The sequence below is a fragment of the Haemaphysalis longicornis genome, unplaced genomic scaffold, assembly GCF_048455015.1.
Source record: "Haemaphysalis longicornis isolate Haplotype H1 unplaced genomic scaffold, Haemaphysalis longicornis Haplotype H1 scaffold_4, whole genome shotgun sequence".
NCBI classification, from domain to species: domain Eukaryota; kingdom Metazoa; phylum Arthropoda; class Arachnida; order Ixodida; family Ixodidae; genus Haemaphysalis; species Haemaphysalis longicornis.
In genome coordinates, this window is record NW_027526361.1 from 173,547,383 (window position 1) to 173,691,561 (window position 144,179).

The following is a 144,179-nucleotide window of genomic DNA, read 5'->3' on the forward strand; positions in this document are numbered from 1 at the left end:
ATGAGGCCTCTTTTGGTGGAGATCCAGTGTCGGCGACGAGCGTTGGGCGCACGGTGAAAATCAGCTGAAGTCCTTACATCCACGGTAAGGTGCAATTGGCTAGAGACGATGGCACCTGTCGTCAGAAGCCTGTGGCCGATTCATGCAATTCTCTATGGTTACAATGTAAACACACTCTTCACCATCATCATGAATGCGAAAGCATTATAAAAAAGAAGCGTGAACACGGAAGACGGATGTGGCTTACTACATTTATTGGGGGTGAGCAATCCTGGCCGCCACTGCGACGGGCGATGATAAGGTACCGCCCAGGCCCGCAGTCCTGTTGGATCTGTTCTGCCGGGTGGCATTGCTCACACTCCAGGACAGAAAGAGGAATTGCTGATGATGATTGGGGCAGGACATGGTTTCGGTGCGCTGTGGACAGATGATTATGGCGCCACTACAAGTTATGTACGTCGGTTGAAAATCCCGCATCTATGGCACTGAAAATGGCCGGAAGATGGTGCGAGAAATGGGGTTCAGATGGACGACAAAATTGCGCCCGCACGCTACAGAGAATGACCAACTGCTCAAGATGTAATAAAACATGTTAACAAAAGCTCGGAAAGCCGCCGTATTTCTGAGGGAATTAATATAGACAGAGAAGCTGAAGGAGTTGAAAAGGAAATTGGTTAAAGCGGAACCAAACCACCAAAATGCAACACAAAGACGGAACCCAATGGCCATCACAACTCGAGTGTTAGAAGTGGAAGCTCGCTAGCTCGCCATTTGAATTGACAGATAATGCAAACCCTACGCTTTCGTTCGGCCAAGCTCCATAGAAGTCTTCCGTCAATTGGAACGCAAGTAGGTGGGTTCCCCCGCGGATGGTTTAAGCTACGCGCTCCGAGCCGGCGACGTAGTCCCCGCTACAGGACGAAAGAAACTCAGCCGCTGCTACCGCAAAGGGAACAGAGAGAAAAGGCAAAGTCGTGTTCAGATAGCAAATTCTATCGCCACTGAGGCTTCCATAAGCAGGCTCTGCAAGCAGGTTCCCGCGCTGCAGATGAACAAGTGGCGTTCGCATAAAGCCTCAGTAGCAAGGCCGCGCCTACACTTCACATATGAAAAAAAGAAGAAAAAAAAACGCACTCGGGGTATAACTTTCAGGTAGCCATTGATATGGGCCGCCACCCGGTTAGCCAAAGCTAGCTTGAAGAGTATGGTAGAGAGTTCAGAAAAAGATAAAATTAAACCCAGTTCCGCCCAGTTGAAACAACGGAACGGTCGCTTGTCTATACAAAAAACTCCGTTTAGCTCCGACTTTCTTCTCGTGTGTAATGATAGAGTCGCATTAGAGGCTAACTGCATATACTTTGTTTCCGAATAGGTACGCTAAGCAATTACAGCCATTTTCTGTAACCATACTTCTTCCGTTCATGGCCATTGTATTGACAACAGACAGCAATTCTGCTGCGTTTACACTTCACTGTGAGCTAACTAATTACGACCAGGAAAATAAACTCGGCACACAGTTGGAGTTCTCTTAGCGGGTAATTGCCGCATAATTTCTTTTCGGATATTTTCGGTCAAACTAGAGTCAGAGCCGATATTGCCATTACAGGTGGCCTGGCGTCACTGCGCAACAAGCCATGTGAGAAAGCCAGCTTACAAAGACCAAGCTTACACCGATTGTGTTAAAATGATTGATTGATTGTAGGGTTTCAACGCGCCGACGCAACGCAGGCGATGAGGCGCGCCGTAGTGGAGGGCTCCGGATTAAGGTTGACCGGCTGGGGATCTTTAACGTGCGCCGAAATATCGAACACACGGGCGTTTTTGCTTTTCGCCTCCATCAGAAAAGCAGCCGACGCGGCCGGGAATCGAACCCGCGACCTCGTGCTCAGCAGCACAACGCCTTAGCCACTGAGCGATTGTGTTAAAATCGGCTTCATCTATAAACCCAAACGTGCAAATAAAAAAAGCACATTTCCAGGAAAATATAAGCCGTCTTATGTCAAAATATGAAGGCCGTAGGACCATTTTTCTATTTTGTATCAATTTTTTATAAGATAAGAATTTCTTGGGCTACTTAAATGCAGAAATTTTGGTCTGTCTGTATGTCTGTCTGTCTGTCTTTGGGACTCGATTCAACCACACGGCCAAATTGAAACAATAGCTGCGCAATAGTCTCATATGACCATAGCCAAATCTAAACGTCTAAGTCTGGTGTCAATGTTCATACTTGTCAACATTGTTGGACAAGTACAAGATATTACGCAAATTTAAGTCGGAAAATCAATATCCAAGAGATATTTACAGTGTTCCTTTATTAGAAAATTCATGAATGATTTGTCTTTGGGTTAGGAAATGGAATACTACATCAACGGCAGAAAACCGTCGCCTGCTATTGCCCGCGCCACCTCTTGGCGGCATTTAAGAAATCAAACAGCAATAGCAACGACAGGTTCTATTAGATAGGATCTACGTTCCGCTTGGAACACTCGTGGAGTAGGGCAACGTTGGTCTATAAAAGTAGTAGTACTACCAGGGGGAGGAAACCGCCGTTTTTCTGTCCCGTGACCGCAGCGATCCTAATGTTTGGGGGCGGTGCTACATACGAGCATAAATGAACGTTGTTGTTGCATTCCCTATTTATTACCAGGTTACTTATTAACTGCGAAGTTTTTAATAGGAAAATGAACCTAAATGTTGCAGTTCGAGATTGCGGAAATACAAGGCACCCGGAGTGGAAAACGGGAACCGCGCCTTCGTATCTCGCTCCGCCGAAAAGGGGCGTTTCTTGTCGCGTCGCGCGCGCAGGTATGCTACGGTCTACGGTGTCCCAAAAGCCGCTTTTACCACCGTAATATTTGTTTCATCGAAACGGGTGCATGAATGCATTCACGCCGTCATTAAAAATCGGGCTGTGCTGAGAGTTGTCAAAATTCATCACGCCACTCCGGCATAAATTGTTTTCGGATCCCAGCGGACGAGAGGTACGACCTGCATGCTGGCCCGTTTCATTTTCTACGTTTGCAATACATAGCAAGATGCGGTTTCAGGAGTATCTTTACACTTTAAGTGAGGATAAATGTGGCTAATTATTTATTACATTCTGGTTGTCTTCTTTGCGTCTTGAATTGTATATGACATGTGTGGCACAACATCTGGCAATTAATCCAATGACTACATTAGCTACACGTCTATGTTTACACATGCATTTTTAATTTAATGTGTTTTTTATCATGTGTTTCGCATTTTCATTAAGTGAATGCATGGTATGCAGCAAAATGTATTTGTAGCAATATACACAATAGCTAATAGAACAGTGTGAGCTTACCCGCACTCTTTTCCATTACCTTTTTATTGCCTTTGTTGACGTTGTTATTTAGGATGCGTTGTTGTTGTTAGTATTATCGTTCTTATTATTATTACCAGTATTATTATTATCGTTATTATCAGTTTATTTATGTCCACAACTGGAGGAAGGCATCTGCCATAGATGTTTGGCTCAAAGGGAAGGTGTATAGGTTCATAGCGTGTATTGCTACCTTGCATAAATTGTTACCGTGCCGTTACCATAAATAGATATCTACAGTTTGTCCCAAAAGCACTTCGAACTAAAGGGCAACAAATACATGGGACGTATAGGGAATTTAGAAAAAAAAACAGCGCCAAGAAACGATACGACAGGGAGTAAAGACAAACACTGCGCTGAACTGCCAACTCAGGTTTATTTAGAAGAACAATGAATATATACTAGAATCAAAAACAAGGAGGAGAGAAGAAAGTCTATAACAAAAAAGCACAAAAAAATGCACAAAGAAATGGAAGTTGATTCTGGAAATGAAAGCAGCCACGTATAATGCGTTGATCATGATCCTAGGTATCTTATCTCCCTCTCGTACAACTCGATAGAGGGTGTGCTCACGCACCTATCTCCCATTGTGTGGATCTCCCATTGTGTGGATGACGAAAGCCTCGTGAATCCCCCTCGTGCGCTGCTCGCGATACCGCTTCAGGATGACGGTGCGGTCAAATGCTGGTGGGGATATCTTGCATTGCTGGCACTTTGCACAGTGTGCAGCTAGATTGCTGCCAGTGCCTGTCCGTATCGTGTTTGCGTGCTCTCTGAGGCGGTCATTAATGCAGCGGCCAGTTTGCCCAACATAGATTTTGCCACACGAGAGCTCAATCTTGTACACCACACCTTCTATACAGTCCCTGAAGCGATTGGCGTGCTTCTCGCTGCATTTTTTGCTGTTTACCGGCCCCGCATTCACCCGGCCGCACATACCGCTAAGTTTGCTATGCGCCGAAAAAACAACACGCACGCCCGCGCGACCACCCGCCTTCTTAATCCGATGGGACACGCTATGGATATACGGTATCACCGCAATTCTTGGGGCCCCTTTTTACCTTGTGCATTGCGTGCGTTGCTTGTGGGTCTGCGAAATCAAACTCTCCGCTAGCGCGCTGAGCAGCTCGCGCGGAAAACCTGCATCAGTCAGCCTTTATATCTGGTCCCCAAAAGCTGTCCTGCACACCATGAAGGCACGACCTCTCTAAAGCATTCCGCATTGCCGAGAGTCTAGAGAGCAATGCCACTCTTCAACCACTTGGAATGGGCTGATGTGTACGGCAGCAGGCTCTTCTTTGAACGAGGCGCGTATTTCCAGCAAACATGATCATGGCTAAAGTGCAGCACTAGATCAAGAAACCTAAGGCTGTTTTCTGATGGGAGTTCATAGGTTAAGGTTAAGTCTTCAAGGGTGCTCTCGAAGGTGGTGACTATGTCGCATGACAGCACTCGTGACTCGCCTAGTTTGGGACGAAATAAGATTAGAAAATCATCCACGTATCGAAATACGCGTACAATGTTAGGTTCATCCAGGCTGTTCAAGAGGGCGCGGTCATACCGAGCCAGCAGGAGGTCACTTAACACGGGTGCCAGGCGAGACCCGATACACGCACCCGACTTCTGAACGTAACGTTCGCCAGAAAGCTCCACCAAAGAGGAGCGCAGGTGAAAGGGAAGCAGCTCCATAAAGCCACTGGTGCTGGTTCCGCAAGCGTCCTGGAAGCGGACGGCGCCACACTCGTCGATGGCTTCCTGGATCACATCAAGGATTTTCTCCCGCGGAAGCGAGTAGTACAAATCCTTAATGTCCACTGATAGAGCTCTCACCTCGGCTGGACAAAACGGCACAAGAAAACGGGACACTTCCACGGGGCTCCTAACAAGAAACGGGTCTTTCACAGGCAACGCAGAGAGATGTTTCTGAAGGGAGATCCCCACCAACCGTTGCCAAGTGCCTCTTTCGGAGACAATCGCGCGGAAAGGGCACCCCTCCTTGTGAGTCTTCGCAGAAAAAAAAATGCTGAGGCAGAGTCCCTTCGTCTTCTTGACAGATTCCGCCAACCGTGCCAGGCCCACCTCTTCACATAGGCTAGCAGCATCCCTCTTCAATCCGGCTCGCTTGACGCTGACTCGGCAAAAATTGCCCTCCATTGAAGCTTGTACCCTCTGCTCGTAGTTGCCGGAGTCAAAAACGGCGAAGCCACCTTCCTTGTCCGAGAGCACTAGCTTGCTGTAGCTATCCCGAAGAGAAGCAACGGTTTCCGTAATATTCGCTCGTGTGTCGTCCTTCGTGCTCCGGGGGAGAGCCTGCCAGTATGCACCTTTCTGCCTCCTGCGCCGGCGCCCTTGACGCTGCGGACCTCGCAAGCGAGCTGCTGAGCGAGCTGCTCAGCGCGATAGCGGAGACTTTGATTTCGCAGACCCACACGCAACGACACCATGAACAAGGAAAGAAGGGGCCTCAAGAATTGCGGTGATACCGTATGTCCATAGCGTGTCCCATCGGATTAAGAAGGCGGGTGGTCGCGCGGGCGTGCGTGTTGTTTTTTCGGCGCATAGCAAACTTAGCGGTATGTGCGGCCGGGTGAATGCGGGGCCGGTAAACAGCAAAAAATGCAGCGAGAAGCACGCCAATCGCTTCAGGGAGTGTATAGAAGATATGGTGTAGAAGATTGAGCTCTCGTGTGGCAAAAGCTTTGTCGGGCCAACTGGCCGCTGCATTAATGACCGGCTCAGGGAGCACGCAAACACGATACGGACAGGCACTGGCAGCAATCTGGCTGCACACTGTGCAAAGTGCCAGCAATGCAAGATATCCCCACCAGCATTTGACCGCACCGTCATCCTGAAGCGGTATCGCGAGGAGCGCACGAGGGAGATTCACGAGGCTTTCGTCATCCACACAATGGGAGATAGGTGCGTGAGCACACCCTCTATCGAGTTGTACGACAGGGAAATAAGATACCTTGGATCATGATCAACGCATTACACGTGGTTGCTTTCATTTCCACGATCAACTTCCTTTCTTTGTGCATTTTTTTGTGTGTTTTTGTTATGGATTTCCTTCTGTCCTCCTTGTTTTTGATTGTAGTATATATTCATTGTTCTTCTAAATAAACCTCAGTTGGCAGTTCAGCGCAGTGTCTGTGTTTACTCCCTGTCGTATCGTTTTTTGGCGCTGTTTTTTTTTTCTAAGTGGCATCATGCACCAACTAGCCCGTCTCAGTTCACTTGTGGAGTTCGTAAAGGGAATGCTTCGGTGGCGCGGAAAATGTCGACTTAGCCGATTTTTCGAGATACGCGAATTCGAGTTGACGAGTTATTACTGTACTTTTTTTTAAGTAGCACACTTCTACGTTCTCTGTAAATACATGGGTCAACACTACAGGGGTATTTGTTCATCTTTCGGTTAGCTGCTGCTTGTGTAACCAACCCTAGACAATTGATCACTGATTTGTTTCGTGTAGGGATGCTGTGTTTTTTTTTTAATGTTCTGCAGCAGACTCTTAAAAACGACACAAACATCACCCCTATACTATTCGATTCTTGTAAGTGAGAAAAAACTGCTCAGTGACCTTTTCTCGCTCATCGGATTGTGTACCCTGTAAAAGTGTTGAATGATATACCACAATGCCGAGGAACCTCGGGGAACTAAGTCAATTTTTCGCGAACAATATGCGCTTGTGTATAGTGTCGGTGCGGCACGATCGCAGCCACCGGACCATTTTCATCTTCTCGAGCGTGCTTGTGTTTTCCTGAATTTTAAAACAGCTGCCAGTAAATGTACGGACATTGTAGATATGGTGGGATTCTAAAACTTAAGAATTATCTTCCACGCAGCGAACGCCCAGGAAAGAAAGAATAGAGCTAGCAAATAAATTTAACGCATACATTACGCCTCTAATAGGTAGCACTCCTTATGCCACGGATTTATATTGTTTGGATACTGCTGTAGCCAACCCAGTGGTCTTAGATCCTGCTTATGGCTCCGATAGGCTCTCAGTAGCTTCTCATTTTATAAATGTGAAGATATAAAGGGGTTTAAAGGTGAGCCAGCTATATTTGTTGTCGAGCGTATAAGTCACATCTTGGCTCGTATTTTTAACCTTGTCCTAATAACTGGTACATTCCCTGAGCATATCAAAACGACCAAGGTGACAGCGATTTTTAATATGGAAGCAAAAACTATTTTGGTAACTATCGGCCTACTTCATTGTTACAATTTTTGGGGGGTAGCAGAAGAAATTGTTTAAGAGGTTATCCCAAGTTGTAGGTGTAGTTCGGAAATAAAAGATTGCCAGTAATGTTTTACGTCAGGTATGTCAACGGTGACGGCAATGCTGTATCAAAAAGAATTTATATTGGATGAAACTGAAAGTAAACAAAATTACACCATTTTCTGTAGGGGAACCCTGAGGATTATGCGAAGCAGGCATGGTGTCGATTCAAGTGCCCATTAGTTTTCAGTTCGTCATGTCCGTGAGGTTGAGGTACGTAGCTACCGTTATATTTACCGTTTGGTTTCCATGGTAACTACCACACTTTTCACTTACCGGAACTACGAAATGGGAAATTGCGTTGAACCCATGGCTGTTTCGCATACTACTCAGGGTTCCCCTACGGGAAGATGGTGTAATTTTATTGGCGGGGGGTGGGGGTGGGGGGTGTTAGAGTGGAGAGGCATTGAATAGAGAGAGAGAGAGAGAGAGAGAGAGAGAGAGTGAGAGAGAGAGAGAGAGAGAGAGAGAGAGAGAGAGAGAGAGATAGAGAGAGAGAGAGAGAGAGAGAGAGAGAGAGAGAGAGAGAGAGAGAGAGAGAGAGAGAGAGAGAGAGAGAGAGACGTTGTACGTGGTAACACTGTCTTTATTTAAGCATTATCATCATCATGTTCAACGTAGGTGACGTCGAGCTGTGGTTGGCGTTTCGCTTTATGACCGCCTTGTGATCTGTGAAATGTAAAGTCAAGGGCTGTTGTAGCGGATGAACCCTAAAGTTGCTGAAGATGAGGTCGATGCACGTTCCCCGGATGGTTTTGGGCTGCTTGTAATCACGGCCCGCCGAGACTCGCCGACGCACGCCGCCGCCGACGACGATGAAACGTACGTCGAAGGCGCGTGAAGCATGCTCGTCTCGTGCCGGCCTAGGAAGACACCGGCATAACTGTCGCTCCAGGAGCCCTTAAAGGGGAAGCGTGTTCGTCTCGTGCCGGCCCAGGAAAACACCGGCAACACTGTCGCTCCAGGAGCCATAGAAGAGTAAGACACCACCGGGCGTTCAGCAAGCCGAGCATGCGCAGTGGGGATGTGGACGGCGCAACAACGACAACGACAAGGGAGGGACACAGCCCCGACATGAAATGCTTCGGTTCTAAAGCTTTACACTTGCGTTTTCCTGGACTTTTCCAAGCCTTCCATAGACTCAATCATATCATTTTAATAGGAAAATTACCTTTTATGGTATTCTAGGTATTACACTAGATCTAAATGCTACTTGAAAGACAGAAAGCAGTGCGTATCCATGGACCGGGAATCGCCCTCCTTCCAACATGTAACTCAAGCTGTACCCCAAGGAAGTATATCGGGTACACTATTATTTACAGCCATTCGGTCAAAATAGATGAGAAGGCAAATTGTATCATCAATGCAGATTAGCGAAGTCTATTTTTTGTATGAAAAGATGCGAACGATCTTGTAAAAACCAAACGATTCACTACATTAACTTTATAAGTTGTCTTTGAAAGTTTCTTTGATTATTAACTGCTCAAAAATGGAGGAGATAGCCTTTATTACATTAGGAAGACACTAGGTCAAGTGGGGGAAGTGGGAGTAGAGGGTGGGATATTCGAGGCTTGGGACATCTTGAAAATAAACCGTTCAAGTTGAAGCTGGTTGGCTCCTTACGAAGGCGGAAGAGGCCACGTGGGGTGAGGAGAGCAGGCTCACGGTTCTAAACTGCTCGCGCTAGACCGCTTTCTAGAAAGTAGTGCGCAATTAAAGTCAGCGTGGAGGGTTCCAGTGTTCGAGGGTCGATGTATGAGGAGAAGGCATTTGGAGGAGGCTTGAAGTTTCTGTAACGCTTAAATTTGGGACAGTGCCAAATTAGGTGGCTGTTTTATTTCGCTCAAAAGGTATGATGTGCCATATGTGCGAAAGACTTGGGCTGAAGAACAATGAGATCGAAACTTTACCAACCGCTACAACACTTGGTATTCCTTTTCATGAATACTTGCAATATGACTTCCACTCCGACGGCGGGAAAACAAAGTTGATTAGGGTTGTGGATGTACTAAGAAGAGGCCAGACACTGTCACCTACAAAGGAAGAATTACCCGTTGCAATGGTCGATTTACATCCCATTGGGTTTACTGTCACTTGGTATAGGGTAACCATACAAAAACGTCCTTGCATAGCTTATTAACTCTCCAAAAACAGGCCCTACGAGCCGTTGGAAACCAGGGCTATAACGCTCACACTAATGCATTACTGAAAAAATGTAGCATTGTACGGGCTACGTGGGACAAACATAACCTTCACATCTAAATTGAGCGAAAACACATCCGTATAAGTAACCAGGTCTCATGACCCAATCCGGGGTATGTCCCAACCCCGCGTACAAATTATGGCGTGCAAATGCTTCAGTACAGTCTTCCCCATACGGTTAACACTTTTAACATCACAGAAGCCAGCTTGCAATGCCCGTCTAGAAATTGCTTCGGAAGTATGTTTAACTAATTGTTCCCACGCGTTATGGTTGCTAGCATTCGTATTTTCCTACATATTCTACTGTGTTTAACGCTCGCTTTTGCAATGCATAATATTTGCATTGATATTTGTAATGTTAATTATTTGCATTGGTGTCTAGTGAGGTTAATCCGTTGATTTTGTATTAGTTGACACGAGCAGCAAAATGTTATAACTGCTTATATCTGTTGTCTGCTGATTTTGTTTTGTTTTTGTTTTCTGGAGGGTGTGGTTGTGTAAAGTCGTCGTAAAGCAGCTTTCTTCCCGCTTTCCTCTCAGAACAGCTGTTGTACAACACCTGTACAAGTTGGGGGAATTAAAATTCAATTCAATTCAATATCACGCATTTCTCAATCCGGTTTTTGCCATTCGGCTATCTTAGGGAGCAACCCTATGACATATTTCTTTTATTTGGTTTGCACTGTCTGTGGTGATGTCGTTTACGTGATGGGCATGGTGAGCCACCTATATCAGCACGGTCCGGGAAACTGTGGCATTTGTACATAGTGTGTATAATTCTTTCGACTACCGTCCTCACTGGTTCACTTATGTGCGTTTGCCTGAATTTTGAGATATTTGTGCTTTTCCTAAACTTAGTGCATTTTCTTGTTTGCTTGACTATGTAGGGTCCTCGTACTGGCATGTTTGAGCGTAATATCCAATGCAAAAAAAGAAAAAAAAAAGGAGATAGCACTGTCGGTAGAGCAGTGAGCTTTAGCGCAGCTCCCGTTTCAAATCCTACCGGATCACAGGCGTTTTTTTAATTTTTTGCTCCATACTCCGACGGCGGTTTTTCTAACCAGACAACAGCGGCAGCAACCACGACAGCGCTTTTTCGCTGAATTTGGCCCCTACAACTTCCGCCTTTAAAACATTCAGAGCCCTTCGTAATGGCGCGTCTCGAATCCCGAATGTAGCTACTGTTTATTAAATGCCCGAAGTTTTGGTTTGACATTACGCATGAAGACTCATAACTGCTTTGATCAGCAACACATAACGAAGAAAAAAATCGGCCGCTGCTCGACAGCTATTGGAGCTGCATCACAAGCTCGGGACCTTAAGACCCGGGGAGAGGGCTCCACTTCAGCAGCAAAGAAAGGCCGATGTAATAAATGACGCCGGAGATGGGAGCGTTTGAAATCAGTATTCTACGTGGGAAAGTATTACGATCGCAAATTGCATGCGAGGCTTCCACCTCGATGTTCAGTATTCCAAACAGGGTCTTGCTTTTTGTCAAATGGAATGCTTGGGAAATAATGCGTCCTAAGCAAAAACAACAAAACAGCTCAAGCACTCCGGCTTTTCCGGCCGCAAAAATAATTTTTCTTCGCAGAGCGTTCAGTGCGAGGATGTGCATTTCGTTATGTTCGCTTCTGATATGCAAGCACGCCTAAGGGCAGTGTCGCTTCTCCAGCGTGCATAGTAGCTTCCCCGATGCGTACGCCTTGTTTTGGCATTATGCAAATGATCTAGATCAGCCTAACCGTTACTCGGCCCTCCGTATTTCCGCAAATATCTGAATTGCGAATTTTGTGTTTATATTTCGCCCCATCTTGGTTCGTGTTTCGTGAGTGGTCCACCGCCTGGTATTTTTAGCTGTCGTCCAATCTTTCCACACTCTGTTGCTGATATTGAATTTTTTTAATTTGTCTCGTTTGGATGCATTTACGTAATCTCTGATATTTTTACTCCCACGGCAAAGTAGCGTAGCAAAGCGGGTATTCGGCCTTTGCTTTTTAATAGGGAAACTTCAAGCGCAGTTTTGCAAGCATTGAGCAGGAACACGATCGTGTCGAAAGCGATCGATAAAGGTCCCTAGACAGATTGCGTATGTAGGGCGAACGTCCACAAGCAGATACGTATTTCGGGCATAAAGACGGAATAAAAACCCGTGGCATTTGCGTAATTAGAGAAAGGAGAAAATCTAAAGGGTGTTTTCTGTTTCTGTTGTTCTACCAAAATATATATAAAAAAAACTTGCCTGGACAAGATGCTTTTATTATGGGATCCCCGGGTGCTCGGAACAGACGGCGCTGTCCAGGGAAGAGCAATGCGCTGGGTGGGCTTTGGATGTTCTCACGGTGGACGCACCCCCTTTTTCCTCTCATGGGTCGCCAGCGAAAAACTTACCGATGCCAATTGGCTGCTCCTGCTCCTCAGGGTGCGTGCTGACAAAGTGCCGTATCCCTATACAATGAAGTTGCGCAAAGAGGCAGCGGCATCCCCAAGTCGGCTTTCCAGAATGCGAGGTTTTCAGTGCACTTTGCAATTTAATAAACTCTACTTTTTACTGCGAAGCGGTCTTACGCTGGGTTGTGACCGAAATTGCGTACGTCTATCGGGTCGCGTCGACAAAGAATCATAAGCTCTGGCCATATAGCTGGTTTAAATCTATAGCTCTAAGAATGTTATAAATGTCTTGAAAAATAAATTATACTTCAATCTGCCCCCTAAGACGACTGTATTGTTACACCGAGTCTCGAATATATATCCACCAGAATTATTAGTCAGCTCACCGTGCAGTTCAAAACGTTGCAGAATTCCCGTGTTCTGTCAGTACATGGCCTTCTACGCAGATTGAATGGTACGGCTTTAACTGCTGTTTTTGTAGAAACTGTGCAAAAAGACATTATGGAAGAAATAATTTGCAATTAAGTATAAGAAGTTATGTGTTTCTACCTCCGTTTGGTGAATACAGTGAGCCACAAGATATATCTTGGGGTAGTTATACACGAATACAGCGTCGCTGGTCTTCTTTCTTCACACTAGAGGAACACCTCTGGATTTTGTTCCGGTAAGCACACATGGTGGTAGAGCAGTGACACGGTCGAATGAACAGGCCGAGAACTGCAGAACCTCACGTCCAACGTCATTACGGCTTGTAGCTCTAACAGGTAAAATTAAAGGCATAGGCTCGAGCAGGGTTCTTTTGTAGGGGACAGAGACAAAGTTGCACCGTAGCGTCTCCTCATAGTTTTAAATTATGTGAGCCCCTCTGACCACGCTGTCAGCCCTCTTGATTGCGTTATAGATCGTGATATAACGCTCCGAGACAGGTACATGCCCGGCACATCCGCTTCGATGAAGAGCAATAATTGAACGTATTGATACGCCGTGCCTAGCCCTTAAACCTGCCTAACAGACAACATACCACCCCTATGTCAGAGGAGGCTGCGTAGAACAGAGCTAAAATAAACATTTTACAATAAGATAATACCTGGTGTCATGAAAAAAAAAAATCAGCATCGTTCGGGCTCGAACCCAAGGCTTCCCATCAAAAGTTGCGACTTAGGCTAGAGATCACGATTCATCTCACATGGCGTGCCGTGGCGCACACAGCGACCGGCAAGCTCAGTACGTTGCTTTGTAAAGATCTGCCTATCATGTGCAAACTGTAACTGTAAGTGCTGTCACGACAGAAGCAGTAGTGCGATTGAAACGCTAATTTGCGCCTGTGAACTTGTGTCCACGAGCCGGCGGCAACGTGCCGCCCCAGCCGACCCCCTAAGCTGTTCGTTCTTCCGCTCTTCCCCCTCACCTTCCCCTTCTTCGCATAAGCCTTATAGCTGCTGCCTCCATCTGGGTATGTGCGAAAACAACAGCAGCCGTCTGGTGCGTTCCCAGGTTCCCAGACAGTTTATCGAACGCCGTTTTTTCGAACGGCTTTATGTAAAAAAATACCTGTTTTGTAAAACGCCGTTTTATCGAATGCCGTTTTGTCGAACCACCTACGTCCGTTTTATCGATAGTGTGGTTTTGCGGCTTTCATTGTAATTTTTTGGGATTATTTTGTTTTACCGGCCATCGCATTACCCTAACTTGCAGTTAGCTTTATTCTACATATTCTGCGCCGTGCATTGCATACAAAAACCTGGTTGATGCGTCTTTCTCGTGTTTTTGATCACCTTTGTTTATCAGAATTTTTTTATTTTTCTGCGTCTCCATTGATTGCGCCCAAGAATGTATGCCCCCCTTGTTTATATTACGGAATTTGCCACTATAGTAGCAACCCTAACCCCGCAGGCAATATTCCTTAGATGTGTATCGGCGCATTTAGGTTGCTGTTGTCAACTATACCCCTTGCGCCACGGTTCATAATTACGTGATCCAAAGTCTTGTCCTCCCCCAATTTTTTTAGGCACGTGTTTTGCACGCGACTCCCACTCGAATAATGTGGTCCCATTGTTTCTATCTAAAACATTTCAAGTCAACAACTTTGGAAAGATTAGCGCTACATGAGTGGAGCAGGGGGGTTCCGACAGTGGAAGTGAGGCCCCAACAAAAGTGGTGGAGTCTAGGAGAAGTCGTCACAAGTAAGCGCGGCACTGTCAACTCGTCATAAGTGAACTCGTGAAGCAGGAAGAATCGTCTTATGTCACCTCGCACCAGGAAAACACGTAAACTAGGACAATCTAGGACCATCCCTTCACAATTCATGTTTTTCGTTAATCAAGCTCAAATAAAAAGATACAGGATTTCGTAGAATTCTCTACTTATGCGTCAGCCCTCTTACGCCCTTTTTTTTGATTCACCAACCTCACGTTTCCTTGGTGGCCTTGGAGACACACGCCAGACCAGAGAGCGCAATTGGTTGTTTTTTTTTAGTGCTTTGTTCGGCTAATCCCACGGACCATATTAGATTTTGTTTGATCGTTCTCATTGTTTTTTCAATTTTACATTTTTATTTACAGGTAATTGGGTGACGGCGTTGTGTTGAGTAGACCTTCCCGATTTCTCTCTTTTTGGTGTTTACTATTTTGATCTACGGTTTTTTATGCCTTGTGATAAAAAAGTAAAAGAGTATGGGCTAAAAACCTCGGACATGCCGGGGTGCAACAAGGGGGAGAGATGAAAATGAACCAACCTGTAGTATGGTGACTAGTTTTGTAACTATCTTCCCTTAGCAACTGAACTCAGTGCCCATTAACAACCAGGAAGGCAGAAATCGGGAGAGACTTCAGCTAGCGTTCCAGTTAGGTTTTTTGGCATTGGACCCACAAGCGCCAAGAAGTGCCTTGCTTATGTAGCAGATATGCGGCGAAATAATTAGATTGTGTGTCTACACACAAGCGTGTATACAAAAAATATCACGCATATCGAGACATTCCAGTCTATACGCCACAATGCCGTAATATTCTGATTAAAGGGGGGACTAGATGCACAAGGACATTCGTTATGGCAGTACCACCTGCGCAATGAACAGAACAAAAAGATTGTGAAGACTAATTTTGCGCATCAGAAAAAATCACGCAGGAAATGAAAGACAGCTTGTTCAAAGACTACAGATTCTGTTCAATAGGCTCGCTGTGGAGACAAGATTTCAAATTACATATCGAGAAGGAAACGGAAAGTACGTACTGCACATTTTGTTACAAGAAAACGCCGGGAAGAACACTTTCGATAAAACTGCTTCGATAAAACATCCGTCGATAAAACAGCGCTAGAAAAGAGCGTTCGATAAAAGGGCGTTCTATGAAACGGCGTTCGATAAAACGGCGTTCGATAAACTGTCCCGACCCCGCGTTGCTAGTGCCGAGTCCGAGCGGATCACGAGTCGTGCAACATACAAAACATTCGGAAATAAAAAAAGTGTAATTTGGTTAAAGAACAGCACTACGGAGGATTTGTCATGATTGAAGACTCAAACACCTTATCAGGTATAAATACTCGCGTTGCGGGGACACCCAAAACGAGCTCAATTTTTCCTAAGCACGAAAGGAAGGCCGCCTTTCTACAGAAATACTAAACAAAACATTAGAAAGGGTGAGGGGATTCAAGGCAATTAGGTTTATCTATTCTAAGTTTTTTACAGACGGACTCCCCCTCCGACCTGATTCCAGCTCACAATATTTCTATCGTTAAGGAACGAAGAAAGAAGTCGCTGGTTGATTTCTTGTCTCTTTTGTGTAATCGCAAAGTTTCTGTTGATCCAACCAAATTTCTTGCCTCCTTAATGACAAGACCCTCAAGACATCCCCAACCCAACGCCCAAACTCTGTGCTTTGCGTGAACATACGCATTGGAATTTGCGGTTTCCCCCGCACTATTCCAGACTTGAACCAAATAACTGAATCGCGTCCTTCCAAGAATTAGTAACTCTGCATTGAGTGTTTTGTATACATTAAGGAATTGTTCTTTGCGTTGTACCCTGCCCTCCCGCTCGAACAAAAAAAAATGGTTAGCAGTGTTAAACAAACAAACAAACAAACAAACAAACAAACAAACAAACAAACAAACAAACAAACAAACAAACAAACAAACAAACAAACAAACAAATAAATAAATAAATAAATAAATAAATAAATAAATAAATAAATAAATAAATATTTAATTAACTGAATGATTGATCAATTAATTAATTAATTAATTAATAAACAAACTTTACTAAACGGGCTTGAAGAACGAGAAAGAGGTCATAAAGCATATAATCGGCGTTAAATTCCCCTAAGCTCGTAAGTTTCGGCAAGACCAAGAACTTGAAGGGAGCGGTCGGAACCGTTTGGAAAACACCCATAAATTGACCAAGTGCGGCAAAGAAAAAGAAGAGAAAAACGGTGCACTAACGAGTGCCACAAACGGAGCGGATCTGAAAATACCAAGCATCGGGTAAACGTGCTCTCAGAAGACCAAGAGGCGATAGCGGAGGTGGCGAGTAGTGTAACACGAGAGGCAAACAGCAGGAAGAAGCGATGACGAAGAAATACCAGGAAGACGAAGGAGCGGCGCAGAGGGGCCACCTGGGGAGAGATTGGGAGGCGGGCGGCAGCCGGCGCCCAGCCCAGCAGCCGACAGCAGCCCCCGTTCTCGCCCCCAGAGATACACGCGCGCGGCAGCCGACGCGCTTTGCTAGCGGCTCAGGATAACACAAACACGATGCTACCGTTTTAGGCCGGTCACGGAGGCAATCGAGGAAAACGGCGGTAGCTCGAGCAAGTGGCATCATCCCCCTGGCAATAAGCGGTGCGCGGCCGAAATTCCCAGTCAAGCGCTAGGAAGCCGCTTCCCGAGGGAGAATATACGCGTATGAAGCACAGAAGCCGTAAAAAGGAAGTCCGGAAGGGCATATGCGATAAGCGGGTCTCCAGCTACCGCCTGCTACCACTGGCTTGAGTGCTAAGAGTGCTTTTTGTACTGCCGGCAAGATACGATAAGTTTTTGTATCGATATGTACGTTCAACTCGCAGCTTAGGAGACAGCAGCCGCGGACGAAGATTTAGTATTATGTTTCGCTATGAAATTTCAATGATGCCGCATGTTTGAGCTCCCCTCGAGCCGCGGCTAAAAATATGCGTTGACATACACGCGCACCGCAGTGAGCCCTGCGCTGCACACGGTAATGTGACGGCGTAGAGGTCACATCTCCCAGTTTACGGCGATGTCATCTTGTGCATTGGTATAGGGCGTCGGTGGTACTGGCTGCGGGTGCGAGCAGCGCTAATAAAGAAACAGGCGGCAATTGATGTCGACGTTTGATTTCAAAATAAACAACGATTGGAAAGTTCAAAGCAGCCACATTTAAACGTTTTAATTAGAATAATGGGGGGCCAAAATTTTAATTTTGTGTGAGTGTACATGTCATACAATTGATGTCATCCTTGAATTTTTCCGGAAGCAGAAGGAGCGTTATCTGCTCAATTATTGTAAAATAATTGCAGTGAATGCTGTCCCAGAGATGTGATCGAGTGTAATGCGCTGCAAAACCAGCAAGTAAGCGTACCAACACTGGGAAAAATACAATCGACTTGCGTAAATTCGCATACGAACGTTTCGTAAACTGTTACATAGCCGGCGCACACACGGTGCGTGGACGACAGACGAGACAGCGCTGGGGACTGAACCATTTATTCGTCCGTGAACACAGTATTTAAACCATAGCAAGGGAGAGGGAGTTGGGAGGGGAGAAAGGGCGAGGAAAGACATGACGCTCAGTTGTTGATGCGTCACACGCCTGGCTCAGGCGGCGGGAGATAACAAAGCAAGCCGATTTACAACATAAACATAGTGCGATTTTTGGCACATAATGAAGTTTGGAGTCACTCGAGATATTTGGACGACTCTGAATACGTATAGCGAATTTATTGAGTAAAAAGTGAACTGAAATTGTCTATTTACCTTTCACAATACTTCGTGCCCGAATTGGTGGCGTTGTGCGTCACTTGATAGATGTATTTCTGAATGGCTTGGCTGTGCGGCTCACCGATCAAAACCACCGAGAAAGCAAGCCAGAAGACCGGGCCACCGACGGGTCTTCAGAAATGTATCAACAAATAAAACTGAGCCTAGGAAAGATTTCTGCCTCGCTGAGTGTGGTTGTGGCTTGTTGGTTTGTAAAGTGTGTGTGTGGCTTAGTGAGTTTCATGAAGGAAAATAAATCCACACATGCACATACACGCTTTGTATTTTGGCTTACAACACTTCGATGGAATTCTCTTTAGTGGAACGCCAATCAGCGCAGCCCCGCGTGACTGGTACGGTTCTAGAGTATGGTACCAAAGTTAATTTAAGTAATTATAAAAAAAACTAATCGTATCTGCTTGCCTCGCTGCCAATGTGGCAGATCTAACCAGATGATCCCACGCCACTGGTACGCACAGCTACCGATGCATGGCCTTCGCTCAGCCACCATTAACACTTTGGTAGCGCAGCTTGAAAAAAAAGTTCGTTCGCCCTCTCTCTCTCTCTCTTTCCCCTTATTTCACGATTTGATTCAATTTCCCGCATTCGCACCGCTTTTGCACCTGTATTTTGGGACCTTTTTCTTTCATTGGTCTTGAAACAGCTCGAGGAAATATCGTTTTTTTTTAGTATTTATTTAGTTTCGCCGCTTTACACATCGTTTTCTCCGCATTTTTATAAGAAGCAATCCAACGTCTATTTTTCATTGAAAGAACACTGCTACTGTCAGTTTTGTACTTACGACTACCTTCAAGTGCGCCTAACGTTTTCTTTTCAATAAACAATGTTGATGTGTATGCTGCCCGCCACCAGTTAGAGTATTTTGTAACAATTTTGCCTGTATATACTTCATGTAAGGCATTCTTCTAACATTAGACCCGGCGGCAGAATCGAGTGCTACAGAGATGACAGACAGAGATAACTAAAATTTCGCTATGAGGTTGCCCAAGAAAAATTACCGTCTTTAAAATCAAGCGAATTTCGTTTAACCATGAAGCATAGAACCGAAGTGGGAGAAGCACAGTTTGCGCAGGGTGAACTCGTAGTTATTGGGAGAGTCCACATTCACCTACGTCAGAGACTTTCTCTCCGGGCGCCAAGCTACCCTCAAGATTGGAGACATTCAGACACAACCGACTCGCACCGGCGGACGCGGCACGCCACAAGGAGCGGTCCTGTCCCCCCTCCTATTCAACATTGCCCTCATCGGCCTGCCTAAACAACTGTCGTCGATTCCGGGCTTACACCACGGTCTTTACGCCGATGATATCACGGTGTGGACCGGTATGGGCTCGGTCGGGGAGATGCAGGACCGTCTCCAAATGGCGGCTGATACCGTGAATGAGTATTCCAAGAACTGTGGACTCTCGTGCGCCCCAGAAAAATCTGAGCTGCTTCTAGTGCGCAGAAAGGGCGGTAGGCAAACAGATGTCCCTTCGATGGAGATCTCGCTGGACGGTGCTACCATCACCCCGTCTCCGCAAGTGAAGATTCTAGGTATGGTAATTCAAGCTGATTGCGCAAACACCACGACGATAAGGAAATTGGAACACACGACTTGTCAGATTGCCCACATGCTCCGTCGGATCACGACCAAGGGAAGAGGCATGAAGGAGGCGGATACGCTTCGCCTCGTTCAGGCGTTCGTCGTATCGAGAATCTGCTATGTGACGCCCTATGCACTACTAAACAAGGCAGAGAAGAACAAGTTAGATACGCTCTTGCGAAAGGCGTATAAACAAGCCCTGGGTCTGCCCCCCTACACTTCCACGGATCGTCTCCTCAAGCTTGGGGTGCACAACACTGTGGACGAGCTGATTGAGGGCCACCTGCTCAGTCAACGTTACCGGCTAGCAGGGACGGATGCAGGCAGGGCCCTTCTGCTAAGACTGGGCATAAACATCCCTGATCGCCCTCTGGAAACCACAGTAGACATCCCTCGCGAACTACGCCAAAACATCAGAGTGGCCCCGCTGCCCAGAAACATGCACCCGCAGTTCCACGAGGGTCGGAGAGAGGCGCGAGTTAGAGCCCTGGAGAAAAACTACGGCTCAAACGATATGGTTTATTATACGGACGCCGCAGATTATGCCATACGAGGAGCCATGGCAGCGACTGTGACGAAGAAAGATAGCCACGCCTCGAGCCTCACTCTCAACAACGTCTCGACGCTACAGGCCGAAGAGGTAGCTATTGCGCTGGCAATAACGCAGACCCCAGCGGAAGTGATAGTCACAGATTCACAGTCAGCGTGTAGGAGCTACCTCCAAGGCCGCATCTCGTGCATCGCCATGAAGATCCTCGGCCAGAACCCTCCGAGGAAAAGGGTGTCGATTGTCTGGACACCAGCTCACGCTTCCCTCTGCGGTAATGTCTTTGCTCATGAGACTGCTCGAGGTCTGACCAACCGAGCGCCGCGAGAAAGTTGGCTTGAGACAGCGATCCCTGTAACGTCATACCAGGAGGTGACCCAATTCTACAGGCTCACCAGACTTATGCTACCCGCTGGCCACCCCTCCCTCAGCAAGGCAGAGGAGCGCTCCTGGCGTCTCCTCCAAACCAACACGTTCCCCCACCCGACCAAACTCCACTTATTCTGGCCAACAATATACTACCCACAGTGCCAATTCTGCAACGCGCCCTGCACCTTGTATCACATGGTGTGGGAGTGCCAGCTTAACCCCTCACTTTCCCCGATATCTAATCCCTCGATTGAGCAGTGGGAGGAAGTGCTGGCCAGCTCTAGCCTCGAAGAGCAGCTTCGGCTGATCCGCCGAGCTGAGGCGGCTGGACGCTCCAACGGGGTCCTGAACTGAGGAAACCGCCCGCTTGACTCGTCTCATTAAATAAAGTTTATTCTCTCTCTCTCTCCACATTTGCGAAAACTTTTTCCGCTTGCTGTAACGGGCCAATAGCCGGTGTTCATCTATTTGGGAGGAGGAAGAGGCAAAAGAGGAGGTGTTTGTGCACAGCCGTTATTCAAGAAATGTTCATCGTAGGAGCTCGGAATGCTGAAATCCAACGAACAAACAGCAACATACATCAAAGGGGAAGCCTCAAATTCGTATACCTGCTATTTCGATCCCTCCCAGTTCGTTTTCTAGGCCCACTGGTTCAGATCGTTCCGCGGGCAAATCCCCCGGTGTGTGTTCGAAGCTCAAGCGGAATTCTAGTTGGGATCCAGTTTTTTAGGGGCGAAGAACCTTAAGGCCGAGGCGGGTCCGGCGTTGGGCGTCCGTGCTCAAGCACAGCACCGTGTAAATCGAAACATCTGTAACCAAAAGATTCACAAAAGGTTAACATGAACAAAAAACCAAATAAAAGGTTCACAACAGGTTAAAGAGAGAGAGAGAGAGAGAGAGAGAGAGAGAGAGAGAGAGAGAGAGAGAGAGAGAGAGAGAGAGAGAGAGAGAGAGAGAGAGAGCTGCTGGAGAGCCGTGCTGCGCATACGCGAGGAGCATTGCATTGAATTGAAATTGATTGGATTGAAATAAATTGAATTGGATTCGATTGGATTGGAAATCGTTTTAGCAGCAGTAAGCACTCTCACGGGGATGTACGGCAAGAACGATCCACAGTGCTTCGCCAACTCGTCATGATCCACTTCGTGGAGATGCCTGTATGTTTTCTGTTTTTGTTCTCTATGCCACATCCCCGAATACTTTTAACACCGACGTTGTTCTTGATCGAGGCTTTCATGGGACGAAATATGATAACGCAGTCGCAGCTATGTGGGGAGGGCATAGGAGAAGAGGAAGCGCCAAGCACACATGTAGCAAGTTAAGAGGACGCTTTTAAGCGAGACGCTTACATAGGCCAAGTTTTTTCCAAACAACGAAATCTGGTGGCAGTGTTCATACTTGTAACCATTTTTGAGCAAGAAGAAAATATTAGGCAGATCTGAGGCCAGACATCAACACATGAGCTATTTGCATTGATCGTTTAGTATAAAATACATGGCTGCTTGATTTTTGCGACAGAAAATAAAAAAATACCACGTGAAAAAACAAAAAGCGCTCGCGCCGCCCCTCGTGGCAGTGTTCCTAGTTCTTTGAAACCACAGGTTCCAGTAAATGACGTGAGCGGTGGAACACGGTTAGAATGAATTGGCGCGAACGGGAATCCATGTGTTGGCTTTGAGAAGTTCAATGAAGCTTAGCCTTGCGTTTAGGGAGCGCCAGGAAGCTTCGCTGCTAACCGCACCGCTCGCGACGTTAGGTCGCTAAGGCTGGGCTCATCTTTCTTTTGTGTGAATTTCCGCCACAACCGCAAATTCCCCAAAGAAATTTTCTTTCAGGCAGTAAACGATATTACTTCCCCAGTGAAACCACACCTGAAATGTTTCAGCATGTGGTAGCGAACGGTACGCATGAATCCATGAAACTTTATGTGCCCAACCCAACCCATAATTTTCGTTTTTTGCAACGCGTGCGCGTTTATCGAAGATGCGATGTCAGGGTGATACTCGTCGTATAACCTTAATCCAAGAATCCTAAATTAAGCCTGACTTCAGAACTAATGTATATTTATATTCTACGAGAGCACCATGCAATCGATTTTACCGCCCAGTACCCCACTGACAGCGGTGCCGTCAATACGGTACGGAGCGTTGCATTTGTTTTAGCCCTTCATTTAAGCGCTATCCAATCGGCGCTGTTCAACGTACGCGTGGTCAAGTCTTTCAGCCTAATGATTCCTGGTGCAGACGCCACTGTGAATTTAAGAGACTATAGTCTTTCTTGGAACACACAAACGCAAGTATATTGTTCTTTTTCCATGTTTGTCCTTTGCATCCATCACGCAGCCAGAAGTTCAAATCATTCCTCAACTGCCCCCCCCCCCCCCTTCTGCTCGCACACATTCCTAAAGTGATCCATCGATTGCTACTTGATCGCTATTCTATGGTCAACACTGGGTTCCTCGTTTCAATATCCCCATGACTGAACTCGATGAACGTGGTGACTTGGTTATAACAAACGCGATTTATTTGCTCTGTCTGAATGGAAAGCAGTAGTTTTGTACACTGGTGTCCTGCATGCGCTGCTACTGTAACTCCTTGACCCTCTGCGCCGGCCATTTACCACATAAAGCAACGGTAACGAGCATCGTTCTTGCTTCGTTACTTCGACCTCGTTTGGCTAAGCTGTTAGGGGAGACGAAGAAACTCATTGAGATCGTGGTAAGCTGGTTTGTGTGGTTGCAGGACGAGTTGTGGCCGGAATAAAACTTAGCTGCGCTGAAATTTCCCATTGCCTTAATTATCTATTCGAACGGCAGCCCTCCATGACGCTGACCATCTTCAGTATCATATGCACAGGACATGTTTTAAGGGCGAGACACATGGACGAATGGTTCATGCGATTCGCATGGGACTGATCGTCACGACGGTCGTCACGACGGTCGTACGCGTTAATTTGAGACACATGGTCCAATGCGAGCGTGCGATGCATCGTCGGCGCCGCTCCGACAATTTATGGTGCCACCATAGCCCACTGTTTTTGCTGCATAGTTGCCTCCCTGGTTATGCGCACTCAGGCCGATTTAGATATGTGCAGAAAAATCCAAGCAGGAAAAGATAACATCCATCAACTTGGAGTGAAAGTGAATAGTGCTACTGCTTTATTCATTGCATTTTTATATGTTAAGTACAGCGGTGTTGGAACATTTATCACCCATGATTACGCTCGTTCATGGAGGTGTTGGAGGCGTAGGAGCTCGGAATGCTGCAATCCAACGAGCAAACAGCAACGTACATCAAAGGGAAGACTCAGGTTCGTGTATCTGCTATTTCGGTCCCTCCCAGTTCGTTTTTGAGGCGCAGTGGTCCAGATCGTTCCGCAGGCAAATCCCACAGTGTGCGTGGCCAGCGGTACCGCATGGTACCGCTGGCCACATGTATCTATCACGCGGAGAGCGCACGGGTCGGCGGCAGCGGAGGCGGTGAGCAGCTCCTCCGAAAACACGCGGAATTGCCACTGGCGCCACTTCGGGGTTTTGAAAGAAACTTTTCAGTGATGACGCTGTGATGCAGATTGTTTTTGTAAATGAGGAGGTTAAAATGTACCGGGCGGACAAGAGTAGAGACGCTTTGGCTACGGACAAGGACCCAATTATATTGACGGGACAAATTACAAAATAACGTGCACAAATGAACATCCAGCTAATCTAATGACAACAGTCCTAGGATAACAAAGTCCCCTTCGAGAAGTCCCACTCAAAATTGTTCGCGCTCACGTGTAGGTCCCAGTTGGTGAGTTGACTCAGAGCGCAGGGCTCGGTGCGCTGGGCTCGGTGCCCTTGTCGATGCCGGTGCTGCGCCGGTGCCGGTGTCGGTGTCGGGCCGATGAACAACATGTGATATTCGGCCCGGGTGTTCCGTGTTCAGTCTCGACTGGAAGAGACCAGGTGTTGCTCGGTGTGAAGATCTCCTGAGCGTTGACGCCCAGCTGAGAGCTTCCCAGAAGAATGTGCGGCTCCGTGACGAAGACTCCCCCAGGTAGCACAGGACTGTTCGGCCTAAAGCAGGCCGGTTTACTTTGGCCGGTGATTTTCTGTCCGGCCGTTTTCCGGCAGCCATGTTCGGCCCATGTCCAAATGTGGGCCTTTTGGCCGTATACGGCCGTACTCCCATGGCTGTCCAACGGCCAGTGTTCGTCGGCCAGTCGACTGGCTTACGCTCATACGGCCAGATTCCAGCCGTAGGGCTCCGGCCATTCCAAAGCCACCCGTGTAAGGCCGAAATACGGCCGCCGGAGGACAGCCGAGATGCGGTCGTCGGACTCCAGCCGGACTACAGCTACCGGAAATACGACCGTGCTACGGGCATTGGAGTTCAGCCACAGTACGTTAGCTGTACGCAGGCCGGTCACTGCCTGTCGCGCAAGCAGATGACTCATTCGCGCAGTGCAGAAGCAGCACAAACCCAGCATTTTGGGTCCAATGCAGCAACATCAAAGTGAGCTCGCGCGCAACCACCAGTAGTCAAGCTTTAATCGCAGCCTTGCTTAATTACCAGCCTCAGTTGACAGCAAAATTCATTTATTAAACAGTGCTCACAAATTGTCGTTCCTTTAATTGCTGTGCCTCATTTACTGCCGAACACAGAAAATATTCAGTTCTTTGTAGAGCTTGAATAGATGTATTGTCCAGGTCCTGATATCCTCTGTGGGGCGGCTTACCTGTAATAAACAGGGAAAGAGGAGGGGGGGGGGGGGGTGACGGAGGAGGGCGCATACTTTAGTGGGTTGAATTTCATAGAGATAAATTGCGCCGCTTTTAGCCAATTTCTTTTAGGGCAATATTCCGGAACACTTTCAAGCTATGACTACGTAAACTATTTTTATAAAAGTTGCTTGACCAATTTTGATGTATATAAAACCGGCGTGAATGCCTTTACGAAGCGTTTTGGTTGTCAACAAAACACTCAGGAGCATTTAATATAACTCCTTCACAAAAAAGTATGTCCAGTTTTTTCCCATTTTTCTTCCAAAGACATTTTCTACTCGATCAACTTTTCTGATGATCTTGCGCAGGGCTGATCCTAAGAAGGAGCGAACAAGTACTTTCATTTTCGATCTATTTTAATGTTGTTTTCATGAGTATACGTCCACACCACTTAGTCCAAAAGACCTTATTTTCTTCTAATGTCATACTACGTTCAAAAAATTCTAGACGCGTCGCGAATGACGCCCTGCTTCAGGTGGCTGCAGTTGTATCCCTTTGTGTTCACGCAAGGAAAGGCGTAAAATTAGAGTTACATAATTTGTTTCAAACCAATAACATAGCAATGGTAGCATACATACAGGAAACCTTGCATACTGCAACGAATAGGGCAATAAATATTTTATTGGTCAAGGTTGAATGCGTAGGGTTCTCAACCCGTCGGAGGCAAACTTGCGCCTCTGCAAGTTTATTTATTTATTTATTTTATATGTTTATTTATTTATTTTTCATTTATTTATCCATTGTTTTATTTATTTATTTATTTATTTATTCATTTATTTATTTATTTATTTATTTATTTATTTATTTATTTATTTATTTATTTATTTATTTATTTATTTATTTATTTATTTATTTATTTATTTATTTATTTATTTATTTATTTATTTATTTATTTATTTGATGCCTGCTTGCCTTTGCATGCCTTACAGAAGGGAGATACATAACACTAAGCATTAAATATGACACAAAATAATAAAATAATTCTACAAAGCGCGCTGAAAATCGTCAATATAAACAGTTAACGCAATCATACGTCGAAGATATTACACTGCAGTATTGATGTAAAATAAAATGAATCGCGCAAGACGTCACCTTTAAAGGAAAGTTAATAATTTGCTTTAAGCTAGCGGTCCCACTTTGCGATATGTAGAATGGCGCTTAAACATACTTCTCCCCTTCTACAACAGTTTTGGAATGATAGATATTACGAAAAAAGTTCAACCTGTGGTTTCGTCGGTGATCTTTCACGTCCTGCCATTGCAGTTTACTTTTACTTTCTCTCATGCTAAGTTGAGCGTGCCAATTACCTATACCAATCGCACTGACATATTCTGTATGTTTTCGAGCGTATCAACGAGATCTTTGGTGTAGGGATCCACGAAAACACATGCGTACTCCAAGATTGAGCGCACATGAGTGAAATACGGTTGTTCTTTTCAGTTAGATGGAGGTTCACTGAAATTTCGTCTCAGAAAGCCAAAAACATATGCAGCCGTACCTTTTATGGTGTGAACCTGCCCATGTAACCTCTAACCACTCCCTAAATAAACTCCTAGGTATTTATATTCCTCGGCCGTTATAACAGCAGCATAATTTACGGTATACGTATCCAATAGGAATGAAGGTTTTCTTGTGAAGGTGGCGTTAACACACTGTTTAACATCCAAAAACTTTTTTGAATCAGCACACCAGGATGTTATTAAATTCGAATAAAGCTGCAGGTATACGGAATCACGTTCATTCACTATAGTCCGGTTAACTACACAGTACTTTTGAACAAAGCTATAGGGCCAATAGTAATAACAATGCAAAAACCGATTCATTCAGTCCATAGGATGAAATGTACTACGCAGAAGGTGATATGCAAACCATCATTTGCTTTTTTGCAGTCCAAGAATATACAGTCAACCACTTTAAGCTTGTCTATTCCAAGAGCCAAATCGTGCGTGAACTCAACAATCTGCGTTGAGCAAGAAAATCCTGACAAAAGCCGTGTTTGCTAGGATGCTGGCGATTATGTTTACCCAAATGAGTCATATCCCAAGAGTAGTTAAGCTCACCTTCAAACATCGGAACTAAATTAACAGCTAGGCTTCGTCAGTGACAAGGCTCTGTTGTTATCGCAAATATGAAATAATTTTTTTTTCTAAATAGGCAGTCGTAAAATCCCCTGAAGTAACATAGTGCAGGGCATGAAGTTGATCCTACCAATGCACGAGCGAGTCTCTTCTACGTTTATCACCAACATAGTGCAACATTGCTTGTCGCAGTTTAATTGTAAGCAGAATAACTTGCGTTTTTGCACGCACTTGCCTTTTTATGGTGGGGAGTCCTTGACATGGTGGCGGTTTAGCTCCTGCGTGGTGGCCGCATGCTCGACGCCCTTGAAGGCCAGTTATTTTGGTGAACCATCTCCATCTGAGATCGGACATCTCTGGCGGGTCGATGTCTCCAATGCTCTCCATTTCTTGAGCGGGCGAATAGCCTCGAGCTGATACGTCGACGAAGCCGGCGGCAGAGGCGTGGTAGCGGCGATACTGGCGAGGCTTAGCTCACCCGTCGGTGTGGCACAGTCTTCTTGTGGCAATAAATGACATTTCGATGGCCTAAAAGGTTCCCTGCTAATGTCCAGTGAGTCCTTGCACCTTGCCCGTTCACCGAGAACACTCATTATTGTTTGACAAACGATGTTCGTTCATTTAAAACGTAGAAACACGGAGCGGATGAAAAACGCGTCCCCGTCGTTCGGCTCCCTAACGGCTTTTTCTCCCCCCAGGAAAAAACCGGTCGGTCTCCTTCCAAACACGTCTGTGCATGAATTCTCGGCGCCCAGGCGCGAGCCGTTGTTCGGCTGTATGCCGTTTGCCGAAAAAATGACGTATAACCGGATACCTTACATAGGCCGGTCTCCTCTTGAACACCGGTTGCCAAATATTCTGTGGCCATTCGCTTCCCGTAATTCGGCCGAGGACAGCTAACCGAACGAAAAACGTATATTCTGGGGCCGTACGTCCGCCGGACGTGCGGTTCACCGTTGAAACAACGAATGCACGGCAGCCGCGCTTCGGCCGGTCTCCTTTCGAACACCAACTGCCGCAAGAATACGCATATTCTGTGGCCGGTCGCTTGCCGTGCTTCGGCCGATTACCGCTTCCCGAAGAAAAAACGGATGCCCTAAGGCCGTAGTTCGGCCGTTCTCTTTCTCAACATTGGCAGCCGTAAGAGAACTGAATATCTGGCAGCCGGTTAGCTCCCGTTGTGCGTCCGGACACGGGCGGACGGAAAAATGCCGAAGCGCTGGTAGCCGAATGTTGGCCGTTCAACGCATGATCAGTGGCTGCCAGAACCTGGATTCTGGCCGGACATGCCAGAAAGCGGCCATAGACGGGCCGGTCTTGGGGCACACTTTCTGTGCCGCCTGGGGGCCAAACATCAGTCGTTAATTCGAATGAGATTACTGCCTAGGTGGATGATTCAAAGAAAATTAGAAAAATTTGGAAGCTTTTTTTTTTCTTGTGTCGGAGTAATTGAGTTTGGAATTTGGTCAATATTGAAACAACAAAAAAAAGGAAATAAATAAATAAATAACTAAATAAAGAAAAATAAGAAGGACAAGGAGAAGAAGAAAAAGAAAGGGAGAGGAGGAGGAGAATAATAATAAATAAATAAATGAAAAAAAAATCAGAAATAGATGCTTTTGGAGGGCTCAGGTGAGGTGGCAGAATAAGATGCGAATTAGGTTGTAAATCTTTTGGAATTTTCTATGAAGCGCAGAAGAGCAAAACAAACATTCCGGCGGCAATATCCCGTTTCTGAAGCCCCAAATGATAAGAGAGCCGGCACTGATAATGCCAACCCCAGGCGATGAAGCGGCACTTCAAGGAGCTGACGTCTGAGGCTTGAAAATCATCGACATGACAAAAGGAAATGGTCGACAGACTCTTCTTTATTACAGTACCTGCACATGGCAGACTGCGCCAGACGAGACCTGTGGAGGTATCTATTCAACTGGGGCACTCGCCGCCTTTTCTTCCTTCTCCTCTTTCTCTCTCGCGCCCTTCTTCCGCCTCCGCACACACCTCGTCTTCCTCGCTTCGACCTGCCGACCCCTTCCGGTAAGCAGCGCCTCCTCACAATTGCCCCCATCGAAAGCAGTGTTTTGGGGGAAAAAACACTTCCGGTGAAAAGTCCGTCGATGGTCACAGTGGAATGTCCAGTCAGCTTACACGCAAGGCACCACGTATCACCACAACCACCAGAACACTTTCACGTCATATAATAACACTTCGAAAACACTGCATAACAATCAATCCAAACAGCACACAATCAAACTCAAATACAAGTACTTATAACACAACAAACTGCATCTCCTAAGTCCCGGCTTACACAAACCACCCAAAATAAATAGTGACTAAAAGAACCAGAATTATTCCAACCAAACTAAGGAGTCACGGTCGTTTTAAACAATACCAAACAATAATTAAACTACCACCGCGCAAAACCGTCCAGCACTCTATACCGGCGGCCGTCGTTCAAGGTTGCTCGAGTAGCCCGCACACAGTTAACAGAGTACAACCTATGAACCAAACATGCAACAATCGGCCAGTTTTCTTTCCTAAAATAATTTTCAAACCTGTTCCTCTCGTTTAGGCATGAGATTTCTAGCCATGTCGAAATCGTGTCTTCAGTCCCGTTTGTTCACACGTCACTTCATCTTCACCTTCTTCCGGCGCGTCCACTGCGCACCCTTAGGGATGCGATCCCTTTTCTTCTGAGAGCGAGCTCTTCTGGAGCACCTAAGGCACGAAGCCTGGCTCAACGGTTCCGCTAGAAACCGGCGCTTTACTAGCTCGTCCACTACCTCTCGCGCGCGAGCGATTCTTCGAGCCCACTTGTAAGCTCGCACGCGGCGGGACAATTCAGGTAGTAGTTCGCCAGTTTGCGTTATCTGACCTCCCCGACAGTGCGGATAATTATTCTTTCCTGTTATCCGGAACCGTCGCCGCGCTACTGGCACGAATTGCTTATTTGGCCTGCATTTCAACTCAGGTCGACTCTCGCCTGTATCAACAACACGACGCTTTGACCACTTGACCTCCCTCTTATCCGCAGGCTTGCTGGAGGGTGCACACTTATGCTCCAAAAAATTTGTTCCAACTTGGTCCCTCTGGGCTTGCAAAAGCTTTTTACCGGGCCCCACGAGCCCGTGCAGTGAGTCCCTCTCTTTTTTTCGAAGCTCTTTATCTACCCCCACGAGCTTCCCTGCACGCTGCAAGGATACCTCCATGCCACACTCAACACGTGCACCGTTTCGTGCCTGGAACAAGTCTTTCACCTGTACGTGTGGCAGTTCGGAATCTGTTCTTTTTTCTTCCTTTCCGCACGCGCCCTCATCACTGCCACTGACCCGCATGCCCTCTGTCGCACGTGCGTGGAGTTCCAAACTCTTTTTCCATCCTTTTTCGGAGACGCGGCGCTGTCTGTCTGCAATTTTGAGATCTAAAGCTAGAGTCGCGCGCTTGTTCTCTTGCAGCTGTATTTCACGATCTAGCTCGTCGCGTTCGAGCTCAAGCCTGCGAATTTCGGCTTGTCTCGCGAGCGCTCTTTCTTGTCTCACATCCTGTCTTTCCTGTCTTTTTTTTCCATCTCTCTCTCGACCCATTCCTTCAGCTCACTGCCCACCAGGCCTAACTCTTTTCCCACGGCGAGAAATTTGTCAGTGTCCATTCCGGCGCCAAGTGCTCTCCTCTCCGCCGCAAAAAATCCCTCCTCGACTCTCTGGAAGTTACGCAGAGAGTCCTGTCGCGGACGCCATTTTTGTGATGCAGGTTGTTTTTGTAAATGAAGAGATTAAAATGTACCGGGCGGACAAGAGTAGAGACGCTTTGGCTACGGACAAGGACCCAATTATATTGACGGGACAAATTACGAAGTAACGTGCACAAATGAACATCCAGCTAATCTAATGACAACAGTCCTAGGATAACAAAGTCCCCTTCGAGAAGTCCCACTCAAAATTGTTCGCGCTCACGTGTAGGTCCCAGTTGGTGAGTCGACTCAGTGCGCAGGGCTTGGTGCGCTGGGCTCGGTGCCCTTATCGATGCCGGTGCTGTGCCGGTGCCGGTGTCGGTGTCGGGCCGATGAACAACATGTGATATTCGGCCCGGGTGTTCCGTGGACAGTCTCGCCTGGAAGAGACCAGGTGTTGCTCGGTGTGAAGATCTCCTGAGCGTTGACGCCCAGCTGAGAGCTTCCAGCAGGAATGTGCGGCTCCGTGACGAAGACTTCCTAGGCGTTCTCGCCCAGCCGAGAGCTTCTGGAAACACCTGCTTCCTGTCTCCAGCGCTAGCCGCCTCTTCTTCCTCCTCATCTTTCTCTCTCGCGCCCTTCTTCCGCCTCCGCACACACCTCGTCTTCTTCGCTTCGACCTGCCGACCCCTGTCCGGTAAGCAGCGCCTCCTCACAGACGCCTTTGGGATCTCATTGGCTGTGGCCGCACGACGATCGCAACGACCCAACAACTGCATCTGGCTTCCCAGTCGCACGTCGTGAACCCCTCCGACCAGCGAAAGACGCCTAAACCAGTCCTAACGATCAGTCGTAACAATCAGTCGCATGCGGCTCGCGTGCAACAGTTGTCCATGTGCCTCGCCCTTTAAATAGGAAGAAAAACAAAAATACGCAATCCAGCATCCATCATCAAAACATGTAGTAGCAATCAAATCCTGCCATAATATGAATATCACGCGTTAGTCGCCTAGTTGCTGTCGAAATGAACGGCACTTTTCACTCAAAGTCGGCAATTAAAGTTTGTTCGTCCTCCTCTCAACGCTAATCCACTAGACCCTCGCGTTGTTGAAGGGTTGCGACAACCCCGCACGGGGAACCTTGAATAATCTTAGTGACGGCATTGGCCGCACCGCGGACCCCGAGCCCCCCAACATAAGCTGTAACCTACCGTGGTGATGTGTTTGTAAGGTGAAGGATGGAAATCTCAAACGGCGGCCGTCGGAGCCCAGGTCATGCTGCGGCGGATGGGCTCCATGTCTGTCTACCAGGCAGGGAGTTCCGGGACGTCTCTCGGTATCAAGTTAACTCGAGCGAAGAAAGTACCCCCGTCCCCTGCTTCTATACTATAAAATATGATATTTTCAATCCCCCCCCCCAAACGTGATCGGTCCGTGAAAAGTGGCCGAACCGAAGTTTCTTTTCCTCCTGTGCAATCAATTTCACCCCCAGAGCCCGATAATTTCTCGCACTTTTTGACCGTGGAATCTCTTGATAACACAAAGCCAATCCCTTCTCAGTCCGTTTTTCTAATCTCCAAGTATCTTGAAAGCCTTGTCGGCAAGTAGTGCAAGGCTAAGAAACTGAAAACGGGAGAACTCCTGATTGAGGTGGAAAACAAACAGTAATCCGCTAACCTCCTCGCACAAAAGCGCATGGTCGATGTTGCCATCAAGATCACGCCTCATCGCAGCCTTAATAGCTGCCAAGGCGTGATGTCTGATCGGTACCTTATAAGTGAAACCGAAGACGACCTCCTTGAGGGCCTTCGTTATCGGGGCGTGACGGCGGTGAGGCAAATAACCACACGCTGAAACGACCAAATACGAATCAAACACATAATCTTGACGTTTGAACACTCAACCCTTCCTGAGTGCGTCAACGCCGGCTTCATGAGATGTCCGGTCCGACCCTACGTGCCGAACCCACGCCGCTGCTTCAAGTGTCAGCGGTTTGGGCACGGCACAACCTCTTGCCGTGGTAAAGTGACGTGCGCAAAATGTGCAGCACATGATCATGTAACTGACAATTGTGAATCCAAGAAATTCATCTGTGCAAACTGCCAGGGACCGCACGCTGCCTATTCCAGGAGCTGTGAAAAGTTTAAGCAGGAGAAAGAGATCATTGCCTTAAGAGTCAACGAGAACATCACCTTCCAAGAGGCGCGAAATAGGTTCGCCTCTTTCCCCCTGGGGAGAAACGCCGACGCAGCTCGCCGGGGGACGGTGCGGCGTCTGGTTTCTTATCTTGGTTTCTTATGTTGGTTTCTTATGATGAGAAATAGAACACCAGAAAGGGAAATTTCTACGATAATTCCCAGGGCAGTGCTTTGCTTTTTGAGGCCAGAGCAGGTTGCTTGCGAACTAAGAGCTTTGTGGAGAAGTATTCACAAAATGGTGGGGTATGCGTGGTCTGCGGAAAAGAAACAGAAACTATGCGGCACATATTGTTAGAATGTGAGGGTATCCATTCAAATCTACATGAGGGAAATATTTGGCTTCCAGACGCCCTAGGATTTAAGGGTAGCACACAGGAAGTTAACTTCAAGGCTGTCGAGGGGACGAAAAGAAGAATAGAATGCTGGTGGACGAAAAGCACATAAAAAACACCTGTTTCTGTTATCACCTGTAAGAGAAAAAAAGTAATTTGGGCCTCATAAGCTTTATATGCCGGCCCTGAGCGGCGCTAGTATTAAACCAAGAGTATAAAACATAGTTATATTAGTCCTTTTTGGTAAGATGACATGTCATCACCCCGCTACAAAGGGGAAATTAATAGCAATCATCATCATCATCATCATCAGCGGGACCCAGTATGATGAATCGGACTTGGTCCTGCCCCCGCGCCCGCCCGCCCGCCTGGGTTGCCTCTTCCAGCCCAACGAGCCTCCGCACCGCTCGCTGAGCCAGCAGCGATTACGAGTCAACACATCATACGAGCCAGTACATCCAACGTACCATCACATCCAACGTTGGATGTGTTGGCTCCGGTGATGTGATGGCTCGTTGGATGTGTTGACATGCTTTTGGATGTAATGGCACGTCGGATGTGATGGCACGTTGGATGTGTTGGCGCGTTGGATGTAATGGCACGTTGGATGTGATGGCACGTTGGATGTAGTTGCTCACCCTTCTGAAGAGAGAAGTTGTAATGAACCCCCTTCCCTTCTCGTGGCTTTGTTGTGTCCCCCTCCGTCGGCGGAAGCGAGGTGTGGCCTCCGCCGACGCCAGCGAGTCGCAACCCTTTGTATGGGCCTAGTCGGGGCCTTTTACACAGCGTCGGGGAAGGCTTTCCTGTCCTCCTCCTGCCCTTCGGGGACTGACAGAGAAGTATCGCAGGGCAAAACCGTAATTAGTACGTGCGCTGCGGAGGGGAGGCGGCTTCGCTTACGACCGCTCGCGCATCCGTCAACGAGTTTGTCCGGAGCTGTTACCAAGAGCGGTCGCATTAAGACTAGCTCCCGTGGCGGTTTCTGGGTGCCTAAGGATTTTTTTATTCGCACCCTGGCATTTCCCATCCCGTGATCTTTCTCGCTTCCGCACGTTCTGCGGAAAAGAATAGTGCCTTGACACCCCCTTGCCTTGCCTAGACGAAGCTGCAGCGCGTACTTAGCGACACAAAGGGCATCCGTGGGCAGATTCAAGGGCGAGAGTTTTAGGCGAGTTCCCGCGCAAACAGGCGCCATGCACACTCGTTCCCCACTTCAAGGGCGTCGACAGGAAATCGGGGAAGACAGGTGGCTGACCCCCCCTGCGAACGTACATCAGAATTCCGCAGCCCCTTCGGTCGAAAATCTCGGTTCAGCATAAAAAACTTAGGGGTTTTAAGGAGTGTTCGGTGCATTTGTCCTATAAATTTGTCTTTTTATTTTGTTTTTCCTTTGATTTGTTTATGGACAGGAACTAGGGCATCTGTGCTCTTGGGATTATTTAGCGCCTACTTATAAATCCGCATACTTTTCAAGCGATTTCTCCTGTAAATATTTGTTGAGGATAGTTCCTCGATCACCTCTTTGTTTGCTTTTCTCGTAAATGTTATTTGAATTGATTAATAAACTCCTTAAAGACATTCTTTTAAATTTTCTTCTGAGTAGCGAACATTTATTTCACGAAAGTACCGAATGTGAGCTTCAGAGCTACCAATGAACCGCGATCCAACATCGCCCATATGATGGGGCGCAGCTTTGATGTGAATAATGGCTGCGTAAAATATTTCTTACGCACTAAGCGCTCTTCCGTGCTGTTAAACAAAGTGACTTATAAATGAGAATGATATAGTTTAACTATGCAGTTAGCAAAAACTTATCAGTCGGAACAGTAGCATTAAATTGTTACAAAACTTAATATTTTGTAACTCAATGGGATAAACAAAACTCAATGTTTTGTTAATTACAAAACATAGAGTCTCTCGCAAAACCGTCATCACCTTCTGCTTTCACGGCGGCACTCAAATTAGGTTGATTTATTTGTGGGGTTTAACGTGCCGACGCAACGCAGGCGATGAGGCGTGCCGTAGTGGGGGGCTCTGGATTAATTTTGACCACCTGGGGATCTTTAACGTGCGCCGAAATCTCGCACACACGGGCGTTTTTGCTTTTCGCCTGCAGCTGTAACACAGTTACTTTTTCCTGGTAACGTGCCCATGACTGCTGTTCTTCTCGCATTCCTGCGCAGCGAGGGGCTACAAGCTCTGAACTCCGAGTCAGCCGGTGTCCCTCGGAGGGTGAAACTAGTGTGTTGTGGGTTTGTTCTTGTGCGTGTGTATGCGCGCTTCTCCTTCCCTCTCCAAGCCGGGGACGGCCGGAAAAGGAATTCGGCCCGTTTCTCCCGCTTCCCTGCAACCCCGGCGAGGTGTTGAGTTACGTTACGCGGAACCGTGCCGCGACTGGGTCCAGAGACGCCACAACCACCAGTCTGCCGCTGCCAGCCCTCGAGACAGCACCACTTTTTTTATGGAGCTAACCAGAGGAAGGGACTTTTCTTTTTTAGACTTGTAACGTTTTCCTCTTTTTCATTTATCCTTAATTAAAGTTTGCCTTTTGCGCCTTGCAATGTTTACCCGTCATCTTTATGGATAGCGGACGCATCAACCCCGTCGAATAGCGTACCACGAGGCCAGAATAGGAACCCATTGCTAATAGCGAATTAAGTACTTCCGTTATTAGGAGCAAGAAACGCACACAAATACAAAACCCCAAGAAATTGAAACTTATTTCTTATTACGTTATAAAGGCGCAGATTCTTCTCCCCTTGCAGTGGCGCTCATTTACGCAGGCGTTGTCGTAGGCCCGTAAAGTGCAAAGAGAAAATAGTTACTCTCACTGAGGGTCATACCCGATCCTGGATAACTGTAGCCCTTTCAGGTTTCATTACTATCATGAACTAAAAAGAGGTTAAATCGCAAATAACAAACACTCGTGTACTGTTTCTTCACTCGTTCGTACTTCATGCGCCCTTTCAGTAAGTTCGTAAACAAGATGTTAGGCAACAGGGCATTTGCACTGGAAGTAATGAAACGTTGGAGGTGTGGTGCATTGGATGTACTGGCTGAAATTGGATGTAATGACACAGCTTTGGATGTGATGGCACGTTGGATGTGGTAGCACGCTGGATGTGGCGGCGCGTTGGATATAGCGGCACGTTGGATGTGATGGCACGTTGGATGCATTGGCCAAAATTGGATGTTTCTGCTCGTTGGATGTGATGGCACGTTGGATGTGATGGCACGAAATTGGATGTTTCTGCTCGTTGGATGTGATGGCACGATGGATGTGTTGGCCCCAAGCGGCCAGCAGCGGCTGTGGTGACATCCACGTCAGTTGGGGATGCTGCTGCACCCCCTGTTTCCTCTCCACCGGCCCGGAGCCCATGCGAGGGCACGGGGGAGATGGAGACGGAGGCACCAGCGGCAGTTCCTGCCCCCCCCCCCCCCCCCCCATGCCGCACCGCCTGTGCCACCCGTGGCGCTCCTGACGCCCTCAGCCGTCGCAGCTCGAACGAAGGGAACCGGAAAGGGTGCCAAGTCCGGGGGGGCCCGGTCCGCCGGGTACCCGTTCCAAATCTGATGATGACATGAGTGTGGGACCTTTCCTGTCCGCTTCGCAGTGGAAGACGGGGGCCCTCCATCGAAAACTACAGAGAAGGTTAAAAAACCCCTCCCAAGAGTGCAAGCCCCGAAAGACCTTACGTAAATAGTCACACTACAGTAGCTCCGAACACTTCATAATGGGAAGAGAAACCATAATATAATGCAACTGCAGAGGCCTTCTTAAAGATATTGACAATGTATACGAAATACTGCATGCAAATCAGCAAAGTGTAATGTTTGCTCAGGAAACACATTTGAATTCCAAACACACAAATTTCTTAGTTACCTGGTATACAGAAAGGACAGGGATGGCAGCACACACTCTTCTAGGGCTGTGGCCATCATCGCCTGGAAATCCTTAGCATGCCACCCTGTCACGTTGAACACTGTCCTTGAGGCTTCAGCAATTCGCACAATAATATTCAATAGGTTCATAACGGTATGCTCGATATACATTCATCCTGATCTTGCACGTTCGGGCTCTAACTTCGAGGCGCTCGTCGATCAGCTGCCCGAACCATACATCCTAACAGGCAACCTTAATGCACACAATTCTCTTAAGGGCTCTTCTCGCATGGATGCCCGAGGTCGCCTGATAGAGAACTTCCTTACATCTCAAGGAGCATGCCTCTTCAACAAAAATAGGCCAACATGCGTTAATATAGGCCACAACACACATCCATATCTTGACTTGGCTATTGGCTCCGCAGGGGTTTGGGCAATGACCCATATGGTAGTGAGCACTTCTCCACCTCACTTCGTATATAGATAAAGGCCCATGCAGTCCATCTTCCCAAAACAGGTTCAATGAAGCAAGAGCTAAGTGGAATTAATTTACAGAGACATCCAAACTACACTACACAACCATTAGACACGTACACACTGAAGAAGTTACCCAACTCCCCACGGTGCACATCCTCGACGCCGCCGAAAGGTCCATTCCCCACGCCTCTGGTGCCCCGCCCCGCGCCACCAGAGGAGGCCGTGCTGTAATGAGGACTGTAGGCGGGCGCGAGAGGCCCAGAACAAGGCGTGGGGTATCCTTCGTCGGTACCACAAGTCGGGTAACCTTATTTTGTTCAATCGGGTCAAGGCGTTCGGAAAACGCGTGTGCTGTGAGGCAAAATGAGAGAGTTGGCACACCTTCTTGACATCCATTAATCCATACACGGACACACACAAAGTCTCGACACATATACGTACACTCAAATGACAACAGACACGCTGCCTGCCCCCGGTTAGCACAACAGGGGAAGAACAGTTGAAGACCAGGCTAACACACTTGCTCAACACTTCGAACACGTGTCCAGTTCTGCAGATTACACAAACACTTTCATAAAACACAAAATATCTGCAGAAAGGAAGTCCTTGCGTGATAGCAACAAGTCGCACACTTCCTACGATTCTCAGTTTTCAATTCATGAGCTGAAGGCAGCCCTGACCACATGTAAGCCTTCAGCTCCAGGCGCAGACGAAATCACCTACACCTTGATACAATTCCTGCCCTCAGACACCCTTGAAAGACTTCTATATCTATACAATAAAATATAGCTTTCGGGGCACATTCCACGCTCTTGGAGGGAGGTCATAGTAGTGGCGTTCCTGAAAGAAGGGAAGTACTCTTCGTCTCTTGCCAGTTACTGGCCCATTGCTTTGACAAGCTGCCTGTGCAAGCTTCTCGAGAAGATAATAAACAGGAGACTCGTTTGCTTCTTGATGTACAACGGTCTTCTCGAGCGCTACCAGGCAGGCTTTAGTGCGGGACGATCTGCCACGATCAGCTCGTTGCATTAGAGTCGTATATCAAAGATGCCTTCCTTCACAAACAATATTGTATGATGGCATTCTTTGATCTGGAAAAAGCGTACGATACCGCCTGGCGGTACGCCATCCTAAGTGACCTGAAGTCCTTCGGCATGCCGGCTAACATGCTAAACACACTTGCCAGCTACTTGTCTGAAAGAAGATTTCGTGTTAGAGTTGGAAGTCCACTCTCAAGGGTTCACGTGCAGGAAAATGGCGTGGCGCAACGCGGGGTTCTGAGTTGAAATCTGCTTATTGTAAAAATGAATTCACTCAGTAAGGCATTGCCACCATCAATTTCCTGCTCAATTTATGTAGACGACCTTGAAGTCTTGTAACCTGTCTATCAGCGAGCGCCAAGTCTACCTTGGTGTTAACAAGCTAGCTGTTTGGGCAGATAGCAGCGGTTTTAAATTTGATCGAGGAAAGTGTACTTCGGTTTCGTTTTCGATAAAGCGTGTCATTTGTCATCCAGACAAAAAACTCAATGGTGCCTCAATTCCAGTCACAAAGGAACAAAAGTTTTTAGGCGTAGTCTTGACGAACATTCATATCACATATAAAACAACTTAAACATAAATGCTTAAAGGCTATGACTATACTCAAAATTCTCTCCGACTCTTCATATGGTGCTGACAAACAACTTCGTTTAAGCGTTTTTACAAACCTGATAGGTTCACTATTGGACTATGGAAGTGTTGTTTATGGGTCAGCAAGTGAAACATCCCTCAAAATGCTGGACCCAGTGCTTCATCTGTGTATCGCGTGATGCGATAAAGCAAGGCGAAAGCCTCGGGTTGCTGGAGAACGAACAACTGCCTTTATTCGAGTGTGCTTATATACATGCCGGTGGCAAGGGTGACAGCCTGCGCGGAACACGGTCTGCGCATAGCGAGTGCTCTGTTCAGATAACACTCGATACATCCCCCTCTGTTTGAAAGGATACAACACGGAAATGGAAACTAACACAAGAAAATGCACTTTGCGTAGATTACGTGGCTGGTTCATCTGTACGACAGTTCCGTCGTTATTAACACAGGTTACACATCTGCTTCATGGCACTTGCACAAAGTTTCTGTTGTAAGTTAGATGGCGAGGCGGTCTACGTTGACGTAGCGACCTCCTGAGAGCCGGAACAGGTGACGCACAGGTTGGAGCTCTGGAGACAGTAGGCACTGCGGCCCTTGGCACTGGTGATGCTTGTGTTGAACCACCTTCGTCGTCGCATTCGCCAAGCTCTGGAGGATCTCTATGAAAGGCTTCTTGAGTGGGTAAAATGTGTTGCCGGTTACGTCGCAGTACCCTACCTCCCTCTGTGAAGACGTAGGACCGGGGTTGAACCAACGGCTCTATGACCTTTGCTTTTGTAGTCCATGTGCCGTTCTTCACTCGTACGACGTCTCCTTTCCTTAGAGGAGCCAGTGGACGCCTGTTGGTCTCCATTTGGCGGTGCTTGAAGACCGGGGTTCCGGGCTTCCCTTGGATGCATGGCAACGTCGAGCGGAGGATCCGACCCTGGAGCAGCTCCGCAGGCGATCGGCCGTCGGCTTCCAGCGGTGCAATCCTGTACGAAAGAAGCCCCAGCCAAACATCTTGTTTAGCTTCCATGCTTTTCTTTAAGATTCTCTTCACTATATGTACCCCTTTTTCCGCAAGCCCGTTGGACTGCGGGTATCCTGGACTGGAGGTAACATGCCGGAACTCGTACGCTCGTGCAAATGCAGCAAATTCCTTGCTTGGAAATTGTGGGCCACTATCCGTACAGACCTGCATGGGGATACCATATCGGGCAAAGATAGCCCTGATTGATTCGATGACTGCTCTGGCCGACGTTTCTGTTAGCATATCCACTTCGGGGAAGCTTGAATAGGCATCGTAGGCACAGAGGTACGATTTTCCGCCGTAGTGAAAGAGGTCTATACCAACCCTATACCAGGGTTGGTCTGGCACCGGACGCATCTGCAGTGGCTCTCGTGACTGGCAGTACGTATACTTTTTGCAAACTGCGCAGGTCTGAACAAATTTGTCAATATCAGAATTCCGGACCAAAACACTGAACTCCGCGCTCTTAATTTGCTCTTATTCAAGCCAACGTGTCCTTGGTGGATCTTTTCCAAGATTTCCTTCCGCATGTTTGCTGGTATTATAATCCTGCAGCCTTTAAGAAGGGCGCCTTTGACTTCAGATAGCTCGCCAGCAAATGACTTGAGCTGTCCTTCGATAGGCAGGCCCGCAACAATGCTGTTACGAACAGAGCTTAGATACGGGTCTTTGCTGGTTTCCGATACAAGCCGGTTCCACGTGTCGTGACTGACAAGTGACGACACTAAACTTACAGCGTGCACGTTTGCGTCGTCACTCGTGATGATATCTTTAACGCATTCAAAATACGTCGTCATCGGCGTGCGTTGGCGACTTAGCGGCGTTATAGCGGCTTGATAACTGCGTGGTGTACACGTGATACTACAAACCCGCTAGTTCTGCATTCTCTCACGTGACTGCGCCTCCTCTCCCTTCACTCCGGTCGGCGCTTCGCAGCTGCGGTGCGCTGCGGTGCGGTGCGCTCCTCCTCTTCCCTTCCCATTGTGTCGGCGGGCTCCACGTGCGACCGCGGTAGGGTTAGTCGAGCGCAGGCTTAGCGCAGGTGCGGTCGAGCGCGTGTCGAGGTCCGTATAAATAGCGGTTGAGAGCGCGTCGAGTTTAGTCTAGTGCGAGTCTTCGTCGAGTTCCGGAACAAGCCGAACGTGATCACGAGGGGGTGTTAATGTAACTAACGGGCAAAATGCCACCAAACTTCAACAAACTCCCCCTCATAGCATCACCCCGTGCTTCGCACTTCCTCATACTCCCCTTCGGGGAAATGCGGGGGAATTTTCTTTATAGATGGCAATCAAGGGGCGATGATCAGTTTCTACTATGACCTTGCGCCCGTATACAAAGTGGTCAAATCGTTCACAGCCGTACAGAATAGCCATTGTCTCTTTTTCTATTTGAGAATACCGCTGCGCCGTATCTGATAATACCTTCGACGCATATGCCACGGGTTTCCAATGGTTGCCATGACGTTGCAGAAGCGCGGCGCCCATTCCATTTTGTGACGCGTCGCAGGACACTTTAGTTTCTTTTTTGGGGTCGAATATTGCTAGCAATGGCTGTTTGCTCAAAGTTTCGCACAGTTGTTTCCATTGTGTACGCGTGGTTTTCTGACCATTCAAAAACCGCGTCGTTCTTGATCAAGCTTCTGAGCAGCGTTGTTTTCTCAGTGAGCGACGGCACGAACTTGGCAAAATAGTTTACAACACCCAGCATTCGTTGGACTGCGAGTTTATCGGCGGGTGGCGGCATTTCTATCATACCCTTTATTAGGGAAGGGCTGGGCCTGATGCCTTCAGCACCGATAACGTCGCCCAGGAATTCGATCTGTTCGACGCCGATTGTACACTTTGCTTGATTGAACGTCAAGCCCTCCCGTTCTGCCGCCTGTAGTGCAAGGCGCAGGCACTCGTCATGCTCTCTCCTTGATGTACCCCAGATTAGTATGTCGTCAACATATACTTTTACACCAGGGACTGCTTCGAAAATTTCATTAAGCGTCTGCTGAAAGACCTCTGGCGCCGACGAGATGCCAAATGGCAACCTCAAAAGCCGGTAACGTCCAAAAGGTGTTGAGAACGTACAAATCCTTGAGGTTCCTTCATCTAACCGGATTTGATGGAACCCAGAGTTTGCATCCAATCGTGTAAAGACTACGGCGCCTGCGAGTTCTGCTTCGATATCTCCACGTCTAGGCATTTCGTAGTGTTCCCGCTTTAGATTTTCGTTAATCTTTCGGGGATCAATGCAAACCCGGAGCTTGCCGTCCTTCTTTCGTACAAGAACAAGTGGGCTTACCCAATCTGTAGGTTCCTTGACTTTGACGGCTATTCCGGCGCGCTCCATGCGCTGTAGTTCTTCCTTGAGTGGTTCCTGCAGGGCCAGGGGCACCCGGCGAGTTGTTTGGACGACTGGTTTTCTCCTTCGCGAAGCACCATCCGGTAGCGTCGCTGAACGCTGCCTGTTCCAGAAAACAAGTGTGGAAAGTCTTTAACCACTTTCTGGGAGCTATTTTCAGATACACTGTGAACTCGTCGGGAAAGAAGTCCTGCTTGTTCACATGCTTGCAGGCCAAGTATAGCTTGACGTCCGTTGCGCACAATGAAGAAGTCCATTATGGTTTTGCGACTGTAAATTTCCACTTCTGCCCTGATAACACCCAAGTGTTTAATCAGACCCCCACCGTACGAAGGCAAGACCGCACTGCTCGGTTGCAGTGGTGGCTTCGGGTGCATTTTTTATAAGGTCAGAAGGGCAGCAAGTTGGCTTCGGATCCCGTATCCACTTTGAGTTGCACTGACGCATTGTTCACGCGTGCTTCTACAGTCCAGTCGCGTTCACTGTTGATCTTGTCAACCGAAATCTCGAGGACGTCAAAGTCGTCTTCAGACTCTTCGAGTTCGTCGACATTAGCGCTCGCCCTACAGCAAACTGCGAAGTGGATCTTTTTTTTTGCACTTTCTGCATGCCTTTCCGAACGCAGGGCAATTACGCGGCTCGTGTGTTCGCCCGCATTTCCGACACTTGTAGTCTCTGCGCCATTCAGAACGTGCTACAGGGCTTTGTTTGCGCACCGGGTCAACCTGCTTTACGTCTTGGTACCAAGCTTCTTGGTGCGCTGCGGAAATTTCGGCCGCCTTGCAAGTTTTCTCGGCGTTTTCCAAGGTAAGCTTGTTATCTGCTAGCAGCTTCTCTCTTAATTTAGCATCCCCAGTTCCGAAGACAATTTGGTCTCGGACCATTCAATCAGTCAATGCACCAAAGTTGCATGCTCGGGCTTGGGTCTTCAAATCCCTCAGGAAATGTTCGAAAGGCTCACCCGGCTCTTGGAACCTTTTCCGGAAGACGTACCGCTCGTAGACTTCATTTTGTTGGGCGTCGCAGTACTCCTCGAACTTCTTGACCACCGTAGCGTAGTCAAGGTTGCTTTCGCCTTCCGCAAAGGTGAAGGTGTTGTAGACCTCGATGGCTTCTTCGCCTGCGATACTCAGAAGAAGGGCACCTTTCGCAGATTCCGGGCGAGGCTTCTGGTCGGTGGTTTCGGACAACGCCAGGAACAGGTTGAATTTCTGCATGAACAACTTCCAGTTCCTACTTATGTCCCCTGAAAAACGTAGCGGGTACGGTGGCTTAAGAAATTCCATCGCTTTTCTTTTCCCGGCGCTCCGGAATGCACATCAAAATCGGTGACTCGCCACTTCTGACACCATGTATCGCGTGATGCGATAAAGCAAGACGAAAGCCTCGGGTTGCTGGAGAACGAACAACTGCCTTTATTCGAGTGTGCTTATATATATGCCGGTGGCAAGGGTGACAGCCTGCGCGGAACACGGTCTGCGCATAGCGAGTGCTCTGTTCAGATAACACTCGATACAATCTGGGGCTTCGCCTGACATGTGGCGCCTTCCGCACTAGCCCGGTCGAAAGCTTCTGTGTGGAGTGTAATAAATGGAACCTACAACGTCAGCGAGCATAAGAGATCTCCTTTATGCTTTTAAAATTTTATCCATGCCTCACCATCCTTTTAAATCAGTTTTTTATGATACCTCCATGACTGAACTCCTGTAAATCGACCATCGTTCTCTGCGCCCTACTCTCACATAGTTAGAGAGGAAGCGTCAAAGCTTGATGTCTCCTTTTTAGATACCATCCCAACTTCTGTAGCAGATTTTATAACACCATGGCATCTCCGCCCTGTATCATGCGACACATCTTTCACACATGTAGATAAAAACCTAGCTCCTAGATGTGCCATTCTGCAACACTTCTTTTATTTGCAGCATAAGTATCAGTGCTCTGAATTTTCTACCGATGCCTCTAAAACTGCCACCTCTGTGTCCTGCATTGCGCATGGACCCGGCCTTAATGTAACTAAAACTGAATAGTAATACTAGTATCCTTACGGCAAAGAAAGGCTTATGGTGTACTTGTTGTTAATCATATATTTCAAAGCCACATCCTACAATCCATTATCTAAAGAGATTCCCTCAGTGATGTGCGGGCATTGTCGTCAACAAATTCTTCGAAAAACCACGTTGTCAATCTTATCGTCAAGGGTACTATGTTTGTGTATGTCCACAAATACGAACTGGTCCTTTGCTGGGTCCCTGGTCACTGTGGTATAGCCGTGAACGAAGCCGCGGGTTGAATGGCTGCTGCGGCTACACTCTTGAATACAGTAGACATAACCACATTACCCTACACCGGCGTGAAGCCACACATCAGACAACAACTTCTCAAAACATGGCAAACACACTGGAGTGAACAAACAGACAACAAGTTACACGTACTAAACCACACCTGGGACCATACACCACCGACACACGCTATAGATACACAGAAGTCACTTTGGCTAGATGACGGATAGGGCACACACATGCAACACACTCGCACCTTCTCACTGGATCTCCAAGACCTCTGTGCATCAGGTCCGGAGAGGCCCTATCCGCGATCCACATCCTCATACAATCAAGACACTAGAAACAACGTGACACAAACACTTCTCACAACTATACAGACAACACAATCGACTACGCCTATCGTACTTTATAGGGGACGACCCCATAATCGCCCACAAGCGTAGTTTTAAGTTTCTTAGCGATGTCACGTTTTTACATCTCATTACTTACCATGCATATTGGCACCCTGGCGCTTTACACCAGTCTTCTACATTGTCTTTTATGTCATTTCAGGCATACTTTTAGTTGAATGTTTTACATTTACCATCACCTCGTCCTCATAAAACAACTTTTCCTTGGCACTCTTTGCCCGTAGTCGGCCTTGCGCCATAGAAAACCCAACCATCATCAAAGGTTGCGACAAGAAATCGGTATAGGTGCGGCCCATGTACCGCCAGAGGCGGGATTTACGGAGGTTGAAGCGTTCGTTTGTTGATGCTTGACGTAGGGTGGAACTTAAAAGAGTTTAAGTAGAATGCCAATTTGGGATAGTTCGTACATTACGAAAACGAAAACTGCGCATATAATGAGGACACATGAGAAGACGACTGCGCCCTGTGTGTCTAGTCGTCTTCTGTTGTGTCCTCGTTATATGCGCTGTTTTTGTTTTCTCAAAAGGGTTTATACGCAGAACGTAGTTCAAGTACGAAATTACAATATATGCTTATAATGGGATAACTCATGACAGCGTACCCGAAGGCTCAGAGTGCCTAATCTATCGAGATTTGACCTTAGTGGTCGGTCTTACTACTAGCCGAAGCGATTCGATAGAGTCGACGCTGCATCGCGCCCGAGAGAAAATGCGACCCCCCCCCCCCCCCGCAAAGACAATCGGGCTCTCCTTTTTAAAGGGCTTGAACAGCGTCCCCTGTACTGTTGTCCCTTATCCAGGTGATGTCAGTGTGGTATCCGGGGGATCTATAGGGTCTTGAAGCTGGGATCGGCTGAACGTTTCGCGGTAGCGAACAAACAACATGAAAAAATATTCCGACGCAAAAAAGATCAAAAGATACGAGGACGCCGCAAATACAGAGAACACCATACAGCACATCGTCTACCGGGACCCCAGTGCTCGAAATTGACCGGACATCTACCGGCCGTCACTATTCTGTCCCGTCTCTAGGAGCGCAGTTGCCGTGCGTGAACCCGAAGGCATAATAGAGTTCTAGCACTCCGTATGCTCCGTGTTGTACGTTCGTACCGTCTTGACCGGGACCCGACTGGGCACTTCCGCCTTCGTTTCCCTAGGGTAGATCACTTCTTCGGGCTGGCCCTCACCATGCTCCCGCATTCGTTACGGTGGGTGGTTTCCCCCTCGCCGTGCCCGAGCGCACAGGCGCAGTCTGGTGCCGTTCAACATGGTACGAACGGAACATACCGAGCATACGGAGTGCTAAGACTCTCTAATTAAAACAAAAGCACGGAGGTGGGAGACGTCAAAGATAATTATACCATCTGTGATTGTTTCCGCGTCGCTCGACCAATGATGATAGCTCTCAGCGGGGTAGACTTGGCTGCTCGTGATCACGTACTGCTGCCCCGACCAACAGGAACTATAAAAAATTCCCAGCCATCTCTACTAACGTGAAACCTGGAGAGGGGCGAAACATGCAGTGTATAAGTGTGTTCCGGGTGCCATGGCGTTTTTAAAGGCGATAGTCTTTCTTAGGCTACTTAAACCCAGAAATTTTGGTGTGTCTGTATGTCTGTCTGTCCGTCTGTCTGTCTGTGACTCGATTCACCCACCCGGCCAAAGCAAAACAATGCCTGCGCAATAGTCTTATATAGTCACAGCTAAATCTACCCGTCTATGTCCGGTGTAATGTTCATACTTGTCAACATTGTTGAAAAAGAACAAGACCTCACGCAAACGTGAGACAACAAATCAAGACAGAAGTGATATTTGCAGTGTTCCTTTATAAAAAAATCAGACATGCTTGACTTTTCGGAAATTAAATACTTCATCAACTGCAGAAAAAGAATTCACTCCACCGTCGCCTGCTGTCGTCCGCGCCACTATAGCTTCTGGCGCCATTTTAAGAAATCAACCGGCAACAGTTACGCAAAGTTCAACTAGATAGGTTCCATGTTCTGCTTGCAACGCACGTGGAGTAGGGAAACGCGGTTCTATAAACGTTGAAGTAGGGCGCCTCGATTAACGCGCGTCTTCGCCGTACGGCAGCGTTCGCATCGAGACACCCGGTTTGGTGCAGTAGAACGCGGGAAATTTAAAATGAGTTAAGCAAACCATTGGCGTCTTCACCTTGGAAGGAGCGCGACGCAAGAGGAACAACATGAGAGGTGAGCGGGAAAGCGAAGGGAGGCATTTACTTCGCAAAAGCCGATAAAGACTAGTGTCTTTTGACGGCATTTGCAACGAAAGGAGCAGATACGCGGCCAATTTTTTCCAAGGGAGAGTGATGAATTGATTGTAGGGTTTCAAGCGCCGACGCAACACAGGCGATGAGGCACGCCGTAGTGGAGGGCTCCGGATTAATTTTGACCACCTGGGGATCTTTAACGTGCGCCGAAATCTTGTACACACGGGCGTTTTTACTTTTTGCCTCCATCAGAAAAGCGGCCGCTGCGGCCGGCAATCGAACCCGTGATCTCGTGTTCAGCAGCGCAACGCCTTAGCCCCTGAGCCATCGCGGCGGGTACGGAGATGAATCCGTTAGGGGGTAGAGGTATACAGCTTTGCTGTAAGTGTCTCGTGTCTTTGAAGCCCGAAGCGCTCCAGCGCGAGGCGTAAACGAGTGTCCGGGTGTTTTTTAGATGCGACGGCATCTCATTCACTCGCCTTGTTCCTGCATCCGGCGTCGTCGGCGTCCGTCTCTCCCCCATTCTCCTGGCCGCGCGAGCTGCGCTCTCCGCCGCTCACCCCCTCTCCTCTCCGATAGCGAACATTGGATTGGCTTGGATTGGCTTGGATTGGATTGGATTTGGATTGGATTGGATTGAAGTGGATTGTGTTGGATTGTGTTGCGTCATAGCCGCGGCAGACGCACTGGAGCCGGCGCGTCCACTAACCGTTATGCGCGCTATAAAACGCGGTGCCTGCGCCGCTCCGCTCCATCGTTCCAGCGCTGTTCCTCCGCTGTCCAACGCTGCAATGCGAACCCCCTATGCGTCGCATCTACACAGGGGTTGCCGCGAGGGGAGGTGGGAGTTTTTTTAGTTCGCGTTACGGAGCGTTCCAGTAGGAGTCGTAAACGCGTGTCTCAGTGTTTTTAGATGCGAAGTATCTCATGGTCAGGGCTATGTCCCTGCCTTGTTGTTGTACCGACCACACCCCCACTGCGCATGCTCGGCTTGCTGAACACCCGGTGGTGTCCTACCCTTTAATGGCTCCTGGAGCGACAGTGTTGCCGGTGTCTTCCTGGGCAGGCACGAGACGAGCACGCTTCACGCGCCTTCGACGTTTCATCGTCGTTGGCAACGGCGTGCGTCGGTGAGTTTCGGCGGGCCGTGATTACAAGCAGCCCACAACAACCCGGGGAACGTGCATCGACCTCATCTTCAGCAACTTTAGGGTTCATCCACTACAACAGCTCTTGACTTTACATTTCAGAGACCATAAGGCGGTCATAATCAAAGCGGAGCGCCAACCACAGCTCCACGTCACCTACGTTGAACATGATGATTATAATACCTAAATAAAGACAAACTCATACCACGTACAACGTCTGTCTCTCTCTCTTTAAGGCCTCTCCACTCTAACACCCCTCACCCCCCCCTCCAATAAAATTACACCATCTTCCCGTAGGAAAACCCTGAGTAGTATGCGAAGCAGCCATGGGGTCAACGCAATTTCCCATTTCTTAGTTCCGGTAAGTGAAAAGTGTGGTATTTACCATGGAAAGCAAACGGTAAATGTAACGGCAGCTACGTACCTCAACCTAACGGAAACGACGAACTGAAAACTAATCGGCACTTGAATCGACCCCATGGCTGCTTCGCATCCTCCTCAGGGTTCCCTTACGGGAAGATGGTGTAACTTTTTTCAGTACGCGTTACGTTCTAGCGCGAGGCGTAAACGAGTGTCCCGGTGTTTTAGAACCGTGACTACATAAGACGATGGTTACGACGACGATAGGAGATGCCAACAGCCCGAGCCCCTAGCGGGCTTCGCCTTGAAAAATCGAAACCGAAACTTCCCAGCGGGCTTACACAAGGAGTGTAGAAATCAGGTGATCTACCAAGAGAATAAGCCTAGGATACAGCTAAACGGGTAGCGATAAATAATAAATTTATTCATGATTAATATTGTTTGTGGATCGTTATCTTTTGTTAAGGCCATCGCAAGTGAAGGTTAATTCCCTGTGTTGTCAATTGCGCTTCTGGAGTTTTCTCTCGCCAGTCGAGCCGTCCAACAAAGGCACTGCTCTGCTTTGTTACGGTGGTGTTTCTCTAACCTTCCGCGGTGGACACCAGTACGCATATGACCGCGGCGTCTTGCGCTCTACTCAATTGTAGGACAACAGTGGACAGACATCATGAAGCAACTTCCGAAGTGACATACGAGTGGGTTTTTTCACCCACCTTCGTAGAGCAGTAAATGGGTGATCAGAAATTACTATCAAAGCTCCGCCAATAAATGTTGTTTTGTAACTCTTCCCCATGTAATTCAATGAACCGCTTTGAGAATATTCGTTTCATATTTTCGTATGTGGTCTACTGCTTCCTGGCAGTGTCCCTCCTGAGTTTCTTTCCGGGGCAAGTGTATTCGACGTGGTCCCCCGTAAGGGGAGGTGTACCTTACAGTCGTATCTGTCAGGTCCACATTCTGTTTCATTTCTTTTTGCACGATTATGCAAATTTGTGGTGGACACTGTGCGTTACCCAAGTATACACTAGAAACGCTACCCCTGTAACGTTTATAGGAAAGTTAACTTGAATTTATGCCTCCTTCCTCGCCGAAAAAAATTCTGGTAACGTGTCAGGAAGGAAACGACGCTACGTGTTCTTGAGTTTGTAATTTTCTGTACGCGAAGAAAGCAAGGTTCGGAGGGAGGGAGAGAAAACTTTATTTGGTCCTGCAAGTAGTGATAATGAACCACTAAGCGGGCCGCTCCCACGTAGGGACCGAAAGGCCAAGCCTCACTGCCACGTCGTGAGCTTGTTGGACAGTCCAGAATTATTTGTCCAGGTCCGGACTGCGAAGTGCAGCCTCCCACCCGGACGCGTCTTTGATAGCCGGATCTTCAATTTGCTCGCAAGACCAGAGCATGTGTTTCAGAGTGGCTAAATCAGCACAGTCCATGCAATAGGGCTCCGTATACGTCTCAGGATAAAACATGTTGAGCCTCCCCGGGCAAGGATAAGTGCCAGTCTGCAGTAAGCGTAATGTAAGTGCCTGAGCCCGGTTTAGTTTAGGATGCGGCAAACCGTGAATCCTGCGGTTGAGAAGATAGTACTTAGTTACCTCACTGTATGTGGAAGGGCCGGCAGTCTCTGTTCTCAGGGAGTACTGTCACGCCGTGGCGCGGGGCAGAGCTTAGGGTAAGATCTCGCGCTGCCGCATGAGCAGACTCGTTGAGATTCAGAGGAGCTCCTTCAATCACCCCAAGGTGAGCAGGAAACCAACATAAGTAGTGCTGAAAGATCTCACAGGTCTTCATATTTCTGAAAGCAACCTTGGCCGCCGAGCCCTCCTCGAAAGCCCTAACGGCCGACTTTGAGTAACTATACACAAAAGGCCTGCTCCTGTCAACCAGGGCGAGCGCAATAGCCGGCTGCTCGGCGACCTCCGGTCTATCAGCCCGAACGGAATCAACGTTGACGACCATGCCCTCATTATCCACGACAACTACGGAGAACGCCTTCCTCTCTTCGTTAAAAGAAGCGTCCACGAAGCTAACCCTCTGATTCTTATTAGATGCGATGCATCTCTTGCTATGGGGTATGTCCCTCCTGCGTCGTCGGCGTCCGCACACCACCTGCGCATGTGCAACTCTCCCCCGTTCTTCTCTCCAACAGCTTCTCTCTGACGTTCTTCTCTCCGACACTCTCACTCCGTCTCATTATCATAAACAACAACAGCTGCGCGCAAGCGCTTCGCTCCGCTCGCGTCTGCTCCGGCGCGCAAGTGGCGCGACTCTCCTTCGCTGTTTTCTCTCCTTCAGGCGCTGTGAATATAAAGCGGGTAGCGCGCTGCAGCGGTTCAGTCAGCGCTCGCTCTCGTTCGACTCTGCGTGACTTTGCTTGACGACTCCGTGCTTGACTTGATTCTTCCGATGAAGACGTGACGGAAGCGACGGAGAATCAACCCAATGGAAACGCCAATTGAACCCCCCGATGCGTCGCATCACATCTGGGTTCCCTCGCGGGAAGATGGGCGTAATTTTGCAAATGAGTCTCTGCAGGCAAGCCCCCCTGGCCTTTCTTCTACCCACATTTCGCTCCGTATGCATGTTCCTGGGAATAGGCATCACTTGATACCGCTGACGGGCCTTCAAGGGTATACTGACGTGAAGCAGCGAAATTCTCTCCTGAGGAACACCTAACTCTCTCAGAATCTGCCGACCCGCGCTAGTCGTAAAGAGACGCACCATCTGCGCCCTCTCCTGAGCCTCAGCTATCTCATCCAAGGTATTATGTATACCCAGCTGGAGAAGCCGCTCGTTGCTGGTACACATCGGCACTCTCAACACCTTCTTGCTGATCTTCCTAATCTGTGTGTCAAGCTTCTCCTTCTCTGAAGGCTTCCACTTGTGCATAGCCGCCACATAGGTAAAGTGACACAACACAAAGGCGTGCATAAGCCGAATTAGACTGTCCTCCTTCAACCCATTCTGACTGTTGGCCACCATCTTCACTAGGCGAACCGCATTCTCTGTCTTGGCAATAATTTTCGCGGAGACACGGAGAAAATGCAGGCAAACCCGACTGAAAGCTTTTCAAGGTTAGATCTTCTGGGCATTTGCTTCCAGTCGTAACTTTAAGAACCAAAGCAGCACCAAGTTACGTTCTGATGCAGGGCGCTAAGTACCGTATGTTTAATGTACTTCGAACGTCTTACCAGGGCGTGGCTTCCAAGCGATAGGAGAAGATAGAAGAAGAGAGAGATAAAGCCATAGTAACCTCCCTACGCCAAGTCAATTTAGCCGCAGTTATGAATTATTAAGGCCTGTGCCGCGTTTTACGACAGGTTTTTTTAATATCAAAGAGAATGTTAAAGCAGTCGGTATCCAGTTATCTGTAAATATTTAACTGTTCTTATTGATTTCTAAAGATATATACTCAGCATATTTGAGGATTTTATCAGCGGACCTAGAGCATCAAACAAAGGCCGTTTCCGCTACATTATTTTTGCTTTAGGAATCCACCGCAGTGACACATGCGGATTTTCGTTTTTTTTTACTTGAGTGCCTGCCATAAAAAATGCCCTTGTCCTGCCCATGCAAGAAGGTTGTAGTTCAGCAGTATCGGGACCAGGAATTAATTATAATGGCTGCCACAGCAATGGTAGCCAACCGTTCGGAAGTTGTATAGCCGTTATAAATAAATTCAGGACCTGAAGACATCCTGCAAAACTTTCAACTTTTTTCAGAACCTCATATGCTTCCAGAACGTAGTCCTTCAACAAGTGAAGTACTTCAGTTAGGGGGTCGCAAAGTACCTCAGCCAAAAGATACTGCTCTATGCCCATCAGGTAAGCTCAAAAGATTTTTCTCTCAACTATCGGACCTCGGTTCCCCACCCGAAGATGAAGAAGCGCATCTGCAACGCGTTCGAGAGGACCCTTCGGTGCTTGAGAAAGTTATTGAATACGCACTAATCAGTGGTCTCTACAAGTTAGTGTAATAACCTGGACCGATACCTACAAAAAATCGTCGCACTTATCTCTTCAGATTTTTGCGAAGTAAATGTTCATGGACTTAAATTTAAAATGCTATCCGCCATTTCAAGTGATTGAACCTTGAACAGTGTTCTTTTTTTCGATTATTCCCTCCCTTCCTTCGTGTCCCTCTCCTTCCCCAATAGGGCTCTCATGCCCCCTCTGACAATAAAGGCATTCCTCCTTCTCCTCCTCTTTCCCGGTCTTGGCGTTCTTCCACCACTCGAATCGCGTCATTACTGCGGTGTAGCCGCTACTGGCCGGATTCCTTTCAGTTGTAGGAATCAGCGCATTCGATAGCCAATTCAAAAAAATTGGCGCAGCTAGCATTAGTGGTGCAAGGCGGGGAGGGACAGCAGAGCTGGGGGTCTACCTAGCTTCTCCCCACGCTGACAGCGGTTCTCAGAAGAGAGGGAGCAGCCAGACCCCAAAAGTGCGAAGCTGTTTTGGACGGCACTGAGAAGCAAAGACTATTAAAGTATGGTCAGTGTTTTATTCAGTAGCATTTGTCGCCATCCCTTTCGTCGTCGTCTTCCGACGGCACAGTCTCGTAGGGAACATCCCCTTGTAGCGCGTTCTGGCCTCGGTAAACCCCCACTACTTCGTCAGCTGTTCCGGGGCCGTTTCCACGTGTAGAGTGTGGAGGTATGGCGTGACTGACTCGCCGCCGTCGTCTTCGGCGCGGTGGACCTGGGGCGCGCGGTCGATACACGACGACCACGACGAAGGCGGGAGCTCCTCATTTGTCGTAAGCCATTTGCAGCATCCAAGAGGGAAGGACTACCCAGACACCCGTTCTCGTAAGACGATGGAACACACTGTGAGCGAGGCAGTGGGCTCAGCTTCGTCTTCTTAACCCCGGCTATCGCTTTCTGCCGGCGCCAATCTCATTTATTTACAACAGCCCATGCGCAGCCTAGACGACGCCAGGCAGTAGCCGTGAGGCACGCGCACCCGAGCGCTCGTGGTTTTCTGTCTAAGCAGGACGGATTTGTGTCCGCCTAAACAGCTCTGCTGTTAGAAGAAAACCCCCAAACCAAAGCACGAGCGCAAGACGTATCTGCTGCGATGAGCAAATTACCCCATGCCGATTTGTGCTGGCGATAACTATAGCTTTCGCAGGGCTTTTAGAGGAGAAAGAAAGAGTGAGAGCGTTTATCGGAAGTGCTGCAGAGTCCCTTCAGAGCAGTAACGCCTGAAGTAGCTTTTTCACTCAATCATAGTGCTTTCCTTGCACGACTGTTCTGTTATATAATTTGTTCTGATGACAAATTTCTTTGATCCACGGACTCGCAAGCAACACAGATGCATTGCGCGCATGCACATCATATCATCTCAGGAGCCTTCGTTTATTTCCTGCTGCGATTCTTCTTTGCGTTTGTCACGTACATTTACTGATCCAAGATTGAACACCGTAACGTAGTGGCAGAGATTGTACCTCCGTAAGTTTACCATCCCAAGCTTTGTCGCCATCATGGAGAAGATGCATCGGTTTTTTCCTTGGAAAATAAAACTGATAATGCAGTTACTTGTATGCTGAAGCATATGGCTGCCCTCTACCCAAACATACGTGGAAATTTTCCCAAAAAGAACTGCGGAAATAAAAGGGTTGAACCCCTCCGTGCCTTTTGTGGTCCGGTAATGAAATCTTCCTTGCAAACCGACGCTGCAGCGTTTCGCCCTCGCCTGGTCCTAAATAAGGTTATTATTGCAACATTGACGGGATCTTGCACATTGCCGGTTCGTTGATTATCGTTCCGCACACAAAGTTGTGTTGAGTGTCTGTTTCATCCAGATGTTTGAAAGGGGTCCAGATTCTGACACACCAGGCTTGTCCCGATAACTCCCGTTTCGCGGGCTAACAGACAGCAGCCCTTAGGGACAATTATGCACCACTGTGTGCTTCCCAACAGCCTCAAACCCCCGGGGAAAAAGCTGCGGCACGTCTGAATCTCGCGCCATTCGGGTCGTGCCACGAGGTTTGGAGCCTTGTCTACCCTATTTTGCCTCCTAAGGACTGGTTACCAGGAACCAATTTGACTGAAGCTAATTTTAACGACACCTTCGTGATATGTAGGAAGTAGAGGGTCTTAAAGTTGTGGGCGTTCTATTCCACAAGGGAGTACGTGCTTCTCCCCAGCCGGTTGAACCTTCAATTACCCATTTCTGGCGGCAAGCCTCTCTCTCCCTCTCTTGTTCGCCCACTTTGCTTCGGTTCCCAATTTGCGTATTTCATTTCATGTCGCGTGTGCTTCTGCCGCGTGTTTCAAACTGAAGTAACACATGATACATCTAATCTGATATCCCCGTGTCTTGTCTGGGGCATGCCTGTGCCCTGAATAAAAGACCGTTACACTGGGGGAGCAACATTTTACAAGGCGCGAGCAACAGTCACGTTTACAAGCTGATACGTGTACACGAAAGTGTTCGTAGACACGCTAAGAAACAGCTTTTTTGTAAATTAGTACTGGCCTTTTGGAGTAATTTTTAACATGCCACCGTGTATGTCACAGTGTTGCATTACGATACTGCATCAGTGTTGTTCTTGGTGTTTCTCTTGTTATTTTTTAGCAGGCTGGTCGGAGCAAACACATGCAGCTATGCTTGGATATTTAAAACTCCGAGAAAAAATGATACTTCTGCAAAAACGTCGATTAAGCTTGCACCACCCGGTATTAAAGAACATAGCTCGAAGGCATAATTTAGGCGAGGCAAGCGGACAAAACCGTCTTCGAAATGTTAAGGGTACGTTCCAAGCAACCGAAGAGATACCATTAAATTTCTCTTAGCTGCTAGTTGATTTCATTTAAACATAATGCGCACACGGTTGGGACAGTGGAAAAGAAGCGACATTACGAGCGCAGTCCTGCGTGCCCAGATTTGCATTCAAATATGCCAAGCCCCGCAACATGCATTACGGACCTCAGTTGACTGCTTTTCTGAGGGGTGGCACTTTTTCGCGAATATGCGGGGCTTCGATGTGCCTGATCGGACTCGTACGTCTGAAAATGGCACTAGGGTCGCACGAGGTGCGTGATCGACGTGATGTGAATCCTCTCCAGCCCTATGCTTGGCGCAAGAATAAATCCAAAGTGGGAGGAAAACGCAACAAACATTCAGCTAGAAAAAACGTACTCGGATGTGCTAAACAATGTCGAAGAGCGACTGGGGGTTTTGCACGATCGATAATCAATAAATGTCGATTTCCATCGGACTGGGACGGAAGCGAAAAAGGCTGTACGCACTCAAAAGCATTTTCTCATGGTCGGATGCCATCCAGCGGTCGTGTTCCCGAGCACTTTGTCTTCAAGGCCTCTAACGTTTCGTTTCTCACACACACTCACACTCTCTCTTATCCTTCTTTATCGAAAAAGTGAGCAAGCTCTCACTGTGCTCCTAAACGCAACTGATGCTCTTTTCACCTAGAGCGTAAGGTCACACCAAATGCTTTTGGTAAAATAGCTGACGCGTCAGCCCCTACAGATACATATTTTTATTTTTTTCCTTTCGTGTCGGGACTTTCCACTCAGAGTTTCCATTTGAGCAATTTTTCTCACTTTTTTGCATGAGAAGGCGTCGTTTCTTTGACGATGCTCTTGGCAACATTCCTCGTCTGCAAGCTGTCCCGACCGTACAAAAGCATAAGAGAGAAGTTGAAGCGTTTTCTGTGTGGGTGCGTAAATGGGCGGACTCGAATCGAGCAGAAACACCAACTTCGCTTTGCGTATTTGAAGTCAGAGTCCGGGCACGTGCCAAAACACCGGTGTCATTGTGGTTCTTCTTCGTGGGTAAAAAAATGCGAGGGAAGAAAAACACCCAAATACGAGTAATGATTCACTGGCGGTGGGCGTTTGCGTCTGAAGACGAAAGGAAACAAGAAAGAACTAGAGGTAAAAAAAAAGTGCTCGGGACTCGGTCACAGAGATCTGGCGCAAGTGCGGCAAAAGCAAGGAAACCGCGTGAAGCCACCGAGCCCCTCGCTGTTTCCTCCCGCCGTGACAAACCCTGCAGAACGGACACGGAGCGATGAGTTGGTCTCGTCCTACGCCATATTTAGCGCTTTATTTTTCCCTGCTTTTCTTTCCTTGGAAATCTTTCGGTTGGTTCCGACATCAGCGTTGAAGCTGCGTGTCACGTTGAACGCCTTCGTACTATCGTTCTTGCGGAATCACCGCTCGGACCACAGGGCCGAGACATGGGGCGTGGTCGTGTTTCTGTATTTTCGTCTGCTTATCTATGGGTGGCGTGTTTTGTTCCAAGGAACCTGGCTAATATGCGCGAAGAGAACGCCCGCGGAGTTAGGAGTAAGAAGAAAGAGAAAAACGCGGAGATAGGCCAAGCCGTGGAGGGCCCTAGGGAAATGTTGAAAGGCCCAGCCGGCTAAAACGCGTTTTCGACACCTTTGAACGTAAATCAAGCTTCTCGGAACCGGCCGTTAGGTCCTGGTGGCGAGGACCAGAGAGCACCCGGTCGTTGGCGCCACGCTGAGCGCCATATCGCGCCCCGAAGGGAGCCGCCTGCGGCGAACGTGAGCCTACCTGTGCGGAATTCGTTTAACCACCGTCGCTCGCTCAGCGGAGCGAAACAGAAAAGCCCAGAAAAGAAAGTTTGAGTCGCACGTCTCCGCGAGGCTATGACGAGAAACGCACTTTCGAGCACCGCGCAAAGTTAGCGTGGATACGGCAGGAATCACAAGTCTGCTTTCTACCGTAAGTGTGCGTGTTTCAAAACGCAAGCGACGCACTAAAAAACGAATGTGATAAACAGGTCTACAAAGCTTATAACAAAGGGCGAAACGAACTATTCGAAGCGGCACGAGCCATTTTTTCGGCCTCCGCACTATGTTTTATTTGGCAATAGCGTGGTTGGAAGATGTTTCTCAACCGCGTTCTTTAACTTTTGTGGTCGGTGGTTGTTCACGAGACGAGAAATTTTGCTAGTCGCCGTTGCGACGTGCCCAAAAGGCACTGTTTTGCGTAGTGATAGCAGCGCCATCTTTCGTCTCGCTTAAGCGTGAATCGGGCCCTGGATAGTTCTTTCACAAAGCTGGTGCAATGGCCACTCAAATCTGGCATGGATACGTTCAGAACTTCTGTTCCACGTGATGAGCAGGCTGTTACAAAAAAAAAAACGTTCTGAGTAAAGTGTGTAATTTAGAAAAGATCATGCTCTTTTTGTGTTGTGACAAAAAAAATAAAGAAACTCAACCGTAAAGACCCCATTTTTCCTATCCTATGGTGACCTCAATGACAGTGTAACAAATCATGTTACTTCCAGGAAAAGAACGGGGCTCGCTAAATAAAGAAGCTGCTGAGCTAGGCCGCCCACACATTGGCGTTCCAAAATATTCCGAATTTGTGGCAGAACATAAATTAAGATTAACCTGTGTTAGCCGCCGAAGGAACCGAAAAGTGTGGCGTTAAGCGATCAGTTCGCAAGGCTCAATTGCGGCCCTGTAAATATGGTTCCGCTTTTTACAATTTTTTTTCGAGCACACTAAAACGGCGTTTTTACATTCGTGTGCAATAAAAAGAATTTGAAGCTGTAGCCTTACGTTCTGCAGGATTACACGATTTACTAGCGCTATTTATTACGTTTCAATCCTTTGGCAATAATTTCATCGTGTGGGAATATGCGTGCAAGTAGCGAGTGCACTTGCACGCATGAACTGAGACAGGCGACAGCCCTAAATTTCAAATTTCAAATGTCAAGTTTATTTTTTCTCAACATAGTACAATGTCGATGGTCTCCCTGGCAAGAAAGCTGTTGCTAGAGCTTGACGGGGCCAGGAAGCCAATTTGGCAGCTCAATTACGACTGTTGAAAGTATAGTGCAGTTATAACAAATATTTCGGACCGAAAAAAAATACCGATCCGGTTACGGTTCTGGTTCAGGCGAAATCATTTTATTCCGGTTCAGTTCCGGTTCGACAAAATCACGTAAAAAACCGGTTCCCGAAGTGCCTCGAGAGCTTGAACCGGTTCGCGAACCGGTTCGATGAGTTGAATTATCACTGAAATTAGAAACAAACATTTAGTAGTTTAAAACGACAGTCAAATAAAAATACATACAAAAATTCAAAATGCTTCTGTTACGCAAGGGCAGTGGCGCAATTGCAAATCAAACTTTAAACAATTACGACATATTAGAAAACATATGAAGTGGCGACGATTTACCACCTACTTTCTCGCCCAGACTTTATGTTGTCCTAGCGACCGTTCATAAAGCCACCGCCGAGAGATATTACGGTGGGATATATTTTCTGCTCTTTCCTTTTTTGTTGAAATAGCAATCGTCGCTATGGAGTCACCCAGCAAACTAACCTTGCAGCCTAAATTTAGGCCTGCGTACTGGCACGTTGAAATACCAGCGCTTAATACCAATGGCGCACATTTTTTTTATATTTGCCAAAAAAAAATCTACAACAGACACCTAAATACTACCAATGGATTAGATTATTTGGTCACCATGATTAATTTGTTAGTAGTCACCTTATCGAATGTCTTAGCCCCACTTTCGTTAAAAGTAAGCTTTAGTTAACGCTCAGTCACTACATTATTGCGCTGATCACTGCAATTCCTTTTGCGATAGCTATACCCGATGTGTGCACTACAATCAGTATGTCATCGTACCGCCTGACCCCCGGCAATCGTTCCGTGTGCTACATTGCGGAATCTTATGACATATTATGCTGTTAGAAAATGAAAGGGAAGTTTGACGCGCGGAGCATGAAATAGGACTGCGTTGGGTAGACGCTCTTTAATTCTTCCACAGCAGTACTCTTCTTCGGAACGAGTAGCAGTAGAAGTAATGTAGTTAGTTAGGCTGTCAGTACAAGTGCACCTTCGAAAAAAAAGCAGATCTGAAAGAGACAAAACTCCAGCAGCAGCAAACGGCTCCGCCACTGAGCAGCTCCTGTGGTCACACTTGGCAAGTAGTGACAATTTGCAGGTGTCGGACCTTTTAAACAAATTACGAAATGCAAAACGTTTGCACACATCGGGTGTGGGCTCTCGCTGTTGCGCAGTGGAGCACTCCTGCAGGCTGATTGCTACAATAAAGTCGCAACTAGGGAAGGGCAAAATCGTTTTATATCCCCTGCCAGCTGCCGAGAATGACATCCTTTGGTCAGCTTGCATTACGCTCGCGCTTCCAGCAGCAACACACCATTGCTACATTGGTGACATAGAGCATGATAGTGTTTAATTGTCTGGAGGGCAAAGTGCGCGAGCGGGAACGAAGTTGATGGTACGTGAAAGAAAAAAAAAAGGCCTGACTTGCGTTGATTGGGCAAGATCAACAACGGAGGGTGGAACCGTTTCTGCATGAACCGGTAACCGTTATTTCTTTTTTAGGCTCAGTTCCGGTTCGGATTCAGCGTGCTCAAAAAATAACGGTTTGGGTTCGGGTTCAATTCCGGCAAAAATACCGGTTCAGTTCCGGTTTTCGGTTAGGTTCCGGTTCGACAGCGTGGTTATAACAAGGGAAACAGAATGAAAGTACCTATGAGAAGATTGTGCAAGAATAGGCGGAGAAACGTGACAAAACATACTTGTATCACGAGCTTGAACAAATTGGTTCGGCGTCACATATTCATGCACAGGTAAAAGAACAGACCCGACCATTCAGGCGTATTTAAACAAGAACGTGCAAATAGAATTCAAAAACAATCATTTCCGACAAATACATTACTTAAGGAAGCACGTGTTCAATAATTGTCTCCAATTCTCTATGATTTATTCAACATGCTTGGAATGTTGTGTGCGAATGACTGCCCAAGATAACTGGTGCATGGGCGTGGAGCGAGCCATTATCCCGTGCCACGAGTTGTACAACTGCTAGTTCGAAGATCTAGACCAGATAACTAAACCAGAAAACAGTGATCAATTGCTTAAATTTATCATTTGAAAAGTAATTTATCTAGCAGACGGTAGGGATAAAGCTGCCTAATATTGGTTATTCTATGCTGCTCAAACAATTGCTCATTTGGGTGAAGATACGGGATGAAGATAAAGGGGTCATTATGCGAAAAATGGGTGTTGTTGCTGCTGGTGCTGTTGTTGTTAGCGCAGAAATTGGTCGCTGGTGTAAACAGTAGTAAAAACAGATTTCAGTTCATATGGGAGTTGAACCCTGGAGTCAAGAGTACCTGCTGCCCCTGCGCCACCACACCGCATTTCCAGAAGCAGAACTAGAGTTAGCCCCTTGTGTTTTTTTTTCTTTGTTACACGGGAGAGTACGCTCAAACATGACCGTACGAGGACTACTAAGTCAAGCAAACATAAGAACACTGAAGATAGGAAAAGCACAAATATATCAAAATTCGGGCAAACACACACAAGTGTTCAAAAGAGTGAACCGGTCAGGTGGTTGGTCAAACAAATTATACACACTATGTACAAAGGCCATAGTTTCTCAGAAATATGACTTTGTTGACATTGGTGGCTCATTATGCTAATCCCATAAGCGGCATTGCTACAGATTGTACAAACCAATTGAAACAAACAGTTCATATGGTGGCTCACCAGGTAGCCAAATTGCAAAACTCGGTTAAAAAAGGCGTGATAGCCATGTTTTTTTCTGCCCGTTCGCTGAAAAATGTCTCAGAAAAAGACAGCATATCTGCAATCTACAAAACAGTGATCAATTTTCTCTGGTCGAGAACAGAGGCACCAATCTGTCGACCAATCTGTCGACCAAGTACTGCTCGAACCATACCGTTGTCCAGGGCAGGTAACAAAATGTGGGAGGAGGGCTGAGTGAAGAAGTTTACACAGATTTCCACTTCTTCGAACTTGAGTGTCTTTCATCACTTCACTGACAAAGTCACATGGGAGTTTGCAAATTTTCACGATCGCCATGTTGGAATACCGAAGTTGTCCGTTATCAATTTGTTTACTAAATCGTAGATGCTGCCACGTGGTTTCGGCTCTTGCAGGACAACATTTCATGATTCACAGGGCAACTGCAAATAGTAAAATCAAGCCAAGTGAAATTTGCATCAAAAGTACTATGCAACGAAGTATGTAGGCTCCTTTGCTTACTTCGCTTAGCTAAAGACAAATATTATCTAAATTTCGTAACAGTGGGGATGGAACATCCTGATGCAAAAAGAGTGGCATACACGGATATCTGGTGTGGACCCTTACAGTGGTCGCACACAAGCGGGGCGGGACCCACGTCCTGATTCTGGCCGGAACCCTAGCTCCGGGTTGACCTGAGTTTTTCCTCACTCGAGGTCAGCCTGGAACCCTGCCCTTGGTTTTTAGTGCCGAAAGGGAGTGCAAAAGGAGAAAAATATGAGAAAGAGGGAGAACTCCTGGTTCACATATTATGGTTAATATTCGAGGAAGGCGAAAGTGAAGTGAACATTGGTTACGACTGGCTGACGCGCTAGCGCCGCGTTCGAAATAATGCAGTACATAGTGCAAAGCTAAAAAATAACCGTCCTTACCTTCTCCTCACAAGCACGCGCGATGTATCCGGCCAGGTATGCTAGGGGTGCTAGTTCGAGGTCATCCGGCACAGCAAGCGAAACATTTAAGTCTTCCAGCTCACAGGAAAGCCGCTTAGCACCGAGGACGACCGCAAGTGGCACGGCCGGGGTGTTGCCTTCTCGGGCTTTGAGTTTTAGAGGTGCATTTGTTTCGGAGCTATGGGGAGCATTTCCACTCTTAGCAGCTTGAAGGGTTCCAACCTGGGGAAAAAAGTGCGTAGGTTACATGGGTGTGCTCTCAAACGGGCAACAAATATACCTTTAACAGCTTTTAGGCTGTGAAGACCGCGGTTCTTGCATCAACTCTATCGTGGCCTCCGTTAAACTGTCGAAAACAACTGAAGAGGGACTCCACGGGGTAGCTTTTCAAGGCACGGGTCAAGACGTAGCGAAAGCTGGAAAAAAGTTTGTTTGATACCTAAGTCAATGCACATATACGCAACTGCGATAAAAAATATAAAGGTGAAAAAAGGAAATCCTGCTTGTTGCCTAATAGATGTTGAATGAATGCCACAGTGGACCTCGTGGCCATTATCGTTGCCTCGCATGTTTCTTTCGTCATTTATTTTTTGTTTTGCCACCAGAAAGCTGGATCTCCTCGGTGTACGTGACGAAGTCTACTTCAAGCCATGAAAGATGGTCGTCGTCGATTAAGTAGAATGGTTCTTCACTTTTACCGCGCGGCTTCACAGCGCCGATATTGTGAAGGTCATACCACTTCGACACCATTTTCATGAATGTGATGGTGGGCAAACAGTCCTGAAATTCTGTCGCATCAGGGTGGCATTGCGGATTTTATTGTAGGAACTCACTCAAGCGTTGCTATTACGACTGGGGAGAAAACTTGCATAGCCCTTGACACTTTCATCTTTTCTAGGTTGTTCGGTTCAACGTGTGACTGTGTTAGGAACCTCACTGGCTTTACGAGCAGCTGTGGCTGAATGCTGAGTAGCTTCTTCAAGTACAGTACACCTTGAATTTGATCATCTCCGTCCATGATCTCTCTTTCCATAAGATTATTTCTGAGGTTCTTCATGAGGTGATGCGGATCAAAAGACAAAAAAAGAGGATCACCTTGTCTGAATGGATGTGGCACTACATGCACAAGCGTTCCGTCCTCGGAAAGGCTCTTGAAAAGCGCAACATTTGACTGGTGATTGTCGGTAACAATCCTTGTCACGCGGAAACCCACATCTTCGACTGCCTTCATGACATTCATTGTCATAGAACGAAGTTGCTTACTTCTGAGGCACCGTGTAAAGAAGTCCCAACTGGTATTACATAGGCAGTTGATAGCCCTCGGAGGACGAAGCACAATAACTTGTTCGCCACTTCAGGTGTTGCGCATGATTGCTGTTCAGGACCCATGTCAAGGAGGCCGAAAACCTTATCAAGTTGGCGATGGTACATAGCTTTCTGCTGCATCACCATTTCATCTATGATTAGGGAGCAGAAGATTTCTTGTTCGACTTGTAGCGCATGACACTCTGCGCGTAGGCGTTCTGTTATGAGTGATGTGACGCCTATTTCGCCTGTTGAGTGCCCGATGTACTCCTGTAGTGTGGCTCGACAAGGCAACTTGAGCAGGCCTCTTGTTCTTACATACTCGTAACCTTTGTTGGAGCACGCTTTCCAGAGCACGCACTCCCTCAGAATTGATTCACTATACGCTGGCTTCTTGGAAGCGAAATTGGACACTTGATTCTTGGTAAATTCGGCAGTTTTATGGCCTTCGTCTGCGGCTACTAGTACACTCATAAAACAGGCGATTTCTTTGTTGCTTTCGAAAGCTGAAGCCGTTCACGAACCGTATTGTGCTGGCTTTGGAGCGTCTGCAGTGACTGATTTAGACGGGAAAATTTACGCTGCAGGCTATTCGTCGTTTTCTTCGCATCCTCTATCACCCGCTTAAGGTCAAGGTCTGTTTGAGACATTATATCTGTACACGAACTGGTTTGGCACATACTATCAGCAGGCAATGCACAGTCACAGTTCCCTCTGAAGACCCGCTTGGTGCAACATGTCCATGATCTCCGAAGAGACCAGGCCCGACATCTTCATGCATGCTTTCATCTGGGCCATTTCGTGCACTATTTTTCGCGCAAGCTGATGAACCGCCATCTGCTACTTCTCTTCGAGGCCACTTTCTTAACCTTGGAGCGCTTGGCTTTTGCATATAGGACGGATAATTGGGGAATACCGTCGGTATAGCAGTTGGCGGGAGCATTCGCAGTTTGGTGCTTTTCTTATATTCATTTTCGGTGAAGTGAAGGGAACAAACCGAAGAGTGGTCACTGGGTACCCATCTCGTTTCTTTTACGCCAGATCTCTGCCGGGAGATGTTGGTGAGCCACGCTTGTCTTCGTTCAGCGCTTTATAGAAATTCATGGTAGCTCAAACCTGGATTTTTCCTTGTGTTCGACGTGCACCGTTGAACACAGTAGTTTTTTGGCATACTAACTGGCCACTCAAACTACCTAGCTGGACTGTGAGGCAGATCGCATCAAGCTGAACACGACTACATTTGTTGGGAGCATATAGCCTCATTCCGCGGCGCGAAATTGGCGCGAAAATGCCGCGTTTGCCATAGCGCGCCTCTTCGATGTGTCCCCTACTACTAGCGACCCCGCAAAACTTGCGGCCGCAACTGCCAACAACGCTCGCCCTCCCTCGCCAAATCCCGGCGGCTCCACGCAGCAGGCCGCACATTGTGCGCTTTGACCCAGCGGCCGTGTTTCGACTAACCTACCGAGAGATTTTTCGGTCGAGCTCGTAGTTCGGGCTACGCTGCTCAGCGTCCTTTCGCGTCTCTCTCGCTGGGGCAGAGTCAAGTTTCTGCGAGAGCTTCCCCGCTTGCGAACTCGTAAGTGCCATGCACGCCAAGTTGGTAAAGAACGATTTTTCATGTTCTTTGACTAGCTGCTCTGAGCTATTAGAGGAGAGATAAACAAAATGATCGGGGAGAGATGCAGACACGGCCGCCTCGGTGTTAAGTTTAGCAAAACCGCCTTCAATGACGACCCTCGCAATCGGAAAGCAAACGCTCTGCCCCTCGGCAACTTGCCTTATCCACGCGCATTCTCCTGTGCAGTCGTTTGGAGAAACTAGTGACGAGTGGACTACGTCCATAGTTGCTGCGGAGTCTCGGAGTGCTCTGCACTTGTCGTTCATGCTTATCTCCTGCATGTAGGGCTCGAGCAACCGCATGTTCTTTTCGGTTATTCTGATCGTAGTGAAAGCAACCTTCTGTCTACAGTTTGCCGCGATGCGCCCTTCCCTTTTGCAGTTGTAGCAGATTAGCGGCTTCCGCGACTCAAATGCACGTGCGGTATCCGTGCGCTGCTTAGCATCAATGTTTTGAGTGACTCTTTTATCCCTTCCCAACAGTTACTTTCGTTGGAGGTGAGTCTTTTCGAAAACTTCGACGCGCTAGCTGTTTCCCTTCGCCAGGCTTCTTCCTAAAAGCGTCATTACCGTCCGCTCTCTCAACACGCACCGCCTTTTATTGCAACTTTCGGCGGGTGTAGTACTCCTCAGCTAACTCTGCTGCCTTGTTAAGCTTTACGTGGAGTTTGTCCTGCAGCCACGACCTGACGTCGTCATCGACGCAGCGGTAGAATTGCTCAAGCGTTATACATACAACTACTTTGTCGCGGTCGTCATAAGCTTCCTCGCCTTTGAGCCACTCAGTTAGGTCAGCCTTCAGACGAAGTGCGAAGTCTAAATGCGACTCATTGCCCTTTTTCGCAAACCGGAACCTCTGACGGAAAGCCACAGGCAGCAAGTTGTATTTCCTCAAAAGGGCTTCTTTGACCTCGCCGCTGCTCTCAAAGGCCTCCTTCGACAGGCACGTTATCACGTCCGATGCCTCTCCAGGAAGCAGGGCTAACAGGTTTTGTGCCCACGGAGACCGTTCGATGTCGTTTCGCTCGCAAACGTGCTCAAACTTGACGAGGTACTTCGCCATGTCTTCGCCAATGACGAACGGTGGCAGTTGGTCCCGAATTCTTGGACCCTTCGAGAAGCTACGCTAGGCGGTGGCGAGCCCTGCCGGTGCTCCGACTGTAGCCGCTTCAACTCGAGCCGTTCCTGCCTTTCTGCTTCCTCCCTCTATTCCTGTCTTTCGGCTTCCTCGCGCTCACGGCGCTCTTTCTTTTCGGCTTCCTCGCGCTCACGGCACTCTTTGATTTCAGCCCTGGCCTCATTGACATCCTCAGCCGTTACGTTCTCCTTCCGCAAGACCTCATGAATCGCCTACTTCCGTTTCGCACGGCCTAAGTCAAGGCCCAGCTCCTCGCCAATTTCGATGACTTCCTTCACTTTAAGGTCCTCCATCGTGTGCACTAGCCTCTTGCTGCTTCCCCGCGTCACAATTCCTTGCCGCTCCGATCGAGCTGCTAGTGAGGCACGCGCAAGTAATTCCCTACGCTCCTTTGTTTACACTCTCGGCACTAGCTCTGGTTTTAACAAACTATCTCTAGGCTGGAAATAATCAAAGCTTTCACAGTGCTTCACACAGCCCTTCTCCAAATGGACTACCATAACCCGTGCTATAGGAGTCTGGTGAACTGAGAGAAAACGTTGAGCGCTTGCTACACTAGGTAGTAGCCGTGACCGGTCGATCCCGCAGCTGCATCCACTGTCGGGAATGACGTTCCCAGCGCTGCTCCAAGGTTGTGACTCGCATCCAGCTCGTCACCGATGTTGGGAATCAGTCATCCCGACGCTGCCTCCGCTGTTGGGACTGGGCCTTCTCACCGCGGCCTCCACTGTTGCGACTGGCCATCCCAACACAGTCACTGGTGTAGCGAGCTTGCCTTGCTCCGTCCGCTATCGACGCGGCGCAGAGCAGAGCGATGAAGTTCTCGAACCGACGAAAAGTTGAAGTAACATTTATATACAGTATGTACAATGGTAAGCAAACGTTACATGACTCGCACGAAATCGACAGCACCTCTCCACTCGGTGCCTCCGAAAAGTGCCGCCGGAGAATGCCGACGACACTCGATCCGGGCGGGCTTTCATACCCACGGATGGTCGTGGAGCCCCATGAAGTTTGAACCGGTCCAATCAGGGCTTTTCGCTGGCTGAAGTTTGAAATCCGACGAATGGTAGCGAAGTGATGATTCAGCCGCGCCGCCACGATGGGAAAAGGGAGGGCGACGCCCACGCCGTCTCCGTGACCTCGCATCCATGCGAGTAGCGACAAGCCCGCTGCGGTCATTCACCCGATGCAGGATCAGGCCGAGCCGCCGCGACGTATAAGGAGAGGCGACTCTGCGGCGCTCCAAGTCTGGCCCGTCGGTAGCGGGTGGTTCGGTCTGGTTAAGACAAGGCGTGAATTGGCCCCGCTGTGAGCGCGTCACCCTGTGCAGCGTATTTGGGCCGGCCGCTCTGGCACAACACACCGTGTAATTTAAAGAAAAATGTTTGAACACCTGGCAGAGCACACATTTTATTTACACACTCTATTTAGGACATCCTGGTAGGGACACTGGAGGCACGTAACGCGATAGAAATGCATGAGAAAAAGCTCAGAAACCAGAGCATCGGAAACAGACTCGGGAGAAGCATTAATATGTATTCAACGCTAAACAAAACAGGGACTGCGAACTGCTCCCACACACACTGAAGACATCACAATATCAGGAATAAAATGTGCAAGACGTGTTTTCAGTACAGCTTTCAAAACCGGATGTTGAACATTTCAAAAGTAGAAGAAACGAGAAACAAGTTTCCAAACAAAAAGATGAACAAGCCCGAGACTCCTTCGCACAACCTGTAGAAAAGGTTATCGCGACGCATTGGCTCACTACGCGAACACCAAATGAAGGTTGCAAAAATTCAACGAAAAGCCTGTATCCTGAGTCGAGAGCAATGTGACACCTGTAGGACACAGAGAAGAAGAGTCACAGGAAACGTGTTACTCGCCCGAGCCCGAGAAAAACGCCGTGAGTACTGCGCGACAGGTGAGCAGAACGGCCTCGAAGTAAAACAGACGCAGAACAGCCGCGCAGAACGTTGATGGTGGCGAAGCCCTAATGTGGAGTGTCGCCAGTCTGTCTTTCGAAGTAGTTTGTTCCAAAAGAGCAATAAACGAAAGCAAACAAAGAGACGCAGACACTCTGCAACTATAAAAAAAATACTTTGATAAATAAAGCGAAGCGAAGCTTGAAAAAGAGCCCTCGGGAGTTTTCACTTCTGAAATCAACAGTTTTGACCATGAGGCAACCTTTGCTGGAAAAGCCGATCTATACACGACTTAGTCGTTAAGGCGAGACACAGATGTAGCGCTGACGCAAGTTCCTTTTTTATCGCACATAAAGATGAAGTAAGCCTCCGCCACCTAATGAGTACATTGCTGAGAGTGCCTAAAACGGACTTCGGTTTTTTTTTTGCGATCTAAAGACGGATACACTTTACTTTTATTTTAAGTGCAGTTGTTGCTACTCGCTTCGGTCTCCCTCTAATGATAATTTAAATTCAGGTTACTGCGACCGCGAAAGCGTTGAAGCTTTCTGAAAATTTTTAGCTCTCAAAAAACCAGCCCATACTGACCCTCACGACTAAGCTCCTGCGATATATGCTTGAGTATTGCATGCAGAGATGAAGCAACAAAGATGCTAAAAGGAAGCTTTCAGGTGTTCTTTTTTTATTTCCAAAGATGTTAAACTTGCCGCGTGCCCAAGCGCCATGCCTAAAACTGTGAAAGAATGCTTTGCCGTACACTTCGGCACACTCACCAATAGTAAAGCTGGCCAATGAAAAAACCCAACCCTCTCAGCTAACGTGAAACCTGGCGACGGACGAAGCATGCAGTGTATGAGTGTATTCTTGGCGCCTCGTCGTTTTTGCCAACGGAGCTTAAACCGTTGGGGGGTACAGGTATACAGTCCTGCCGTAAGAGTCTCTTGCCTTTGAAGCCTGAAGCACTCTAGTGCGACGTGTAAACAAGTGTCCCGGTGTTTTCTAATACGGGTTAAGAAGCGCTCCAGCGCGAGGCGTAAACGAATGTCTCGGTGTTTTTTTAGTACGCGTTACATTGTAGCGCGAGGCGTAAACGAGTTTCCCGGTGTTTTAGTACCGTGACTACAAGGGACGACGATTACGACGACGACAACAGGAGACGCCCACAGCCCCCTTCGCCGCTAAAATCTACTGGGGTGTCGTTGTTCCGTTCTGGCGACCGCTAGGCAGAAACGAGTTCTCGCATTCGGTACAGAGATTGGGAAGGGCTCAATCTTAAAGAGGAGCGCCCTTTACCTGTCTTACCGGTAATCTGGGGTCTGCTGCACACATGCAAAATTGACGGCTGCGACACTTTCCGCGACATCTATTGAGGCAGCAAAAGAAATTCTCGTCGCTTTGGCCGCCACCACTACGAAAGGTTACCTTATTGTAGGGACTGACGCATAAGCCACCTGCCCCAACTTCCTGCTAAGTTGCATTCACCCGCGGCCATGAGAATTCTGCAAATTGTGCGCCACCTTCCGGAAATGCACATCGTCGGGATCCCCGAACACGACTCCTTCGCGTGAAATGAGGCGGCACAAGCCGCTTTCCGTGTTCATACCACCGTCTCTCAAGAAGGCGAATACGCACATCCCCTTGGTTCTCCCAACCATATCCCTCTTTCATAGAGCACAGAAATCTTAGCCCGGTACCGTCACGAACGACGACAGTTCCTGCCACCACATCCCGATCTTCGAGAGCCGAGGCGACTGCCTTTCCCCCAGTTTTTAGCTAGTTACTAGTAACGTGTTACCGGTAACCAGGTACTTTTTACGGTAACTTGTAACTGTAAATTGTTACTTTTGAGATAGTGTAACTTTTAACTGTAACACGGTTAACTTTTTAAAGCAGTAACTGTAAAAACAAATAACTTAATTACGTCCGTTTTTTGATAAACATTCTCTAACAGCACCACTCGTTAAATGCCCACGCACAGTTCGCGCTTTCCAGTTATTCAGATTTTTTTCTTTCCGATATCCTTACGATCTTTCATCTTTCCTGGACACGGATACCCTCGCAGTTTAGGGCAGGAGTTCGCTAAGATGATTATTGTCCGTGCAGAAAACCGAGGTCGGAGGTCGGCCTCAAAGGTATTTCTTGAAACGTTTTCTTCGTCGTAAGGGGGTCGGAAACACAGAACAGAAAGAAACTGGAAATCAGATCCCCCCAACAGAGGGAACCTCCGGGATGCTAACTTTGAGGAACAACGCTACCTAAGTTTTCAAAAGTTGTGCAAATAAATTCCCCGACGCGTGCATCAACAAAACAGTTGGTGCAGCAAAATGAGACGCACACTATATGATTGTTGGTGTTGGGCCTCAGTGTGCCCCTGTCTAGGTTCCCTCCGTCTAGGATTTTACCTCGCACAATTTTATCTACCCGCATACGTTCGTTGTTTCCATTAAGTAAGCTCTATCATTTTGTCACCTATATTAGTGTTTACATAGTAAGGAAAAACTAACGACGTTGTTTTTTCACAGTAACTTTTACTGTAACAAGATACTTTCGGAAACAGGGTAACTGTAACTGTAACAGAGTTACTTTTTGGCTCAGGTAACTGTGACTGTCAGACTGCTACTTTTAGCGGTAACGTGCTCATGACTGCCTTCGCCGACTCCAGAAAAATTACTATATCCACGGCACTCTCCTCCATGCCATGTACCCTATCCTCCACCGCGCTACCGGTACTTTCTTCCCCCTACCTCGCACCCTGTACCACGTGGTAGAGGGGTGTCGGAAAACCCCATCTCTTACACCCAACGCACGTGCCGTGGGCGGGACAGCTGGCTAGCACCGACCTTTCAATCCAGCGCAAAATGGTGGAGAGGGCCATAACAGCCAGCGCAGACAAGGGCTTCCCGGACTATAAAAAGGCCCCTCACCGGAGGGGCACCCAACGACAAGCGCAACAAAGCGCTCGTCGCAATAAAGTTCTTCACTCACTCACTTGTGCGGTGGATCACATTAGCGAAATCGTCGTTGCTATTTACTCTACCAGAAATAGAGGACCAATACCCACCCGTACATGAAGCCGAAAATAATTCGAGTGCTTCCTGTCCGAATCGTTATGAAGTTTAATCCATGCCAAAGGAAAATGACCTGAATATACACTGACATGTGCGGGTGGCCTAATTTGATTCGTTTGATTTCTTTGCCATGAACTATTTATTCCCCGCTCTCGTGGAAGCACAACGGAATGCCGCCCAGGCTTTTCAATGCACCGTAAAACTGCCGAAAAAAGACCTTTTCTTCGGCAAGAAGAACCTTCCAGAACTCCCGCAGCCCTTTTTACAAGTTGGTGCGCCTTGATTAAACACACGGCGAGAGCTCATTTGTGTGGAGAAGGCTTTACTTCGTTGTTCATTCGTTCCTGTTGCACTTGCTCCCACATCTACCTACCTAACCGCTTTTACAACTTAGTCTTCAGGCATTTTTAACCTCGTATCCCAAGTTAGTCCTACAGCCCTGCTACTTGTCAAAGCGTTGCTAACGCACAGTAATCTTCCAGGAACTTTCTAAACACATTAACTACCTTTTCCGCGCTGTTGGTTGCGTTGCGCTTTCTTCTGTTGACTGTATGTATTCTCCTGGAAGCAATAGTGGACTTATTATTGGTTGCTCCCAAACTGTCTCCGCTTTTTATGTTCCGCCCATTTTCTTTCCCGGAATGCAGGCAGGAATGTTAGCCACAATACTTTTGTGTCGATTCTGTCAACTTCGTCTTTGAACCTGCGGTGGACACTTTCCTCTTCCGGCTTTTCGCAGGCAAGTTTTCAGTTTTCTGAAACAGTCTTCCACTTTTCCTCCTGTGTTCTTTTCTTTCCACGGCTGCTACCAATTCGGTGATCATTCAAATTGAGCGTGTACACGCTGCCCTCACCTCGGTTTTTTGAAGACGCGAGTTATTGTCATTGATTTAATCTCCAGCGTTTTGCCCCTTTCCAGGATTGCTATATTGCAGCATTTGTACTTTTCTACTCTTGCAATCTGTTGCCATACCCTTCTCCTCCTCTCCTTCGTGGGACCAATCTTTTGACCGTCCCTATGACTTCTTCAGCATGCCCAATATTCCAAGTCGCCTCGAAATAAAGTAGACTCCATTTTTCGTTTCCCCGTAACGTTATTCTTGCCATGTGATATTTGTCAGTTGGCGGAAGAGTGTTTTTATTGTGTTGTGAGGAGGCGCTGCTCACCGCACAGGGGTCAGCAGGTCGAAGCGAGGAAGACGAGGTGTGTGCGGAGGTGGAAGAAGGGCGCGAGAGGGAAAGGGGAGGAGGAAGAAGAGGTGGCGAGCCCTGGAGACAGGAAGCAGGTGGTTCCAGAATCTCTCGGTTGGGCGAGAAGCCTAGGGAGTCTTCGTCACGGAGCCGCACATTCCTCCTGGAAGCTCTCAGCTGGGCGTCAACGCTCAAGAGATCTTCACACCGAGCAACACCTGGTCTCTTCCAGTCGGGACTGTCCACGGAACACTCGGGCCGAATACAACGTGTGGTTCATCGGCACAGCAACGACACCGGCACCGGCACAGCACCGGCATCGACAAGGGCACCGAGCCCAGCCCACCGAGCCCTGCGCACCGAGTCAACTCGCCGACTGGGATCTACACGTGAGCGCGAACAATTTGGAGTGGGTCTTCTCGCAGGGGACTTTGTTATCATAGGACTGTTGTCATTAGATTAGCTGGATGTTCATTTGTGCACGTTATTTTGTAATTTGTCCCGTCAATATAATTTGGTCCTTGCCCGTAGCCAAATCGTCTCTACTCTTGTCCGCCCGGTAAATGTTAACCTCCTCATTTACAAAAACAACCTGAACCACATGTGTATATATTTGTGCATGTATGAATGAAGTTTGCCCTCTCAGCTCAACGTTTGTCTGAAAAATTATTGCGACAGCCAATACCAAACTTTCCTTCCTCACGTACTCCTACAGTTTCTATGCAAATGTCGCGTTCACCTCGTATCATGGCCGAGTGCAGAAAAAAAACACACACATTTCGACATGCCCGTATAAAGTTTCGACCGCTTATCCTTTGTAGATAAACATTCCTGCATATGATTGTACTATCTTTAACTTGTACTTCTATTTAATCAAACTCTTTTCTGAAACTATAGTCTGCCCTACGTAGATTAGGAGCACATTAGCTGGCTCCTACAGTTTCAATAATGCTACACAATTTATCCCCGTTGCATGCTAGCTGTTGAGGGATCAAAAATACAGCCCCAGCTCTTTGCTTTCAAAAATTCCCTCAAGTACGTACTAATACACCTACACTAAAAACAAACTGCATCCCGTGTCGGCGCCCGAAACTAACCGTAAAATATCGGTATTTTATTGAGAAGTCCTAGCTAGAATAGACGGAAATAGAAGCTTTCAAATAACGCTCACGTCGTCCATTTTCTTTTAAAATGCGCCATATTGAACACGGAGGTTGGTGAGGGGAACGTAATTAGCGCTTGCAAAAATAAGCCTGAGCTCGAACTACGATAGCCTCCTGGGAACGTTGTTGCATATAGAGGCGAAGGGACACATAGAAAGCAAGGCGTCAGTTCGTACCCCTTTTTAGCCCACAGGCCTACACGGTTCAACTTGGTCGTATGTTCTCACACCGTATCTCACCAGAGCGTAGCGGGGGAGGGAGTGCTTATGGGTCTTCAGCCCCGCTCTTTCCCCTCCTGTCGGCTGCCATGCACGGCGACCAAGGCAACCATCTGCGCTGGATATCGTCCCAGCATTTTGTCTATAACCTCAAGAATCCTGTCCGGAAAGCCCACCTACTCTCCCTTGGTGGCCGTATCCGTCCTGGCATGCTCACTCCTATGCAAGGGCGTCATCCAAGGGGTGTTCTGCGAGCTCGCGCTCCGCGACGCGACGGAAGAGTCCCTGCTAAGAACAAACTAGGGGAGATTCGCGGGCGAAACCGCAGTCGTGGCTTTTTCAGTACCTCCATGCAACCCGGGCCGGCACCTGAAACCAGTGCGCTAACGACTTCAGACTGAAGGGTCGAACACATGGGCGGAAAACCACGTGTTCCCGCACGCTTCTCCGCACCGATAGCCGGTTTGGCTGCCGGATGACCCGCCGCGTCGCCTGCGCATCCAACCTCCTAGATATTTGACGTGCCGCGTCGGAAACCGGATTGCTCGGACGGTCCCCCGCTTTAATATCCGACCCCCCACCGCTACCCCCACCCCCTACCGCGTCCGCGTTTATGTCTGCGTACAATTAAATCCTATTCCTTGCTGCCAAGGCCCGTAGACGGTTGCGCCGTTCGGTGGCAGGAGGAGAAAACACTCTATGGAGGATTGGCGAGCGACGGAAACGTCGGAGCCCTCACGCCTGAGCGTTTGCCGGCAGCGTTCGCCCGTTGTATTACAGGGATGTTGACGCCGTTTGCCCGTAACATTCACCGAATGCATGCTATATTATAAAGGCCCTCGTGGTTGATACACCGCGTGCAAGAGATTTCAACGCGCTGCACGAAAACGAGGAATCAAAAACGAACCGAACACATTGCGAATCGTGCGTATTGTGGTGTTTTATTTCCTTGTGTTCGTGCAATGCTTTCAAATCTTTGCAAGTATGTACTAACTCGTCTAAACGACAACTCTGCTGTTACAGGGCGGACGCGTTTAGTTTCCGTTACCCTTAGTTGACGTTTGTATACATATCAGAAGTTCCAGGACGCAGATGTCCGCCGCCTAATCGTGCAAGGAATAATACACCCTTGATTACATTTCATTTTTCTCGTGTTCACGTTTTTACATAGCAAAGCAATGGTGGGAGAGCGCAGGCATTACACATTTCAGTTGTGAGATGTTACGCTGAACCATAATATGGTTTCAAAGCTTACCGCTGTTAAGGACCGTTTCTCTGCTTTGCGCATCGTGTGTTGTGCGGGTGTGTTTTCAGATAATATGGGCTAATATGAAAAAATCTGTTTCCACGTGCGACAGTTTGTGATTTAGGGACACCTTGGCTATCACATCCCATTTCACAGACAACAGGCTTGCCCAGGCGCGCTAGTTTAGAACAAGGTTTTACGCGCTTGTTTAGAACCAGGTTTTAAGGCTTTACGTGCGAAGAGCTTTGCGTTTCTTTCTTGCGTTTCCTTGTTTCAGAGAGCCCCTGATAGCAATGCAGAAAACGTTAGCTGATAGTAAGAAAGAAGCTCAAGCTGGTTAGCAGGTTATCATTCCGCATAGAAGCTTTAAGCGGTCAACCATCTACAACCTGGACCACAAAATTGTTTTGGCTGGATTCTGCGAACACACTTGGCGTTTAATTTATATGACAGTGTGCGATACAAAATTTTATTCAAAAACAATACGCGCGCATTATGCGGTGTTTGTGTTTCCGCGAAGGAACAGCAAATTTAATAAATAGAATCGTTCGGGTTAAGGAATGGAAGAATATAGGGCCTGGAATGCATAAATATATTTCCTGGTTTTACACCAGCCATAAAAACAGTGAGTGGGTGCACTGTTTTTCTAAAAAAGTTTTCACGTGTTTTCTTTTGTATTTTTGAGCAGCATCCAACGCTCTGCTAATAGTGTGTCCCATCAAAATATTGGTCATAGTAGAGGGCGATGAGACTACGACTGCCACGGCGTCGATCGCTCGGTAGTGTTGTTTTAAACAAAAAAGAAAAGAAAATGCGACTCGCCAAGGTTACTGTCAAACTTCAAGAGACGACGCTTAGGTAGTTTGATTGGAAACGTTCATATAGTTGCCTTTGCTGGTGGTAAAACACACCTAGTGGAAAGCTATTACTAATAACGCTTACCAGGCTAGGCTTGCGTGTCCAACACGGAGCGATACAACGTAGTACCGAGCGGTATACTACGACAAAGTTTTTATACCGGCAGGAGTAGTCAAGTAAGCTGCCGGTAATGAAACGCCCAGTAAGCTCGCGTACTCTGATAAGCGTGCACCAGTGATACCTGCAGGCAGAAACTTCAGAAACTTTGTTGCGGCCCAGATCAAGCGCTGGCAGGCTTCCCGCCGCAACCAACGACGTGAACGGCTTTTTCCACATTTCCTCACCTTCGTTTGTGGGCGGGAGCGCGCACGGCCGCGGGTCCCGTTGATCTATCCTCCGGCTCGCCCGTTCCCGAAAGCTTTGGCCGGCTTGAAAGTAGCCGGAAAGAGCGGGCTTTCGATCTCATTCTATCGTTCATTCTGAAGCTCATTCTATCGTTCTACATGGTGCTGATTTACCAGCGAATTCGCTGCTGCGCCATGGTTCGTGCGGCAAAACTATCTATTGCCACAGCTACAAAAATAGGCCGCTGTACTGCGCGGGTGCCGCCGCAGCAAGGAATTCGCACCATACAGAACGGGCTTTCTGTGTAAAATGTACACTTTGTTGCCAGTGCGACTTGCATTTGGCTAATCAAAAAATAATCTTTTCGCTTTTTTCGCCGCAAGTGTACATTTACACGTATTTTTATGAGGAACAATTTGATGCAATTATACGCAGTACTGGGCATTTGACAAGCTGCTCCTACGCAATATATTCGCATAAAAGACAGCTGCGTTAAGATTTGTCCCTACCCACCGCATATGTTGAAAAATGAAACACAAAAAAACTCTAGGAATACAAAGCGACAGTGGAATACAACGAAGGCCCGGAAGTTGTTCATTTCGTGCTCTTCACGCTTATAATATCCGTTTTATCGGCAATATCCGTAATATCTGTAAAACTACATTATAATATAACATAGTTTTAGAATAATGTATTGCTTTACTTCAACGTTTCTTGCTTCCATATTTGTTAAGCATATATGTCCATATTTGTTCTACATTTTCATGTTGCTTTAAGTGGTATTTCCTTTGTGATTAATTTTTTATTAATAAATATTTTACATTGCTTTTTCTTCCCAGTAGAGTTCGAGAATTCACCTGCAACGTGTAATATACATTGGCGAAGAAACCGCAATGTGGTCACAAGCCAAAAAAGTATAAAGACGTTTAAGAACCCTTAGGGATTCCTTGATCACAATGAGGCGAAAATGGACAAGTTGTCTAATTTATAGTTGTGAAATAAAGGTCACAGACTTCCACATTAAATTCGACAACTTGTCCGTTTTACCCTTATCGCGAACAAGGAACTCGAAGGATTCCTAAAAGTCTTTACACTTTCTTGACTTGGTCTGTGATCGCATTGCTGGTTCTTCATTGCATGTTCTTCATTGCATGTTCTTCATTGCACGTTCTTTATTGCTGGTTCTTCAGACAGCGCGACCGAAACAAAGGCTTAAGCGAGGCACAGAGGACGAGCGCTGACTTCCAACTGAATTTTTATTACAGAAACAAGCCATATTGATACAAACACTCAGGCACACACCTACGATGAAGCAATTCGACACGATAGGTAATCTATATCAAATGTGCCGGACACATTACATTCAAAACAAATGCATATTAACAGCCCACACGCACTCATTAATGATTAACAGCCCACACTTTGTTCATTGCATGCTTGACCAGGGGAACTTTCGTCTAACTCTTGGTGAAATCAGTATCATTGGCACATTGGTATGAATAAATAGTTATGAATTTATCAGAAATATTTTTAATCCCTTGAAAAATCATATGGGGGAGGCCGAGGTGTAATCGCAGCCACCTCCCCCCCCCCCCTATCAATCCCCTCCCGAAGCAAAATTTCTAGCTACACCCCTGTATCTCACCACTCAGCGTAGTATAGCCCACAAAGAAATTCCCACTGCCGCGTGTTTCTTCTCGGGGATAGGAATCACACTGGCCGAGGCGAATCCAAGGATCAATATTGGGGGAGCCAATGTGGAGCGCTGCTGCTAGAAGATGAATATCAAGTGTTAAAACTGGCTACGCACTTCGAATGGAAGCTGTTCGCTCAGCAGCAAGCATGCTTGCGTTGCCCAGGTAAAGAACGTTCGTTCAAAAGAGCGAGCAACACAGCAGAGCTTTAGCAGCGAGTGTTTTTACGCTGGTCCATGCCAAATGGCGGCGCCTGACATATTACAGGATTAGGAACGGTCGGGAAAACATAAACAAGGCTCTCGATGCACAAGTGTAACATTTTAACGGTTTCCTCCCGCTGATAGAGAGGGTGTCTAAATTGTGGCAAGAAATAAAAGGGTCGTAAAAAGTCATGTTCGCTGGCCGTAAAACAGCTTGCGGAGACGCAGGGGCCGACGACACACATCTCGCCTGGTCAAACGCGGGAGCTTAAAAAGGAAAGGGTGGGACAAGAGGGAAAGTGGAAACGGCCAGCAGGAGGGCCACGCGTCCACAAACTCGGTTAGCCGGCGGAAGCGAGCAAATGGGGGTTGCCGCGCCAGTAAAGAAAGAAACCCCCCCGGTCGGGCCGCACGTTTCGAACAAAGCCCCTTAGGACGCGTGCCGGATCGTGCCTGGCTTCGCTGCATCTATTGATTTCTTTATTACGGCAGCAACCTTAGAATTCGGGGCTCCCACAGCGGCAACCATGAAGATCAAAAGGAAGTGAAAAGTGGTCCGAACTGCGTGCTCTTGCCCGCCCGACCTCCCTATTTATCGTTTTGCCGTGGTTTTACTCCCCGTCGGGCGCTGTCTAACGACACGTGTCCCGCGGTCGTGAGCAGTAAAAGCATCGACGGAGGCATTCCTTCTGAAAAGACTTCACCACCGCCGCCGAGGATTTTCCTGCGCGTGCATTACACACACCTCGTATCTTCGCTCCTTCCTTCCCTTCTTTTTAACGGGGCCCTATCCGTGGCCTGACCGCGCGTAGATAACTTTGTTTCTCCCATTCGACGGGCGGTCTTTGTGGCCCGGCCGACTCGTAATGCCCGGCTGGATGGACCGTCGCCGAAGATGAAGCCAGGGCTGCGTGCTTTTTTCTCCCGCCGGGTGGTTCCCGGTGGGCCAGCAGGCGAATCAGCAGCCTGGCCAATCGTAAGCCGCAAACAAGGTTTTCATAAATTTCGCCCAGGTGGAACGGGAGCGATACGCGCTGGTTCACGAAGAGGTTGAAGACGTTTTAAGCAATATCTTGTAGCGCTTTCTAGAAATGTGGTTCCTATCGAACAGGAAGAACCAAGATCAATATATTTTCCCTTACAGGTCAGCTGATCTTTTCAGTTCTTTTCGTCCTTCAAGCACAACTACGTCTAACCGAAGTTTCTAGTTACGTCTTTAACTAACGAGACCTGAACTGCTTGCTGAACCGGGCTTCCCTTTTTGAAGTTAGTGCGCGTTGCTTAAACACGCCTTCTTTCCTCCCTTGCCTGGCAGAAATTTTATCTATTGATTGATTCTCTCCTTTCAGCCAGCTCCCCCTGCCTGCCTTCATGCGTACGCGAGCCAGTTTTGTGCTTTGTCTTTAGTTACTGCTGCAACCTCGTCTACCAAGTAAGTTTTGCCGAAACTTAATTTTAAAACCTTCCTTACCTTACCCCATTTCCTCACCTTACTGAAGGAGCCCTTCATGCTCCCTTACAGTGAGGCGACCTTGCAGCTCCGATTCTCATTTTTAAAGCCTCCCTCAACCTTCCTTACCAAAGGGCGCCCTTACTCCCGTCAAGGAAGACATTCGTGCACATGGGTGCGAGGGTAAGCGCAATTTGTTCTTAAAATGTGCCTTCATTAGCCGTGATAGGCATGTAATTTGTCGTGTTTTACATTTATACGGGCATATATATTTAATGTTTGCTTATTGCGCAGTTCTTGAAACAATTTGTACCGGTCGGTTACTGCAGTTGCTTGTAAGTCAAATCTAGTCTGGCAACAGTCTCACGTTGATTTTTGTCAACATCGCATTTAGCGTCGAAACGTGCGAGCCAACGTTTTGTGCGAGCGTAGCGCCAGTGTAACCATGCCCGGGAAAGTGTATTACACAGAAGAAAAAAAAAAAGAACTTCTCCAAGAACTGGTACGAAAATACAAAAACTTTGTAGAGTGCAACAAGAGCAACGCCATGTCGCTGCACGCGAAACCTAAAGTGTGGAAGCGACTTTGCGACGAATACAACAGCATGCCTAACGTCTGCCCGCGTGATGTAAAACAACTCCGCGTCATAAGCGTTTCCTCTTCGTTGCGTTTGGTAGCCGACGTACTTTGGGAACAGGCGCAAGCACACCGCCTGCGTAACTACCCAGAGCCCATTGCTGACTGTGGGCTGCGAAACGTTGACGAGGTTGCTTCTCAAAATCACGCGATTCCTAAATTGGATGCGCAAACCATACCCTCTAAACAACCGCTCACACACACACACGCGAAAAAAAAAAAAAAAAAAAAAAAAAACTCACCCCGCCGGGAATTGAACCCCCAACTTCAGCGCACGGGCGCGACGCGCGAGAGCACTGCGCCACTGCCCAAATGGTGCTCCGTTGCGAAATAGCCTGGGTCATAGATGGAGGCCCATCCTTCCGTGTCATACGTCGGTGTTTACTAGCTGGTTTACACAATTCCTGGCTGGTAAACTGAAATTTCTTAAATAGCGCTTGCACAGCAACGTTCCCCGAAGCCCCCACAATAGCTTATCGCCATCAACTCCGCTGCTTCACGAAAGCGCTCGCAATAATGTGTGTGCACGGCTGCCGGCTGCGACTGCGATTTCCCACTGCGGGGATAGTGCTTGCTGTACTTTGGTTTTACGTTTCACATGAACAACCTTGGCCGATGTTGATGCCTTATTACCCAAATTACCCTACGTAACTCTTCTTCTGCACGAAACTGACCTTACATTTTCTACAGGCGAGCCGATCGCACACGCATTTGCAGGTTGCAGCTCCGGGGTAGCGGCGTCGCCGAAGAGCACGGCCGAAGCCTCGAACGCCAAAATACGGATTGCATTAGCGCTAGTGTTGAGTTGTATGGGCTTCGTGGACGTTACTGAGTTTATTACACTCCAGGAACTATCAAAATAGAGCCGCATTCATTGCGGCACGGATGTTGTCGGGGAGCAGTTTTCGCTTCTCGGTCGATTCCCGACGACGCGTCCGGCGACCGGTCAACTCGGTCAACCCGGCGCGGTCGGTAAACTCGGCAGTTGGCCGATGGTTTGGCGACTCGTCGGCGTCGCCGTCGCGTCGTCGTCGCCGTCGTGTCGGCCTAGTGAGAACGCGCCTTAACGAGGCGTGTGCCGAGTGCTGCGGAGAAGTGTGCGTCCAGTTGAAAGAGCGGGGTAAGGTCGCATCAAGGTAGCCCGCGAGCGACCTTGCAGTAAGGAGACATCAAGGGAGCGTTTCGTAAGGAAGCCTCAGTAGGGAACGTTCCAAAATTGAACTAAGGCCTCCTTGCGAGTTCTAAGGCGACCTTAGTAAGGTAAGGAAGGTTTTAAAATTTGGGCCTTACCCTGGCCGAATATGCTGGCCGAGTGTCGTTAACGTAAAAATCAGCAAGAAACCGCTACACTACTGTAAGCTTTAACCATGTAGGTCCTCGCTCTGCGCCCCCCCCCCCTTGCCCCCCACGAACCAGTCGAGGAGAGTGTAACCCTCCAGAGGGGCCGCTCTCTTTGCGAAGTTGGGGTGCGACCACCGTGTATGGACGTTCTCCGAACGCCCCTTCCGCGGTCGGAGAGTATTGTACCAGGCCTTGCTTTTTCTTGTTTTTTTACCTTCCCCCTTCCCTCTCCGAGGGTATTCATGTCGACCCTGGGGAGAGGAAGGAGGGTCTTTTGCTTTCCAACTTGCTGCAGGTGGTGGGCAGAGCCCCGCCTGCGCCTTCTAGACCACGGCAAGCTTCTAAGCCCCACTCCGGGCTAGTTCTGCTCCGTTGTGCATATTTCTGTACAGAAACTGCCCATAGCTTCGATATCTGACTCTGAGTCTGCCTCGTCCCTCACGGCGACACAAGACACGGCGGCGCCTTCCTGGATAAAGAGAAGTCCTGAAATTTACGACTACTTTCATGTTTTCATCTACATTGTTAGTCGCGCGCATGTGTGCTCTACTGGTTCAGCTCACAGCGCTAAAATTGCTCTCATTGGAAATCATGGCGTCTAATTCGGTGCAACGGAATTTCTTATTTCGATGCAGTTGCTCTTTTGCTGTAGCCTTTTCATCATGATACTCCAGCCATGCACAACCTTCACAAAGAATCTGCGATATAATTGCATTTCAATCTTGGCATCCCTGGCACGGATTTTGACCTATGGGTTTCATGTAATAGTGTGGCGTTTCGGGATAAATTTTGGAACTCTTCACCAATTGCTTAATAAGGCCTGAACACTGGTTGCACAGTCTTCACACGTTTGGTTACAGTAGATTAAGATAAGAAATGCTTAGTTGTGAGAGATAATGTGGGGCAACGCATTTTTATTCCCAGAAAGGGATACACTGACGTCATTCAGCGCTTTCGCCAAATTGTTGTCTACGAGAAATGGGAAACGTTATGCGAAGTGAAAAAGTGTACAAAAAAAAAAAACAATAGCAACTCTAATGGGTTAGGAAGGTTAAGGGAAGCTGTGAAGCCTCGTGTCTAGAGGAATTTTCATTGAGCGTTGAATAGACACCCTTCACGGACGCTGGTTGGATTCCCGGCATTGGCGGCCGCTTTTCTGATAGCGGCGAAAAGAGAAAAACCCGTATATTTGAGATTTAGGCGCACTTTAAAGATCACCATGTGGTAAAAGTTAATCCGGAGCCCTCCACTACAGCGTGCCTCATCGCCTGGGCCGCGTCGACGCGTTAAACCTCATAATCAACCAATTAGACATCTGGAATCATGAAGCAGGATAAAGCCAATCTTTAAGATCCGTGGGGCTAACTCTCGCTTGTTAGAGCGCAGTTCTTCAACGGCTGCTCCTGTGATTTCGTGTCGCCGACTTCCTTGTTGTAACGAGGGGAGGTCCGCAGTGCGTGTGCAGTGCCACTATTCACTGAGAAATGGGGACACCCGCAATCATCGAGAACACCGTAACCTTGCCGCCTGGAAGGCAGGTGTCGTGGACGACCCAGTGGCAATATTATAGATGACAGCGTTCCATTTTCTGGAGCAGTTGTGAGCAATTTCTGTGCACTTCACACCTGGAAGGGTACTTTTTTAAATGCGGAGCCTTTCTTAGGCTCGCATGGTCCTCCGTCGTTGATGGCGGCGCCGTCCACACGCTCACTGCGCATGCACAACTATCCTCCTTACACCCGCGATACTACACTATAAAAAAAATAGTTAGCGGCACCCGGTTTCGATCCCACGACTCTCTGGCCGCAACGGGAGGTACGCGGTGCTCTTCCCGCTACGCTACACATCCGGGACAGGAGCAAGTGCTACGAACGCGCCTTATGTCCTTGACTCATTCAAACTACGTCAAGAAGCTACTGATACAATGAAGGCACGCGGAGCTGAACGTCAATGGGAACGACGAACTGAAAACTTTAGAGGGGGATGCTGAATTTCCCGTGGGAAAGCTGTGGCGGGAAGCGCCACGCGCCTTGCAGCTCAACCAGCCCCGTCCGCAGTCCCTCTGATGCTGATTGTGGCAGGATGCCCCTAGGGATTGGCCAACCAAAGAATCCATCACGAGATAGGTTCGCGTTCAGCCACCGTCGTGGACGGAGTGGCTTGACCCCCCAGAAGATCCCCAAAAACAACTCAAACTAGCTCTCCGCAAGCGCACGAAAAGCGCCGGCCGGTACCCACCCTCAGTCCGACAATTGACCACCTTCTCATTACGACTGACAGAAGAGGAGCACTGGGAGGCCCTCCTCCAACACATTGAGGCAGTTCTTGGGGGCGACTGGTAACAGAAGCTTTTTCCCGAGCAACTTAGAAGCATTTATAGAAGGGCAAATAAAGATGTTTCTCTCTCTCTCTCTCTCTCTCTCTCTCTCTCTCTCTCTCTCTCTCTCTCTCTCTCTCTCTCTCTCTCTCTCTCTCTCTCATCTTCCCGTAGGGGAACCGCCGAAGAAGAAGAAGAACAAGAAGACAAAGCCGCAAAGAGGAGGGCGTGTACATTGCTCTCAGCCGGTGCACCAATGTCAACAACCTTTACCTCACCAAAGCTGACGGCGACTACCGATTCTACCACAGAGACAACATCGACAAGAACATGATGGACGAGTTTCGGCGCCTCGAGAACCACCGCCTACTCACCGTAACACAACAGCACTTGCGTGCCTTTGCCACCGGTGTGGACCCAGACGCGGAATTCCCTCTGGCGCTAGTAAAAACCAGATCACTCAACATAACGGCAACACAATAGAACCACACGGAACCGCCACGATGCTTCGCATCCACATCAGGGTTCCCCACGGGAAGATGACGTAATTTTTTTTATTATTGAGAGGGGATCGAGTTGCTCGCGCAGAGCAGGTAGTTTCTGAAGCGCTAACGTCAAACCAAAACTGAAAAGAAGGAACGTCGGGCTGGTTGAAGTCTCACTTCCACAGTTTGTAGTACTTCACATCTGTTTCACATCTACGGTATTTCACATCCGCTGGCATAGTTCCACCCGTTTCGAGTACGGAACTACGGCTGTGCGGCATTACGTCTTTTCGCCGTGTAGTTAGTTGCCATGTTGGGGCCTGTTACTAAGGTAGGATGCTGAGCATAGTCATCGTTTATCACAAAGGGGACAGAGCGTGATGTTAATGTACGGGACGGACAATCACACCGCCAGTCGCCATAGCGGAATACAGGCCGCGGTGCCACCTAAAAGATAGAATAGGAATGTGAAAAGCTTTTTTTGGGTGCGCACCGCCTAGAACAGCGGACTTGCAAAGAGGCAGCAGACCCACCCTAAACTATGACCAACAAAAATAAATTGCGAATTGCGCAGGTTCTCGCTTTCATCTTCCCAGAGATGCGCTTTACCATTAATTATTGCAACACCTACCCGAAACCTAATCCAACGCTGCTCTTTTTACGGCGTAAATGGAGGCTGCTTTTCTGCGCATGAACTACGCAGAAAACTGAGCCCAGTGCGGCGGATGTTGCGCGGTTGGCTGGCCCACGAAGGGCGTGCGGCCCGGCTCTTAAGGGTTATTAATTCTTGCCACTGTCTCCTCGCACGAGCTTTGTCCCGAGGCGGCAAGGAATGCAAGCCTCACGGCGGCGCGTGGCCAATTTTTCACCACTTGCAGGCACCATTAGTCCCAACTGCAATTCAGTGCATTCCAAGTTTATGTTCAGGCCTGTTTTCAGGAGCTGTCCAAAGGTTATGAATATTTCGCTTGAATTCCCAGCCTTTCTAGAGCTTAAATTTTGCGGCGGGAAGATGCATTTCGAGACCTCTAAATGAATGAATCGCTCTGGTCCATTGCGCTCTGTGACTCAGAAAGTGCACCGGCATTGTAGCGCAAAATAGTGCTAGTAAATCCTAATACGAAGTTTCACCTGTATAACTCACCGCACGGGCTCCATGCTCGGTTCAGGCGACTACCTAAAGCGCGGGTTCATGTCTGGCGGGGAGAGAAATAACGAAAGCCTCAAATTTTTTTAGTGTTCTTTTCGGAACTAAATGACTCAACCTAGTGATATTTCGTTAGGTTTGGAAAGCGCAGCGCTGTTGCAAGAGTTCTGTCACGTATTCCCTACAACAATTATCAATAGGACATCAGTGGCATCATTTAGAGGGTCGATGATGTCATCATTCAATGAGGGTGAAGTGCTTGGAAGCGTTGCCACGTAATAGTTTTTATTCACAATAACCTAGCATTTTTAATAAAGTTTGGGTTCAGTTATAACCATTTGTTATATGCTTTGCGACAATTTTTACTTGAGCAATTTCAACAAGAAGCCTAAAATACGGTGAGGATATTGGTTTTCCTGCGCCCGCTTGTGTCCCTTCGCTGCGGTGACATCGAACCAGGCCCAGCTCGGTGAAAGAGGAATGCCTCAGGAAGTGGTCCTGTCACTATTATCAGTCAGCTTGGCTCGCATCAAACTACCCAGCGTGCTCCGTGGAGTTTCAGGCGCGAAACAAGCGCTCTGCGTTGATAACACCACGTTCTGGATGACCGGGAAGCACTCAAACATCACCACGGTCACCCAAAAGCTTCTGGAGGCTGCAGAAGCTTTTGGGTGGATTCCACGAAAGTTGGAGCTGCGTCTTCTGGACGGCCACGAGTGCCTCAGCAGGGCCGGTAGTTCCGAAAGGCCAAGCGTATAAGTCAGCGGCCGTCAGGTCAATAAAGTTTTCAACATCAGCATCAACAGGGTGCATGTTCAGAAATCGGGAAGCAACAGCATCACGATTCCAGGATGCCTAACCACTCCTTATGATGAAGTGAAGGTGGCAGCGTAGGTATTGCGTTGTTGAGCCAATCTGCCGCTATTGTGTGCGCCACCAAGTCGATCGGATTCCGAAATCTATGCACCCTAGCCAAAACCGGGATAGGAGACATAAAACAGCGCCAACAATCCATGCTTTCTGATAACAGGCCAACCCAGCGACCGTATCTTGCAGGGATGCTGCACCCCAGCCTTCTAGGGAGGCCAGCGAGAATAAAAACGAACAGCCGCGGCTTTGTTCAATCGCAACGAAAACACCCGCTCCGTCCTGACAAACGAGGTACTGGTCTTTTTCTCAGAAGCCGAAGGAGAACCTGTCGGCTAGGCCATGACTCAATCACAGACAGGATTTCTCCTTGTGTGCGCGCCCTTGACTCTCGTCTCGTCTCTTTTCACAATTATCTAGTGAGACACGAACGAGCCAGTTTCGAGCAGGAAAAGATCGAAGTGGTTTATTCAGACGCAGTATTTAAAGGCCAACTGCAACAAAATTTTCGGCTCCCTAAGGGCATATTTTCCGGTTGTATAACCTTAAAAGTTGCTGCCTGCACAATTTGGAGGCCCAAATGTGCTTCGCTGCATCGTAAACGAAGATCAAAAACGCTCTTTTCAAACCGAAACTGGAAAAGAAGGGCGGCCATTACGGACGGCCGGAAGTGACGTTACATTCAGTAATCGAGTGGGCGCAGCCGGCGGATGATCTCACTGCTGCCTCTGAGAAGACGGCGCGCATTCGATAAGTTTCGGGTCGCCTCTTGCTTCAGACATTTAAAACATGCGCGAAAAGGAGTTGGGAAGTTCGTGCAGCGATTATTTCTTCGCTGTGAGCTGCTGAGACGCGCCTATAGTCGTCCGGAAAAACGAAAACACAGGAATCGCGAGACGTCGTGGCGAAGCTTGGAGCTAGGAAATAGGTGCACAAAAGGCAGTGTTGAGCGCTAGATGGGCGCTGGCACAGCTATTATGCCCTGTTCCAATCGAACCATCCTGTGTTTGTGAGAGGAACGAAAAAAAAAAGCTACCGTGGGAGGAAAGCATCGAAACATGCCGGCTAGGGTGTAAGAATTTGGTTTCAGCGCATTTTATGAAAGTTCAAATCCAAAATTTTATTATTTTCGTTTACAAGGGCAGTTTTGTTCCTGTTAGCAGGGTGCCCGCGCCAAATGTTTCGATAATGATGCCATGCTGCGATGAAAACACTGCAGTGTCTATACTCGTCGTGAAGCAGTGACCTTTCCCGAGGCTCAGTGCTGCGAAATGTGGCATCGTTTTTTACCTGTTTTTTTAAATGCAGAGCATTTCTTTAACTCACGATGTCACCCGGCGTTGTCGGCGTTGGCGTGCCTCGGCGTCCGCAACAGCCGTTGCAGGTGCGCCCTCTCCCCCACTCCTCCTCTCCCGCATCACGCTACCCTCATCGCTCTCAACAACAGGTCCGCACCCCTCCCGCTACACTATATAAAAAAATAATACTTACCGGCGCCTGGTTTCGATCCCACGACCCTGCGGGCGGAACGAAGGTACATGGTGCTCTACCCACTACGCCACAAAGCCGACACAGAATGGAAGGCTACGAACGCGCCTTAAATCCTTGACTCATTCAAACTACGTCAAGAAGCTGCTGATACAACGCCTTCACTACCTGTGGGCGGAACGCGAGGTACATGGTGCTCTTCCCACTGCGCCACAAAACCGACACAGAATGAAAGGCTACGAACGCGCCTTATATCCTTGACTCATTCAAACTACGTCAAGAAGCTGCTGATACAACGCATTCACTACCACCAACTCCCCAAACACTAAATGTTAACGCAATACACCCACCCCCTATGCGACGCATTTACTCGAGTCCCCCTCGCGGGGAGATGGGCCGTTTTTCTTTTTCTAACTGGCGAGAGATATGTTACCAACAGCGGCTAGTATTTATTTGTTTTTAGACGAAGTTATTTTAACTGAATCGATTCCGTGCAGTGCGCCGTGTGCCGTACTCGTCCGCGCCCCTACCGGCGCGATAACAGTGACAACAGCTTGTCAGCTCGCGTCGGCGCAGAGCTCTTCGATGGCGTCGGCGTAATCGCGCTCTCGAAAAGCCGACCGGCCGATCGTGCAGTGGGCCGCATAGCTAGCTGCCGTACTCGTTCACGCCCCGACCGGCCGCGACAACAGCGTATCGTCTCGAACCTGCCGTTCTGGGTATTGCGCACTCGTAGAGACGCTCGGGCGCGAGCTTGCAGTGCGGCGCACAGCCGCCGTAGTCGTTCGCGCGCCGACGCACCGACCGGCCGCGACAACTGCGTATCGTCTCGCGTCGGCCGTACACGCGTTTCCCGTGGTCGTCGAGTCGACCGAGAGCATAGCTGCTGCCGCCGTCGAGACCACGACATCAGCCGTTGTGCTACTGCTGTACTCGCTCACCGATGGTGTATTGCCTGGCGTAGACCGGCCCCGGCACTTTTCGAATTTGCTCTTTATGTATCGGCGACCCAGTGTTATCTTCAGCTTCTCGAATTACGGGAACGCGTGAAAACAATTATTCTTGCAAGAGGCACGAACTACACTGATCACTCGCGTGAGGCCGCACGTAAAAGGGCTACTGAGGAGAGGCGACGGCCCCACGGGAGTCCTGACTGGGACGTCACATCCGGAAGTCCGCCGCAGTGGCGACAAGTTGCGGTGACACTCGGCTACGTGCTGCGTCGGCTGGAGTGGCGTGTTTTCGAACGGTTTATTAAAAAAAACTGCGCGTTTGTGCAGTTTAAAATTAGGCCACAAGGGACTTAAAATTAGCCACAAGGTGCATACCACACATTGAAGCAAAATTTAGGGCAGGTAAATTTTCTTTGCAGCTGGCCTTTAAAGACGCCAAGGGAAAGGGCACGCAAGCGGAATATTCACAGAGCATGCATGATGATAAGTTCAAACATTGCATATTTATTTATTTATTTATTATTTCAAGTACCCTCAATCGCACAAGCACTGAACAGGAGGAAGGGTTTTGCAAAAAAATAGAGGTAACAAGTAACAAAGTGGCAAGAATGTAACATAGTCTACATGTGCTGGTAGTACAGGCAACAAAAGTACAAAAGAAAATACACTAGGGGTTATTCTGCATAGAAACAACCGGAAACCATTTGCCGGCTGCAAAGCAAACTACACAAACTTTACCCAGTACTACACAAGAAATGTGCAAAACACGCGCTCAACAACTGTTATTCAAGATTGAAAATCAGCGCGAAGTCACAGTCATCTTGAACAGTTATTCAAGAGTACTAAAAATAAGCAGCAAACAATAACAACATCATGAACAGAATGAAATTCAGGCGGAATCACTGCATCCGAAAAAGGCGAACAACGATCGGCGAAAAAAAGATAAGCTCGTGTTAGCGTCAGGGACCGTCAAGTAAAAAGCCATCCCAGTAATGCAACCAGCATTAAAATGTCGTTTCAAATCGCGCGCCATCAGCCGCAAAGGGTTTGCACAACATCCGACAGATGGGGACGACTGTACTGGCTAGTAGGAAGACGCAGTGAAACATCCCCCTCGCGAGGGGCACGATCAAATGCAGAGCATTTCAGGGTGCGCACGACCTTAAAGGGGCCCTAAATAGGCTGCTGAATGTTGCGATTTTGCGTGCGCAATCACTAGAGTACTATCCAAGGAACGTCATCCCGCAAAAATTGTTTAAATGCGTTAAGTATTAGTCGAGTTATCGCTCATTAAAGGGGGCCAGCCATAAGGCCTGGGGCTCTCCTCCTCTTGTAGCTCCTCCGAAGCACTGTGGAAGCCACAACGTCATCGACCCGGCGCAAGACCACCGAGAGAAACAGGGCAATTCATCACCCTGCTTGATGTACGTGCAGTCATTGGCTGTGCCAAGCACTGCGCGCGCTTTTTTTTTTTTTGCGCTTCGACGCACATGCTCCGCCCACCAGCTTCCGGTTGCACGGTGAGCGCTGTTGCTGTGGTTCGCGCGCGTTGTTTTCCACTTTTCCATCGTCTTCCCCGACATGGACCCGAATCTCCGCGCGCACCTGATGAAGCGGATGGCCGACATTGGCATCAATCCCTACAAGGACGCGCCACTGAAGGAAGAAGGGTGCAGCAGCGGCGGGGAGCGCAATTCGCCAGAGCCACCATCGTCGCCACATGCCACCCCGAGCCGGCGGCGGTGACATGGGTTGGTATGTATTGACATACTTCTTTTTCTTTGGCTTACTTGTGCGACGTAGGCATTCGAGTAATGCAAGATTACTGAACTAGTTTCAGCGCGTACATCGGTTAAGTTTAGGACACCAAATGAACGTAGTTACCGAGTAACGCATTGATAACTAAGTGTATACGCCGTTAGGCCCAGGCGCTCCGAAAGGGGAAAGTCTCGCTTATTTCCTAATGCCTCGAGCGTTGGTTTCGGACACCAATTGCGGTAAACGTAATCGTGCTACACCAGCGCAGTCGTTAGCTTCGTCAAGGTGTGCGCATGTAGAAGGCTTTTTTTCCATTGCTTGCTTAGCGTTCTTCGTGTATGGCGTCGCGCTACGCGTCCGCGTATCTCCCGTGCCAGGATCAGTCGGTCGCGCTCGTCGCGTCGGGGATCTTTTTCATCGCCGTCATGCTTCTGCTTTGCGCGGTGACCGCAGGTGCCGGTGTGGACTATGCGTGGCCAGCGAAAGGCCGCTGGAAATCAAGTGCTGCGTGGCGATACCACAAGTGACACATGCATCACTGACCACGAGCACTTCCCCAGTCTGTGCCTGAACCCCGCCGTCCTCGAGGCGGTGTACCCGGAACTCGTGGACAGCGGAGTCGCTATGCATCATGACCAGCACAAGTAATGGACCTAGGAACAAGCAATGTCGATCGCAAGGGTTTATATTTTTCTTTCGTTGTGTTTGTTGTCATGTCACCGCAGCCGTGATAATTTAAGTCTGAAATTTCTCATGATTTTGCACAAAAGCCTCGCACGCGTAAAATTAGCTTCACAATATCACCTGAAGTACACTGTACACGCCTGAATTTACCTCTGTTTCGCAAGGATGGCCACATACTGCGACCCCCTTATGATTTCACTGACAGAACTAAAGGAATTCGTTAGCAAAGCATTAGTAAAAAAAACTGTTCACATTTTAAAACGCACAAAACAAAATAGTTGCCCTGTGCTGGATTCAAACACAAGTTTTCCCATGTGAAAGCAAGTACTGCACCACAGCACCATAGGAACCTTGTACAAGTGCATTTCTGCACCATATTTATCCCAAAAAACTAGGTGGCAATAAGCCTAGCCAATCAGAGGAAACTGTCCGGAAAAACTTTGCTGAGTGATTTTCACGGCTTCCATGCGTTATTTCCAAACAATATTAGCAGGAAGTACCGCCACACGGCCTACCGGCTATTCACTCGCTGGTGCTGGAAGCGGCTTCCTGAAGGGCACAGGGTTGTGCTGCCTGCCTGCGCTGTGGCAAGAATTCGTAAGCAGTTTCCGTCAGCAAGCTACGTCGGCTTCCAGTACCCGCCTCTTTGACTTCTGCATAGGTATGAACCACTGTTTAGCATGGGCTAGTACAGCAATTACATTTCTCAAATGGACATCTGTTTACTGGGTGATGCATTGTATTAGGTTAGCGAGTTCGGCAACTGTCCTTGCTACCTAAGTGCCTGAGGTAGTGTTTACCAACATACCGAGCTGGTCTGTAGGGCACCCGTCTGTAGGGCATGGCGTGGTCTGGCATTGTTTCTTTTCTTGAGTCGTTGGCTGGATCATCACTGACCTGGGATTAATGTTTAGTGGCATATTTTTTCTTCCACTTTTCCTGAAGTTTTTGAATGTAGGCTTCTATGTTGCTTGCTGGCTGCTGCCTGGGGTTGAACCACAAAGTGTACGTGTTCCTGGTGCAGCTTTGTGAGGTAGAAGAAAAGAGGTCACGATGACCAATGCCAGCCATTTTCTGACAAGTCAGATAATGCCAGTGCATTCCAAAAATGCACATAAAAAATGCATTCCAAAAATGTCGCGTGCAGACCAAAAGCAACGGCCGGGAGAGCTTCGAGCCAGGTTGAGTTAGGGTGACACGTGATGGCTGCTTGGGGCTGACGGTGCAGGCGTTCAATCATCCCGTTGGCGCAAGGGTACTAACCGGTGGTCCGCAAACGCTCGAACCCGGTGGAGAGTCCGAGGATTGTGACGCGACGAGGGGTGCCGAAGCGGGATATCCAGCCGGAGAAGAAAGCTGAGGCGACGTCTTCTGCGGCAAACTTTTCGAGGGGCATTACTTCAGGCCATCGAGTGTAACGATCAATGGCGGTGAAGCAGTAGTGGTAAAGTCCAGTAGGTGGGAGGGGTGGGCGAAGTCCTGTATCTGACGAACGGGGTACCTGTCGGGGATGGGGCGAGCGTTGTGAGCGCGGTAATCTCCACAAGGTTGCCAGCCGTTGCCCTTTTTTAGCACCATATGAAGTGGCGATGCGTAAGGTTCCTCCGAGTGGCGGGTGATTCCTTACGATGCGACGAGTCGGTGTTTCGGTCGTGGCTTTGTGAACGGTTGGGGGGACGAAACTTCGGGCCTTGGTCCAGGTACTTTTGAATCGCGTGGAGCTAAAGGTTCATGTCGTCGATACGGCGCACAAGCTTGTTGAGCGCCGACTGCGTGGAGGGTGGGTTCCAGTGATGACAGGCAGACTTCGACGACGCGATCCGCGATCTTGGCAAGTTGGTCCAGTGGTAGAGTCGACTGAATCTGGAGAATGGCCTGTACGTGTGAAGGCAGGCGCTGAAGAAACACGGTTCGGAGGACGGAGTCCTCGACCCGCGTGCTGCCGGCGAGCGCACGCATATGATGCAGGAACTGCGGTGGCTTGCGGTCACCGAGCTTTTCAGACTGAAGCAGTTGGCGCACTTTCTGGTCTTCCGAAAGTGAAAGCCGACGGATGAGTTCTGTCTTCAGGTGCAGGTAACGGTCTTGAATTGGAGGGCTTGCGAGTATGTCACGGAGCTCGGTCGCGTAGCGGGGGTCCAGGTGGGCAATGACGTAATCGTAGCGCGTCTGGTCTTGGGTGATACGTGCCAGGGAAAATTGAGCCTCGACTTGCGTGAACCACACCTCAGGCGAGTCTGCCCAAAACTGCGGGAGTTTGACGGCGACGCGACAGACATCCGGGTTGGTGCCGGCCGCGGTATTAGCAGTGTTTGCGTTGGCGGCGACAATGGAGCTGACCGCTTGAGCGGGGCCTTGGGGTTTGTGGCGTGAGCCGGGCGGTGAAGAGTCATCGGGCGAGTGCCGCTCATTTTGCATGCGCTGCTGCTGCTCGTGCAGTTGCTGCTAAAGTTGTTGGACTTGTTGCTGAAGAGCGGCGAGGGCTTCCTGGTCGTCATGGCGGTGGGGTACGTTCGATGTCCAGGTCACCAGATGTGGGGAAGCAAGACTTTATTGCTCCCACTACAGAAAACATTCAACAACTGGTTTAATTATCTCTTCAGTTTGCGAGTGTTCCTATCTTCACATTGTGGGCATCATCCTACCATCTTTACTTAATCCTTGTCATTAAGGAATAATAGAACAGAATAATAAAATAATAGAATAACGCGTCGTCGTTATTCTCACTGCTCTCGCGCAGCACCGAACTGCCCTGCCGAGAGACTCTGCCCACAACGGGTTTGAGAGCGAGCCACGACTCTCGCCGCGTGTGTACGTTGTCAATCACTTCACCGGGAAGCGATACCTTTCATAGTACAGGGGTTTATTACGCGGGAAACCACGATACAAACGCTACACTGCACTACGCACCTAGCACCTGGTGCATACAGCCGTCAGCGTGTGCCCAGCGCGTAGTCGGGCAGCAGTTAGCGTCCGCCGGCGTTGGGCGGCCGCAACGTTCGCTAACGTAGGGGAAGGGGGGGGGGGGGTGCACGATTCCACCTAATCCCAACTCCCCCGTTCCAGTCCAACTGTGCCCTTCCACTCGCGGGCTTGCCCCCCATTTTAAACACCCCGCGTTCTAAGCGACACTGCACGCTGCTCCCTTTCCTCTTCTCCCGCAAAGGAGGGACAGGGGGGCGCCGCCTAGCCGTGACTTATGGCACTGCGCTGTAAAAAAGAAGTAGAAGAAAGTGCTTGTTCGGTCGGGCGCTTGTTTTTGGTGCTGCGAGGAATTTTCAGGGCCACGTAGCAGCAAGGACTGTTCCGTGGTTCCCAATTGGCCGCAGTGGAGGCATAGTGGCGACGCTTTTCTGCCTAAGAGGTGGCTGCTTTGACTGGCTCTCGGCCTCTTCGTTGCCGTTCAGGCCGACGTGCGAAGGCACAGCCTTCGTGGGCACGGCCTCCTTTGATGTCGCGTAGCTTTCTGGCAAGCTAGTGCACGAGCTTGGAACGGTAGAGGGTTGAAGTGAAATGGTGCTGTTAAGACGGAACCAGCTGATTGTAGTAGAAAGAATTGCCTGGTATACGTTGTAAGGGCGACAAATGGCAGCCATATGTGCTACCCAACGGAACAATATCATACGTGGTACGACCACTGATCTCCACTTAGTTGCTGGATGGCGCTTCGCCGCTGTCGCGGCCGGGCGCGCGCACGGCCACCGGAAGTTCGACGGCTCGTCCCGGAAGTCAGGCGTCTGCTACGCTTCTCAACCGCTGATAAGCGTCCCCATTGGCGCATTTTGGCATTTTGTTCTCACTTTATTGCACTTTGGCTATACACATTGCGTTCAGATCGCAACTTATGCTATACCGAAATATGCGACGTTAATATGAAGCAGAATTTAATTGCAAAGGAGAACGAAAATGTCACTTGGGTCTTGGTTTGAGAGACGACGCAGCTCTAACGGCATTTATGTTAGAAATTTATGCTAGAAAGAAAACAACGTGGGCACGGCGTCAGGCTGTAGCCGAGTTCGTGCGCCCGTTCTGTCAAAACAGTTGTCAATAAAAAGAGCCTGCTGCCTGGGGATGGAGCCCATTTGTCCCTTCCTAATACCCTGGTTACACGGCAACAGTTAACCACGCTTAAGCGAACCGCGGTTAGACAAAACCGCAGTTTGCTGCGTTACACTACAGACGAAACTGCGGTTACGTCGCTAACCATGGTTAGCGCAAACTGAGCGTGGCCACCTAAGTTCGGTCACGCTAACCGCAGTTTCCGCAGCCGCTGTGCTCAAAATCGCACAATTCAGTTCGGACGCAAGTGGCGGCGCATCAGCGGAGGCGAAAAAAAAAATCACCTGGCGTTCGGAAGAGACAAAGGTTCTCAAATAGCGGGCGCCCAAAAGCTGTCCCCAAGACGCGCTTGCGTTCTTTGCATCGCTCTCGCAATCGGTGCGAATGCCCGTCAGCAGCGGCTAGTTTCCCGATCCGCCCGATCAACTACGACAAAAGCCGGGCTAAATTTATAAATTCCGCACGTCGTCCGCCAAAAATGGATATAGCAGGCAATCTTGAAGCGTTTTCAGCACTCGGAAACAATCGGCGCGCGCGTCGGCCGTGCCTGTAAACACGCCGGCGCGCCTGCCCTCACGGCACTGCTTGCGGCCCGAACCGGCCCAGACCACGGCAGCAACAGCTTATCGCATCGCCGCTCTTCGAAATCAATCTGATCGCGGAAAATAACTTCCGCATTCGAGAAAATGGATGTTAGTGCGGTGAAAAATTGTGCTATGGATTGTAATTCGCAGTTGTACAGATAGCGGTGGTCAAATATCTACCGCGATGCTAAGCTGAAAGTTCCCAACACCGAACAGACCTAAGCAAACCAAGCCGGTTGCGAGCTATTGGGGAGGCCCCTCTTCTCGCCGCGCACGAGTGCGTTGCGTTTGTGTCAGAAGAGAATGCTTATTATGCTTTAACGACATTTCTTTTTGTCTACACTGCTTCTCTTTTGTTTTTTATCGTGAAGTTAAAAGTGTGGTAATTTATTTTTGTTGCGCTCATAATCAAGTGACTGCGGTTACCAAACTTGCAATTTCGCGTGTAACATCCAAAACCGCAGTTGGCGATAACCGCGGTTAAAGTTCAGTAACCACGGTTAAACTTAACTGCGGTTACTTTCGCCGTGTAACTAGGCTATAAGTTTGCCACCCAACGTCGGTATAAATCCGGCTTAGAGTGAGGGAATCTGCGTAACGAGAGCCACAGCTTAAAAGCGAAACTGATATGGCATTTGCGTTTCGCTGCGTATCACGCACGTCGTGCAGAATATTGTAATACTTCCAAGTAGAACGTCTTCCCAGACGACTTCTCTGATCTGCTTCTGCAGTTGACGGCGCAACAAGCAGGCATTTTTGGCGGAATGCGTGCGAAACCAGCCCATGCGTAGCATGCGCTATGCTGGAACGGCCCGACTTCCGGGACGAGCGCTCGAACTTCCGGCGGCCGTGCGCCGGAGAGCTCGAAGCGCCATCCAGCAACTCTAGTGGAGATCAGTGGGTACGACTGATGCTATGTAGTGCACGGTAGGCACATGATCAAATGGAGACAAATTGAAATGGCAAATGATCCAAAACAAATTACTGAAAATGGCTATTAAAGCAACAGATGCTCAGACTGGATAAAACAAGCAAAGAATATTCTATAAACGGACGTTCCTAAAAGAGGCGTTCAATAAAGTGTCGGGGGCACTTGATCTGAACGGCCGATAGGTAATAAAGCCTGGTCCATCTAACTACTTGGGAAACAGTTTTAAAAGGTGATATTTCTGCCATTCCCTTAAAATAGAACAATAGCGGAAATTTACATAATATGTTTTCTGTTTGAAATGACATTCAATCACAGTTTTATTGTTGGGATGCCTGTGAAACGAGTAATGTTAATGTTACTGCCACGGTGATCTGACCGGTTGTAATATTGATAAGTTGAGCCCACTAATTTCGGTTACGGAAATCGGAAAAGGTTTTCGGTTGCATTATTACTGGCGGACAAAAAAAAAAAATGCGTGGCATCACTGTCTGAAAACGCTCATATCCCACATACAAAAACGCATTTCTTCCGCCCATACACCAAGAGATAAGAAAAAAAGGGCCGACTGAAAAAAAAAAAGTTTCCGTAGTTTCAAATCAGGAACTTAAATAAAACGATTAAGTTTTAAATAAATGGTCGCATCAGCATGCATAATAGTTCCTGGTTGGCTGTATAACTTTACAGAAGAGCAGAAATGTCGGTTTTAGCAGAAGCAATTAGCAGAAGTAACGCATTGACTTGTTATAATAGCGCAAATAGAGATAATTGGTTGAACGAGATTACAAAAAAATAAAAAGAAACAAAATATATAAAAGTAAACATACGAGATCAAAAATAGGCACCTTATGTATCCCCCCCCCCCCCTTAGTGAAGACGAAAAAAAAAAAGCCCAGAAAAGAACTACCGGTACACGAAAAGAAAAATCACAAAAACGGACCAAGCACTTAACACCCAGCGTTTTGCGAAATGTGTTATTGGCTCAGTTAACAGTCAATCGTTATATTTAACGCAAATGGAAATAATGAGTCCAACAAAATAAGACGAAAAAATAAAAAAATATATACAAGTAAACTTGCAAAATCTACCATATGTTTACCCCCGAAAGATAACAATAAAAAACTCGTCAAAACAACGACGGAAACACGAATAAAAATTGTGAAAACTTACCGTAGAGTGCCGTGTATTTGCACAAAAGTGCAGAATCGGTGGTCGCAACACATTTAATTGTTATAATATCGTAGATAGCGATAATTATTCGCAGGCAAAGTAAAAAACATGCATGCAAAAACCTTAAAAACCAAATATACACGTACAGAACTAATGAAATCAAAATTTTTTACCTTATATGCCACCATCACGAAGCGACGACAAAATTAAAACAAGTCTTTTTTAGCTTATAAGCCGCCCTCACGAACCGACGACAAGAATAACTAGAATAAACTAGATTGACGTCCCCCACCGTAACGAATGCGCGGGAGTGGCGAGGGCACCCACCGCGGTGGCTCAGTGGCTAAGGCGTTGCGCTGCTGAGCACGAGGTCGCGGGTTCGATTCCCGGCAGCGGCGGCCGCTTTTCTCATGGAGGCGAAAAGCAAAAATGCCCGTGTGTACAAGATTTCGGCGCACGTTAAAGATCCCCAGGTGGTCAAAATTAATCCGGAGCCCTCCACTACGGCGCGCCTCATCGCCTGCGTTGCGTCGGCGCGTTAAACCCTACAATCAATAAATCAACAAGAATAAAACGAAACACGGATAAAAAATTATGAAAGCACCATCCCCGCACTGCGCCTTGGGTAAGCGAAAATCATTATGCACAATTCGCGAAGTTGAGGCCCTTGATCGCAATGTTAGTGCAAGCGTACATTTCTCCGGTTTCTTCAGGAATCCGGAATTTGTATGTATATCTAACTAACGTTTGGGTTTGGGCTTCTTTAACTGTCTTCATTTAAGCGCTGTTTCATTGTTTTATGCTTTGTATGTATTTTTAGTTTTGTTATGCTCATTAGCAAACTTCTGCAAAAAAAGTATGCATTATTGGCGGAAAGAAACAAATGAAAACTTCAAAACAATAAGATAGCTCAACTTAATTTGCTACTCCAATCATGCTACGAAAAAAGCTCATCCTGAATACAAGTGGCGCAAGAATCGTGTGCATTACTATACAATTCTCTGAATGTTTGCATATCGGTCAACATTTCAATAATAATCTATGCTGAGTGAAACATGAACAGGCTGCTCTTTAATTATGGCGCTGCACATGAACTGTGCCAGCGGTGTCAAAATTGTGCTGAGTACCGTGAGATCTCATCGGTGGAATACACCGTCCTTCTGCCGTCGCTCTTGGGATGCATATTATACTTAGTTGTCCTGACTTTCACACTTTATCTCCTTCAGCGCTCCACGAGAGACGATTCCGAGTGCACACGTAGTCGTTCTGCAGTAAGGATGTGTTTATTTATTTATTTATTTACTTATATCCCTACAATCGCCCAAAGGGCATTATTGTAGGAGATACATAGAAGAATGTGTACAGTCCGAAAATGGACTCATCAATCTCACGCTAAGGCAACAAATATACAAGCATAAAATATAGACATTTATTAAAAGATCACAGCCAAGAGAGTTGCTCTACAGCAAAGGAACGTCGAAGACAAAGGAAAAAAAAATAAAAAAGGAAAGAAGTTTGGAAAAGGCGAAAGATGAGAAAAAAAAACGGGCATCGTATAAAACCAATCCAACGGGTAATAAAAATATTGTAATAAGCAGCACTGCGCAGTAGTAATAAAATATACAAAAAAAAAACAAATAAAAACAGGAACAAATTCACGGCAATTGAAGTATTGCTGCGTTGTGTGTGTTACAACGTTATTTGCTACAATATCCCGTCACTAAAAGTTCTGCCCTGGCGAGTTTTTAAGATTTATTTTTGAAGAAGAAAGATAGAGAGAAGAAAGAAGAAATTCAAGGAGAAAAGGCAGTAAATAACAAACAATCCGCACACAGGAACAGAATGCAGTTTTACGCGCTCTGACTGCGCTTTCTTTTACCTCTCCCCTTCCTCCGTTTTCGGTTTTGCTCGGCAAGACAGAGGGGCTGCTCCGCTCACTAAAACTAGACTCACAAACTAAAACTAAAACTAAAAAAAAAGAGCGTTGCCGTAGCCCTCCTTCCCCTTGACCGGAAGCCTTCCGCATCCAAACAAGTTCACAAAGGCCGCGCCCACCGAGAGGCCCCCGCGGGGAGAGGGGCCAGCAGTTTCAACGGTGGTTCTGGCAAGGCTAAGTCGCACGCAGGGGAAAGGAAAGGGGGAAGTTCCCCGCGTGTCACTTGCCACGCAGGGGAATCGGCACAGTGGTTTCGGAACGGGAGGATGACCCGCGGGGGGCGCGTGCTACAACCGAAGGGGGCTCCCTGTGGCCGCTACACATTTCCAAGCCACTGGACTCGACCGGGCGGCATCGGCGCTCGTCCGCTGACCTTAGACGGCGCAAGCCATCACATCGCGGACGCGGGGGCAACCCACCAAGAAGTGGAATATGCCCGCGGAGACTCGCCGGGCATCCTAGATAAACGCACTGACGCAAATCGAGGCATGCGCTAATCGAGACGGTGGGTGCCGTGACCCACGGAAGTGGGAAACAACGGCCAATGCAAGAAACGGCCAAAAGTGGCCGAAGGGCATTTACGTACCGTGCGATCGCTGCGCATCCCAAGGGCGGTCTCCCGGGGAGTCTCCTGCGCGCATCCCCCGTCGCCTCGTAGGGAGAGGAGGGAAGCGCGCGAGGATCGCCCTCGCCCCACCAAGGAGGAGGACGTCGCTAGCGCCTCCTCGCCCCGATATGAGGGGCTTGGCTCCCACCCACAACATGCACCTGCGCTCAATGTTCAGAGGCACCAGCGCAGTGCGAAGGCGCAGAAGGGGGCTGTCCTGAGACGCGCGGCAGTGGTGGCGATAACGTGCCGCCACACACACATACAGATTATATCTATAACATGGCAAAGAGTAAGCTGTTTAGTGTTGGCAATGAAAGCAAACAAATCGACAGATTAAGTGCAACGCAATATCGATTGCACTGTGTGAATTCATTTTGCGAGTCACTGTGATGACAAAGTTAGTTTGATTGCATTCTACCATTGACTAACGGATAAACATTTTTAAACCCTTGTTGCAGCTCCGATTGGATATGACAATCGAAGAAGCTACGTTCATCAGCTGTCTCAGCCGCAGGAGCTGGACATCCGGAGGTGTGCTGTACAGCAGGGCCTGCCAGGGTGGTATAATCAAGGAAAACTAAACGACAACGGAAGCTGCCCCTGCGCCTCATAACTGCATCCGGATGTTACTCCACGCAGCGCAAGTAGTGCTTACTGCGAGTATATTGAATGTGACATGAGTTGTTTCCGTGATTTCTTGCCCTTCATCTGCTTTTAAATCTGCCGCGACTGCAAAAAGACTAGATGCGAAAAAGAAGACTCGTTTCAAAACGTGCACGCGTGCTGACATCCGTGCCCTTCGCTCCTGCAGGGTGATACACATGAGCTGATGCCGTTGTTGTACCTGAGTATAGAGCTGATGGTAGTGGCGTGGGGAGGGGGGTGCTAAACAGTAAAGCACCACGTGTTGTAGAGTATTCGGTTAATTCACCTTGCCAGTATTGGCCGCCACAATGGTACAGTCCAGGGTGCATCGCATTAGTAAAAGTAAAGTGCAGTGTTGGTATGTTTTGTTTTCCAAGCAGCACCAGCTGGTGGATTGTTCTTAGTCGAGTTTGTGATGAGGTGCCAAGGATTGCTTTTTTTTCCCCCGGCAGTGTTCAGAGGTCCCAGTATGTGTTGCATATCACTGTTGTGCCTCGCATTCCTTCTTGCTATGCTTTGGCGGGTCATTTGAGGCAGCCCTTGAAAGGATAGATGTGGTTTGCCCGTTTCATGATACATTTTTGATGCCCGTTGATGCCAGTCCAAAGGAGGCAAGCTCTTGTCACTCTGCTGCGTGCAGGTAACTTCTTTTTAAATGTTGCACATTTTCCACATTGACCTTGGACTCCTATCTTCAATCAGCTGTGGACATTGTTTTCGTGTAGTCTTGTCCTTCACAGTGACCCCTATTTCTTTTATGTACTTGTGATGCCACCTTTCCACAAAGCTTTCAGGAGTTGGAATAGACTCCACATCACTTCAAAATTTGTGTTCTATTGTGGCCATGCTTGTCCTTCGTTTAGCTGTTGCCAGCCACCGACGACATCTGCCAACGTTAGAGGCATGGACTCATTGGGCTCACCAAGATCAAATGACGATTGTTGAGAGCTCCTTCAACTGTCTTTCACTGAAGCTGTCCGTCTTGACACGATTTTTTGCGTCGATGTCTTTAAGCTTCATATAAGGCACTCATAAGAACCTCACCGCCACGGGGTGCACTTGGCTATCGTTTTCTAGTGTATGTTGTGAACACTGCAGAGATCCTTTGCTTGTTCCATGTCCAATAGCTTCGAACACTTGCAGGTCTTGTGTTATGCCTCATGCAGTTTTGCAACTGCTATATATTGAGTAACTGAGCAATTCCATGGAAGCTGTGTCCTATGGAAGTACAGTAGAACTCCGGTTATACGTCCACAGGAGTTACGACCCACTTCTTATGACATGTCGCCGCGGTCCTGGTAAACTCTGTCCAATCGCTGTCTACCGCAGCAAGTCCCTGTAGCAAGACCGCGCTATAATTTTTGCCTCTACAGGGTTTACTTGAGAGGTTTGAACCATCTCTTTCGCGTTGCTGCATCTTGTGGGAAATCAAAACAGCCATGCTGAGCACTTTGACCCTATAGCGACGTCACACGGCCGTTCAAAGGGTGTCTCCACCATGTATGCGCGGGAATGCAGTCTTTTTTTTTTTTCATCTCTGCTTTGCGCTATTGTTCGTTTCGCTTGGCCTTGGCAGTTTCACACTCGCATGTTCTCCTCTTAATTTGCTCGACCACGTCGGCCTTATATCGCGCTCACGAGGGTTACAATAGTGCCGGACGGCACAGGTGTCGCGTAGTGCACGGCACTTGGCTGGCAGGCTAGCTCGGACGCATGGAGGGCAAAGGGTGCAACATTGTGCTTTCGGCCGACAGTGATTTCAGCCGTCGGCCAACAGTGTCATTAGAAACGGGCACTTGCTGCACTTTCTTTGTGTTCTTCCCCGATAAATGTCTTCATTACCTCTTCCGGAGTGACTGGGGTCATGTTGTAGCGACAGTCCCTCACCAGCGCCTCGCTGTGGAGCGCGGTTCCTGCATGTACACAAGTGGGAGGGTTCGGAGGGAAGGATTTATGTTCTTTGCTTCTTTTTCTTCAGTTTTTCACGCTTCCGGAACGTTTCACCGAAGCCTCTTTTGCGGTGGGATGTTTCGCTGTACTGGGTGACGGTGTTGCAGCCGGACGTTGTTGCGCTGCCTGACTTGTTCCACTAGATTTTTCCTTTCCCCAATGCATGGGGAGAAGCACTCAGCTCAAAAATCTTGTATACGACAACGGGCATCCTGCCCTTTGTCACACAGTCTTTGACATTTTGTTTTCTAGCAATGTTCACAAAGCACTCAGCAGAACGCTTTCACTAGCACAGAAACTGCCCCTCTCGTTCACCTCAGTTATCGTGTGGTCCCCTGACCATCTTCCGGGATGGGAGCACTCAGCGGATCTAATGCCTAATGATAGAAAGTGGGTGACGTACCTGGGGCCGAATTCTCTAAAACGACGAGGCGTCGCTTTGAAACGACGGGGTAGCGCCATGCAAATGCATGTGTTCTGGGGTTGGGGCCGTCGCTTTGGGGCTACCGGCAGGGGTAATGACCGCAGAAAAGCGCCGTGGCAAGGGCGCGAAGCGACAAGTGAAGCGACGGGGGGGCAGTGGGTGTCACTTCGAGCCCTTGCCACGGCGCTTTTCTGCGGTCATTACCCCTGCCGGTAGCCCCAAAGCGACGGCCCCAACCCCAGAACACATGCATTTGCATGGCGCTACCCCGTCGTTTCAAAGCGACGCCTCGTCGTTTTAGAGAATTCGGCCCCAGGTGTTTATCTTTTTCTTATGCAGGTAATTTTGTTGCCCTTTCATTTGTACTTTTATTTCGTTTTAATTTTCGGTCCCTGCTTTCTCAAGACTGATTCTTCCCCACATTTTTTTTGTCATTTTCACCTTGGTTTCCTTCTGAAATTATGACAAGCGGACTTGGGTACACGCTGTCCGACGCGTCACCGCGGAGACTCAGGAAATGCTAAACATTCAACATGAGCCCGTACACAAGTGCGTAAAAAAAGCCGCGTGAAAAGGACACATCACCAAAGTCTAGTTGGCCCTTATGCCTTCCCCTTCACACCCTCGTACTGCTGTTGTACACCGGCCCAACAGTGGTCCTGGACGCGATGAAGGGGCTTTGTAGCTCCCTGTCGTCCCATTGAAAAGGAAGCTCGCTCGCTACACTCCTCCCAGCGTCGCAGTCATACCGTCGGCACCTCTCTCCAGGAATCGCCCCTTGTTCTCCGCTCATCCTGGAGCCAATTAACTCCACAAGCCTATGCTCAACTCCCGAAACATTCCTGGATGCCAAAATTCTATTCGCTTTCTTCCCTTGTACCAGGAAACAACTTTGAATAGACTGGTGGGGGTGTAAACGGAACAGGCCAAAGCGGTGGTCTCGTTACAGGCGTCATTCAGTTTTTGAAGTCCGCATTACACATTGTAGGGGCAGAAGTGAGTGTCAACTTCCCCCCCTCCCCCCTCTACTGAGGGGCTGGTACCTGGGGTTCAGGGCCCCCCTGCCCCCCCTCAGCGACGCCACTTGTTAGCACAACTCCTTTTTATCATTTTCTTCGGCAACTTCGCAAAAATTTTGACTGATATTTTTTTTGCCACTATGATGTATGAAAACATTTTAAAAAACTGGTGTTATTGGAAAGACCGTTAAATATTCTGCATTTTGTGTTCCTGTATTTAGTGCCTAACCAATTTTTTGTAGCACAAAATAAATGTTTTCTTGGACCCCTAAAAATCGGTCAATTTTTCCATAGTCGCAAAAGAGCTGAACAAGGAGAGAGCTTCAAATTGGTGTTTCAAGCAGCCAGCTGCTTGCTGGCCAGCTTTGTTTCTGGACGTACTGCTGACAGAGGTGTATTGCTGCTTTTGAGTAGTACTTTTGACAGTCTCCAACAAGTTTGTTATTTTTATTTTGAAAATTGGGTGATGACAGTCTCCAACAAGTTTGTTATTTTTTATTTTAAAAATTGGGTGCTTATGCAGCGTCTTGTCTTGGGCTTGAATGCAAAGTGAATCATTCTCAAGTTTTTTTTTGCATCATGTGGGGAGGAGTTCGTGCCTCAAATGTCAAACCACCAGATTTCTTCAAGGGAACCATCCGAAATTGTGCACTTTGAAATAGTCACCAGATAGCATGGGTGTCACACATACCAGCGTTATTTAGTTTATCTCAGAGCTGTTTTGTGCGACTTGATTTGTTTTCTAGGACGTGTTCTTGAATAGTTTACACAGAAAATGCTCATTGTCAAATTTATTTAATGTGTCAACACAAATTTTGACTGATCCTTTTTTTTTGCTACTATTACTTATGAAAACATTTTGAAGACTGGTGTAGTTAGAAAGGGAATTTTATGCCACTGCAATGTATGCCTAACCAATTTGTCTACCACTAAAAAAAGTTCTTAGATGCTCACAGATCAGTTGATTTTCTGCAGTAGCGAAAAACGGAAGTGACTGTATATGAGGGTTCAGCAATTCTTGCACTGTGCTCTTTCTTGATCCCTGTTGATTGTACGTTTGGAAGTGAAGGAGCTGAGATGTTGATGTGAATTTGTAACAATGGAAAGTTTTTCATTTGTCCCGTCAGTGGTCTCACAGCAGCATCTGTGATGTATACCTGTTTTCTCCTGCGCTTGCTTTAGAGGTATTAAAAATTACACAACGGAACATGTATACCATTGGTTATTTCACATTGTTCATGGGGTCACCAAGCAAGAAGTGAAACAACTCAATAAGCACAAGTGCTGAGAGCGGCATACAGGGGGCCATAGTGGTTGCCCAAATCTCTGCTATTGCAAGGGTTGGGGTAGCCCTTAAAAGGGCTTTTTTGTTTCTTCTGGTTGGTCTGGGTGCATGTGGAGGCTGCCAGGCATTGTGCCGCTTGATTCAGGGTCGTTGCTCGGAGGGGAAGCGAGACTGCCGGGCCTCAATGAGCTGTTGCTTGGGTGGCCGGGGGTAGGCAGCAGTCATGTGGTGCTGCGGCTGAGGCACACTGTCTACAATACTCAGGCTCTCTCTGTGCGAGCAAGCCTCGCATCGTCTGCTGACATCCACCATTAGCTCGTCGACATACCCTGAAAAAAAATGCTGTTATTTTTCTGGCAATTCTGCACTAGCCGGTCAGTGATAGGAAATGTTGATTGGCAGAAATCATGGGCAGGCAATCTGGGGATCGGCCACACACTTCAAAAGTGGGATGTGCCGAAACCCACTTGTGCATGTTTTTGTGGCTGTGACGCTGCCACCTGCGCAGCTAGGCTGTGACGACTGATATTTCTCGTGCCTCTCCCCCTGTCCTGCACAACTCCTACTTACCACCATGTGATTACTCTATCTACCCTCCACATGTGACGCTTTCCCCTTTTCGGCACTGTCAAAACATGGGGCTGATACAGGCCACTGTATATGCCTTGAGCGTCGCAGTGGCTGCGGCGTGTGCCGCCGCTTCTCCGCGGCATATACGGGAGGAGCGCTGGCTGGCAGATAGGGGGCGCATGCAATGTTCTTACTTTATTTCGCTTTTTTTGCCTTTCCATGCCCTAAACGATTTGTTATGATCCCGTCTGTAAGCAAGAGCGTTTGGAGCACATCTAAAAACTGATGCGTCTTGGCACAGTGCTCGAACGCCAACAAGAGCTACCAGGGATGCAGTTCTGTGCACTTTTTGGATGCTCTTACGGACGTTGGCGATGGCGGCCACATATCGCCACAGTCACCCCTGAATACGTCAGGCACAAGTGAATTCCACTGTAGCCTCATTTAGACCCGATACTGGCACAGAGAGAGGTTGGTGTCGTCTTGCAGCACGGACAACGAATGAAGCTTTGTTTCGAATTGATCTGTGTTTGGGAACGGACCGCTAGGGGAATTTCAGTGGCGCTCCTACAGGCACTGCTGGAGGATATACTGGCATTCCTGAGCTTAGTTAGGTGGACCATAATGGATGAGAGAGTTCTAACTTTTAGTATACTTGTGTGCTTACCAAATGTTGGGTTTGTCTTCTTTGGGCAAACGACGTAGTTCCCCCTCCTCCGTTTCGGCATTTTAACTTTAAACTGCCCGCCTCCTGCCGCAGTCACGGCTTGCTGTCTTGCCATGTTCTCGTTGAAATGCATGACAGCAAGCTTCTCCCTAAAAAGGAACAAAATATTGCTCAGTCTGCCAAACTTGCTTGTCGTGACAACACTACCTGGTCTTCATCCCTGCCTCCGAAAAGGCGGTGGATTTGGGAGCAAAGCGGATCAGCAAACTGTTGAAGGACTCCAGGGAGTATGTCTGGACCTTGGGAGATAGCTGGCGAATATCGCGCAGCAGGCTAGGGCTCTCCACGATGGTCTGGAGCTTCAGGAAGGCTGGGGAACCTGTTTTAAATACATATTGCAATAAATTTTTCCGATTCCAATATTTGAAAATGTGTAAGGGTTTTCAGGATAAACATCACTTATGGCGACAATATAGTTTTAGTCATTCAGTGGCTCTTGCTCAGCCGTCTGATTGCCCCGCAGTCGCAGAGAAATGCCCGCCAGAAGGCGCCTCGATCGTTAGAAAATGGCCGACCCCGTAAAATTCTGGTCTATACAGCATAGTGGAAAGGAAGCAGTGATGCTGCACAAAGGTGTGCAAGGGCAATGGGGGCTTAGATAATGAGATTAGTCGTTCTTCAACATGGGAGGGCCAGACTTCATCCTAAGTCACCTTATCCGAGCTGTTGATTCGTTTGTTGCCATTAGATTAGCCGTGATGGAGGGTAATTTTCACATAAAGAATTGGTTGAAACAAAAAAAAAGTTTCCAGTAAGTTGGTACGTATTTAGTTCAGTTGGGGAAAAAGCTGGGACATGACTTCCTCACTTTGGTCGTGGAACACGAAAACACGAAATTCCCCATGTGCATGGCTGTGTTAGCACAATTGTGCATCACTGCCACAAACAGGTCACCTGGTGTCATCCATAATCGTTCCCCAAGCGGCTCATGGAGGCACTCGGCGAATGGCCCCTCATGGCCATCATTCTTGTCACAAATGTGGTTCAGCAGGCTCCTCCACATGCTGATGATGAGCTCTGCGTCCCCCTCGGCCATTGCAGCCACGAAGTACAGGTGATTAGTGATGCACTGCATCCACGGCTGTATGAGCGCGCAGCTCTGGCTCTTGCAGGGAGCCCTCAACTTCTTCTGGATACCTGAGCAAGAAAGTGCCAAGACACTCAAATGCTGGCAGCATAAAAGTGGATGTCTGCACTTACCTTTAGATATGTGCCAGGTGTCAAAATAGGGCTTGATGATGGGCCTCTCTTTCCTGCAGAAGCTCCTGATAGCAGGCTGGCGGTCTACGGCAGCAAAACAAGGAAGAAGTTGTGGCCTTGTAATGCCACACCTACTAAGACAAGAGGCCAAAGTACTTATGGGAATCGCAATCTTGCAACCTAGCAAAGTGGTTCTCATTTTTTTTCCCACCCCTACCACCCGAACAGCAGGGCCTGCAATAAGGAACGATAAAAATTTTCAGAAACCTCGGCTTGGGAGCCACTGGCATAGAGTACCTTGCACTCATACACTTATTTCTCTCATCCTGCAGAAGCTTATGTATGCATGTGTGCTGGCAAAGGTTTGACTCATGTTCAGGAAATTCAAAGGACTGTTATGTTGCACCGTACCTGTAGTCAGAGATCGTATGTTGACGCCCTGTCGTTCCAAAGCTTCGAGGGAATTGATGAGGCCCTCCTTCTCCATGGCTGCACTGTTGGGCACCGCGGGTGACTGCATAGGAATACGTCAGTTGTTGCATGCAGTGCGTGCTTGGGGTCATTGCCGGCGTTAGTGTACTGCTTACTTGAACTGTGACGTGCTCACAGTGCAAGATGCGGCCAATCTGCCCCGCTCACAGCACATACGTGCAATATTTTGCACTGTGCCCTGGTGAGTCGCAGCGGCCATCCCCCGCCAGGTCCACTGCAGTGCCCACCACACTTTGCACAAGTTCATCTTGCTTCTCATGGAAAAGCTAAGCACAAAGTGGACAGGCTGTCATGAGAAAAGCAGCCGAATTGATTTCTTCTGCCAAAATGCACGCAAGATTTTGTTAGCTGTGGTGAGGCTCCATTGTTTGTGTAGTGTTTCTTTACATTTATTTTTCTTATCTACCATTGTTTTATAATGTAGTTTCCAGGAGGTGTCAAGTTTGATTTTCAAAATGACCTAAACCTGCACTTATGTCTGCTACAGTGAAATTTGTCATCAGCTGACATGCACTGACACCATAACTTGGGGACGGAGAAACAAAAAATGTGCTACTTGATAGGAAATGTTGATTGATTGTACGGTTTAACGTGCCGACGCAACGCAGGCGATGAGGCGTGCCGTAGTGGAGGGGTCCGGATTAATTTAGACCACCTGGGTATCTTTAACGTACGCCGAAATCTCGTACACAAGGGGAGTTTTTGCTTTTTGCCTCCATCCGAAAAGCGGCCGCCGCAGCCTGGAATCGAACCCGCGACCTCGTGCTCAGCAGCGCAACGCCTGATAGGAAATGTTACAGCCCGCACTTGTGCAGTCTAAAATGACATAAAGTTCTGATCAGAGACCTTCCAAGCTTTTCTGGTGAATATATGATAAAGCAGCAGGCCAGTTGAGGCTCCCACCAATATGGGCATCTGTTAACAAAATCAAGGAGGGAGACATGTTCTGGAATAATGACAATGCTGTTTTTATGCCTCTTGTTTAACTGGAAGTTCGGTTAATTTAAAGTGCTCTGCAGCCTCCATGGACTCCATATGAATGCTAGTCAAGTGTTTACATATTCTTAAATTACATGCAAATGGTTACCTTAGTGACAGCAGGTACCAAGTAGCGCTTCTGGTACGTGTAGTAGGTTGTTTCAGAAATCGCTTGAACGTTGATGCTCTGCAAAGCCCGCAAGCAGGGGGCCGCACTACACCCAGCAAAGAGGATTGCTGCTCCCAGGAGGGCATTTCCAGCAGGCTTCTGGTTCAGAAACGGCTGGCTCTCCCAGATGATCGTGTGGCCAACACGACACGTGCTCTCCACTTGCAGCATTGAGCCCTCCTCGACATTGAACAGGACCTGGCAGGGCTCCTGGCAGTGCTGGCAGGAAGCAAAGAGCTGGCGGAGTTTGCTCTCAAACACAATGAATTTCCTTTCCTTGTGCGGATCCGTGGCCTCCTCTGCAGCATGGTCACTGCAAGTAGCAGGCAATGCACAAGGTTGATGGTCTCTTTTTTGGAGCACTGTATAGGCAGCGCTAGAGAATGAACAGGGCAGCAGTGCTGGACAGGCACACCTGTCTCTTTAGGGTAGGCAGCTGCGCAACTGTGAACAGGGAAACTTCATCTGACCTGTGCTTCTTACCAGCCCTGCCAAAACTTGTCGCATAATACTATGCAGAACTAGGAAAGAAATAAAAATGAAAGTGCAGCACTGGAATTAAACCGCAGAATTCTTGTTTTTGTGTTCACACAAGGAAATAGTGCTAGATGCATTTATTTACTTATTAATATAAGTATTTATGGCACCGTACCTCGCAAACACTTGCACAAAGTATTTCGCTTAATTTTTTTGTGCATGGGAGGCACAAAAGGATAGGAATCTAAAGAAAGACTGCGAGGCCAGAAGGGCGGATGCTAATTCTTATCTTGCATTTTTGGCAGCCAGCATACGTGCACAGCCCCCAGTAGTATGCTTACCTTACGAAGCTCTGGTCAAAAGATACATGGTAGGATGAGTCGGGCTCGGAGGCTCGCAGTTCATCATCGGACTCGGACTCTGCTTCGTCAGAGTCCGTGCCATCTGCCAACAAAGGCGATGAGGCACGTGGAGGCAGGAAGTGGGGGTGCAGTGGAGCCATGGAGTGCAGCTCCATGCTGGGTGATGCTGGCAAGGGCAGGACCGCAGAATCTGCCTCTGTCTGCGTTGCCTGCGACAACAGCAGCCTGGCATCTAGGTGCACCTGCGTGGCTGTTGGAATTTGTGTAGGTTACTGGCGTGAACAACGTCGGGCTTCACTTTCACTCAAGTCTTTTCCATTGGAGCACTTATCAAAACGAGTGAAAAGATTTCGATAAAGGAACTTCTAAGATAGGCTATTGTATTTTCTGAAATTATGTAGCAAGGAGTCGTGTGTTAAGCAGAGCAATCCTGTTCAAGGTGTGTACCAGTCACTGTGCTGGTACAATCTCTGAGTGAGATATACGTGCAATGCTCTCTGGTCAGCCAAATAGCACAAAGACGACGACAAGCACATTCCCTGGGCCGGCGTGCTCGACTCCAGCCAGTTTTTGCTGAGATTCTGACATCCTGTCTTGCCTCTCTGTTTTAAGTGCTACACCTAATAAATTGGGGCAAAACCATACACCCAATTTTCCCAGCGTCTATCGAGATGCAACAATATGTAAAGATGCATGTATATGCAGTACCTTTTTGACCGTTCTATATTTTAGAAATGGTGTCATGCATTTGACCCTTGGCAAATATGTTTTTTTATTTGAAGTGTCTGAGCAAAAGGAACATCATTTGCACCTGGAGTGTACCCTTGTTTTAGCAGCAGAGGTGATATTGGAGTTATCTGTGGTCCAAAAAGCATGCTTACCAGCATTCGTTCCCCGCAGTGAAGTTTGTGTGCCAAGTGTTCGGTGGAAGGTTGCCGTCTGGGTGCCCACCGTGCACATCACAGGGTGACAGCTGCACTGACACACACGAGCCTGTAAATCAATGCATTTGCATCATTATCTATGCCAAGTATTGTATTCCGTGCTGCATTATTTACAATACTATGCTTTGCTAAGACCCTGGCCAATGTATTGAAATTCACAAACAAAAGGGTCACTAAAAGGTTTTTTACAGACGACCTGACACACGAACAGAAGCCAGGCCTGCAGTGTATAGAACTGGAGCAGCGTCAACTGGCCAGTGTCTTGCAATACAAAGCAACTGGCTGCATCCTAACATTGAGCCAGTTACATGTATGCGACAAGCATAACCCACCGGTTGCAAGGCTCCAGCTGGGCTGTTGCTTGATGCAGCTGCAGCAGTTTGCTGGTCTTGTATCGGGGCACGCCGCTGCAAAAAAAATTTGTGTTCTTAGGTTCACTCTAGCAAAAACAAACACACACTGCCTGTCGAAAATAACATTTTGTGTACAGATAGGTCAAGGTATGAAAGGCTACACAAATACCTCGGTGCAGCAGGTGTACTGGGTCTTTGTGTGTGTCTTGGCAGAGTCAAGAATATGCACTCTGGCCTACAATACGAGCCAATGTCGTTTGGTTGCCGCGACTTGAGCTGTCCGTGTGCAATTTCCGTAGTGCGTCTTTTTCTCAATTTTCTTTTTTTTATCTTGCCTGCTATGGCCAGTGTTCTGACAGCTGGTGTAACATCCTTGTTTAGCGGAGTAAACGGTCCGCACACGTATGTGAACTGTGAACGTCGAAATGTTAACGAGTGTGCAGAGACGGGAGACGCACGACCAGATCACAGCGTCCGGTGCATGCACTGCCGCACCGGTCTTTTGACTTAAATAAAAATCAAGGCTGTGTCTAGCGTTCCGTCCAGACGGAACGGCAGCTGTCACTAAAGTTCCGTCCGGAGGAAACACAACTCGCGTTGAAAGCAGTCTGTCTTGATTTTTACCCAACCGGCCGAACCGCTACTGCTCACTGATTAGCCAGAATCACTGATAATTATTAATCATTATTAATAATTACAGATTGTCGGACTAACTCTAGCTCTATCCGAACGGATCTCCAAGCCGCCACCGGACGCCTGCTTCACAATATTTCAGTGAGAGCAGTCGGCCTTGATTTTTACCAAACCGGCCCAACCGCTTCCGTTCACTGACTAGCCAGAGTCACTGTTAATTATTAATCGCTGGTAATAATTACATATCGGGCGTAACTGGCGATGGCTACGTCGGGAGCGGTTCGGCCGCTTGAGTAAAAAACCAAGACCGACTGCTCTCACCGTGTGAATTGTAAAGCGGGCGTGAAGTTTTGCTGTTACAAAACGCTAACCACGCACGCAGCCACACACACACACACGCACAAAAAAAAAAAAAAGAACACGCGGTGCGAGAATCGAACCACGGACTACAACGTTCGTAGTCCGCGGCAGAACCACAAACCACAACACCAAATCCCAGAACGAGAAACGGCGGCTAATCGGCTGGTTTTAACGCTAGATACTTCCAAAAATCAAAGCATGGCCTTGTATACTTACCGCTGCACTCGGAAGATGGAGAGTCGGTGTCGCTTGGGGCCGCAATACTGGCCTTGCTGGGAACCCCATTTGTTCCACCATCTGTGGGCTTCGGAAGTAGTCGTCCGGAGAGAAATGATGCCCGCAAACGAGCAAGACCTTCCGCTTGTCAGATGGTCGGGGACCGATGCGCTGCAGCCAAACTAAGCGTAGCGGCTCATCTCGCGGTACGCTGTGTCGTGTTTTTACCGCAAGCCAGTCGACGGCCTTGCAGCCGACGACTGCACACGGTCGCGTTTGCCTGTTTGTTCCGCTCATTCAGGGCCGCGCAGCAAGTTGAACGGTCAAGTTGCTGTCGCGTGACGATGCGGACTTCGCAGCACGTGGAGACGAAAAGCACGCACGCACGCACTCAGGTGAAGCTCACCTGCGAGCAGCGAGGTGTTCTGCTTCCGGAAGTGCGCAACAGCTCACCGAAAAAAAAAAGTATTATCTTCCAAAATTTTGATAGTAGTCGCCTAAAAGTTTATTTATGCGACTGTACCACATTATTTCGACGAAGCTGGCTAATTTAATTATCTCCTTCGTACATGATCTCCAGCGGTGATCTGTGGCATAATTTGATAAATCCACCAATGGCGGCGCCGTACTGGGCAGTGTCTCGTGCGTCATAAAGGTGCGTCAGAACAGAAAAAAACTACGTCAGAGCGCGCAGGTGTGGCGGCAAGGCACGGTTGGTAAGCCGGGGGAGAAAGTGGAATCTTTTTTGCGTGTTTGTGCGGCCCCTGCTTTACGCAGAGGTGTAATATTTGGTATACGTTGTCGCAAAGGGATATTCTAGCGATTGCGCGATTGAAATGGCGACCTTCGGAAACCTATTTAGGGCCCCTTTAGGTAGTTTGCGTTACGTTAATGTTGTTGCACTTGTGGCAACTGCTCACGAGAGAGCGCTCGTCAGCAGTAATTTGAATGAGTCAACGATATAAGGCGCGTTCATAGCGTCCCATTCTGTGTCGGCTTTGTGGCGCAGTGGGTAGAGCACCATGTACATTGCGTTCCGCCCGCAGGGTCGAGGGATCAAAACCTGGCGCCTGATTGTACTTTTTTTTATATAGTAGGGACAACGACGGTGCGGACTACGTACGTCAACGCGGGTGACATCGTGAGTTACTAAAATGCTCTGCATTTAAAAATCTGAATCGGCTATTCATGCCATATCACCGGGGAGGTGGTTCCAATTGGTCGAGGTTTGCGGCAAGAAAGAATAAATAAGTTTGTGTTACAAAAAATGTCCGCGTCTTTGTAGGCGTGGTCGAGACGTGAAGATGGCCTTGCAATTAGTTCACTAGGTAAACGCTGGTGGTGAAAACTTTTATTGAATAAGCATTGACGGAAAACATTTCTTCATAATAGTAACAGCGGCAGTTGCAGAGTTAACTTCACTTGTGTTGCGCTGGCAGTTCTGTTCCAGTTTGGAAGGTTGAGACGGGCGGCATTATTCTGAAAAAGTTCAAGGGTGTATTGCAGATAAGTTTGATTGGATCCCAAGATTGATGCGGCCTATTCTAATTTTGGTCTAACAAGAGTTTTGTAGAATAGCAGCTTTAATGAAACTGGGCTCTGCGGAAATTTTGCCGGAGGTAGCCTAATGTGCGGTTGGCATTACGTGTTATGTATTCTATGTGTGCTTTCCATGAGAGAGTTGAAGTTATAATTACTCCTAAATAGTGATAAGATGAGACTGCTTCCAACTAGGTGCCACTGATGTTGTAAACTGAAGGTGGTTTGTTTTGGCACAAAAACCGCATTAATTTCATTTGTCAGGGTTTAGTTGCATTTTAAAAGTTTTGCACCACATCAGGATACCATCTAGATCTGACTGCAGCAAAAGCTGGTCGGTATCATTCCCTATTTCCCGATAAAGGACGCAGTCTTCAGCGTAGAGGTGGATACAAGATGAAACGCACTTCGGAAGGTCGTTATTATATATCAAAAACAGCATTGGACCCAAAAACTGGGCCTTGTGGCACACCTGAGGTTATCGAAATCAAAGAGGAATCGTAGTTGTTCAGAGTAACGTATTGAAGGACAGTGAGGAAATTTGAAGCCGGGGTAGTAATTTTGGATCTATTTTTAAAGTGGAAAGTTTCAATAATAAGAAAAGATGGTCAACTTTATCAAAGGCTTTCGAGAAACCTAGAAAAACACAGTATACTCCGGATCTTTTGTTCTAGTATGGAATGCAAATTGCGTGTAAAGAGCAGCAACTGTGTCTCGCATAAATATGAATGCCGAAATCCATGTTGAGATGAAACAAAAAAAAAAGAATTAGATTCGAGAAAACTGAAACGATGGGTGTACAATACGTGCTCCAATAGTTTGCAAGGTACGCTTCTTAATGAAATGGGGCAGTAGATAAATAACGAAATGGGGCCGTAGTTAAATGGAGAATGTTTGTCACTTGATATAAATAGATGGACCACTTTCCCGATTTTCCAATGTTTCGGATGCGTTCCTGATTCTATGATTGCTGGAAAATATTTGGTTAGAGAGATGAATACATTTTAGTTTGTTTAAGGAATTTTTGGAATTTTAAGGTAATGTTATCAGGCCCGCAAGAGGATGACAGCTTGAAGAATTCAGTCATCTTCACTATTCCTGCCGTTTCAATGACAATAGGAAGCACTGGAACAAATAAGCCGGTTGTAAACTGAGGCATTCATTTGTGGAACATGCGGGTGAAAAGAAATGTGAAAATATTACCCGCATTTCCCCGAGGGGAAGCATGTGAAAGTGCGAATGCACGAGTTGAATTTGCGCAGTTCGGTAATGTGCGCGAAAGAGAGATCACACACACACACACAACTACAAAGAAAGAAAGATGCATTTATTCACAGACACCTATTTGTGTTGTCGTTGTACTTGATTGCTAGAGCGGATCTCAGCTTTGAAATTTCGTGTCAGTACTCCTTTAAGCAGGTGCATTAGCCCATCTCACGCCCGATTCTTGGCCAATCCCCCACGTGGGTATGTGCCATGTCAGCGGCCAGGCAGCGCGCGCCCATCTCCCCCCGTTGCCAAGGAAGACGAGGAGATTCCTGGCCAATCCCCCACGTGGGTATGTGCTATGTCAGCGGCCAGGCTGCGCGCGCCCATCTCCACGTGCGCGGACATCGCCGGTGGACGCAGGTTCAGGGTCGCTTAAGAAGTGCATTGCACTTAAAAGACATTGTTGAGTACTGTCGGGCATCCGGCGAGTGGTATGTGTTGACCCTATTCATCGTAAAAGAAATTGAGCTGTCTTTATTAGGAGTTAGTATGTTCCAAAACTTCTTGGGATCGCGCGCCAACGAGCTGGGGCAGTTATTATTAAAAATGTTTGTTTAGTCAGAAACGGGTTTCAAATTCTCTTCTTTGGCAGCCTGATAAGCAGTCCATTTATCGTTCGTGTCGCGCTTTTTCGCAGTGCAAAAAAAAAAAAAAAAAAACGTTTCAATTGTCTAGTCTCTTAAAATTAATATTGTACCATGGCGTGTTAGCACGGGATCGAATACGTCGAATTGGAATATGTGCGTTAGTTAGCTCATTCACTAGAGTGCAAAACAATTCCCAGTTTTCTGGCACAGTGCTCTGATCAAAATTGGTTAGAAACGGCTCCAATTAAGCGCATAATGTTTCGTTTATAGCGCCGACGTCTGCGTTTTTGCAGTCGAGGATTAGTTTCACAGTGCAGCGGTCGCGTGGAGAAGAAATGTCCATTCTAAAGTCCAACAGAGAGTGCTCTCTTAGGCGGGGGAGATGCGTGATACCGGATAGATGCGTGGTTAGAATTAAATATAAAGTGTTGACAGAGAGAGCAATACATCTGGTCGGTTTTGACACAAGCTGCGTTAAGTTAAAACAGGTACACAATTCTACGAAACATTGAAACTGCGAAGAAAAAGGCTCAAGGATCGGACCGTTGGAAGACCATAAAGTATCTGAGAAATTGAAATCGCCAAGCAAGAGAATCGATAAGGAAGGGTAACGGCACACAACCGTGTCAAGAACATCATGTAGATAATCGATAAATGCTAGTATTAACTTTGTAGATTTGAGGGCAGTGCACCCCCATGCTGTTTCTAACTGCGAGGCCACATTAGCACGAAGCCACGATATGTTACGAGATGCAGCTACCAGGCTACCGCCTCTGTGTCTGCCTTCTCTGTCCCATCGATACATCTCGCAAGTTTTATCGCCCATGAAAATTTCGTTACTGCGCCTTTTGCGGTTAGCCAAGTTTCGAATAATGCAGCTACGTCAGCATCACAGGAATTTGTATTTGAGGCGAGTTCATCGCGTTTGTTCATTACACTTGTTATGTCAGAAAAAATAAAACGATACTGAAGATGAAGAATCGCGTGCATCACTACCCCTCGCTAAATGTTAGGTGGCGGAACTTGATGACGAATTGGACAAAAGAGCAGAGTGATTGGAACATGCACGGGTATTAGAGGCCGGCCCTCGGTAGATTTTTTTTTCACTATCAGGACCAGGTGAAGTACTTTGGCGTGCGATTTCGTGAACCCCGTCGGGAGAGCGGTCATAACTCAGTGTTTTTTTTTTGTTTACAACTAGTTTGTCGTGTCCAAGTTTGAAAGCCGGTGACTTAGGAAGCGCTTTGCCGAATTTGAACTTCTTGCGCCCGAACCGAGTGGCCGGAGAAAAATCCGCGGAGGCCGTTATGTTACAGTCTTTAGGCTTTCAACGCTGTGTGAGGACTTTGTCTTCAGTTTTGAAGCTTAAAAATGTAACTATAATTGGTCGGCACTTTTGGTCCTGGTAGGGACCATCCAGACGATACGAACGCTTAAGTGCTTCGCAAGGCATCTTAAAGTCGATGTTTTGGTCGACGATTATATCAACAATTTCCTTTTCGGTTTCCTCCCATGATTCTGCGTCGTCAGAAATACCATGAAAAATTAAATTTTCATGGCGAGAACGGTCTTTTAAATCATCTAGCCAAGTATGGAGGTCAGAGGTTTTCTCGGTAGTTGCGCCAAAAGATTCTTGTACCGTTTGCAGACCTGTTTCAATAGTGCCGATGTCGGCGGACCTTGCCTCAATTTTGGACAACCTGTCATCAATGACCATGATTTTTGATGCAAGGGATTGCTGTGCGGTCTTGATTTCGTTGACGTTCTTTAAAAGATTATTCTGCCCCTGCGCCCAAGTGTTGTGTGTGTTCTCATCACAGAATGATTTGATGTACAGTGCTCACGGATTGAAACGCGACACTGCGAGCGCGTGGCCGCCGGCACACGCAGCGCCGCCCGTGGACGCCCGTGGAAGCGAGGTGTTGCATTGTGGTATACCGCGAGGGTGAGAGCGGTTTGCCCGTAGGCTTTCTAATTCCGGTTGCCAATGAGCGGGACTGTGGTTCCCCGCGGCGACAGCGGGGCGCTGTAAGACTGGAGCGCGTGTGTGCGCCGACGGGAGTCGCCCGGCGGTGCGCGCAGCCAATTTCGCGATATCGTCTGCTCGCGCGCTCTTGTTACGCCTGCCGTTCCGATGCGGCACAGATAATGTGCGTTTAAGGCACGGTCACGCTTATCTGAATAACACGAACGTCTGCACGAAGGAATAGCAAACTTTATTCCAGGATGATGCAAACTAAAAAAAAGAAAAAAAGGAAGGACTCATTTTTTGCAAGCACGTTGGCGTGTAGTATTTCGTTAGGGGCATTAGTATTGCGTCGGCTCTCCTCCCGCGGCCCCGACGGCAGCCATTCTGCGTGCAGACTGTCGTACAGGCTGGTGGCGAAACTGAAGCACGCCGCCAGCCTCTGCCATTCCGCGTGCACCGCCGCCCATAGGTCGTTCGCAGAACACCGTTGCGGTGGACAGCGAGGAAGGGCTTTCTTTATTTCCGCCCAAACGTTTTCGAGGATGTTCATGTCCGCACCTTGCGGCGGCCAGTCGAGCACCATCACACACACCTCTCCGACAGGTGGTTGGAAACGCATGCAGCAGTGTGGACGAGGCTGCGGTCATGTTCGTAAAAAAAAAAAAAACGCCGTCGGGAAACGGTATGTCCTGCGCGTACGGCAACATGATAGTGTCCAGCAGGTCTTTATAAATGGCAGCATTGAACCGGCCATCCAGGCGTACGAGTGGACCCAAGCCGTCTTTGGAGATGGCACCCCACACGCGCACTCCGCACCGGCCGCTGCTGGCAACACGCTGGATATTGGAGGCGTCGAACCTGGCTAAAGCAGGCACAGCAGAAGACAATATAATTTTAGATCACAGCGACTCGTGAAGACATTGCATTACCGCGATAATGGTTGGATGCGCGCCTGCGTGTTGCCCAGGGGGCAGGGAGCGCCGGTTCGTTAATCTATGCGAACTGCGTGCATGAGCCGCTGCCCACAAAAATCTTCAAAGGGTGTCAGTTTGGCCGAGTGTGCAAGATGCTTATCGGACTCCGCCACGAATTGCGGAACAGTGCAAACCATTCCAAAAGCTGCAGCTGCCGCAAAGCGTGAGAGGCAGTCAGGGACCCTTTAACTCACGTTCTACTATTAAAGGCGAAGCTGACGCGTGAAGATTTTTTTTTCTTTCCGCGCAATCGCAGTAGCGCTAATGTCAAGGCGACGACAAACGGCGCTGGGGAAACCGTTATCAGGCATACTCCGTTTCTTCGTAGTACAACATGCGCTGGCGCAGCTCGACATCTCTTTAGCGAATCGCGGTTACGCTGACTGAACGCAGTTACAAACAATTTTCCTCACGAAAAGGAAGAACCATGCAGAGCATTCGGTTGCCCGTCTATCACATACAACGTGAATATGCACAAACCGAAAATTGTACGACCTACCTAGTGTTCTCCCTCCTCCAGACGCGCGGCCGTTGGTCGAATCGCGTTGTGAACGTCGACTCGTCCGTAAAAGGGACCCCAACATGCCCCCGCTGGAGGGGCACGAGTAAATGCAGAGCATTAGCGGCGTTACGGGCGTGGCGGTGGCGATGGGTGTTGTAATGGTGGTGGTAGGGTTGTTGTTGGTATGATTGGGGAGAGAGAGAACGAGACGAGTATTAGGTAACGTCAAGTGTTATTATTATTATTATTATTATTATTATTATTATTGGTGTTATTATTGTGCTTAGCAACTGCGACAACCGCGACGAGAAGAGAGCGAAGCAGAACTGGAGTGCGGCTGACGCGCCGACACCCGGGTTTATATTCCCAACGAACGCAGTAGAGGGAGAGGAGGCGGAGAGAGAGCGCGCTATCACGCCACCGTCACACCACGACGCGCCCGCACCTGCTGTTGCTACGGTGCTTGCAACGCCGGAGCGCGCGCTGCACCTGTTGTTGCAAGCGTGTTGAGGGCGAGGAGGAGTGGGGGAGAGGGCGCAGCTGCCGTTGGTGCGGACGCCGAGTTACGGACGCATAACATCGTGAGTTAAAGAAATGCTCTGCATTTAAAAATGACGCTGCGCCACTCTTCCGCCTTCCAGGCCTGATGCTCACGCGCGAACACCAACCTTCTGCTTCGGTTCTGGGCAGAAAACAACGGCTTTTGCGCCGCCACACGGCTTCGAAGGCCCGCAGAGTACAGACGCTCACGTACCACTTGCGTGGTGGCCGCGAGCCTCAGGTCATTGCGGATTGCTTTTGCAGTCAGCTTCGGGTCCTCCCTTGCCGCTGCAACGATGCGCTCGTCGTCGGAGTCGTTTGTCGCTGTCGGTCGATGACCTCGGCGCAGGTTCTCCAAGCGACATTCCGTTTTGTACGACCGCACAATCCTGTTTATCGAAGAGCGGGCGTGCCCAGTCGCATCGGCAATGTCCTGATCCTGGAAACCTGCTTCAGACAAAGTCACTATCTGCAAGCCTTCCGCCATAGCATGCATGCTATATCCCCGGCATTTTTGGTTGGGAATGATTGGCGCCATGGCGTGGTGTTCACGTTATATAGCTATCTCTATCCTGCTCAAATTCCCTGATTACGTGGGCAGTAAAGTGGGCGGCGTACATATGGTCAGGTGTCCATCAACGCTTGTCTTTCCTTGACCGTCACTTGTCTTTCGCCGCTGAGTGTTTGTCTTTATTTCAATTTTTTGTGTCTGTGTCTTCTGTATCGGTACTTCACTTGTTCAGCGACCAACCACAAGGCGTGTAGTTGGTCACCTGACCATTTCTACACCGCCTACTTCACTGGCCACGTAATCAGGGAATTTAAGCCGGATCCAGATAGCTATATAACGTGTACACCACGCCATGGCGCCAATCATTCCCAACCAAAAATGCCGGGGATTAGCATGGCGGAAGGCTTGCAGATAGTGACTTTGTCTGAAGCAGGTTTCCAGGATCAGGACATTGCCGATGCGACTGGGCACGCCCGCTCTTCGATAAACAGGATTGTGCGGTCGTACAAAACGGAATGTCGCTTGGAGAACCTGCCCCGAGGTCATCGACCGAGAGCGACAAACGACTCCGACGACGACCGCATCGTTGCAGCGGCAAGGCAGGACCCGAAGCTGACTGCAAAAGCAATCCGCAACGACCTGAGGCTCGCGGCCAGCACGCAAGTGATACGTGAGCGTCTGCACTCTGCGGGCCTTCGAAGCCGTGTGGCGGCTCAGAAGCCGTTGTTTTCTGCCCAGAACCGAAGCAGAAGGCTGCTGTTAGCGCGTGAGCATCAGACTTGCACGGCGGAAGAGTGGCGCAGCGTCATTTTTACGGACGAGTCGACGTTCACAACGCGATTCGACCAACGGCCGCGCGTCTGGAGGACGGAGAACACTAGGTAGGTCGTACAATTTTCGGTTTGTGCATATTCACGTTGTATGTGATAGACGGGCAACCGAATGCTCTGCATGGTTCTTCCTTTTCGTGAGGAAAATTGTTTGTAACTGCGTTCAGTCAGCGTAACCGCGATTCGCTACAGAGATGTCGAGCTGCGCCAGCGCATGTTGTACTACGAAGAAACGGAGTATGCCTGATAACGGTTTCCCCAGCGCCGTTTGTCGTCGCCTTGACATTAGCGCTACTGCGATTGCGCGGAAAGAAAAAAAAATCTTCACGCGTCAGCTTCGCCTTTAATAGTAGAACGCGAGTTAAAGGGTCCCTGACTGCCTCTCACGCTTTGCGGCAGCTGCAGCTTTTGGAATGGTTTGCACTGTTCCGCAATTCGTGGCGGAGTCCGATAATCATCTTGCACACTCGGCCAAACTGACACCCTTTGAAGATTTTTGTGGGCAGCGGCTCATGCACGCAGTTCGCATAGATTAACGAACCGGCGCTCCCTACCCCCTGGGCAACACGCAGGCGCGCATCCAACCATTATCGCGGTAATGCAATGTCTTCACGAGTCGCTGTGATCTAAAATTATATTGTATTCTGCTGTGCCTGCTTTACCCAGGTTCGACGCCTCCATATATCCAGCGTGTTGCCAGCAGCGGCCGGTGCGGAGTGCGCGTGTGGGGTGCCATCTCCAAAGACGGCTTGGGTCCACTAGTACGCCTGGATGGCCGGTTCAACGCTGCCATTTATAAAGACCTGCTGGACACTATCATGTTGCCGTACGCGCAGGACATACCGTTTCCCGACGGCGTTTTTTTTTTTTTTTTTACGAACATGACCGCAGCCTCGTCCACACTGCTGCATGCGTTTCCAACCACCTGTCGGAGAGGTGTGTGTGTGATGGTGCTCGACTGGCCGCCGCAAGGTGCGGACATGAACATCCTCGAAAACGTTTGGGCGGAAATAAAGAAAGCCCTTCCTCGCTGTCCACCGCAACGGTGTTCTGCGAACGACCTATGGGCGGCGGTGCACGCGGAATGGCAGAGGCTGGCGGCGTGCTTCAGTTTCGCCACCAGCCTGTACGACAGTCTGCACGCAGAATGGCTGCCGTCGTGGCCGCGGGAGGAGAGCCGACGCAATACTAATGCCCCTAACGAAATACTACACGCCAACGTGCTTGCAAAAAATGCGTCCTTCCTTTTTTTCTTTTTTTTAGTTTGCATCATCCTGGAATAAAGTTTGCTATTCCTTTGTGCAGACGTTCGTGTTATTCAGATAAGCGTGACCATGCCTTAAACGCACATTATCTGTGCCGCATCGGAACGGCAGGCGTAAGAAGAGCGCGCGAGCAGACGATATCGCGAAATTGGCTGCGCGCACCGCCGGGCGACTCCCGTCGGCGCACACACGCGCTCCAGTCTTACAGCGCCCCGCTGTCGCCGCGGGGAACCACAGTCCCGCTCATTAGCAACCGGAAGCAGAAAGCCTACGGGCAAACCGCTCTCACCCTCGCGGTATACCACAATGCAACACCTCGCTTCCACGGGCATCCACGGGCGGCGCTGCATGTGCCGGCGGCCACGCGGCCACGCGCTCGCAGTGTTGCGTTTCAATCCGTGAGCACTGTACATCAGATCATTCTGTGATGAGAACACACACAACACTTGGGCATGGGAGCAGCAGTAAACTACGATTGCTAGAACACTTGGCATATAACGAGGTTGCGCGACAGACCTGAACAAGACGAAGACAAGAGATGTCAGCCATGAGTTCAGCAGTGCCGCTCTCATGCCCACTGAAGTGTCGCCAGACGAGGGGGCTTCTAATATCCTGTTGCGATGGTGCTGCTTCAAACGATGTGGCTCTTGAGTTAACTTGAAGAAAGGCACTGATGACCACGCATTCGGCATGGGCGCTCTGGTAGATGCTGTCGCTGCTTTCGGCCTCCCCCGAGATAGAGAGCGGCGAACTGCAGCTACTGTGCTCCTGCGGAGGCAGGAAACAAGCCACGCCAGAACCTGAACAATACGAAGGCAAGAGATCGCAGCCATGGATTCAGCAGTGCAGCTCCCATGTCCCTTCATGTCATAATCGCTTTAGATCAGTCTGCCGTCTTGAAGAAGGCAGAGTAGATACGGCTCAACCTTTCTTCCGGACACCAGTACATGATTACGAATGCCCATGTTATGGCGGCCCCGGCCGACTCGAGGAACAGGACAATGAGCAAGCTCATGCCGCTTTCCTAGGTCTAACTGGAATGCAGCTGTCTAGTCTCGGCAACACGGCGCTCCTTCAGCATTGCGCGGGAGGAGCAGCAACAGCCGAAATGCAGCGGTGGAGGCAGTACCCGACGCACTGAACTCCTCTGTCGAAATAATCGACAAGAAACTACATGTAAATCGCCATCCGGTCCTCAGACTCTTCATCATGGCACAGCAGACGATACTGAGAAAACACCACGCAAACGCAGTCGTGTGAGCGGTCAGTCTCTACCTGTTTTACACCGGCAAATACCGGCAACCCAAGTGCAAGTTCCGCAGCGGCGACGACGCCGTCGAGCACGTTGTCGGGCTCGGAGACCGCACCCTGGGCCTCGTGCCTGCACCTGTTCTCAATCCCTGACCCAACGGGCATTCTTCCGTGTTTCCGGGATTGCCCTAACCCCGGCATGGACGGGACCTGTAGCAGTCGTCCAAACTCTCCCGAACCTGTCCGAAAAACCTGGCTTCCTTTGCACGCAAAAACACAACCCGCCATAATCGCCGCCCGCCATTCCCTCTCGCCCTAATCCCCCTCGGAAGCTTTAAAGGCTTATCCTGGACAGCGCCTAATCCGAGGACCAGCTCCAGTTTGTCGGCAGAGCTGATGCCGAGTCCACGGCCCTCTGTTTGTGTTTTCTGCATCAGAGTACGGGCTTCGTCTTCCCTTCCCATTTGAAGGGCCAATAAAGTGTGTTCAATTACTGCCAGCCAACTGCTATGAAGTAGAGCGCCATTTTGAGCAAATCGAGGGATTCCGCATTAAGAAACATGCAGCAACCTACTGCGGATGTCACAGGAGAGAAGATTTTCTTCCCCAACTTGTCAGCGCGGAGAAACGGCGCGCACTCAGCGTACTCAGGTTTTCCTAGGCGCGGTATAGTTAGTCGCTCACCTGCCACCGTCTCCACGAACGTCGTTAAGCTGGCCATTATAAATGAGCAATTTCTCAATTTATGACTGCAGAAGAAATGGCCGTCAAGCACGGAGTGAGGATGGGCGAGGGGACAGCTCTCCTGTCCCATTATCATCTTTCCCCGTCAAAAAGCTTAACTTCGTAGCTGATGTGCTCTGTTCCCATGTACAAAAGAATGTCTGTGCAGTTGATTGGCTGCACTCCTTTCGCCCACGTCATGTTAATTTAGTGTTATCGGTAAACAAGCCATGAAGTGTGCCGGAACTTTCATCCCGGCAAGCGTTGTGAGACGCGTCGGCAGGTTGCCTCCCGCTCGGCGGCTTTCCGGATGTGAAGGGTCGAAGCAGTGCTGCCCACTCCGCTTGCTCACCGCCGGAGGCGGTGCATTGCTTATTGCACGAAGCTCACCCGGAGCACGTACACTGGGCGTCAGAGGGGAACGTTCATGGAATCATGGAAGCTGACTGCCTCCAAAAAATTCCATGGCCACAAGGAAAATAAAAAATGAACTTTATTGGCATCATGCGCAGAATACACAATGCCGGAGGCCGGCAGTGAAAGCTATCTCAAGGCCAGTTAACGGAGCTGCGGGCTCCCCGTTCAATAATGACAGTACGCGTCTTTCTAGAACAAAGAGGCGTTCTTTTTTTTTTGTTTTCAGGGGCTGGTACTGGTTCGGTGATCTCTAAAAAGATCCAATATTTGTTTTTGTGAAATGAAACATGACAATGTTTATCCCAAGGCAAAAAAAAAGTCTCGTCATCCTGGCTCTCTGACAGTGGGTGTCCAGCGAATCGGTTGCGAAACAACTACGCCTTCGGGCTGGGATATGCAGTGCTTCGTTGGTTTCGTGTTTACGCAAGGGCAATCGGCTTGTTGCCAAGACCAATCCGAAACGCCTCTGTATTGTGCGGTTGTTTGACTGAGGTCGTTGTAGCATGCACGCCCAAAGTTGTGCAAGACAGAAGCCAGAAACTACTCCGTCTTGTTTAGCAATTTTAATCTTAAAGTCGTCGACGAAAACAACTAGCTTGTCCCGTTACAGCCTTAGTCACACAAACTGCTTACATGTATGTGTATTTAAGATTTTCCTTAAGTTATGCAGAGTGTGAAGATCGGAAATCTGTCAATGATGCTTCCACCAAACTCGGTGGCAATGGTCACTGGTTTCATCATCATCAGCGAGCGTAATGCTTAGGGCTCGCACGAAGCGGAAATCGTGGGAAAGCGCTGGTAAATACACCACTGCGGGTATTTGCTGCTCTCTGCAGGCACGTACCCAGGATTTTTTTTTCGGGAGGGGGGGGGGGGGACACCTAAGGTAACTCTCCTATGCAAATTAGGGGGGAGGGCCAGGGTACCGGCCGTTACTGGTATAAACACGATGAACACCTCACAAGGGCGCGTAAACCTGCAAAGAGAAATGAAATTAAGTGCATCCGCTTTTGTGACGGAGGCGAAAAGCGAAACCACTCGTGTGTTCGATCGAGATTTCGGCACACATTAAAGATTCCTACGCGAAGTTTGCAAAATTAAAAAAAAGAAGAGCAGTAATTAAAATATTTACAGGAATAAATAGACGCACTGCACAGTAACTTTACATTCTCTCTGCTAATGCAGAGACATATTTCCGGAGCATCCCACACGTTTTACTCAATTTAAGTCGGCAGAAACAGAAATGCGTGTAGGCACTCGAGAGTTCATATCTCCGCGGCGAACCTCTTGCTCTTCCGTATTTTTCTCAAAAAAAAAAAAAAACCTGGGACTACTAGTTATGAAGACGGGAAACAAAATGCTAAGTATATCAGAGATGGCATACGCCTAATTCCTTGTGTTATTCTATACCCTGAAACACCCTCAGAGTTCAACGGTTAACGCTCTGTCATTCAAAGCTTCAACGTTAAGGCCTCGGAAATTGCAGTATCGAGACGCACTGGACTGCAGTATATGTAGAAAAAAGACTTTGTCAAGCATCAGCTCGTCAGCGCTTCCCTATGCAAGTTTCTTATTTACAGTGATGCGCCTTGTCGCTTCCTAGGCGTCGCAGCATGACTTGCCCTGCGCATGCTGTCTTTGCCCATAGCAACAGCCCAGGATGCAAGGCGGGAATGAGCTTCTCCTCCGTCCTCTCGTTCGGCCCGTTGGTGAAGTAAACTTGTTGCTATCTGCGGACACCTTGACGATACTCCGACATCACGAGACTACGCTATGTTTAATGCGCCTCGCATTTTCATCCAATGTACTCGGGGTTTTATGACCTCTCTAATACAAAGAAACAGTTCAGTGTCCAATGTTGAAGCCGAAATTTCCCTCAGCCAAAAGTCTGGTTGGTGTCCGTCGAGATGTCCGGCCCGGGTTCATTTTCACCAATGACCCGCTGCACATCCGTCTCTCTCATGTTGAACATTGGCCACCTTGACTCCGTGCCCTTCCCCGCTCAAGCACGGTGTTCTCGAGGTCTGTTCATAGGAATACAGCTCGGGGTCCGTAAACCCGCAGTTTTGCATAGCAGCCATTAGCTGCAATGGGTCTCAATCAACAATGCCGCTGTCACTGGCTTTAGTTGTCCGAAGGAATGCCGCCGGTGTCTCTTGCCGCCATACAACTGCGATGCGCGGCTTCACTTCGTCACCCTGCCGTCGTCGGGCTTGGTAACGTCTTGCCCTTCCTTCGAGAGCGATCCCGCCAGTCCAGACGGACGCGCCGACTGTAGAACAGGGCATTTGTACTCCCACTGTAACGTTCCCTAAGCGGGTGTAACAGTCGTTAGAGGCACCGGGCGATCGGGCCAAAAATCCCCTCGCGCCACTCCGGTAGTCGCCATCAGGCTCTAAGCCTTTGTGTCGCCTTGGTTTGTTCGGCGGACGCCGCACACGTGCGTGAGCCGGACGTTGGGAGGCATTCCGTACAGAAACCCTACAGTGGGTTTCTTTGCTAAATGAGAATTTCCACGAAAACCAGTGAAAAACGCGCTGTGTGTTCGACTCAGGGAAGGAAACGGTTGAGCCATAAATACCAGGCATGGGTGACAGTACCCACCGACACCACGGCGCGCTAGGACGGAGGGATTTGTTGAATGTTTAAAGACAAAAAGTTTTGTTCCCCACATAAGCATTAGCGACCAGAGCCTCTGAAACCTCCACCCTGGCGAAACAAGCAACAAGTTGCTGCTGTCCGAAAGAACCCAAGCACCGATTGCAGTCGAACAGGGTACAGGGGGTGCGTGCAGCGAACGGACAGTGCCAGGCCGGCAGCAGAGCACGAAGCCAGTGCACAGCGGTACTGGCTTGCGTATAAACGGAGCAAACAAACCTCGCCTTTTTGTTTTTTTCAGATCCATTGTTCACCACCAAATAAGGCGTATTTTTTCGAGAAGAACTTAATCCACAACCCAAAACTGAGTCAGATAAAACTTCACTGCCAAGAAAATCCTGGCAACTTTCCCCTAGAAAAAATGTGGCAAGAAAATAGTTGAGGCAATGCCCAGCAAACGTGTACGCATATCTTACTTCGTATGGAAAATGAGCCAGACTCTGCTGTGGCATGGACCAAAATGAGCCGGAATCATTTGCGCAATGGTATTTCACTTTTGGTGTGACTGTTCGGGCTGTTTTGTGAGCGTTTTCATCAATTGTTTTTGCTTTTGAGAGCTGGCTTATCATGACATCAGAGAGAAATGAGCAGATCGTCAAATGATCTGCCGCCACGCGTCTACGATAACCTGAACCGAGGTGAACGAAGTGAAGCGGAGAGATTTGATGCTATCATTTTATCCAGTCTCCATCGTCCATACGGAGTAAATCTGGTTATTATCATTATTAATACTCCCATATTTCCCATTTACGTACGTAAAAAATTAGCTGCCGCTTACAAGGCATGGCAAATCCCACCCTCTCAGTGGGTACAAGCCACTTCATTAGGGTCGAATCACGAAATAACCAAGCCCCCAACATGCCTACCAGGTCTGAGTGACCACTGTGTAGTATCATTTATTCTCTGTATTCTCAGTACAACTGCCCAACAGTCCCTCAAATACATACGCGACTATAGCAAATCTGACTATACCGCAATCAACTCCGAGCTCGAATCCTTCCTCCAGCTCTTCCAGCTGGATGCGTCTCTAAGAACAGTAGACGAAACGTTGGTCGACGCGCACGCGCCCCTTTTCCAAATTCGTGTTGACGCTAACAACCCGTGGTTTACCAACTCCCCCAGGAAGCTGCTACAGAAAAAAACGTCTGTTTCGACCAGCCAAACAATCGCAACTGCCTTCAAAATGGGAAAAACATCTCGAGTGCAAACGCGAATGCATTTAATCAGTTAAACCAAGCGAAAAAGACGCTTTACCGCCATGACCTACAAACAATTATCGAAACCAACCCCCAGAAATTTCGAAAAATTCTACAACCAAAGAGCAACTCTACCAATAACATTTCCCTCTCCTACACAGATGGCTCGCATGTTCCACTTGAGCAGCGCGCCGACGTCATAAACCAGTATTTTTCTTCCGGTTTTACCCGCAAACACGACCTGGATAGTTCCGTCACTCCCAGTTATAATATTTCTCAAATGCCTCCCGTCCCGTTACTGCCGTAGGCATCACGAAGTTAATCGATAGTTTCAAGGTGTCAAGTGCTCCAGGATGGGAGAAAATAACTAGCAAGATAATTAAAGCCACAAAAAAAAACCGCTAGCACGATTTTGCACATAATCTTTGCCCAATCGATAGTTACCAGTGCACTTCCGAACGACTGGACACTTAACAGAATAGTTCCTGTTTACAAATCAGGCAACCACTCCGATCCTTGGAACTTCCGCCCTATTTCGCTAACATGCATCGCGTGTAAATTACTAGAGCACATAATACATTCCAAATCGCGCGTGACTTCGACTGCAACAAATTCTTCTTTCCCAAAGAACATGAGTTCCGGCACGGGCTTTCATGTGAAACCCAACTTTTTGAGTTCACTACTGACCCTCACCTTAACCTTGACTCTTCAGTTCAAACTGACGTCATTTACCTGGACTTTTCTTAAGCTTTCGATCGCGTTCCCCATCAGCGCCTACTAGCAAAACTTTCTATCCTTAACCTTGAGTCCTTAGTTCTATCATGGATTCGCTCTTTTACTGCCAACCACTCCCAGTTCACTGTAATCGGATCCCACCACTCAGTCTTTACCAAAGTTATCTCCTGAGTTCCTCAAGGCTCGGTACTAGCTTCCCTACTCTTCTTGAGTTTCATAAACGATCTGCCAAGAGAATTTCATCCTCCATTCGCCTCTTCGTGGACGACTGAGTTTTCTACCGCTGGATAGAATGCAACAGCGAGGCAGAACTACTTCAACATGACCTTATGAAATAGAAAGGTGGTGCTCAAAAAGTTTAACGAAGCTAAACATTCCGAAGTGCAAACTCATGTAAATAACACGAAAACGTTCCAGTATAACCAATGCATATACGTGAAGCTCCTTCACCCTCTCTTCAACCGAATCATACCGTTATCTAGGAGTTCTCATCACAAAAAAACGTATCATGGTGCGAACACATCGAAAAACGTGCTGCTGATGCATTCAAATCCCTCGGCTTCATCAGAAGGTCTCTTGCTTTATGTTTTTCATCAACCAGGCAAATCGCCTACGAAACGTTCGTCAGGAGCAAACTAGAATATACATCATTCATCTGGAACTCTCCCCAAGCGTAATTAATGAACTCCCTCGAAACTGTGCAGAACCGCGCCTCTCGCTTCATCGCTTCCAAATATAGCCATCACCATAGTATCAGCAACATCAAATTATCCCTTGGAATCCCCGCACTGATACTCCGCCGCAAGATCGCTAGTCTTTGTCTCTTCCATTTGCTTTCTTTAATTCCCCAGACCTCCACACCACACTCCTCATCCCCCCCAACCCGTTCGTCGCGGTGCCTTTTTAACTCCCACAGCCTTCAGCGCTTACATGGCACCACTAATGTTTTTAACAAATCTTTCTTGCCAGTTACAATAGAGGCTTGGAGTGCTTTACCCGAAGCAATTGTAAATGTGCGCGATTTACAGGAATTCCGGCAGAAGTTAACCAATTTTTTCCGCACTTAATCAGACTTATTCTCTTTTTTTCTTTGTGCAATCGCTTATAGAAACAACAATATGTACTAGTTCCCTGCAATGCTTATCTTCAAACTTTCCTTGTATAGCAATCACCGCTTAACAAGTGAAAATATGCCCTTTGTATGTTTATGTGTCGATACCGCCTAAAATGTAAAAAATGTGCCTTTTGTGCTTCTTTGCGTCAATCATGTGTGTTTTATGACCATGTTTTATGAACTTCCTTGCTGATCTTGCCCCGCCCCCCTTATGCAATACCTCGAAAGGGGCCCTTAAGAAAAAAATTAATGATGATGATGATGATGGGGCAGAAGATGGTATGAGCAAGCTTCTTGTGAAGTGTTTTGTAAATTTATGGCAAGGCAATGAAGAGCTTCATGATTGTCTTCAGGCGTGCCCAAAATCGTACCATTCTTGGATGTCAATTGCAATAAAGTTTTCTTAAGAATGCCGCACCAACTAGTCGGCTTCAATTGAGTACGAGCCAAATCTTAACTTATCCTAATATTGCTCAAATTCTCCTTACAATTCTTAATTACTTGGCGCTATAGATTTTCACTAGCTGACACGTACAACATGTCATTTAATAGTTTTGACAGCATTGTATTTACGTCCGGTTGCATACTTTCGTTTTTTTCCCCTCGAATTCCCCTTAGGTGGACTTGGCTTATTTCGAAAAAAAAAAAACACCTCAACTAGCTATCGAGCCCAGTATTTATATGGCGGTGCTTTAGAATGTGTGCAAGGCGAGAAGAGAGGTGGCGCGGGGAAGGAGGGGGGGTATGGCCCAAAAAATTTCGGGGGTGGCCCGGGCCCCCCGTGCCCCCCCTCTGGGTAAGTCCCTGGCTATACTACACTGCATGACTTTTGGAACTTGGCAAAATGAAGAAACCCGGTGGTGCGTTTGGCAGACCTGGCGGCCTTGATGCACCTGCAGAAGCGCCATCTACTGGTTTGCCTTGGGACACTCCTGCCATTCTGCCGGTATGCCGGTTGCTCGATAGGAGTGGTCAGTACGCACAAAATGACCACCGCTCCTCCTCGTCATCGATGCAGGAGATTGAAGCGGAAACTAAACGTCCGCTACTCACATCAAAGCTGGCTCATTCTCTTATTCGACGCAGGAGATTGTCACTTAAGCTGCCTGTCGTCTATCACGATATCCGCCGTTTCTGTCCCCGACACGTGAGCGTCGAACACCCAAGTGAACTGCCGTCATTTCACTCGCCGTCTTCGTCGATTAGCGAGACTGCCACGAAAATAAATCAATACGGTAAATGGAAGCCATGATTGTAAAATAGCCGAGACGAAATTGCGCTCGGTGCCGTTTAGAAGCGAAAAGATGCGGCGAAGTGTACCTTGGTTCTGTGTTTGAATAAGCATTGCAATCACTAATGTAGAATCAGAGCGCTATGCCGTTTATTATGTCCCGAATCCCTGTTCAGAAAAGTTGGTTTGTGATTTTCCAAGAACCGAAGGCGAACATGCTTATAGGTTTTAAATAGAAACAACTACCACGTCAAATATCGTGAGTATCCACAAATCTATATCTAGATCAAAACCTAAATCTAAATCTTAATCTAATGCACAAATTGAGCTTTAGCGGTCTGCATTAAAATATATATCAGTTTGCATGGGATCATGAAATGGAAATCGTTGAACGAGACGTAGGTGCAGTAGGAATTTTTACGCACCGCAAAGAAAGATCCTATTTGCGAGAGCGCTTCATCGAACGAAAGCAGCGCACAGCACCATGAAAATGCTTAAGGTATGCAGGGCCTCACGAACAGTTCGAGCACGTTTGTTTACAGTAACTAAAAACTGTAATGATTCGTGCGACACAAACTACAGCGCATTTTCTTTTTTGTTGCGTCTCTGGCAGCGAAGCAACGGTGGCTTGCCTTTTCATTTTCCTGCTCGAATGGCCAAGGACACTGATGGTAACAACAATGTCGGAAACCATCTACCGAAGTTTGCATTTCCACCGGTTCAATTTCTCTCTCTCTCTCTCGTTTTCTGTGCCCTGTGGTACAACCAATGAAGCCGTCCAAAAGGAAAAAAGGAACTAACACTTCCCACAACATCGAGAAAGCAAGGTTCTCTCCTTTGCCGCAGTCCCTGATGACATATGCAAAGCCTGCGCCGCGTACACCCCTACGCAGAGCGAATCGCCCGGTTGCACAAAGGGACGTCCTTTCTGTCATTTATGTTAGCCAACTCTTCGTTTGTTTGTGTTTGTGTCCGTTGAGATCCCTGCTTGTACGCTCACCCTTCTCTCCACAGAGCCTTTCACTGTGCTCCTGCCGTGGCGCACCGTATTTTCCCGGTCGCCCCAACCCTTGTTTATTTTTGTTCCAGCCGACCGCCGCAGGAGTAGGAACGGAATCGATTTTCTTAAGCAGGGCGCCAGCGCTGCTTGCGCTGGTGACGTATTCCGCGGCAGTCTAGGCGTTGTTCCCGAGGGACAACTCCAAGGCCTATATGAAAAGCGCGCCCTCGTTTAAAGTGTAGGAGCTGTCTGAGAGAATGTCCGCGCCCAGGTTGTGTTCCTGTGATTTCCCAACCGTACGCTGCTGCCGCCGCCTAGAAGCCCCTCATTAAGGCAGTGCTTCAAATAAAGAATTTATATATGTCGGCCTGTTTTCTGTCGACCCACTAATATTTCGACCTTTCCGAACTCCTCTTTCTTCGAATTCCCGGTTCTTTCCAGTAAGCCGATGTTTCGGCAAATTGGAATGGCTGTGCCTCAACAGTTGCATTATACTAGACGAGGATCAACGGAGCGAAAGCAGGAAAACATTGTTTAGCTCCGCAGAGAGGAAAAACCTTCAGTTCTCCAATGGCACCCTGTTAACATACTTGCAGCTATTATGGTAAAAAATGGTTAAATGTACAAATTTTGACATTGACAGAAGGGAACAGCCAACGTTTAGACTAAGCCGCGTCCTCTGATGAGGCCTGTACGGAGAGTGTGTACCTGGTCTGGCCGTCCGGTAGGGCGCATTGAGGCAAGTTCCCGGTCGTTAGGAAGAAGGAAAAAACGCACAAACCCCGTGTCGTGGGGATTGCGAGGTAGGGTGGAACGGCAGCAATGCGGGAAAGCGGCAGCGGTGGAGTCTGCGCTAAATGTAGAGTACAACGAAGATTGGAGACGACAGAAACAAAGTCAAGGCGAACGCTGACAAGCGAAAGAAAGCACTATTTGAGAACGAACTGAATAGATTTCAATCTCGTACAAGGTAGGAAGTCACTGGAACTCAAAGGAGCTTAAGTTCCAAGAAATGTTTTATTGCATTCTTATGCCCCTTAGTTGTATAAGTACAGCAGAGACGCTTTGTGATTTGCTCCATTCCGTGATGTGTGTTTTACACTAAAACTACGCAAAGTATACGTCATCCACGAAATGTCTTGCCCTCTCAATTATTGGTCCTTCTTTAAAACCAACATTTTTATGGAGCCATATATATTGCGAACGGACATGCGCAGTTGGCAGTCGAAGAAGCGATATATGTAAAGATGGTAAATTTGTTCAGCAGTACCCGAAACAGCATGGAACATACACACAACAATGAAGCCACAGAGGCAAGCCCTGAATTTACACATAACTTCAAACTGGAGTACGTAACTGTAGCAGAATACAAACAATAGAGCGAGTGGATATAGAAGTAGCGAAAATAAGGTAAGCAACAGAACGGCAAACAGAAAAACGGCATCCACATCTATTTTGGATTCTTGGATCACTGTTGCTAACGGGGACGTCCCTTCCATCCAGGAGTGCTTTTTGTACTCCTTTAGTCATGTTTGATTTTTTTTATGTCGGGCGTGTCAAAGATTGTTTTTTTGTGCGTTCTCTGGCTGACGTTTTCCTAGTGTATTATTACTTGCTTTCTGCGCCTTCTACGTCCCACAGGAAAGTCGGTCGTCACAGCATATTAAACAACTACCTTAAGGGCATCATGACATGGTTTCTGCGGTTTCCGCCGTAACAATGCACGAGTAAACTCATACCTCTTAAAAGCTGGAAGTTGATATAAACTATTATTTAACTTATAGCTGGATTGAAGTGCCTGAAGTAGTACATATTACTACTATTACTAAATTTGTTAATATCTCTTGCTTGTTTGACTGTCCGCTATAAGTTCATAATAGCGTATATCAACTTCCGGCTTTCAAGAAGTACGAGTTCACTCGTGCATTGTTACGGCGGAAGCGCTGAAAGCCTATCATGATGCCCTCCAGGAGTTTGGCCCGTTTTCATAACGGACAATTAGCCAGTGCTAAGGGTTCACTGTGTTCTGAAATAAGGTACGAATCCGCCTTGTCCAATAATCATGCCACTATCACAAAACATATGGGCTGGGGCCGAAAGATAAGCTTCAAAAAGTTTTAAAATTTCTGTTTTATGCAAGGTGGATTTCAGGCCGTAAAAACAGAATAAGTGCCGTAGAGAGCGTCAGCCCCGTACGCTCATTCGGTTCCTACAACAGTACCTGCCTCGGCCTAAAGAAAAGGCGGCAATGAAATAAAAATGGTCGACTAATTCGTAGGCCTGATACCGTACACACATTGCAGCTACGGAAAGCTGATCAGATACGAATTGAGCCTCGGAATCCGGCAGCAGAGTTCCACGAAGGCTACTTCACATTGCAACGAAGCTCAAAGGCGATGATTCCACGCAAACGTTAAACGCGCGTACTCGTCGCTAGACAAGAGCGCGTCTAGGTGAGTAGCATCGAGATGGCAAAATCTTCTGAACATGGAGGACAAAAAAAGGGACAGACTTCGTTTGTGGAAATAATTTGTTGCTGTGATAGTAAAAACGCCCAGAGTGTCCACCATTCTATTGGTCTTAAAGTGCGCCGCACGCCCTGGAACCGATGCCAGCCGTACGTCTCTCGCATGGCCAGGAAAGAAACAAAGGTCCGTACATTCGAGACTCTGAGGGGTAGTTAGTGCCAATATAAAGGGCATGGAGTCTGAACGTATGACAATTTTAGTCATATTATTGCATTCTTTTCACGAGGTCACAGAACTTGTGCGATAAAGATTGTGCGATAAAAATTGGGGTGTAATTCGGTATACATAGTAAACTGGGATCTAGGAGTTAACAAGAATAGTCAAGATTCAAGATTGTTTGTTGTCTCTGTTTCATTTTCACCAAATACATGCATGAATGTCTGGATCCTTAGCCTATTGGCTAGTAATGGATCCATTAAAAACGTAATACAAAGGAATCAGGGGCTATGCTATGTACAACCATATGTTTGAGGGAAATGTAGTATGTACAGGTGTTCAAGATATTGTCAATAAAAAGCATGTGTATGAATAGGAAAGACACATTCAATATAAATTACAGTGCTAAAAACAAACGCTCGGTTCTATACAAACAAGTTAAACTATGAATAAGACAGCTGTGTATAGTTCTCATTGCAATAACACACATACAGAAGACCACACGTCAGGAATGAAGTACATCGTCAATGGTAGATGCTGCAAATATTATCTTCGTCCCCAAGACAGCAGCAGTAAGAAAAACATGTACAAGGCATTGTAAGTTGATGTTATTTTCAATTTGTTTTTTTTTTGTTTTTTTTCTTACTTTTTGTTTTTCGATATGCTGGATGTTGTGTGATGCAAAAAAAAGTCTTTTAAAGCTTGATCTACCCTGGTTGATTGTAAAACGGATGACGGGAGATCATTCCAAACTTTAACCCCGGCGTACTTGAGACGGCGTTGTCCGTATGTGTTATGAGAGAGAGGGATTAAAAATTTGCCCTCGGAGGCAGAGCGGCTACTTTTATCGGGTGTTTGGAAAATAGTTCTGGGAAAGGGGAAGTTGTTACAAATTATTTTATTTACCAAGAGAGTTATACGATAATCTCGTAGCGTAAGCACGGGCATTATTGCGGTTTTGGAAAATAGAGGCAGAGAGGGTGTACGAGGGGGAACATGGTTTATTATTCTTAAGGCTCTCTTTTGTAGGCATATTATGTGCTTGATGTATGTGTGATAGGTGAATCCCCAGCACTCGATGCAATATGTTATCTGAGATTGGAACAGAGAAAAGTAGATGGTGCGCAAGATATCAGTTTCAAAATGCTGTCTAGCTTGGGTCAGGGTAAAACAGACAGAGGAAAGTTTCTTCCCCAGTGTGTCCAAATGGGGCTTCCAGTTTAAGGCATCGTCCAGCATTACACCTAAATATGAGATCCTACCGACTTTTTCTATTTCTTTATCATTGACCTTCAGCTTGCCCATAGTGAAGTCTACAGGCTTGCAGGGTGATTTAAAAACTATATATTTGGTTTTATCGGTGTTTAAAGTAAGCCTATTTGTTGTGAACCACTCGCTGATTTTTAAAAGTTCGTCGTTTAAAATATGTGCCGCAGTATGAAGTGACGGGGTGGTGAAAACTAGCGCTGTGTCATCCGCGTACATTACAGCACTTACCCTAGAAAGACAATTGGTTAAATCGTTAATATATAACGTAAAAAGAATTGGTCCGAGAACGGAGCCCTGTGGTACTCCCGCATCAACTGGTCTTAAACTAGAAACATGCTCGTCAATAACTACCCTTTGGTATCGCCCATTCAGATAACTTTTAAAAAACTGGAGGGACTGGCCTCTGAATCCGTATCGCTCAAGCTTTTGGCTTAATATTTCAAGATGAACTGTATCAAACGCCTTTCTAATGTCTAGGAACACACCTATTGCAAAGTGGTTGTTGTTGAGGGCCTCATTAATTACATCTGTCACGGAAAGTACTGCAGATAGAGTTGATTTGGTTTTCTGAAAGCCATGTTGGTCCGGCGATAGAATACCGTTTTTATGCAGGAAATTCTTTACTCGCATCGCTAATAACTTCTCGAACAATGTAGTAATGCAGCTTAAGACGGATATAGGTCTGTAATTGTTGAGTTCATTTTGGTTTCCAGTCTTATAAATTGGGGTTACTTTAGCTATTTTTAGAATTTCAGGATATATACCCATATGGAACGCTTTATTAAAAAGTAATACTAAGGTTGGAGCTAGGATTTCGATATTCTTTGTAAGGACCGAAATAGGTATGCCATCAATGCCTTTAGCCTTCCCTGAATTCAAATTTTTAGCAGTTAATATAAGCTCTGTTTCAGTTATGTCGATGTAACCAAATGACGGGCCATGCCAAGGAGGTAAAGAAGGTTCTTTTGGTGGGCTTAGGCCACTATGCAGGTTTGAACCGACAGAACAGAAGTGCTCGTTGAACTGATTTGCAAGATTCTGCATTTGCGGCATTTCAGGGAGGACTCTCTTTGATGGAGTTGGCCGTATAATAGAGTTAGTAACTTTCCAAAGTTTGCCGCAGTCATTGGCAGTTGAAGTTACTTGTTTCTTGTAGTGGAGTCTCTTCTGTTTACGCATAGCTGCAACTGCTTTGTTTCTATATATTCTAAACTGGTTACTGTTCTGTTTCATTTTGGTGTACCAGAAATCTCGTGTTTTTATAGCATTTAGTACGTTATTGTCATCCATGGACATATTGGATGCGTATGGTACGTTTTCTTTATTGTTTTACTGCTGTCCTTGATAACCGACTTTATCCGTTCGACTAACGTCCGACAATGTTCGTTAACATCCATACCGTTAAGGTCCTCAAAATTGGCTGCAGAGAGCAGCTGCGAAGCCCTGTCGTAATCGAGCTGTGTAGTATAGCCATGAAAGTTATTGCTGGTTATGTGGTTGCTGCCGAGGCGATATAGGAATGCTATTGGCAAGTGGTCAGCTACAGGAATGTCGTACGGTCCTGAAAGGGAACTAACAGGTTTGAAGTTGCATAGGACATGATACAAGCAGCTGTATACTCATTGAAAACGGGCAATAAGAGCGGGTGCGCTGAAGCGTCAAGGCCGCCGGAAACAAGTTTTCAAAGCAAAACTGCTCTTCAAGCCAAATTGGAGACTCTGAAATGAAATCGTATAAGGTTTTGATTGATTGATTGATTGTCAGATTTAACGCGCCGACGCTACACAGATGATGAGGGGCGCCGTCGTGGAGGGCTCTGGAATAGTTTCGACCCCCTGGTAATCTTTAACGTGCGCCGAAATCTTGAACACACGGGCATTTTCGCTTTTCGCCTCCATCAGTGGAGCGGCCGCCACGGCCCGGGATCGAACACACGCCCTTGGGCTCAGCAGCACACCTTAACCACTGAGCCACCGCAGCGGGTTATGCTTTAAATGCAGAGCATTTGTATAACTCGCGATGTCACCCGTGCGTCAGCGTCCGCAGCAGCCAGCCTCCCCCTACACTATAAAAAGAAATAACAGTTACTGGCGCCTGGTTTCGATCCCACGACCCTGCGGGCGGAGCGCAAGATACATGGTGCTCTACCCACTGCGCCACAAAACCGACACAGAATGGAAGGCTACGAAGGCGCCTTATATCCTTGACTCATTCAAATTACGTCAAGAAGCTGCTGATACAACGCATTCACTACCTGTGGGCGGAACGCGAGGTACATGGTGCCCTTCCCACTGCGCCACAAAACCGTCACAGAATCAAAGGCTACGAAGGCGCCTTATATCCTTGACTCATTCAAACTACGTCGTCTGCGGCGTGGGTTGGCGACTCAGCGGCGTGCTAGCGGCGTGATAGCTTCGTGGTGTACACGTGATAGCACCAACCCCCCAAACACTAAACGTTAACGCAATACACCCACCCCCTATGCGACGCATTTACTCGAGTCCCCCTCGCGGGAAGATGAGCCCATTTATTTAGGAGCTAATCTTCCGGGTAAATGCACTGCGGCTGGGGAGAACGAAAACTAAACCTCGAGCGGACACAAGTATAGGACTGGCAGCGTCAGGAAGGACTTCATTCCAGCAATCTTCACAAACGCCACCCCAGCTCTGAAATACACGCTTTTAAGTACTAAAAATGTGGCAATTTTTTCTACTTGTTGTGCTTTACTCTCGCTCCGTTATATTTGTTTCGCGCCTGTCTACTTTTTGAAGAAATCGCAGAGACGACTAAAGCAAAGAAGGTTTTTGCATCTTTTTCCTATACCAAGAATCGGTGCAGATACTTGGAGTTCACTTTTCACAAAATGCAGGGAGTTACAAACAATCAGCGGAAGCAGCACATCTTAGCAACAAACCCTGTGTAGGAAAGCAACCACATTTTCCTGAACAGGAACTGCCAATGGAGCAATTGTGTTCGCTTCGTTACTTCCTCGAACGCTGACTCCACATGTGGGCGCCAACAATCATAGGTGGCATTACTGCTAGCACCTGCATGACGACACCTTGCACGGCGGCTTATTCAGTGTGAGGTTCGCTAGGGGCTTGAGGCTCACTTAGGTTCCCTTCGGCTCAGTTGACGTTCGACGCTCGTACTTTGGTATCCAAACTTCGTGTAGTTTTTATCGAAACTAAAGCTTGAATTTTCTGAGTGCCGATCTGTTAAATACGTTAAGGTACTCCTACACTCATCGCCAAAGAGGAGGGTGCTAGCCTCACTGATAAGAAAATTGGGCAGCTAGGCTGCTTCCCAATGTATGAGCATGACTTTGCTGGAGGATTGGGCGTGGGCTAAGGCAATGGCAAGTTCTGCGGCGAAAATTGCCGGTATGGACGCGCATGGGATTGAAATGCTTCTGGAAGTAACCACTGCAACCATGTTTCTGTTGTCGGCGTAGCAAACGGATTCTCTGTAGAATACATCAGACGATTGCTGCACTTGCTTTTCTGGGCGTGGCTGTGCGCCTTCCTCCGCTCGGGATGGAGGTCATTTTCCTTGGAGACGGGTCTCAATGAAATGTATTTAAGCCACTTGTCTGATACAGGGCCGAGGAGGTGAACTTGCTCCCCACAAGTTCTGTTGGTGTGATGGAGGACAAAGCGCCTCGCTTGAGTTTACGGGAGACGGAGGCTTTGGGTTGAGAGCGTACGGGTCGCGGCTATAATTGGGCCTTATTACCCGTCTTTTCGCTTTCCCTTTTAATGGCTTTGTGAAGGGCGGAGATAAAGACGGGTCGATTCCCCAATGTAGAAAAAAAGGTACTTTACGGCGGGGGCGTAGTTAGAACAATGAGGCGGGAGTTTTCGCGCCGAATTCTGACGAGTTGGATCGGAGCTGCGGCCATGCGCGGCCACATCTGGGCACTTAGCCCCACGCATAACTGAGCCAACGCTGCAGTGGTTGTGCAAAATTCTACTACGGGTCTCATCTGGGGATCTTGCATCATAACGACTTCTTTCGCTGCGACGTATTTTATTTCATCTCCATTGTGGATTTGTTTAGTGCTGTTGACTAAACTTTTTCTTAGGTCGGCAAGCTCTTTATGCTACGTATATGCAACTCCCCGCCCGACCACTACGAACAACAAACATAGTGCCTCAAACCAAACCATTCTGCATTCCTCAGGCCTTGAATAGTACTACGCGCACCGGCCACATCAGAATCAATGGCACATGGGTACACCATAAAAGCCACGAATGATGCGCCAATCTTCTTTTTGATGCATGCGATAATGACCCAACCATATCCGTCATATAAAAGGATATGGACTGCAGTCGTGGCCCCAGCACGCCAACTGGCACAGCAGCTCGTGTGGAGGGCGTAGAGAGGTATGCATGCGTTACTGGGAAAAGAAATAACATCGTAGCCGCCTATCCTCCTGTTCAATGCCCGTAGTATTTAACAGCAATGTTTTGTTATCACAGCCAGCCACAGCTCACGCCTATGTTTAGCATTCCAAGTTCCTTTATTCTGAGAATCCTAAATGTTTTATGAAGTAGCAAACTGTATAGCGGCTGCAAGATGAAACAAAAAAGCAAAGAGTCTCTACGTTAAATTCGTTTTAAATCAGCCCTAAGAAATAGCAGTCTTTAAAAATGAGTACCATGCAATGGAGCTTGCAGCGTTTTTCTTGCGAATTTTCTTGTCGATGATGGCCAAGGCAAGCAATTTGTTTCTACGCATATACGAAGTTTGTGGATGGTTGAACAGCGACAGGCGTGATGTGACTGCATATCGCCATACATTTTTAGATGCCCCGCATCTCATTCACCCGCCTTGTCGTTGTTGTCGGCGTCCGCCCCTCCCCCATTCTCCTTGCCGCGGCAGCTTCGCTCTCCGCCGCTCACCCCCTCTCCTTTCCGAGAGCGAACACTCTCTCGCGAGGGGCATTGGACTGGATTGGATTGGATTGGATTGGCTTGGCTTGGCTTGGCTTGGCTTGGATTGCATTTGGATTGGATTGGATTAAAGTGGATTGTGTTGGATTGTGTTGCGTCATAGCCGCGGCAGACGCACTGGCGCCGGCGCGTCCCTTCACCGTTAAGCGCGCTATAAAACGCGGTGCCTGCGTCGCTCCGCTCCATCGTTCCAGCGCCGTTCCTCCTATGCGTCGCATCTACACAGGGGTTCCCGCGAGGGGAGGTGGTAGTTTTTGTTTTGAGACCAAGGCGCGATAATCTAGAATGAAACAATGTATGCATCACGACCGAGAAATTTATTGCCGCCCGGCGCGAACACGCTGTTCGGCCGAGCAAATACGTATATTTATCTGTTTATTTATTTATACCACATGTACACATATGTATCAATATGTATGTACATGTGTATGTGTAGGTATATGTATATACGCGCACACCCAAAGAGGGACCACAAATATTCCGTGATGTGGTTTGAGAAGGACCGTTACGGCTCATTGACGAGATGAGCTCCTCCGGCCGAGCCATTTTTCTTGGGTTTCCGGTTTTTGTCCCGCTACTTTCAGCGGCGACTGACAGCACGCCGACAAAGACCTACGATAGGAAGGGTGGCCTGCCCATCCTAACGACAATTTCGGGGAGCAGCGTGATGGCAACACGCATCGTTTCCCGCGTGAAGCCCCCTAGGCTTGCGCTGCGGGCAACGTGGCGGGTTCCAAG

At 48.1% G+C, this 144,179-nt stretch overlaps 1 protein-coding gene and 2 pseudogenes across 1 annotated transcript; 1 reads left to right on the forward strand and 2 right to left on the reverse strand.

Annotated features, from left to right (window-relative positions):
- Nucleotides 1-1,600: 1,600 nt before the first annotated feature.
- LOC144180101 (uncharacterized) lies at nucleotides 1,601-64,480 on the reverse strand (annotated as a pseudogene).
- Nucleotides 64,481-66,876: 2,396 nt separating this feature from the next.
- Nucleotides 66,877-67,384, reverse strand: LOC144180671 (uncharacterized; annotated as a pseudogene).
- A 55,122-nt stretch (nucleotides 67,385-122,506) lies between these two features.
- On the forward strand, nucleotides 122,507-125,612 carry LOC144180102 (uncharacterized). The gene is made up of 3 exons (XM_077708504.1): nucleotides 122,507-122,783; nucleotides 123,610-123,769; nucleotides 125,477-125,612. The coding sequence occupies exons 1-3, from the start codon at nucleotides 122,507-122,509 to the stop codon at nucleotides 125,610-125,612; spliced, it is 573 nt and encodes a 190-aa protein (XP_077564630.1).
- The last annotated feature ends 18,567 nt before the right edge of the window (nucleotides 125,613-144,179 follow it).

What these genes read in the sequence shown, in the direction of transcription:
- LOC144180102 (XM_077708504.1), top strand. Translation starts at nt 122,507, where the DNA reads ATGGCGGAAGGCTTGCAGATAGTGACTTTGTCTGAAGCAGGTTTCCAG. An exon ending in GGCCAGCACGCAAGTGATAC is followed by an intron (nt 122,784 to 123,609) that starts GTGAGCGTCTGC and finishes TGCTTTACCCAG; the next exon opens with GTTCGACGCCTCCATATATC. An exon ending in CTGGACACTATCATGTTGCC is followed by an intron (nt 123,770 to 125,476) that starts GTACGCGCAGGA and finishes GTGAGCGGTCAG; the next exon opens with TCTCTACCTGTTTTACACCG.